Source organism: Micrasema longulum, unplaced genomic scaffold, assembly GCF_059751315.1.
Source record: "Micrasema longulum isolate JH-2025_06_02 unplaced genomic scaffold, ASM5975131v1 h1tg001311l, whole genome shotgun sequence".
Taxonomy (NCBI): Eukaryota; Metazoa; Arthropoda; class Insecta; order Trichoptera; family Brachycentridae; genus Micrasema; species Micrasema longulum.
This window is the reverse complement of record NW_028278498.1, coordinates 1-144179: the sequence shown is the minus strand read 5'-3', so window position 1 is coordinate 144179 and position 144179 is coordinate 1. Positions and strand designations below refer to the sequence as shown.

The following is a 144179-nucleotide window of genomic DNA, read 5'->3' as shown; positions in this document are numbered from 1 at the left end:
ATGTGAACATCATAATATGGAGACCAGATAACAGAGGAATACTCTAGGTGTGGGCGAACTAGGGAACAGAAGAGAGTTTTAAGGGTATTGATATTTTTGAAGTCAGCTGTGCTTCTGTTAATAAACCCAAGAAGTTTTAAGGATTTATTGATAATATGTTCAATATGAATTGTAAAATAAAGTTTAGTGTCAAGTATAATACCCAAATCTCGCATACTAGACACAAATGATAATATTTCATCGTTCAGTGAGTAGTCGTATATGATTGGATTTTCCAGACGAAAAAATCTCATAACCTTGCACTTACTTAAGTTGAGATGTAGATTATTGGATGAGCACCAGGTGCTAAAAGACAAGAAGTCAGATTGTAATAGTGAACAATCGGAAGGGCTGTCAATCTGTTTGAGAATTTGAGTGTCATCAGCAATGTATATATATATATTTATACATGTATATATAAACATACATGTATATATATATATATATATATATATATATATATATATATATATATATATATATATACATACATATACATGTATGTTTAATTCATCATTTTTAAATGTGTTTTTGAAGCCGACGCAGTACTACTCACTTTGACGGGTTTTCTGTACAGCGGAAAATTTTAAAATGAAAAATATATTTTTAATTTTATATTTGTACCTTAATTAATTAAAATAACAAAAAATACAAATCCAGTAACATTTTTACGCAAATAATAAGCTAAAAAATAAATTATTTTAATGCTTACAGCCATAGAACCGAGAATAGTCCACAAGGAGCGTAGAATCATATTTGAATACATCGGACTGTGTCCAATAATCCCCCTACTATGCCCCACTTTCGCCGCGCGCATTTGTGATGTCGCCGCGTATTGTTGCACTATTGGAAAAATTATAACTATAACACAAATGTTAGGAAAAAAAATGCAATCAGTTAATTTCTCTAAAATGTTTTTGTGCACGCGGAAATATTGATTGACACAATAGAGTAGATAAGTAAAAGGTCATTTAATAAGAGTTATTGAATTAATGAACTTTAAACTTTTAATTTACAAATTTTATTTTACATAAAACGGATTTTTTTATATCATGTTAAATAATATTTGATATTTTAAAGATAATGTCGGTCAAATGTCCACCACAGATTTGTTTAATACGAGGTCCAATTTTCATTAGTTCTCTCATTAGATGAGCAAAGTAGGGTAAAAAAAAATACTACCCTGGCAACACTAATGAAATGTCTATTTTGTTTCTTTGACAATCTGACAGATGGAAAAAAATTCAATTTTTAAGTAATGCATTTGCTACTTACACATTCATTTGCCAATTACACATGAAATGTGATTGCATCCTGTTTCTTTAAGATCCTAGCAGTATTTCTACACTTGAAAAGGACATAACGCGGCATAGTTGAATTCAATTTAGGAGTTGCATACTGAGCGACGTCTACAAAGAAACTAATGGGTTAAAGCGTAAAACTACTCATTTATAAGTAGTTTAGTCGCCTTCTGTTTGATGTGCGTATGCGGTTTCTGGACTATACTTAATTCTATGCTTACAGCATCTGATTCTTAGATAGACAAGTTTCAATATTTGGCTTCTATGTAGTCAGGTTTAACCTTAAATCTCGGCGATTGATTTTTAATCTGTTTCACTTTTTGTAAGGAAATTGGCAACCGCATCAAAACCCCTTTCTACAAGGCATCATGATGGAACAGCTATTAAAAACGTTCTTGCTATAGTCCATAATTCAATATATGTTAGTAGGTACTTCATAGTACAAATGTTCTTAATATTAATAAGTCTATTATCATAAGTTATTGTCTTACGTAATTTTATAAATTAACATGTCTCAAAAAAATATGTGTATCATTAATTAAGTCCTGCTCCTTCTTAATAATAAAACAGTGGTTTTATTTTACAATGGAAATATATTTTCATTAAATCTATAATGAATACAAAAACAGTACTTATCGGCGTCTATTCGCTACGAAGTGCCATCATCAACACTTGAGAGATATGTTCGGAAAATACGGGAAAATCCAGAAGTTCTTGTTTATAAAAAGTCAAGACAGTTCCGCACCGATTTTATGGATAAGGATATGCAAAAACAACTCTTCGGAATGACTATGAACGAATTTCGTCAACTGGTATACCAGCTAGCCGATAATAATAATTACAGACATACTTTCAACAGAACTTTGGGAATGGCGGGAGAAGACTGAATTAAAGGCTTTTTGAAGCGTGACCCTGATTTAGGTCTGAGTAAACCAGAAGCAACATCTGAAGCACGCGTTACGGGTTTCAACCAAGTAGCATTGAACTTTTTAAATCTGCTTAGTGAGATTCTGGAAAAATACAGAATAAATGCTACTGGCAATCCTTACCACCTTAACTTATAAGAACAATTTAGAAGAATGTATTAAAAGGGCAAAAATATCCCGAATGCAAAAGAAGAAAGAAGAAGATAAAAACTAATATTAAAAAGTACATATTTTGAGTTTGTCCAAAATTTTGTAGACAAGGACTGGATTCAACTCCCTGGGGAGCTGTGAACATTAACATATTACAACAGAGATGAAGAACATTTGAGAGAAGGTAATATAGAAGTCTAGGCATCTACAGGGCTTATGACCTGTCAATGGCTATATTATCAAAATATTGTTGATAAATTATCTGGTCCATGAAGAAGTATAGAAATTGAAAAAAATAACATTTTCAGGCGTTGCCTAGTATGTAGGTGAAATAATTCAATTAGATGAATCTAACCTGCATAAATAAAGGTTTCAGCTCTTTAACTTCACAAACATCAACAGATGAAAGAATTGAAGGAATATAGATGTTCAAATATAGGCAGAATGGTGAATGTTGCACAGTGTGTAAAGTGGCTACTTAAACCAGCCATTGACAGGTCATAAGCCCTGTAGATGCCTAGACTTCTATATTACCTTCTCTTAAATGTTCTTCATCACTGTTGTAATACGTTAGAATAAAAACTAAGTAAAAAAAATATTAAATAATCGTCTCCGGATCTGACGAAAGTTCAGTTAGTGATGAATTGGGCGCACATGTCGTGTGCGGATTTATTCTCGATTCTCGTTTGTGAACTATGCCAATAATTACTATATTATTAGCCCAGATCACCGATGAAAAATGCACAATGTCGTTATTTTGTTTATTTTTTCATATATGTGGATATTGTGGAATAAAACATGCAAAAAATATTAATATATTGTGTTGTATAATTGTGACGAGTACCCTTTTGTGTCCAGGGTTCGTTTCTCATTGTGCCCCGGGGGATGGGGCAGAATGGGAAATTTTCCCTTTTTTTTAGACACTATTTTTTTTATGGTAATTCTGTATTTAGGTAAGTTAAACATTTATTTTTTCGTAGATAAATAAGTAAATAAATATACAAATTTACGAATAATGATTGTAATTTGTTATTTTTAATGACCACTGAGGGGGTTAAATCCAGTCTTTTGTCTACAAACATTTGGACGAACTCAAATATTGTTCTAAAACCAATTGGTCCAAGAAGAATTTTAAAAATTGGAAAATTGTTTTCAGGCGTTGCCTAGTATGTGAAATAATTCAGTCAGATGAATCTTTTCGCAACAATAAAGGTTTCAGCTCTTCAACTTCACTAAAACCAACATATCGAGGAATTTAAGAAATATGAATGTTCAAAGATAGGCAAAATGGTGAATGTTACTCAGTGTGTAAAGTGGCCACTTAAACCAGCCAATGACAGGTCATAAGCCCTGTAATGCCTAGACTTCCATATTCCCTTATTAAAGGTAAAGGTTAAGAATAATGATGTTATTCATTTCAAACTCTTACAAATTGCAATCGAAGCTTAGCTACCCCGTTCTGCCCCGGGTCCTACCTACATTTATATATTTAATGTTAAATAATTAAAAACTTTTTACCAACCAAACCATTTACCACATAAGCGTACGGAAGTAACAAGCCACCCCGATCTATGCTTCTAATAAGCTTTCTAGTGATCTAACTCTTTATCTAAAACTATATTTTTAGAAACAGTATGGGCTGAATTATGCATTTATTGTACTGCAAAGTAGCCACTTCAAACAACTGGTCATACCTTTGAACTATAAAATATCTTTAGGCTGGCAACATAATGCGCAGGATGGCCGCCAGCCGCCACGCCGCCATTTCGTGTACCGAGTGCTAATAGTGGCAGGTGACAGTTCACAAGGGGTAATCGCCGTATAAAATAAGCTTGAAATCTCCAGTTAAGTTTATATCGCTACGATGCGCGACGGAATGATCCACCATTGGTTTGTCCTTATGTAAACTGTGAACCCTACTCTCTACATTTGGAGTTATTCTGGTTTTGACATTTGAAGCAGACCTTGAAGCACTGTTAGTGTTTTTTCGATTTGAGGCTGTTGAGTTTACATGATTTTCTGGGTGAGTATACTTATATTTTTAATAAAGAAGTGAAAATTACAAAAAGTATAGCAAATGTGCGTAGATATGAATGATACATTCCTCATCTTTAATATGTATAGTATAATTTACTGTTATTTAAGTTAATATTGTACTAGCCTTATCTCCCCACTAAAAAAGCAGCTAATATTTTTAATTATAGATTGTTTTATGTATGTAACTTTTAGTGTAAGTATATTTTGTTTGTTTTATTATACTTTAAAATTAAAAATAAACAAATTTTTGTCAGCCTGTTTTTTGGTTGGCTGGAACATAACGAATAATAAGTCCGTCAAAGTACTTTAAAATTAAAATTCTTTGTACTAGTAAAATAAATATAGACGGGAAAAATAATTCCCATACATTTCTAAATTACTATTTGATTTTTATGCTTACGTGTATAGTCTCCGGGTTAAATTATAAGTTAAGAAATAAAACAAAATAATGAATGTGTAAGTGTGTGATGTTATTTTATAGCAGTATTTTATTCCGCAATAAGAAACAATATAATTATTAAACATTGAACTTCTATTTAATAAAACGCATTATGACGCCGAAATATGCGTTTGAAATTAGCTTTTTTATTATTATTTCGAATCTTCAAGTAGAGCACACATAAATATATTTTTATGTTTGATCGACCAATAATAATGTACGTATATTTCAACAGGATTTTGAGTTTGTCCAAATTTTTGTAGACAAGGACTGGATTCAACTCCCTGGGGAGCTGTTTATATTTTTATTTATTTATTTATTTACACTTTTACATTGTATTCTTTTTTATACAGAATAATGTTCCCTCACTGGGGTGTCCCGTGCCGAGGGAAATATTTTACAAAATGTGAAACATGCCTAAGATTAGCTATTTAACAAGGTTAACATAATAATAACAATAAAAAAAACGTAATCAATCTAATTAACCTAATTATCATTAACACAATACACAGTAAAAAACTAAAATAATCATAAGAAACATAACCAATTTACATAGACCAATAGAACAAATTTCGTAAACAGTACACACATTTTACCTATTTGGCTTGATCCACTCATCGATCCGTGCGCAACCCACCTCCACTATTCATTTCTTAATAGCAATTTTATATTGTGAGAACTTACTAATTGTCCTTATGAATAATGGAAGTAGGCCAATCCAACACAATAATACAACAAATATGGGCAGAATGGTGAATGTTACACGGTGTGTAAGGTGGCCACTTAAACCAGCTATTGACAGGTCATAAGCCCTGTAGATGCCTAATATTCTGTATCACCTTCTATGAAATGTTCTTCATATCTGTTGTTACGTATATTTAATTTAAAAGTTGTTAAACACATTTTTTTTCTTCATCAATGTTTTTTTTACTGCCTTAGGAATAATTGAATTTTGATTCCGCCTTTTCTATATGGGAGTCTATGCAGAAAAACAGAGTCGCAAAACTCATAGAGCAAGGGATATATATTGTACAATGAGTTACCTGAAGAAATCAAAACAAATGGAAAACCTCGAATTATTTCAAATTACGCTGCACAATAAGTTTTTCTGGGTTATTATGCCGTGTGTCGTTCGTACTCTCTACCGACGTTTCGGATCGCGTTACAGCGTCCATCATCAGGGTTGATGTTATTTGTGTATGAATATGTGTTACGTTAGGTACTTAGAATTTTTACCGTGTCGTAGTCGTTTTTGTGTGATGTTATGTATTTAGGACTTGTACCGTGTCGTAGTCGTTTAGATTAATGTGTACCATTATGTATTTAGGATCTATACCGTATCACAAATCTGTGTTTAATTTATGTACATAAACAGAGATGATGGGATGCGATTAAAAACATCCTGGTACCCAGTCATAAAGAAATCGCATAAAGATTGCAATGTAACACAGATTTGTGATACGGTATAGATCCTAAATACATAATGGTACACATTAATCTAAACGACTACGACACGGTACAAGTCCCAAATACATAACATCACACAAAAACGACTACGACACGGTAAAAATTCTAAGTACCTAACGTAACACATATTCATACACAAATAACATCAACCCTGATGATGGACGCTGTAACGCGATCCGAAACGTCGGTAGAGAGTACGAACGACACACGGCATAATAACCCAGAAAAACTTATTGTGCATCTTAACGGCCGTGAAAATCTAAGAAGTTTAATTATTTCAAATTAATTTTAAAAACCATGTTCTAAACGCATGCGCATTTACACTTTGATTCATAGCTGGCAAAAATATTAACACGTGAAATCAGGCATGACGATTAAATATTATCCGTAACAGTTTATTAGGTTGAACCAAATTGTTTTAGTTTTTTCGGTTGTTTAAACCGTTTTATACATCATTTGACGTTCAGTCATCAGTGCGGCCATTTTATGAAGTAAAATGTCATCGTATTTAAAAAATATAAACCCCAAATTATCCACTTCCTAGGTGGTGAATTAGATTCAGAATACGACTCCTGTATATAGAAGGATATGTGCTCTCTGAAATTAGTAGTGCTTTAAAATGAACTCAATTGGTCTGCAACAAAATGTTTAAATAGTGTCGTATTTAATAAGAGCACTACTTTTTATATCTATTACATTTCTTAATCTTCCCATAAATGTTTTTTGTTGTGCATTAAGAATGCGTTTTAAAGTTTAAATATTTGTTTAAGTACACTCTGAGATACTTTATTTTATGCTCAGAATTTATAGCTTGTTTATCATTATTTATATTGGATCCTCTGTGTTTATTCTTCCTACCAATATCCATATATTTGGTTTCTGCGGTATTTAATTTTAATTTAATCACCTTTAATCGTTTGGAAGTATTTCCTTAATCATAATTATTTCCTGACATGTAAATAGTTGGATTTTACAACATTTGAGATATTCACCAATGTCATTTATAGACACGATAAACAATGTAGGCCCTCGCACTGAGCCTTGGGGTACTCCTATTATTTATAAAATAAAATTATGACTTTCGTTATTTAAAATCTGTTGTTTATGTACCTTTAAAACCAATTTAAGGCATTCCCTCTTATCCTAATTTTCATTTGATTAGTTTTTTCCAGAAATTCAGCAAGTTTATTTTTTACAATAAATTCCACCAGTTGTTCATATTTTGGAAGCATATTGATATTTCGGAATTCCTCAGCCTTTTTAGTATTGTTGATTTTTAGTATTGGCAAAACTATGGAGGTCTTTCCATTTCTAAGAAACTGTTTTTATAGATTACACTATCTCTTTTGAATGTAAAGAATTTAACTGCCATTAAAATTTTAATTTAACACCGTAACATACCATATTTTTTTACAGAAGTTTGGCCCTCGGGTTGAAGATTCAACTTGTATCCGTCTTCGAGAACGCGAATATGGAATGCGCTTCAGTAACTATAAAAAGTGAGCCAGAGACTGGTGATAAAGAAGGAGATATTCTCCATACCGGGAACGAGATGCTACGTTCCTGTAAAAGCGAGGATCCAGGTGTTGCTACTATAAAGTCTGAACTGGGAACTAGCGATTGGGGAGGAAATATTCTCCATACTGTGGGAGGGTCGCTGTGTCCTTACAGAAGCGAGAAGCTGGATATTGTTACTGTTAAGGCTGAACCTGGGACTGGCGATGTACAAGGAGATACTCTCCATATTAGGGAAGGGCCGCTTTGTCTCTACAGAAACGAAGGGCCAGATTTCGTTGCCGTGAAGACTGAACCGGGGACCAGTTCTAAACAAGAGTATAAAATAGATAATGATATACTGATCTGTGCAGAAATTGACACTGATTATCCTAATATAAAACAGGAATGTTTAGGACTCTCTACTAAAGGTAATAAATACTACTTTCCACATTAATATACAGGAATTCGTTGCATTGGTTGGTTTATTTAATGTTCATATAAACATCACTGAATCGCCATGCTATTGAATAGAAGATTAAACCTCCTATAACGCTTTGCAATAATTTGTAGTGTAGTGCCTAATTTCATATAAAATAAGTCCTTAGTTGCTGTCTCAAGATCTTCAACAGAAAAAGCTGCTTGAAAAATCGTATTCGCCATAAGTCTGTTAGAATATATTGTTTTTCTTTTTAGGTCTTAGGAAGAATAGAATACAACCTAAATATCCCGAAGACAATGATTCACGCCCGTCGCGTATTTCACACAACTCGCCAAATACTGCAGATAATCCAATTTCTTCGTCACAATGTGTAAAAGTGGGTAAATTGAGACCAATTTCATGTTCAATCTGTAAATATTCATGTTTTCTAGAATGTCAATTGAAAAAACACATGTTTACACATACTGGCGAGAAACCCTTTTCATGTTCAGAGTGTAAATATTCTTCTTTTCGTAAAAGTCATTTGAAAACCCACATTCTCATTCATATTGGTAAGAAACCCTTTTCGTGTGCAGACTGTAAATTTTCGAGTAATAATAAAAATGATTTAAATAGGCACATTCTCATTCACACTGGTGAGAAACCATTTTCATGTTCGGATTGTAAATATTCGTGTTATCGTAAAAATGATTTGAAAAAACACATTCTCACTCATACCGGCGAGAAACCTTTTTCATGTTCAGAGTGTAACTTTTCATGTATTCAAAAAAGTAGTTTAAATCGACACATTTTAACTCATACTGGCGAGAAACCCTATTCATGTTCAGAGTGTAAAAATTCATTTACTCAAAAAATTAATTTAATAAAACATTTTCTCACTCACACCGGTGAGAAACCGTTTTCATGTTCAGAGTGTAAATACACTTGTATTAAAAAAAGTAATTTGAAACGACACATTCTCACTCACACTAGTGAGAACCCGTTTCCATGTTCAGAGTGTAAATATTTGTGTTATCGTCAAAGTGATTTGAAAAGACACATTCTCTCTCATACTGGCGAGAAACCTTTTTCATGTTCAGAGTGTAAATTTTCGTGTATTCAAAAAAGTAATTTAAATCGACACATTTTAACTCATACTGTCGAGAAACCCTTTTCATGTCTAGAGTGTAAATATTCGTGTTATCGTAAAAGTGATTTGAAAAGACACATTCTCACTCATACTGGCGAGAAACCTTTTTCGTGTTCAGAGTGTAAATTTTCATGCATTCAAAAAAGTAGTTTGAATCAACACATTTTAACTCATACTGGTGAGAAACCCTTTTTATGTTCAGAATGTAAATGTTCATTTACTCAAAAAAGTCATTTGGTGAAACATATTCTTACTCACACTGGTGAGAAACCATTTTCATGTTCAGAGTGTAAATATACTTGTAATCTAAAAGATAATTTGAAACGACACATTCTCACTCATAGTGGCAAGAAAACCTGTTAACGTTCAAAGTGTAAATATTCAAGTATAAAAAAGTCATTTGAAACATCACCTTTTTAGTAATTCTGAGCTCAATCACAAATAACTTTCGACGTGCTTAAAAACATGCAAAGCATTTGAGCGACCACAATGAACAATAATGAACATGCTTTAATTATCGCAGTCATAAGTCAACGCTCGTGTCGGTTTGTTTTTTGTTTTCCTCACAAACAAATACAGTTTACTGGCGAAAAATCGGCGTTTAGTATAAAAGAATAAGACAATATATTTCATTTGCAAAATAGTAAAGTAAAGTAGTAAATTAGATTAATTAAAGTAGTAAAGTAGTAAATTTTTTTATCAAAATTTCTCAATAACATATTTTTTCAAATTAATTTTAAATATTTCGATCTTTTCTATCTCCTTTATTTCTTCAGGTAACTCATTGTACAGCTTCAATCCCTTGTACAATGATTATTGAGATTCTGTTTTTCCCCTCATTGGTAATCTTATCTTTATTTACCCCCTGTTTCATATGTATGACATCTTTGGTTAAATTTTATTATTGTTTTTATTTTATTCATCCCCTTAATTATTTTATGCATAAAAATTGCCACATTACAATATAATTTGTTGCTTTACTGTGAGCGAGCCAATTTCTTTGTGCATTCTTTCCACATTGTGCTTTATTTATTTAGTTTTTTATTGCTTAGTTCTTGGCATGAACACTTGACAAACTTACTACTATGCTCTATTTTTTTATAAATTTATTGATATCATTCTAACTTTGCTAGAACTCCACTCGTCCATGCGCTTTGTAGCTGCACGATGATTGGTTATCTAGCTTTCATATACCAACTTAAAAATACCTAAATTTTATAAATGGGGTCTAGAATTCCAATCGTCTATGCGCTTAGTAGCTGCAAGACGTGTTGTAATCTTACTCCTTTTTATTATTCATATTTTTTTTATTTTTTTTTAGTATCATTAATACACTAAATTTATTTGTCAATTTTTAAAATGTGTAAATGGGAGCTAAATTTCTAACTGTCTATGCGCTCTGTAGCTGCAAGACGTCCTGTAATCTAGCTCCTATCTGTTATATTTTTTTATTGATCTTAATTGAAAACGAGGAACTAGAATCCCAACCGTCCATGCGCTCTGTAGCTGCAAGACGTACTGGGATATTTATTAATTGTACAGCGCCCTTGAGGTGATTTTCACAAAAATGGCGCTAAATAAATTATCTAACTATATAACTATATATATTAGAATATATATTTCTTTTGAGTATAATCCTTATCGCCTTATTTTGAAGAATTTGTATATTTTGAATTTCTCCTTCGTTACATAAAAAAAATAATGGAAGAACAGTAATTTATGTGTGGACATATTGTTTTATGTATAAGAATACTAATTTTTATATCTAATTGTAAGGAAATTGGTAACCGCTTTAAAACCTCTTTCTACGGGGCATAAAGATGGAACAGCTATCAAAAATGTTCATGCTAAAGTTCAAAGAATCAAACTCAATGTTGCTAATGAAATAAACAAAATTATTAAAGGAATAGTTCCGAGATATTTTCAAAATAAACTAAAAAATTATTTCATAGAAACTATGCAACAAGAGGATCTGAAAATATAAGACTGGAAAAGACATCAAAAGCTATGTCCCAGAACTGCCTTATGTACAAGGGAATACAACTATTTGGGGAAATGCCAGAAAGCATAAAAAATGAAATAATTGTAAATATATTTAAAATTCAATGTAAAAAGTATATATGTGAAAAATATTAGGTAGTATATAGTGTAAATAGTGAATATAATTAATGAAAATGTACATATGAAACAGTGAATATTATAAATTAGGATATTAAGTGTATAATAGTGATAAATAATGTTAGAATAAGTATAGATGTAAATATTGTGTTGTAAATATATATTAGGCTATGTTAATCATAGAACTAAATAAAATATATAATTTTAAAAAAAGTCCACAATGCAATATATTATGTTGCAGGTTATTGTAAGTAGGTACTTCATAGTACCAACGTTCTTAATATGAATAAGTCCATTTGCATTAGCCATTGTCTTACGTCATTTTATGAATAAAGATGTCTCAAAAAAATATGTGTGTAATTTATTAAGTCCCGCTTCTTCTTATAGTAATAAAACAGTGGTTTTATTTTACAATGTAAGTATTTTTTCAGTAAATCTACAGTAAATACAAAAACAGTATTTTACTCTGCCTATTTTAATCCCTCGAAGATAAAATCCAGTTCATATTTGTTTACTAAAATTGCAACATTTCCAAAATTATAATAATTAAATAAAAACATTTTTATACAAATATACCCCATGGAGGATATGAGAAATAGGTCGATGACTGATAAAACTCTTGGGACCACATACGTTTCTTGGTATTTATGACATATCCTTAAGATAATTATCTTGATTGTCATCGATTAGTAACTAAAATAAAAATAATAAATGCATACTGCAAATAAATCATGTTTTCGTAATGTCAGCATATGTTAATTTGGTTTTTCCTTTCTTTTTATTTTCTATTCTATTCATGGTCATGTCATACCATATTTATATGCTATCAACTTTTTAATAATTAAAAAAGGAATGGCCCACGCTCAGACGCTGAAGTCTTTGTGGGCATTTTTTCCTATTTATGTTATAGCTTAATTTTTAGGTGTATTTTTCTAAAGCGTATTTTTGTAATTATATTTCTAAGTAAATAATATATGTATGGAAAACAAACAACAACAAAAAAAACATCTTTGTTAATCGATTCAAAAACAGAAAAATAATCTAACTTTTAAAACGTAGAAACTTATTTAAAGGAAATTCAATTTAAAATCAAATTAAATTAAATAAATAAATAAAATAGAATATTACTCTTGCCTGGCAAAATAAAATCAATGCCGCATTCGTATTAGTTTTTTTGAAAATTTTATTTTTATTTTTGAAACCATGTCGTCCAATTATGGGTTTCATACAGGAACAAAATTATTTTTAAAAAAAAAACAAAACGCACCTACAGTTCGCTAGGGGTGAAAGGAAGTGGGATGGGAAAATGGGGAAGGAAGAGAAGAATAAGAAACATTAAGTAAATATAAAACAATGAAAAATGAAATGTATATAAATGTCCACATACATACATATACATACACACACACATACATCCATATACATACTATTACTATTACGAGCATTTTGTAGCGCTGTGAACGCTAGGATCACGTGGTACTAGTTATCGTGCCGGCAGTGCCCCCTAGTGGCGACGAAGTCACGAAGAAGGTCACGTGGTAGACGCACTCACCGGGAGCATTGTGAATATAAGATTGTGCAACAAAAGAAATACAGTTGAAACCATTACGGGTTAAATACATTTCACAAATTATTTTTACTTTTAAAATTCATATTCTACTGTTAGGTAATGATAATATTTTTAACATCTTTTGTTTACCTAACCTAAAGGTTGTCTGAGTCTTTTGTTTAGTTTTGTCTGGTAGTTTATTGTTTAATTTCAATCCCTGTTTTATTAGTCTCCACTGTCTTTGTCTCATTTTAGGAGGTTGTATATGATATTTTTCTGATACTCTCGTATTGTGTCCATGTTCACTACAATTTTTTAAGGTTTAGTTCTTCGTGTACAATTACATCAGTGGCTAATTTATGAATAAACTTTAAGGATTCTAGTTTAAAGAGTTTAGTAACATTTAATTGCTTAATTTGTTTGAAAAGATCTTTACTTGATGTTAGAAAGGGGAGGTCATTTAGTAAGTTAAGTTTTTCTACTGACATATCTTGGTGGAACTGCATTTTGATTATATAAATAAAAATGCGTTTATGGTTTTATTCCAGTTTTATTTATAATTTTTACGAGTGACTGGGTTTTGTCGTGACCGACATCGTCAGACAGTTGGAAGACGTTTTATACAAATGCTAACAGGGGATGTAAATCAATTTTTTAAATATAATTCTCCGTTACCGTTGCGTCAGACAATTTTTGAAACATCGTCTGGACCTATAAATAGTATGAAGCATCATCTCTATCTCAGTGGATTTTCTAAACAAATTTGAACTTCATATGCAATTTACACAAAACAGTCTTTTGGTGGTAAAATGATTATTACATAACACCCTCCATGAGTGCGAATGTGTTAACTCAGATCACTTTTACACGTATATGAATATTTACACTATAAACATGAAAAGGGTTTCACGTAAGAAAGCGCCCAGGTTTTATAAATATGTTTTGTTTTTGAAATATTTTTTTAGGGGGGTTCAAATTTTATTTATACAACTATCTAAATAAATACATTATATTACATTATTATGAGAAAGAATGTGTCGTTTCAAACTAGTTTTCTGAATACATGAATATTTACACTCTGAACATGAAAAGGGTTTCTCACCAGTATGAGTTAAGATGTGTCGTTTCAGATGACCTTTTTGAATACATGTATATTTACATTCTGAACATGAAAACAGTTTCTTACCAGTGTGAGTGAGAATGTGGGATTTCAAATCTGTTTTATCAACACATGAATATTTACACTCTGAACATGAAAACGGGTTCTCGACGGAATGAGTGAGACTGTGTTTTTTCAACTCAGTTTTACGAATACATGAATATTTGCACTTTGAACATAAATATGGCTTCTCGCCAGTATGAGTAAGAATGTGTCTTTTCAAATTACTTTTACAAATAAAAGAATATTTACACTCCGATCATGAAAATGGTTTTGCACCAGTGTGAGTAAGAACGTGCCTGTTTAAATCATTTTTATTAATACAAGAAAATTTACATTCTGCACATGAAAAGGGTTTCTCACCAGTATGAATGAGAATGTGGGTTTTCAAATGACATTTACGAAAAGAAGAATATTTACACTCTGAACATGAATACGGTTTCTCACCAGTATGTGTAAAAATATGTTGTTTCAGTTGACTTTTTTGAATACATGAATATTCACATTCTGAACATGAAAAGGGTTTCTCGCCAGTATGTGTAAACATGTGTTGTTTCAATTGACATTTAAGAAAACATGAATATTTACAGACTGAACATGAAATAGGTTTCTCCCCAGTATGTCTCAATTTACCCGCTTTTAAACATTGTGACAAAGAATATGGTTTATCTGCAGTATTTGGCGAGTTGTGCGAAATATCCAACGAACGCGAATCACTATCTTCGGGATATTTAGGTTGTCTTCTATTACTCTTAAGACCTAAAAAGAAAAACAATATATTTTAACAGTCTTTTGGCGAATATTATTTTTTAAGCGGCTTTCCCTATTTAAGATCTTTAGACAAAAACTTATCTCATATGAAAAAGACCTTTAGGCACTAAAGTACAAATTATTGCAAGGCGTTATATGCGGCTTAATCTTCTATTCAATCGCATGGTAATTTAGCGATGTTTATATGAACATTAAATATACCAACCAATGAAACGAATCCCTGTATATTAATGTGGAAAGTAGTATTTATTACCTTCAGTAGAGGGTCCTAAACATTCGTGTTTTATATCCGGATAATCAGTGTCAATTTCCGCACAGATCAGTATGCCATTATCTATTTTATACTCTTGTTTAGTACTGGTCCCCGGTTCAGCCTTCACGGAAACGAAATCTGGCCCTTCGTTTCTGTAGAGAAAAAGCGGCCCTTCCCTAGTATGGGGAGTATCTCCTTGTACATCGCCAGTCCCAGGTTCAGCCTTTAAAGTAGCAACACCTGGCTCCTCGCTTTTGTAGGGACATAGCCCCCCGTTCCCAGTATGGAGAATATCTCCTTTTTCATCGCCAGTCCCCGGCTCACTCTTTATAGTTACTAAAGCGCATTCCATAATCGCGTTCTCGAAGATGGATGCAAGTTGAACCTTCAACCTGAAGATCAAACTTCTGTAAAAATAAAAATGGTATGTTACGGTGTTAAATCAAAATTTTAATGGTAGGTAAATTCTTTATATTCAAAAGAGTTAGTGGAATCTATAAAAACAAAGACAGTTGCGTAGAAATGAAAAACCTCCATAGTTTTCCTAATACCAAAAATCAAGAATACTAAAAAAGCTGAGGAATTCCGAAATATCAATATGCTTCCAAAATATGAACAACTGATAGAATTCATTGTAAAAAATAAACTTGCTGAATTTCTAGACAAAACCAGTTAAATTTAAATTAGAATACGAGGAAATGCCTTAAATTGGTTTAAAAGCTACTTAAACAATAGATTTTAAATAACGAAAGCCATAATATTTTTTTATTTTTTTTAATAAAAAAAAAAAATATTTGCGTTCTTATGATTTACCCAAATATTTAATTTTGAGGGCCATTTTCAACGAGTTGTAAATAACTCACTATTAGACAATGGAATCAAGTTGGGGTAGAGTGGGATTCGAACCACGGACCTTTGGTCTGTGAGTCCGAGACACTAGCCACGGGACCACAACCCGATTTTAAAGTAATTTATGAGTACCCCAAGGCTCAGTGCTAGGGCCTATATTTTATCGTACCTATATATAAATGGCATTGGTGAATATATCAAATATTGTAGAATGTCAGGAAATAATTATGATTAAGGAAATACTTTCAAACGGTTCAAGGTGATTAAATTAAAATTAAAAACAGCAAAAACAAAATATATGAAGATTGAAAGGAAAAATATACCCCGGGGATGCAATATAAATGATAATTACTACTACTACCATCACGCCATTTTCCCGTAGGGGTAGGCAGAGAGAATGGACCGCCGCACACGCCTATCCTGGCATACATTCCTAGCCTCTTCCATATTCATACATCTTGGCATACATGCCCTTCGGTTCTGTCTGCTTTTGACATGACCAGACTTAAGATTTTGGTTTATCTGATTATGCCACGTCTTCCTTGGTCGTCCTCGTCTCACGTTGCCGTTCATTTTCGCCATATATTCTTGTTTTAACATTCTTTCGTCGTCCATTCGTTCTACGTGACCAAACCATCTCAGAGACCCTTTCTTAATCTTATCAATTATACTTGACTCAGATTTACACTCTCGCCTGATTCCAGCATAAAATAAAGTACCCGGAGTGTACTTTAAACAAATACTTCAATTTTAAAACACATTCAAAATATATAACAAATAAAAAACTATGTGAAGAATTAGAAATGTAATAGGTATGGTACAAATAAAGTTGTGCTCTTATAAAATATGACCAAATAAAACATTTTGTTGTTAGACCAATTGAGTTTATTTTAAAGAACTACGAATTTCAGAAAGCACATATTCTTCCATATGCAGGGGTGGTATTTTTAATCTCATTTACCACCTTGAAAGTGGATAATTTGGGGATTTTTTTTTTGAATGCGATGACATTTTACTTTATAAAATGGCCGCACTGATGATTACACGTCAAATGATGGATAAAACTGTTTAAACAACCGAAAAAACTAATACGGTTTGGTTCAACCTGATTAACTGTTACGGATAATGTTTAATCGTCATTTCTGATTTTCCGTGTTAATATTAATGCCAGCTATGAAGCAAAGTGTAAATGCGCATGCGTTTAGAACATGTTTTTTCAAATTAATTTGAAATAATTCGAGGTTTTCCATTTGTTTTGATTTCTTCAGGTAACTCATTGTACAATATATATCCCTTGCTCAATGAGTTTTGCGACTCTGTTTTTCTGCATTGACCCCCATTTAGAAAAGGCGGAATCAAAATTCAATTATTCATAAGGCAGTAAAAAAAACATTGATGTAGAAAAAATAATTCAAAATGAAGGTTAAGAAATGTGTGATTAACAACTTTTAAATTGAATATATGTACATTGTTGTTATTAGATCAAACATAAGAATATATTTATGTGTGGCCCACTTGAAGATTCGAAATAATAATTAAAAAAACAATTGTCAAAAGCTGAATGTATAAAAATTATATTGTTTCTTATTGCGGGATAAAATACTAGTATAAAATAACTTCACACACTTACACATTCATTATTTTATTTTATTTCTTAACTTGTAATTTAACCCGGAGAATATACACGTAAGTATAAAAATCAAATAGTAATTTAGAAATGTATTTTATTTTATTTTTATTTTATTAGGGAAATCAACAGTTCTACATACATATTTTTAGTAAACAAACAGATATAGTGTATAAACTCAGAACCAATAACAGATTTCCACATAGTATACAAAGTTAGTAAAGAATATATATATTACATATCAAATGGTATGGAAATTATTTTTGCCGTCTATATTTATTTTACTAGTGAAAAGACTTTGACGGACTTATTATTTGTTATGTTCCAGCCAACCAAAAAATAGGCTGGACAAAAATTTGTTTCTAAAAATTTCTAATAGTAAATTTCTAAAAAAAACAAAATATATTTACACTAAAAGATACATACGTAAAACAATCTCTATAATTAAAAATATCAGCTGCTTTTTTAATAAGGAGATAAGGCTAGTACAATATCGGCGGCCTCCGTGGTGTAGTGGTCAAGACGCTTGACTAACGCAAGGAAGGTTCCGGGTTCGATTCCCGGTGAGAACACAAAAATTAAAATTGGATTTTTCTCAAGCCTGGGTGTTCTGTGCTGTAATTTACCACTGTAATTGGGCCTCCTAGCCTGTTGTGGTGCAAAAAAAAAGGAAAAAAAGCATTAACTTAAATAAAAGTACATTATACAATACATATTAAATATGAGGAACGTATCATTAATCTCTTCGCACATTTGCTGTACTTTTTGTAATCTTCACTACTTTATTAAAAATATGAATATACCCACCCAGAAAATCATGTAAAGTCAAAAGCCTCAAATCGAAAAATCACCAACGGTACTTCAAGGTCTGCTTCAAATGTCAAGACCAGAATAACTCCAGATGTAGAGTAGGGTCCACAGTTCACACAAGGACAAAACAATGGTGGAGATCATTCCGTCGCGCATCGTAGCGAATATAAACTTAACGGGAAATTTCAAGCTTATTTTAGACGGCGATTACCCCTTGTGAACTATCACCTGCCACTATCAGTACTCGGTACACGGAATGGCGGCGTGGCGGCTGGCGGCCATCCTGCACATAATGTTGCCAGCCTGAAGATATTTTATTGTCTCATGGTATGACCAGTTGTTTTAAGTGCTACTTTACAGTAGGTACCTATAATAAATGCATAATTCAGCCAACACTTACTAAAAATATTGTTTTTGATAAAGAATTAGATCACTAGAAAGCTTATTAGAAACATAAAGCGGGGTAGTTTGTTATTTCCGTACCGTAAATGTGATACCTAGTTTTTAATTATTTAACGGTAAATAAACTCATTTTTAATGTATTCGATAAATCATCCCTTTAAAACAAAATTCAGAAGGCCATCTTGAAAGTGTGCAACGATGCAATTTTTTTCATGAAATACTGTGTTTGTAATATTCATTCATTATTTGAAAGGGTAGGGGTAATTTTGCAAGCCTTTACTAACACTTTTTAAATATTTAGGTATGTGAAAGCGTCATGTGGAGCGAATGAATGATGAAAGAACGGCTAAAAAGATTTATGATGCGAATGTGTCTGGTTGTAGAAGTCGAGGAAGGCCGAGAAAGACATGGCATGATCAAGTACAACAAATTCTTGAAGGTGGTCATGTGAAAAGTCGGAATAATCGACGTGCGTGCATGAGAAGATGTATGAATGCCTACCCCTCCGGGGAAATGGCGTGATGGTTAGTTAGTTAGTTAGTGAAAGATAAAAATAACATTCTAATTGTGCCAAATAAAAAAAGAAACTCCATACCTTTGAGAAGACCACATTTATTTTATTTTTCTCATTAAACATAACACATTATGGAATTTGTACAATGGTTTCAATATATCGGTAGAAATATATATGTGTATATAAAATGTGTCTCAATTACATTATTATAACATAATAATATTTGGGTGGTGTAGTGTCAAAGATGGACATTTGCCATTCTGGTGGAAATTTAGATAACAACTGATTCTGATAGATTTTGACTCATACTTTTTAAAAGTATGTAAAAACGGATAGGAAGTAAAGAAAAGCGCCCTAAAAAATCGGTGTTATTTCAAAATCGGACTCCTACATACTAGTTTAGTTCCAAAATCGGACACCTGTACAACCAACCAATCAGAAGCGGGTATTTGGGTAACGTGATTAATAAACTGTCATGGCGGATAGTGTGTTGAAGCAGTTGTTCGTTGTGATACGCTTCGCTGAAAGTTTTGTTATTTTATTGTAAAAAAAAGCGTTTATTTTACTAGAAATAATATAGACATGGATCAAGTAATTAGACCTGCTAGCGATAATAACGTTAGGAAGAGAAAATCCCGACCAGACAAGTGGAAAAAGAAAAGGAAGAGGGCGGAAGAGATGATGACAATATAGTAACCGTTGTTTTGTAATATTAAAAAGACTTGTAATAATTTAGGTTTTCATTTTTTATTAAAATGAAAGGATTTCTGAGTAAAATTTTGTTATCACCTGACAATGAATTAAAGTGGTTGGATCAAAAACGGACACCTGTGACTGAGTTTGTGTCAAAGGCGGACATCTACAAGTTTTTTAATCAAAAGGGGATAACTGATTTTTTACCGTTAAATTTCAGCAACTAGTCATGAAATAATGATATTTTTATCTCGAAAAATGTGTTGTGATATAAAGAATTCTTCTTCTTCTTCGTTTTTTCATGGCCTTTTCACATCTCAACTTGGGTGTTCTGGCCAGTGTCGAGTAGTTTTGTTTTTTTTTACATATATACACATGTGTTAGTAATATAATATGTACAAGTTAGTATGTTAGTATTTTATATAATATATACATATAATAATAAAACATATTTACAGCTTTACACCATTTATAACTAGATATTTACATAGGATTTTAAATACACGTTTATTGGGTGGGGACAGGAGAGTTAGAATATGAATAGGGAATGGTATATCAATATCAGAGAGGTCGGATAGGAAATCAGGATAACAATCATTTATGGGGCATCCAAAAAAAATATGGTTTAAATCTTCCTCATCTAGCTGACATTCGCAAATGGCAGAGTCCCGGACATGGATTCTGAACAGGTGAGAACCATTGCAGCAGTGCCCAATGCGCATTCTGCATATGGAGGATGTCTCAAACTTGTTCAGAATCACTTTGGAAAACCAAGGCTTTTCTGTAACATTTGGTTTCAGTTGGAAAAGATGTTTACCCTTGGCTTGGGAAGAGGCTACCCAATATTCTTGCCATGTGCGAAGTTGCTTCTCCTTCGTCATAACAAGGAGATCACCTAGTGGTAGTAAATTACTATAGGCAGGATCCCCGGAGTGGACCGCCTCCTTTGCTAACGCGTCCACTTTTTCGTTACCGGGAATACCACAATGGCTAGGGATCCAGGACATAACAATACTCTTATTGGATGCCTCTGATATAGAAAGAAGAAATCGAGTTTCCACGCAGAGCTCATCCTCGGGATAAAAGGATGGAGGGGATTTGATTTTTTGTAAAGCACTCAAGGAATCCGACAGGATTAGGAACTTGCTATATTGTGAGCTTAAGGCGTATTTGACAGCTTCTCGGATTGCGATACATTCTGCGGTAAATACAGATGCATTCTTGTGCAATTTGTACAATCTTTGAAAGTTGTTGTCTTCACAATATATAGCCGCACCCGTATGGGTTGCCGAATCTGACCGAGATCCATCAGTGTAGATAATTTTCCAACCTATCCATCTTGACGACCGAATACGGTTGAATGTACACCGGGGCTGTAGGTGGCTTTCGACTCCGAATGTGAGTTCAATACTTGGGGCATAAATAGAAGTTTTAAATGGGAAACGATAAAGGGGAAGAAGGTCTTTAGGATAAATGTTAGATTCGAAAGATTTGTAAAAATGAAAACTGTTGACTAGTAAAGGGGGTGGTTTATGAAACCAAAAAGATGAGGATGTCACGCAGTCAGAGAGAAATTGTACCTTTTTGAGGAGCAGGTTGTTTTTTTGGATAGAGCATTTTAGAAGAAATCTATCCGCCAAGTATTGTCTTCTCATACCAAGTGGGGGATCACAAGCTTCTACTTGTAAAGCGTTAATTGGAGATGACTTCATGGCTCCAACGACTAGTCTCAGACTTTGGGATTGGATCCGGTCAAGTCTTTGGAGATTCTTTTTTGAACAAGGTTCTAAAAGGAACGAGGCATAATCTAGATGGCTCCGGATATACGCAGTATAAAAAAGTCTCTGTATAAAAGGGTGGCTTCCCCACCATACTCGCGAGACTGCTCTTAACGTATTCAATCCGGCTTGACACTTGTTTACTATATGATTTATGTATGAGTTCCATGTAAGATGAGTGTCCAGAATTACTCCCAGGAACTTAATCTGGGACGTAAAAGGTACTATCTCATCTCCGTGTTGAATTTTTATGGTTGGGATTTTTCGCTGTCTACAAAAGGTTATGGCATTACTTTTACCAGTCGATAGATCCAAGCCATGTTCCACTAACCAATTCCTGATGTTTCTCATACCTAAATTTAGAGTATTTTCTAGATTATTTGGGTCCTTCCCATATGTATACATGAAGAAGTCGTCCGCGTATTGAAGCAAACTTGTCTCTGAGGGAACAATTCCGCTTATGTCATGCGTATAGATATTGAAGAGAATCGGGCTCAGGACAGAACCCTGAGGTAGTCCCTTGCTCAACTCTCTCTCCACCACAGCATGACCGCGAACACTGATTTCTACCTTTCTGGAGATAATCAAATTTGCTATAAAGGAAGTGAGTTTTCGCGGGATTCCAATTCGTAGCATTTTAGCTTCTAGAATATGGATAATAACATTGTCATATGCACCACTTATGTCCAGACAGACACCTATAAGAAATTCTTTCTTAGTAAGAGCGGCTCTGATATCAGATGTCAGAACCGACACGCTTTCAATAGTGCTCTTTCTTTTCCTGAATCCAAATTGAGACTCGGGGAGAGTTTTCGAGCTCTCCACAAACCAGTCCAAGCGTTGTCTCACCATATGTTCCGCCACTTTCAACAGTGTGGAGGAGAGGGCTATGGGGCGGTAGGAAGACCCAAAGTTTGGGTCTTTGTTGGGTTTAAGGATAGGGATAATGGATTGGGTTTTCCATGAAGGGGGGATGTTTCCTGATTCAAAGATCATGTTGATCAATGATAGGATGTAGGAGAGGGTAGGATCACTGTTATGTTGGATAAAACTATACAGTATACCGTCAATCCCTGGAGCTGAGTCTGTGAGCCGGGTCAGAATAGTCTTCAGTTCATCTAAACTGAAGCTATGATCTAACCAGCTTCTATTTGTAAACTGGTACCAATAGGGAGACTCATTCCAGTTATTTGCGGTCTGCGGGGCTAATTTGTTGGCGAACTCCTCAACCCACCCTAGGGTCTCAGGACGTCTCACTGGTGGAGTGAAAGAACCTCTAAATCGACGTATCATGCTCCAAACAGTTGATATAGGCACGTCTCGTGATAAAGAGCAACAGAAGTTTTTCCATCCTTGTCGTTTCTTGTCTCTTAAGAGGCGTTTTGTTTTAGCTTCAACCTGTTTAAAACTCAACAGGTTTTCTAGGCTCATGTTTAAGGAGTAAACTTTAGCTTGCTTTTTCCTTTTCAAAACTGCCTCCGCACATTCGCTATCCCACCATGGGGCAGGGGGGGGTTTACTTCTATTGCCTTTCTCCTTTACAGGGACATGTTTGTCTGCTGCTTCGACGATGCATGATGACAATGCTTCATAGCACTTCACTACATTCTTTTTCGTCGGGGTGGGCAGCTCGTTCACTTTAAGTTCAATGTCGTCAGAGAAGTATCTCCATTTAACTCTTTCTGTAATGTATCTCGGTCTTCGTCTTCCCCCAGGGGATAGGCCACTTTGGCAATATCTATGGCTGGATACGAGGCTGACTACTATAGGGTAATGATCACTACCAATAGTGTCATCCTTAATTGACCATTGCACAGATGGTGCCATTGCAGCGCTGGAGATGGTGAGATCCACTGCACTGGGTCGCTGATTTGGAAGCTGAAGGCGCGTCGCGGAGCCATCATTAAGGACACACATATTCAGATCATCCAAGAGATCAACAATATCTCTTCCCAACCTGTCGCATGTCGGAGCACCCCACAGGGCATGGTGAGCATTAAAGTCACCAAGGATAAGGAACGGAGGGGTCAATTTTTGGAACAAAGATAAAAGTATCGATTTTGAGGGTTTGTTGGTTGGGGAGATATACATGGAAAGGATGGTCAAGTCATTAACCTTTGCAGCTGTCACTTGGAAAGGACAGCCATCAGTCTTGACATTAATAGGGATAAAGGGAAGGGAGTTTTTGATGAGGAGGGCAGAGCCACCCTTCCCATCCTCACGATCATCTCGCAGACAGTGGAATCCCCGGAATCTAATAGTAGATCCCGGGACCATCCACGTCTCCGAAATGGCCGCAATTGAAATAGATTCTTCTTGCAATGTATGCAAGAGATCTTCTTTTTTATTTAAAATGCTATGGCTGTTCCACTGCAGAATCCTCATCTGAGGAGCCATGGTGGTGGTTAAGTAGGGAGGTTATATTTAGAAGTTGATGGGCGACGTTGGACGGTATTTGTGGATTGTTTTGAAGGATCGATACTAGAATACTCAATATGGTAGATATAATTGTATTGTTCGATGTTGGGACTGTGCTAGGAAAAGCATTCCCATTAGAACCAGATGGAAGTTGTCCATTTGGGAAATACAGAAGTGAAGGGTCATGATGAGGAACATTAGGTTTGGAAGGTAGTTTTTTTGACCTCGACTTCCTCTCTACTGATTTTTTGTAGGATATTGGCGCGGCGGGCGCGGGCATAACAACATTGACATTCGGTTTTGTCGTTTTAGAGACGATTTCTGCATAGGAAATCGTCGCTTTTCCGAACATTTTAGAAGCTTCAATATATGAAATGTTTCTGTCAGCCATCGTGTGTTTTATGTTTTGTTGCCTTTTAAGCTCAGGGCACAGCTTGCTGGTGGCAGAATGGTTACCAGAACAATTGAGGCATTTTATATCTTCAGCCGCCACCGTGCAGGATTCCCCATTGTGTGAGGAGCCACACTTGTAACAGCGCACAAGGGATCTACAGACAGTCTTTGTATGTCCGTACTTACAGCATTTAAAACACTGAATTGTCGGAAATACGTAGAGTTCTACGGAGAGGGACACATTGAAGATGGAAATGTGGGAAGGTAGAGATTTTGAGTCGAAGGTCAAAACCACCGTGCGGGAGGGTTTCCATTCGACTACGTCACCATTACTCGATCTGTAATTCAGTCGTCGAGCCTTGATTACTTTTCCGAATCCATGAGGTACCTCGGCATTCTCCACAATGTCCTGTTCAGACCAGTGCGAAGGGATGCCTTTGGTAACACCTTGTTTAGTTACTAGGAAAGTCGGAATGAAAACGTTATAATTATCTTTTTTAGCTATTTCTGATTTTACAAACGTATTGGCTTCGTTTGCCGTCTTAAACTCCACAGAAATACGGTTACGGCCGACGGACTTGATTCCGTTCCAGGCAGTCCGAATATTGTTTCTATGAAGAAATCGACCGAAGTCAATATCGTACAAGTTGGTTTGGGTGACGCCGTCTACTTGTACTTTTGTTACATGTACGATAAATGGAGCACGATCCATTCCATTGTACATGCGGGATTGGACTTTGGTAGGTGTGGTAATAGGCGGTAAAGTGTTTGTGACCTCTGGAGTACCTGGGTTTGTAGAAGCAGAGGGTCGGGGGCTAGGTGTTTTGTGTGGGAGGGGGCGGTCTGACTCAGAACTCGATTTCCTCTCCGAATTTATAAGTTTGAGTTTTTTTGATTTAGGCCTTATTGTAACAAATTCGGCGGGATCTGGAACAGTGTCCATTGTACCGCACGACGAATCTGATTGAGATCCATCCGGTGGATCCGGAGGTTTCTCTTTATCGTTCATTTATAACAAAAAATAAAAAGAAAGAAAAATACAAAATAAGTTGTAAAAACCAAAAAAAAATTTGGCTACACGTGTATGGAAAAAATAATTGTTACCTGGTTATTAGGTTTCGGGACAGGGAACGAAAACAAACACAAACTACTGAAAACACTTAATAATAGATAAAAATTTTATGTACACCACTCTTTTTTTAACCAAATTAGTGAATTATTTCGACTTTTTAAGGAAAAAACACAATAATTATTATCTAAGACAAACAAAAACGACCGCCACCACTGTTAGTCATAGACAATCATATAAAGAATTAAAGTATTGGGATAGAAAAAAAAACAATCAATAGATCTATCAGGGTTAAAAAGTGAGTGTAGCTAAAAATCATCTAGATGACAGATATCCGTCTTCATACTACACTACTCATTTATGCTAAGTAAGTAGGTACTTGTTTTAGTGTATCAGTGTTATAATTGTACATATTAGGGTGGGTGAGGATGTGTGTATATAAGTTGTAAGTTGGGCTAGCTCGATGAGCGAGAAGATAAAATGGGGCGCCTGCAGCGCCCCTTTATATCTGGCGCCCTGAGCGGTCGCCCAATCGCGCCCTACCCTAACGCCGCTACTGCCCATGGCCATACCGACGAGGAAAATAAACAAATAAAGGAAGTTGGGAAATCACAGGATAGGATAAGTGGACCTGCATGAGCTGGCTGTCCATCCAGCCACAAACTACTAAATCCCACGAACCACTTGCGTAACCGCGTGTAATATTGAATTATGGATTAAACGAAGTTATTATTTATTTTGTACTAGCGGACCCGACAGGCGTTGTCCGGCTTGCCTGCTATAAGCTGGTTCCGCAAATATTTTTTTAGATATCCGAATATTCCACCTACCGGGTCCAATTGTGAATCTAAATGAAAGCCTCTGTGGTTTTCAAAATTATAATTCAATAATCGAGTAGGAATTTTTTTAAACCACGCATTATTGAATCTGGTGGTATTCTCTACTCCTAGAGAGTGGGTAATTTTTTTTTATGAGACGACACTTTACTTGATAAAATGACCGCACTCATGATTTCAAATGATGTATAGAACTATTTAAAAACGAATACGGTTTAGTCAATTTAACCTGATTAAGTGTTTTGGGTAATGCTTAAGGTCGCAATAATGGTCTAAATTAAAATCATCATGTTTGATTTTACGTGTTCATATTTTATTTATACATACGTCCAATGGGCATTTTTAAAGACATATTTATACATATAAAATTATTATGAAGGAAAGAAGAAGACACAATGGTGTATAGTAGACTTGGGGGGAGTGGAAGCGGGAGAGAAGTGTTTTTGATTGAATTTGATTCAGTTATCGTTTGAAAGAAGACAACTTGTTACCAAAGAAATCATGACTGGTATGTTTGTTGGCAGACCTGAGAATTCTGGGCATAGGGGAATGAAAACTATATTTAGTTCTAAGGTTATCGGTATGAAAGAGTAAGTTTTATGGCGTTTAATCATCAGAGTGGCCATATATGAAGCAAAAATTAGTCGCATGGAAGAAAAAAAATATTCGCAAATGAATCATTCTCTAGCCCGCACCCCGAAGGGCGCGTTCGCATACAGTAGGTATGCATACATCGCACTGTGCTTAAAATGGTGATATGTTGAGCTCGGCTAATTTATTTATATATTATCATATTATTAACATTAAATTATACACTTATGTAAAGTTGCTTCGATTATCTAACTAGTGTTATGTTATGCACCCCGCTCTAAGCCAGTTAAAAAAAATATTAAAAATCAATTCTTTCTAGGCCTTTAAAGTTTTCATAGCTGTCCGAAACATTTCTTCTTTTGTTCTATTTCTAAATTAAAAAGCCTTCATTATTTTTAGCTTTTATTAATTAATTCTTTATTAAAATTTGATTGGAACCAATTGGTCAAACCCTATTAGTTTGATGTCCGTTTTTTAAGCAGTTTTATACACCATTTGACGTTGAGTCATTTTAGTTATTTCAAGATTTTTCATAGTACTGCCTTTGTTATTTACTTGGTGCAGGAGTTTAAGAGTGTGATTATGGAATGAGTGGTTACTATCTATTATGCGATTTGCGAATTCCGATTTTATAATTTTAACTGTTATAGTTTTCTTTTAAAACAATAAAATTGTGTACCACTTATTACCTAGATTAATATTTACACTCTGAACGTGAAAAGGATATTTTCATTGATATGCGTTAAAAGCTGAGTTGGATCGCTGTGGTTAGAACGAGCAAGCCATATGGCTCGCCTGTCTAATGATGACAAAGCGTGTTCTCCTGGAGACCGAGAAATACTATGTCTCAAGGACGTTCACCAATTAAACGGTCGGATGATATTCGAAGGTTTACAGGGAGCAAAAGGATAAAATAGGGCCAAACCCGAAAGAAGTGCAAGAGATAAATAGCTATCTATAACGTGGGATGATTATGATATCAAAAAGTGTCAAGTTCAAATTACTTTTAAAAATACATGAATATTTACATTCTAAGCATGAAAACGGTTTCTCATCACTGTGGGCAAGAATGTGTTGTTTCAATGGACTTTTTCGCATACAAGAATATTTACACTTTGAACGTGGAAAGAGTTTTTCCCCAGAATGTGTTAGAAGATGAAATTTCCGACTTTTAAGAAAACATTAAAATTAACAGTCTGCTCATGAAAAGGGTTTCTCACCAGCATGAGTGAGAAGATGATATTTCAACTGAATTTTTCGAAGACACGAATATGTACACTCTGAACATGAAAATGGTTTTTCACTAGCATGAACTAGAATATGCATTTTCAAATCACCTTTACGAAAGCATGAATATTTACACTCTGAACATAAAAAAGGTTTCTCGCCAGTATGAGTTAGAATGTGACTTTTCATAATACTTTTACGAACACAAGTATACTTACATTCTGAACATAAAAACGGTTTCACTCTACTGTGAATAAGAACGTGTGTTCTTAAATCACTTTTACGAAAACATGAATACTTACACTCTGAACATAAAAACGGTTTCTCACCGGTATGAGTAAGAATGTGGGTTTTCAAATGACATTTACGAGTAGTAGAATATTTACATTCTGAACATGAAAACGGTTTCTCACCAGTGTGAGTAAGAATGTGAGATTTTAAAACACTTTTTTGAGTACAAGAATACGGACACTCTGAACACGAAAATGGTTTTTTACTAGCATGAACGAGACTGTGCATTTTCAAACTACTTTTAGTCATGCATGAATATTTACATTCCGAACATGAAAAGGGTTTCTGACCAGTATGAGCTAGAATGTGTAGTCGCAATTGATTTTTCTGAAAACACGAATATTTACACTCTGAACATGAATACTGTTTCGTACCATGAGTTAAAATGTGTCGCTGCAATTTACTTTTAAGATTAAATGAATATTTACACACTGTACATGAAAACGGTTTTTCATCACTATGAACGAGAATGTGTCTGTTCATATCACATTTACGATTACATGAATATTTACACTCTGAACATGAAAACGGTTTCCCACCAGTCTGAGTGGGAGGTTGAATTTTTAATTTACGCTCCTTTAAACATTGTGGCGAATAGTATGGTTTCTCTACAGTATTGGATGTGTCGTGTGAAACATGCCATGAACGTGGTTCTCTATCTTCAGGATAATTAGGTTGATTCCCGCTTCTCCCAGGACCTTAAAATAAAAACAACATATTACAACAGACTTAAGTCGAATACGATTTTCCTTTCAGATTTTCTCAGCTGAAGATAATCAGATTAAAACCAGAAACGTATCTGGTGTGAAAAAGGCCTTTGGCCTCTGAAGTACAAGTTATTTTAAAACTTCATAGACAGCTTATTCCCCTATTTAAAAGCAAGATGATCCGTTTATTTTGGTATGAAAATTGCAATGAGTTGCTTAAAATAAATGTGGTAAATATAATCAATCACCTTCAAAATCGTAACAGAATTCCAATTTTTCTTCTTTTACATCAGGATAATGAATGTCAATTTCTGTAAAGGTCGGTTTATCACTATCTATTGTATATGGTTGTTTAATACTGGTCCCCGGTTCGGTTTTCACGGTAGCGAAATCTGGGCTCTCGCTTTTGTAGGGATAAAACAACCCTTCCCCAGTATGGAAATTATCTCCTTGTACATCGTCAGTCCCAGGTTCAGCCTTAACAGTCACTAAAGTGAAATCCATAATCGTTTACTCGACGATAGGTTCAACTTGAATCCTCAATTAGAAGATCAAACTCCTGCAAAAATTAAATGTACAAATGAATGTTAGTAGATTTGTATAATAATGAATTTTTATGTCAACCGGTTTCATTGCAGTTTCATTTCAGTGCATGTTTGGACATGGTGGTCTGTGCATCCCCTTTTACTCTGGATGTCATTTATGTATTTATTCATAATTTTACTGTTAAGTTTTGGTGTAGAGAGTGTCCTGACGAAGAGGCGAGTACGTCTCGAAACCAGTAGACATAAAAAGTAGGTTAGTGGTTAAATACTACTATTAAAGTTAATGCTTTGAACCTAAATAGTATATAAACAAGGTTACAATGTGCCAAATTCACGTAAACGTAAGTGATCACTTAAACCTTTTAATCGCAGGTCAATACATTCTATTCAAATGAGTTCTTGTTATATTCAGTTTGGAATTCACGCAAGAAATAATTTTGAAAGATAATACAGATTTTTAATTAAAAATTGTAATAATTTTATGGATTTATAAAGGATACAGCATAATAAAAAATGTTCTTCATCTCTGTTGTAATATTTTAATATAAACAGCTCCCCAGGGAGTTGAATCCAGTCCTTGTCTACAAAAATTTGGACAAACTCAAAATATTGTTGATACAGCATAAGATTATGTGTGGAATAGCATATCGGATATATGGTCTCCACGGCTTGTTAGCACATGCGCAATCTTTTGTCGAAATTTCCCATGACCGTATTTTAAAAATGTGGCTGAATTTCACTTATTTGGCTCTCAATTTTCTCCTTCAAGGCGTAGATAGTCGTGGGCTTGTTGGCATAAAGCTTAGACTTCAAAAAACCCCAAAGAAAAAGTGAAACGGCGTTAAATCGCATGATCTGGGTGACCAATTCTGATCACTAAAACGCGGAATACCCGACCAGGAAATTAATCATGCAGTAGTTGAATTGTTTCTCCGGTTGTATGGCATGTGGCACCGTCTTGTTGAAATCACATGTCGCCCAAATCCATATCTTGAACTTCAGGCATAAAATCTGGATTGTCATGTCGCGATAGTGAGCACCATTAAGTATTATTGCAATTGTACTATTAAATTCCTAACTCCAGTTACTTTCAACTGGTAGTTGGAACTTAACTGTTAATCTGACCCAGAGATTTTACACGCGTATAGAGATTGGAAAGTCTATTAACTATGTTTCTTTATTCTATCCATTGACATATGAATACATATACGCGCCCTGAAGAGTAAAATACCCCTTTTTACCTACTATCCAAAATTAATCTTAATGCCCCCTTTCGCGTGACAAGAAATAAGTATTTATTCCATCCGCCAGTCTGTAGCACTAACCATGCACAACTCTCTTTCTTCTATCGCTCTTGCTCTAGCTATAATGCTTTTTTTCTTCTATTGATATATTTTACATGCCCCTAAGTTTATTTTAAAATAGATTAAGACTCATTATTTCTGGTTGCGATACGATCTCACTTATTATTTAACGATGCTCACACTTACACGCACCTGAACACTTACTCCCACACAAATACACATTAACACACCCTTTTGATGTAACACAATTTAATAATATGTATAATTCTTATTTGGAAACTTCGCTGGTCTGTCTTTGAATTGTATTTTATTTAAATGTTATTATATCATTGTCGACTGTTTGTTTCATTAAAATAAATAACATCTGAACAGATATTAACCAAGAAAAAATACCCAATCCTTTTTGCAATGTTTATACGAAAGGTTTTTACCCCCTTTACGACACAAGCGGGCATTTTGGTTTCGATCCTAAATGTCAAGCCTGGCGGCGGTCGAAGAACGACTAAATATATAATACATACTCTCTCACACAACACGCTGTTTTGACATGCCTAGTAAACAAATTTAGGCTCTAATTAAAATACGGTCGATTCCCGACATGGTTGACATCAAATATTAATTTAATATGTTGTTTTTACACTAAAATATTTCATAGTCGTTGGACGGGAACCTGAAGCAATACAACCAACTGTACTTCAAGGTCGACCCCGAATGTCGAAACCGGAATAATTCCAAATGTTGAGTAGGGTTCACAGTCCATAAAAGGACAAGACAATGGTGGAGATCATTCCATCGCGCACCGTAGCGAATATAAACTAAACGGGAGATTTCAAGCTTATTTAATGCAGCAATTACCCCTTATGAACTGTCACCTGCCACTATTAGTACTCAGTACACGGAATGGCGGCCAACCCGCGTATAATGTTGCCACCCTTAAGATATTTTATAGTCTAAAGGTATGACCAGTTGTTTTAAGTGGCTACTTTAGAGTACAATAAATGCATAAATCAGCCGATGTTTGAACAATCACATTTTTTATTCTTCCATATGTTGATTATTGTCAGGTAAGAGAGCTGAAACCTTTGTTGATGCGGGTGAGATTCATTTAAATGGATTTGACTTTCATTACGAAACGCTGTTTACGATTTTTAACACACTTAGGGCCGGTTGCATCAAAATTGGTATAAATATAGTTTAAAGTTAAATATTTAAACTTTACTAAGGCTCAAAATCCGGTAACTGAAGAATGAAATTTCTTTTAAAATTTTTGAATTACATTTTTAAGTACTTAGTTACACCTAGCAAAGTTTTGTCGAATTAACTCTTAAAAGACTGTGGTAAATAATTCTTTTGCGCGCGGTGATGTAACATCGTGTTACCACAAGTAAAAGGTAGAATATTCAGACATTTGAAGAAAAAAACATAGAGACATACTGTCTAATAACTCCTTTTCCATAATTCAATAAAAAATAAATGTTGAAAAATGTTATAATTTTTTTCTCTTATATTTGAAATAATTGAGTGTACCTACTGAAAACCGTAAGCAGTTCTTCCTAATAAAAGTCGAATTCATTAAAATGAATTTCACCAGCATCAATAAATTTTTCAGCTCTTTAACCTTACAAAAATCAACAGAAGATTTAAGAAAATAAAACGCGATTTCTCAAACATTGGCTAAATTATGAATTTAGTGTAAGTAGCCACTTAAAATAACTTGTCACACCTTTGACGATAAAATATCTTTAAGCTGGCAACATTATACGCAGGATGGCTGCCATTCCGTGTACAATGTGTACAATGAGTGGCAGGTGACAGTTCGTAAGGGGTAATTTCCGTATAAAAGACGTTTGAAATCTCCAGTTGAGTTTATATTCGCTACGATGCGCGATGGAAATATTTCCACCATTGTTTTTTCCTTGTGTGAACTGTGGACTTTACTCTACATTTGGAATTATTCTGATTTTGACATTTGAAGCAGACCTTGCAGTACGGTGGGTGTTTTTTTGATTTAAGGCTTTTGAGTTTACACGATTTTCTGGGTGGTTATCTTATATTGTTAATAAAGTAGTGAAGATTACAAAACGTATAGCAAATGCGTGAAAATATAAGAGATACATTCCTCATCTTGAATTTGTAAAACATAATACTTTTATTTGAGTTTATAGAGAATGAACGTTTTGTCTTTTTTTGCTCATTCTTTCTCATCAAATTGAATTCAATTTTCCACTCCTACTTTCTTTCATTCACCCTTCATCACTTCCAAACAATTTCCTTCTTTTCCTTCCCAGTTTCTCTTTGTTTTGTCCATATTTTTTTCATTCTTTTATTTTAAAATATACTATATTTATTCTTTACACAGTTTAAACTGTCGTCGTTTTATTTTATTATAATTAATTGAATACATATTGGGGTGGCGGTTATAATTTGCGTGGATATTATTTGACTGAATCGTTGATCTGTGTTAATTTTTGTGGGGAAATAAAAGATGCGTTGCGCGGAGATGGAAAATGCGGAAAAGAACAGTATGCGGTCAAACAAACTACAGCAAACAAATATCCTACCTCTAGGAAGACAAGAAAGTGAACCAGGGACAGGAATCCGGATGATATCTGGCTTCTGGGTAGTTTTTTCCCTTTTCGGTGAATACGGCACTCTCACTAAAGTTATTGGCAAAATATGAAGATGAATGTGGCGGAGCGGCGGTCAGAAAATGTAAAGATGTTCAGATGCGGGCAGATCAAATTATGAACATGCGGTAGTTGGCAGAAATTATGAAGAAGAGAAAAAAATGTGTAATTGTTTATGTGAGTGGCTATGGATATGGAAAATTGTTCCCATAGCAACCGTAGCTACCCATAGCCATAGAGACGAGGAGAATAACAAACATTAAAAGTTGGGAGATCACAGGATGTGTAGGATAGGTGGATCTTCGTCCACTGGCGGTCCATCCAGCCACAAACTACTCAATCCCATCAACCACTTGCGCAACCACATATAATTGGATGACAAGCCCTACTATTTTTACACATATATTTTTTATAGTTTTAAATCATTTAACCTGTACACTGTTTGTATTTTAAATAAATAAAATAAGATATTGTGCAAGCCTTATCTCCCCACTAAAAAAATTTGTTTGTAGATATCAGTGAGATTTCTTGAATATCCTCCTTGTAGGCCTCCGTGATGTAGTGGTGAAGACGCTTGACTCACGCACGGAAGGTTCTAGGTTCGATTCCCGATGAGAACACAAAAATTGCCATTAGACTCTTTTAGTGATAACTTTACAATTAATTTAACACCATTACATTGCATGTATCGATTTTTTACGGATGTTTGATCTTCAGGTTGAAGATTCACCTTATATCCATCTTCTAATGCACGATTATGGAAAGCGCTTCAGTGATTGTCAAGACTGAAATGGGGACTGTCGTTGAAGAAAAACGGTTGATGGACCATTTATGGTCTAGCAATATTTCCGATTGCAGGACTTAGTTTTAAAGCGGGCTGCAGGAAATATCATTTATTTATTTATTTATTTATTCACACTCTTTATCAAAATGCAATTCCATATTCACTTTGCCTAGCTAACAAGGGTACATACCCCGTTCCAAGCTAGGCAATTACATTTTAATATATTATAATACTTAACAAATTAATATAGAGCACAGACAAACAAAATATAAACTTATTCGGATACACATTTTGATTCATATACATACAGACATACACATATATACACACATGTATATATAAATATACACATATATACACATGTACATACACACACACGTACATACACCCATGCGCATACACATACATACATTCATCATTACATTGAATATTTTGTTTTAGGTCCTTGATCTTCAGATTAAAGTTTTGATTTGTATCCATCCTCGAGTACACGATTATGGAATTCGGTTCAGTAACTATTAAGACTGAGCCGGGGATTCGCCAAGTAAAAGGAGATATTTTTCATACTGGGAACGGGATTCTATGTGCCTATAAAGGCGAGGAGCCAGGTGTTGCTACTATAAAGGCTGAACCGGGAACTAGCGATGTAGAAGGAATTATTATCCATACTTTGGGAGGGCCGCAATGTCCTAACAATAGCGAGGAGCTTGATATTTTTACTGTTAAGGCTGAACCTGGGACTGGCGATGTACAAGGAGATATTCTACATACTGGAAAAGGGCCGCTTTGTCTCTACAGAAACGAGGGGCCAGATTTCGTTGCCGTGAAGACTGAACCGGGAACCAGTACTAAACAAGAGTATAAAATAGAAAGTGGTATATTGAACTGTGCGGAAATTGACACTGATCATCCTGATATAAAACACGAATGTTTAGAGCCCTCTACTGAAGGTAATAATTACTACTTTCCACATTAATATACAGGGGTTCGTTGCATTGGTTGGTTAATTTAATGTTCATATCAGCATCACTGAATCACCATATTGAATAGGGGATAAAGCCGCCTATAATGCCTTGCAATCATTTGTACTTCAGTGCCTAAAGGTCTTTTTCATATGAGATAAGTCTTTGGTTTTTGTCTCAAGATCTTCAACAGGGAAAGCTGCTTGAAAATCACATTCGCGATGAGTCTGTCAAAATAAATAGTTTTTCTTTTTAGGTCCTAGGAGGAATAGAAGACCTAAATATCCCGAAGACAGTGATTCGCGTTCGTCGCATATTTCACACAAATCGCCAAATACTACAGAGAAACCACATTCTTCGTCACAAAGTTTAAAAGCGGGTAAATTGAAAACCCACATTTTGGTACATACTGAGGAGAAACCTTTTTCATGTTCAGTCTGTAAATATTCATGTTTTCTAAAATGTCAATTGAAACAACACATGTTTACACATACTGGCGAGAAACCCTTTTCATGTTTAGAGTGTAAATATTCTTGTATTCAAAAAAGTCAGTTAAAGCAACACATTCTTACGCATACTGGCGAGAAACCGTATTCATGTTCAGAGTGTAAATATTCTTCTTTTCGTAAATGTCATTTAAAAACCCACATTCTCATTCATACTGGTGAGAAACCCTTTTCATGTGCAGACTGTAAGTATTCATGTATTGATAAAAAAGATATGAACCGACATATTCTTACTCATACTGGCGAGAAACCGTTTTCATGTTCACAGTGTAAATATTCATGTTCTCGAAAAAGTAATTTGAAACAACACATTCTTACTCATACTACTGAGAAACCGTTGTCATGTCCACAGTGTAAATATTCATGTATTCGTACAACTGAATTAAAAAAACACAGTCTCACTCATTCTGTCGACAAACCCTTTTCATGTTTAGAGTGTAAATATTCATGTATTGATAAACAAGATTTGAAATCCCACAATCTCACTCATACTGGTAAGAAACTGTTTTCATGTTCAGAGTGTAAATATACATGTATTCAAAAAGATAATTTAAGACGACACATTCTAACTCATACTGGTAGGAAACCCTTTTCATGTTCAGAGTGTAAATATTCGTGTATTCAAAAATCTAGTTTGAAACGACACATTCTCTCTCATAATAATGGGAAACCCTTTTCATGTTCATAGTGTTAATATTGATGTATTCGTAAAGTGGCATGAGTAAACACATTCGCACTCATGGAGTGTGTTATGTTTATCAGAAAATGATAAGAAGGTGGATAAGTAATATCCTTTAAATCGCTTCTTTTGTCGGCCTCGTGGTGTAATGTAATGGTCAGCGCGTTTGCCTAGCATGCAAGAGGTCTCAGGTCCGATTCCCGACATGGTGGATATGAAATGTTTATTTAAAAGGGTGTTTTTACACCAAAAATATTTCATAGTCCGTGGACTGGTACCTGAAGCGTGAGACTGATCATCTTACAAAAATGATCAAGATACGTTGCGATTGGTGTGCCAATGCAGTGCCCTATGCACCATTAGATGCGGAAAGGGAATGGTGATAAAATTGCTTCTATGACTTATAATTATGTTGATTTTAACTGTCAAATATATCTTTATGTTTAATAATTTTAATTTGTTTTAATTTCCTTATTGTTATGAATATTTATAATTATTTTTAATTTTTTAATTATAAATTATATTGTTCCTAATCCTTATTTATGTTTAAATTTTTATTAATATTAGTATGTTTTTAATTTATATTTATGTTTCAGTTTTTATATTCAAATAGAAAATAACTCTTAAGACTTAATAAATCTCTTATTTTTTTTAATTATGAACTCGTATTTTTTGTAATCTTCAAATGAACATTTTCACACCGGATTTAGAAAGTAAAATTTGTATAAGTATGCTGGATGTTAAAACAAAAAATATTTATCCTTGCTACGCGAAGAATGAATGTCCGCTAATTCAACAACACATCTGTATAAGAGAGAGCACGAAGATATAACTCATAACAAGGAAGACAGAGACGCTGTTCTGTGGCGGGTGTTGTGTAATGTGTAATCCAGATTCAGTTTTCCGTCGGTTGATGACAGTGATGGGGGACGCACGCGCGTAATATGAGTGGCGTATTTATGATTTTATATTTATTTTGCTATAACAGGGCTACTATATATGTTCATTTGCATAAATTATTAAAAAGGAATTATTAAACAGTATGTGTCCGTGTTTTTTTATTCTTCAAATGTCTGAAGTTTAGAATATTTCGTCATTTACTAGTGGTAACTCGATGTTACATCATCTCGCGCAAAGGGATTATTAACCACAGTTTTTTAAGAGTTAAGTAAATTAATACCGCTAACCGGGTAAAACATTTGACTACCCTGGCTATTCATACAAAATGTCCACATACTTTTATTGAACAATCTGACAGATGGTAAAATAACCGAATTCTTAAAAAATATTACTTGTTAATTCGCTTCTTTCACATGAAATGTGGTCCTACCGTATTCTCTTTTAATCCTAGCAGTATTTTGACACTCGCGAACGACACAAAACAGCATAATTAAATATAAACCGGCAGTTGCGCACTAAGCGACGTCTACGGAGTAACTAATAGCCAAAATGTAAAACTACTCTTTGTGAGTAATTTAGTTGGATTCAGATTGATGCGCGGCGCGTAAGCGGTTTCTGTACTAATGTTATTCTATGGTTTGCAAATTTATCAGAGTACAATGTTTGAGTATGTCCAAATGCTTGCAGATTGGCTGTATTTCCTCCCTATGGAGTTATTCATACTTAAATTTATTGCAACAAAGAGGGAAAACATTATTGATACGGGAATATGGAAGTCTAGGCATTTACAGGGCTTACGATCTGTCATTGGCTGGTTTAAGTTGCCACTTTGCACACTGTGTAACATTCAGCATTCTGCCCGTGTTTCCTAAACTCCACATTTCCTAAACTCTTCCATCTTCCATCTGTTGACTTTTGTGAAGTAAATGAGCTGAAACCTTTATCATGCGGGTGAGATTCATCCGGCTGAACCAAATCACCTACTAGGCAACGTCTGAAAACAATTTTCCAATTTTTATACTTCTTCTTTTACCGGGTAGTGAATTCAACAATCTTTGAGTATGTCCAAATGCTTGCAGATTGGCTGGATTTCCTCCCTAGGAAGTTATTCATATTTAAATTTATTGCAACAGAGAGGGAAAACATTATTGAGAAGGGAATCTTTACTTTACAAAAGTAAACAGATGAAAGAGTTGAGGAAATGTGGATGTTTAAACATGGCAGAATGGTGAATGTTACACAGTTTGTAAAGTGGCCACTTAAACCAGCCAATGGCAGTTCTTAAGTCCTGTAAATGCCTAGACTTCCATATTCCCTTCTCAATAATGTTTTTCCTCTCTGTTGCAATAAATTTAAATTTATCAAAATATTTTCACTCGTTACCTAGCATGAATATAAATCAAATTGGTGAGATAATTATCATCCTTATTAATGAGAGTCTCAGCTCTAAATTCAAATATATAATTTTTAAAATGTGATGTTTGCGCATAGCCGAAATTATGAATTTACAGTGTATAAAGTACCTAACCACTTAAACCAGCCATTGACTGGTCATACCTTTAGACTATGAAATATTTTTAGGCTGGCAACATTATGGACAAGATAGCCGCCATTCCGTGTACTAAGAGTGGCAGGTGACAGTCTAAGGGGTATGCGGTGTATAAGAAGCTTGAAATCTCCAGTCAAGTATATATTCGTTATGAATGGCGATGGAATAATCTCCACCACTGTCTCGTCCTTGTGTTAACCTTACTCTGCATTTGGAATTATTCTGGTTTTGATATTTGGAGCCGACCTTGAAGTACCGTTGGTTATTTTTTCCATTGAAGGCTGTTGATTTCTGTTTTTCTGGGTAGGTTTATTTATATTATTTACTGAAGTAGTGAAGTTTACGAAAAGTATAGCAAATGTGCGTAAATATTGACGTAGAGGAAAGAATTCCTTATCGTTTTTAGAAGACTTTTTGGCCTTTATACATGTATTAAATGTGGGTCAAATTAAAATTATAGTAGGTACTAGTTAATAATGGGAGTTAAGAAATTAATAGATAAGCGTTTGATATTGTCTTATCGTCTTCATGTAAAAGGGTAGCTTCCGCAATAAGAAAAATGTAGAATTATTGTTTATTTAGATGCCATTAAAAATACGTTTGGAGGCCAAAATATGCGTTAAACAGTTTTGAATCAGTGTTCTGTAGGGCAATCACAAATAACTATCGACGTGCTTATAAACATGCTAAGCATTTGAGCGATCACAATGAACAACAATGAACTTGCTTAAGTTATCGCAGTCATGAGTTAACGCGTGTGTAATCTCTAAGTCAACGCTCGTGTCGGTTTGTTTTTTGCGTTCCTCGTAAATAAATACAGTTCATTGGCGAAAAATCGGCGTTTACCATAAAAAATAATATAATATATTGCATTTGCAAAATAGTAAGGAGTATCTTAACACAAAAAAGTGAAAATTCAATTACAATTACTATGGCGACTGCTTTCTTGACATTTGGCTCGCCAACCACCGGCTAAATGCAATAAATAGGATAATAAATAATAAATAAATAAATAAAGAGAGCAGTTTTGGAATATTTTCTATATTTACACTGGTGAAATTCAAATATGTGATTGCGCAGCAGGATTATGCGTCGCGAAACGTAAATATTTTGACATTTAATATTTGGTGATCACGGATGTTCCATTGTGATCGCGAATACGATAAAAAACCATGGTGAGAAATTGTTATCACGTCGCTTATTAGCACGTTGGTAGTTATTTGTGATTAAGCGACTGATTCATATTTGTCGCTATTAAGAAAAGTATTTTTAACACAAAAATATTTTAAACCATTTTATCTGATTTTGTTGAGTTTTTTTCTTTTCTATCTTTTTAATAATATTTTTAATTTTTCAAAGCATAAAAAAAATACGTATTCATTATTTTATACGTATACAATATTATGTATGTACTCTTTTATTTGATTATTAATTAAAACTTATGTCTTAGCATCCGATGAAAAACTATTATCTAATAGTTTATCGGGACGAAATTTGTTTAAATACTTTGTTTTTTTTTCATGATGTATTAATATTTTAATAGTGTGTGTATTTTATTGAATAAAGATTATAAAAAAATATCTGTCATAGATTTATAACAAGAACTCTTTGATTGCAAAGTACTGACCTGCCGTTAGACGATTTTAGTGATCACTTAAACTATTATTTATGGTTAAACTTGCCGACTTTTTTAGTCTACCGGTTTCAAGACGTACCCGTCTGTTCGTCAGGACACTTACTACACCAACATGCAAATACTAAAATACACCTCTACCATCACCATAGTATATATATAGTATTTTCAAAAATACATAAATCATATGCAGATTTGTAGAGATGCGATCGCCACCGTGTCTAGTCATGCACTGAGCTTAATTAAAAAAGTATTTAATCTTGTATTGAAGAATTGGTATGGAGTTGAGAGTGTGGGGGGGTAGAGGTGGTGTTACCCGATTGGTTAATTTTTAATAAAAAAAGAGGGCTGTACTGAAAACTTATTTGATTATTTATTATGGAAATATCATTTTTCAAGGCTTTTTTAATGCGAAAAATCTCCACTTCAACATTTAATTTGCCACCGTAACATTGTATATTTATTTTTTATAGAAGTTTGATCTTCAGCTTGAAGGTTCAATTTGTAGCCACCCCCGAGTAGACAATTATGGAATTCGCTTTAGTGACTGTTAAGGCTGAACCCGGGACTTTCGATGTAAAAGAAGATATTTTCCATACTGGGGCAGGGCTGATTTGTCCGTACAGAAGCGAGGAGCCAGATGTCACTACCGTGAAGGCTGACCCAGGGACCAGTACTGAAATCTACCCTAAATATCCCGATATAAAACAAGAATATATAGAATTATCTGTTGAAGGTGATTATTACAACTTTCCATATTAATTTTCAGGGATTCGTTGCATTAGTTGGTTAAGTCGATGTTAAAAAAAACATGAATGGATCACCACACTATTGAGTAGAGGAATAAGCCGCCTATGACACCTTGCAATTTTTTGTATTATACTTTAAATATTAGTGCCTAAACGCCAATTTAACATTAGATACGTTTCTGGTTTTAAGTTTCAGTGCTGCAGAGCAGTGTTTATTTGATATTCTAACTCTTAACTGGCGTCGTGGTAAGAAATTACGTCACTGGCGTCCGAGCCCCGTTGTACCCACCCTTTTTAAAAAAATGTCTTCTGTTCGATTTTAATTTTTGTTTATAATTACATGGTTTATATTCTGTTATTGGCAAATAAAACATCTTTATCAATATGTTTCTTTTTGGGTGATACCGTATGTGTTGGATATGTTCCGACGTTCCGGCCACCATTGGTGGAGCCATCTTCAGGGTAAACTGAGTGTTTTGTAGAAAAAAATGTGTGTTTAAGTACTAGTAATTTGTACCGCGTCGCAGTCGGCAGTAGGCACATTTCTATTCATTTTTGTAGTATGTAGTGCGGGGAGCCATGTTGAGTTTTATTTAAGCCCGTAGTCTTTGTTTATGTTATTTGGGTGTCTGTGTATTTATCCAATCACCCAAAAAAGAAACATATTGATAACAGTGACGCGAAAACCTTCGCACCTATAAAACATCTTTAAATTATAAAAATATATACTTTAATCAGTCTTAAACAACAATATTGACAAAATGAAAAAATGTAAAAAGAGTGTTTAATAATTTGACCGATGAAACTTACTACAATTGTTTTTTCTCAAATTGATCACATATTCTAACAATAGAAAGGATGTTTTTAAGAAAAAAATAACAATTTAAAACATCAACAACATAGAAGTAAAAATGGGTAAAATACACTTTTTTTTATTAATTGAAGCAGATTTTGCATACTCTGACAGTGGATTTGTTTCAAATGGGATTTTTACACTTTAAACATAAATTAATTGTCTTCGGACGCTTGCCAGAAGGACACACAAAACATCTTTTTCCATTCTTGCGCTCCGGGACTTGTCGCTCATCCACTGCTGATGATGTAGGATATTTTTCATTGAGTTCTTCGAGAAGCCACTGCTCTATTTCGTCTTCTTGATCTGTAGTACTATCCCTGGTACCGCTTGGGCCGGCAACTTGCTTGTCCATGGTGGTTATATTACGAAACAAAAAGTTACGTAAATGGCGTCTTAGCCCCGCTGGACCCACTCACTTGTTTAAAATGCTATTTTCACTTGCCCGATCGACACATCCTATTACTAGCACATTTGCACCTCGACTAAAGGAAGGTACTGAGGAGGGGGGGCCACTTCAGCAAAAAACACCAGATAAGTGGAATAAACAAAAATCAACATGGGTCCAAAGTGGCAAGGACGCCAGTTAAGAGTTAAAATACATATTACAATTTGTTACTTACTAAGTCTAAAGACTTCAGTGGGACCCATTTTTTTATGACAGGTTTACTTTACATTATTTTATTCATATTATACAAATTTATTTATAAAGAGGCGCTATAAACTATTTAGAAGGTATTTCTTCACTTCTTTTTTTTTTCATTTGAAGATCTTTCATGTTAATGATGATTTGTGGGAGATCATTAAACAACCTTCGAATAACGCAATTTAATGTTCTTTTTCCGAAGTAATTTATAATTCGGGAACAATCAGGGAACCCCTTAGTTTTTAATCTAGTGTTGCGAGTATGGGAAACCCCTTTTCATATTCCGGATCAACAAAATGATCTTTAATTAATTTGTAGTCACAAAGTTGTTTTACCTACAGGACATTACAGAATTTAAAATATTCACCTTCCCCCATATGTTTCGCTTCACGGATTATGCTATCTGGTACGATCGTCTTCAATAGTCTCACCTGAATATCATAAACTTTACTCAGATTACTACGTCTGATTTCCAAAGTATGCTTACACTTAAAACACTTTATTGCTCTTTAGTTCGCCCTATTCTTGAATATGCATCTGTAATCTGGTCCCCTCATTATGCTGTTCATATCAAGCGCCTTGAATCAGTTCAACATCGTTTTATAAGAAAAATTGCATGGAAGATGGGATTGGAAAGAGGAGACTATTCATATTCTGATATGGAGAGGTTTTTAAGCATATCAAGTCTTGAAAAACGCAGATGCATTGCAGATATAATCTGCATGTATAAAATTATGAACTGTCTCATTGATGCCCCTGAAATTTTGCAAAAGATTCTTTTTAACGTTCCCACCCGTAGACTAAGAAATAATGAAATGCTTTTCCTCGGTCACTACAGGACCAATTATGGTGCACAGTCGCCTTTGCCCAGAATGATCAGGCGGGTGAACGATCATCAAGATCTTGATTATTATGGTGTAAGGATGTCTTTCTTTACAAATCAGCTAAAGAATCTGTATAGTTAGCCTATGCTTTTTACTTAATCTAAAAAATCTATCATCTGTCTTTGCTGCTTATTTCTGTTCCTTATATTTTTTTATTCCTTTGTAAAAATTTCTTTTAATTGTAATTTTTATAATGGACTTTGTCCGTAAATAAATAAATAAATAAATAAATAAATAAATAAATAAATAGATTGGAATTGATACTCCGTAAGATATAATCGATTAATGAGCGATGTATATAGTATGTATTTTATGATACGTTTTGAAAGATAGTCTGCTTTTGATTTCATAAATGACTTTAAGCGAGTACCTTAATCTGTAGCAGATTCCATCAATATAAACACCCCAGCTAAATTTAGAATCAATAATTAATCCTAAACATTTATGATTATTTACAACATCTATAATAAGACAATTACATTTGACTGGTTCTGTATTTGAATTTGAACAAATTCAAAAATTTATACGAGCTTGTACTGACATATTAGTCTTTTAGTTTTTTAAGAATTTATTACAAAGCTAATGTGTTTAGTCTAAACAAATTCAGTAGGAAAAGCTGTGTGAAAAGTCATATTCGCCGTAAATTTGTTGAAATGCGTTATTTTTTTTAAGGTCCTAGGAGAAGCGGAAGTCAAACTAGATATCCCGAAGATGGAGAAACACGTTCATCGTATGTTTCACACTGCACATCCAATACTGTAGAGAAATCAAACTCTTCATCTCAATGTTTAAAAATAGGCCAATTAAAATCCCACATTCTCACTAATAGCGATGAGAAACCCTTTTCATGTTCAGAGTGTAAATATTCGTGTATTCAAAAAAGCAGATTGAAAGAACACATTCTTACTCATACTGGCGAGAAACCCTTTTCATGTTCAGAGTGTAAATATTCGTGTATTCAAAAAAGTAGATTGAAACAACACATTCTTACTCATACTGGTGAGAAACCCTTTTCATGTTCAGAGTGTAAATATTCATGTATTCGTAATACTGATTTAAAACTACACATGCTAACTCATACTGGTCAGAAACCTCTTTCTTGTTCACAGTGTAAATATTCATGTATTCGAAAAAGTTATTTGAAACTACACATGCTAACTCATACGGGTGAGAAACCTTTTTCATGTTCACAGTGTAAATATTCGTCTTTTACTAAAAGTAACTTGAAGCTACACATGCTAACCCACGCTAGTCAGAAACCGTTTTCGTGTTCAGAGTGTGAATTTTCATGTTTTACTAAAGGTAATTTGAAACAACACATTCTGACTCATTCCGATGAGAAACCCTTTTCATGTTCAGAATGTAAAATTTCATGTATTTCTAAAAGTCATTTGAAAAGACACATTCTCACTCATACCGGGGAGAAATCCTTTTCATGTTCAGAGTGTGAGTATTCATGTTTTCGTAAAAGTCATTTGAAAACGCACATTCTTAAGCATGCTGGTGTGAAACCCTTTTCATGTTTAGAGTGTAAATATTTATGTATATATGAGGGTGATTTGAAAAGACATATTCTCACTCATGCTGGTGTGAAACCCTTTATATGTCCAGTGTGTAAATTTTCATGTATTCAAAAAAGTCAATTGAAACAACACATTCTTACTCATACTGGTGAGAAACCGTTTTCATGTTCAGAGTGTAAATACTCATGTAGACGTAAAAGTAATTTGAAAAGACACTTTTTGACTCTTCATAATAATCACCCTTCCTTGATGCACTGCAACAAATAGCTCTCTCTGTCTCTTCCACCGCGGGTTCTTATCGTTCTTATCTTCTGTCTCCCTGCAAACCTTCGAATATTATCCGATTATCTCATTAGTGGGGGTCTTTGGGACCTCGTATACCTTGGTCTCCAGTCGAAAACACGCTTCGCCATCATTAGACATTCGTTCGATGTATATGGCTTGCTCACTCCAGTTTCATCCGTCCATAATTTTTCCCTCATACCGATGAAAATACCATTTTCATGATCACATTGCAATTATTTATTTATTTATACGCCTTATGGGACTTTACATTTATTGGCAATACATTTAAGTGTAACGTAAATATACGAAAGAAATTAAAAGTAAGGTTAACATATGAAAGACTAAAAGAAACAATAATAAGTTAAAATAAGGAAATGTATGCGGCATAAATATTAGGGTATACAGAAAGATATTTAATATATTTACATATATCAATTAACACGCATATATACACATGCCTACATGCATATGTGTGTATGTATGAACACATGTACGTGTATGTATGAATACATGTATTCATACATACACGTACATGTATTCATACATACACACATACACATATATTAATGTAAGTTAACAAATTACAACAGAAAGGGAGAAAAGTTTAGAGAAGCTTATACAGAAGTCTATGCATTTACTGGGCTTACGACCTGTCATTGGCTGTTTTAAGTGGCCACATTATAAACTGTGTAACATTCACCATTTTGTCTATGTTGATCCATCCAAATGTTCTCAATTCTTCCATTTGTTGATTTTAGTAAAGTGGAAGAGCTGAAACCTTTATTGTTGTGAAGATATTCACCTGATTGAATTATTTCACATACTAGTTAATGCCTGAAAACCATTTTCCAATTTTTTACTTTTTCTTGGAACAGTTGGGTTTCAAACAGGCAAAATGGTAAATGTTACACAGTCTGTAAAGTGGCCACTCAAACAAACTAATAATAGGCCATGAGCCCTGTAAATGTCTGGACTTCCATATTCGCTTCACTTGAATAATGTTCTCCATTCCTGTTGCAATTTGTTAATCTTACTGACTCCAGTCGGAAATCCAGTCTTTTGTCTGAAATCCAGTCTTTTGTCTGCAAACATTTGGACAAACCCAGAATATTGTTATTAATATTAAAGTTTATGTTTTTTTAGATTTATTGTTTTTGATTAAGAAAAAATATTTTACAATGTTTATTTTGTAAATTTATTAAGAATTTTAAGTTGCTAGAATTTCACTAGTCCATGCAATTTGTAGCTGCATAGTAATCTAGCTTAAATAGGTAAATGTTATCAAATATCTAAATTTAGTAAATGGGGTGTAGAATTTCAACCGTCCATGCGCTCAGTAGCTGCAAGATTTGTTGTAATCTAACTTCTATTTTTATAAATTAGTTTTTTATTTCAATTTTTTAAATATCACTAAAACTCTAAACTTCATTGTCAAATAAAATGTAAATAGGGGCTAGATTTTTTATTGTCCATGCGCTCTGTAGCTGCAAGACGTGCTGTTATCTAGCTCCTATATATCATAATTGTAATATATCTAAATCAGAGACGAGGAATTTGAATCCCAACCGTTCATGCGCTCTGTAGCTGCAACACGTTCTGGGATATTTATTTATTGTACAGCGCCCTTGAGGTGATTTTCACAAAAATGGCGCTGTATAAATTATCCCAATATATACCTATATAGTGAAATTCGATTTTATTAAAAATTAAATTAAACATATTTTTACTTTTCCGAATACGTAACATATTCATGTTTGTGTGTAAGTCATCTGAAAACGCACAATTTCATTGATTCTGATGGAGAAACCGTTTTAATGTTTCAAGTTCAATTATGCATGTTAACAGATTTACTATTTGAAACCCCACATTCGTGAGTATTTTTAAGCGGTGTTAGTGATAATACTGCCTAAAAATACTTGATGCTATTGTATGGATGGGTGCCCGTGAATTGATTTGAGGTTCAATGAGAAAGATCGATTACAATTGAAGTTATTTATTGAGTAGATACACACGAGTTACATCCTCTCATTTTTGTACAGAAGGAATTTACAATAGTGAACACTGGACGGGGAGCTGCGAGGAGCGGCACGAAATGTACTACGTTCTTCCGGTGCACGACGTTTAATATCTTGTCCGAGCTGACGTTGCGGCGGATTACGCGTTACGCGTCGCGGATCAAAGCGGGGTACACTATAAGTGATACCCCATCTCTGTTGCAATCAATTTCTTTTCATATTCCCAACCGTGTCACCAGAAGTTGAAACTGCTATTTATCAAATCTTCTAATTTATGACGGCTCTTAAATAATAACACGGTTTTTATTAGTAATTAAATAGTTTATTAATCAATTATTGCTCAATTCACACTTATCGGACTTTGCACAATTCTCTCTCGATACCAAGCTTTCTATCCTCCCCTAGCAATTCGTAGTGGCGTCACCAAGCTGGCGTCACCCCAGCCCTTAGTAACACCTGACATCTAGTGTTCGATTATGTAAGCTTAGACCCCGGCGCCAAATTCGAATTCTTTGGCGTCATGGGTCGTAACAAATAGCATTTTTTTTATGCTCCAACGTCCAGAATGTGTAGACTAATCAATACGTCACACAACTTGGAATTATTTGAGATAGATCTCTTCGCCATTAACACAGTGTGGGACGAAGATGTATTTGCATGTGTTAGCTCGAAGTCTGTTATGTTGATCGGGTTTAGGAATATATTTTACACCATAATTTTATTGCCTTTGTCTTTGCTACATAGTTTTGTGTTATTTTTGTTGATTTTTTGTACATATGTTTCTACATATAACTCTTGTAATTGGCTTACGCCGTATATATTTTTAATAAAATAAAATAAACATTAAGGGGCCATTTCGCTTTACTTTATGGAATAAGTAAAATATGGTGTAGGTTTGCATAGTAAAATTTATTATTATTAAATTACAATTTTAATTTTAAGTTTTTTTTTTTAATATTAAAAAAATTATAATTGACGAGCCCGTTTCAAAATTTATATTTGCGATAAGTCCAATCTGCTGGGCGCTATTTTAGCTAGTCTATAGTTGATAAATATGTGCGAACGTATGCGGATAATATCGAGCCGCGGAGCTGTTTCTATGAACGAGCCGTGCGCAGAGTATCAAGTATCAAGTTAGCGGCCCTTTCACGTCCACTCTGGTCGGCGTGTGGTTGTGCAATGGAGGAACGGCGGAGGGGTCGTGGCTTTTACGTTGGCTAGCGCCCACCTATTGACGTTGGCCGCTCGGAAGAATATTGGACACATAGAATTATAATAGCCCAGAAACCGCGTACTCGCATCAAACTGATTCCGACTAAACTTCTCATAAGTTACCTTGTAGTTTTACGTTTTGATCCATTCGTCTATTTGTAGACGTCGCTCAGTACGCACCTCCCGATTTGAATTCAACTATGCCGTGTTGTGTCGTTTTAAAGTGTAGAAATACTGCTGGGATCATCAAGAAACGGGATATGATCACATTTCATGTGCAAATAGCAAATGCATTACTTAAAAATTTATTTAATTTTCCATCTGTACTTTTTGTTTGTGTTGCCAGGGTTGTCAATTTTTTTTCGCTACTTTGCTCATCTAATCAGAAAATCAGCGAAAATTGGACCTATTTTTTTTTTTTCATTTCATTTTTTTGCCCCACAACAGGCCAGGAGGCCCAATTACAGTGGTGAATTACATTACAGAACAACCAGGCTTGAGAAAAATCACATTTTTTAATTTTTGTGTTCTCACCGGGAATCGAACCCGGAACCTTCCGTGCGTGAGTCAAGCGTCTTGACCACTACACCACGGAGACCTCTCGGATTAAACGACGCCGTGGTGGACATTTGACCTACATTATCTTTAAAACATCAAATATTGTTTTTTTTTGTTTTTATATGGGAGTTGCTTTATCATTTACCTTGCTTATAATATACAAGGTTTATATTTCAAAAAGTGGATTTTTCTGCAATTAAATATCTTAAAATTTATCTAAACTATTGGGATCAGGAGGGATATATTAATGTGGGCTAATCAGGAACTTCTCAGCATTTGCTCACGTGGAGAGGAAACCACTTGAAACTCTTCAGGAGAAGCCGGCCTGTTGGCAGCAGTCAGCAGTCAACAGGCCTTCCGTTCCACTAGAGGAGTGTTCGGCATTTTGTTCCCTACTTTGGTTTATTTTACCAATTTCCTGCGCTATATTTATCATGTATGATACTACCTCTCGTGTGAGTTCTTTATTACCTATCACCGATAATAATCAAATATTGTTTAACGTGTACCATATAGACGTCGCTAAGTACGCAACTGCCAATTTAAATTCAATTATACCGTGTTGTGTCGTAAGTGTAAGTGTCAAAATACTGCTGGGATTAAGGGGAATACATTGGGATCTTATTTCATGTGTAAGAAGCGAATTCACAAATAATATTATTTAAGAATCCGATTATTTTACCATCTGTCAGATTGTTAAATACAATAATGTGAACTATTTGTTAGTATTGCCAACGGGTTGTACATTTCTGATACCTGGTCTTCTATTAATAAGACTTTGTTTAATAAAACGGTATTTATTTACTTTCCACCCTCGATATATTATAAACAAATATAGTGTAATGTAATACATACCAATATAAATAATATGTGAAAACCCTCGCTTCACTATTTATGTGTGCAGTTATTTTTAATTTAAATTTTATTTTACATTTCTTTATTTCAGACCCATTACAAAATATTGTTTATTTACCGGAACGTGATGTATAATGTGAAATCTGTAATATTTTACTTAAAAAAATAAAATATTTAAGAGCGTAAGATATTTAGTTATTCCGGTAAAATAGAGGGTTTGGAAAATATTGAACTGGCACCTAAATCGTAAAACTGATCACCTTCCCTTTCACATGACAAAAATATACATACACGCTGCAATTCGTGCCAAAACAATGCCCTATGCACAACTGGGTGCGGATTGAGAAAACATAAATCATAACGTTAGATATTTAAAAAAAAACATTAATAATTCATTTTGTGCTAACATTAAAACATAAAAGTAAAACAAAAAAATAATTTCAAATATTTTTTGCACCCATATTTGAAAAACCTTACTGCCACGTACTGTTGCGTGACTATTTCTTAGAAGGTTCATTCGGTGAGATACGCTGCCCCGTGCGGACCAGATGGGACCATGCGTTTACAGGGCTTATGACCTGTCATTGGCTGGGTTAAGTGGCCACTTTTACGTATTACAACATTCCCCATTCCGCTTATTAGCGAATATCGACACAGGTAACATTTTTTTGATTTTTGTATATATGTTATTAAATGAAAAACCATTCACAAGCGTGTTGGAGCGCCATCTATGTATTGATATTGAAGTTAAGTATTTTTTAATTAGCATATTACTTTATTTTATGTATTTAAGACTCTTCCGAGTTAAATTAAGTACTAGTAATCGCCTGCAGATGACTCTGCAATTTATTTATACTTATATTTTGACCAGATCTTATTACATTGGGGTAATTTCAGACCCCTTCGGAACCGGCGTAATTTTTGGAGTTTGCCCTTAACTATTGGTTTTTCTCACAATTATGATTAATGTACATACTATAGTTCATAAGATTATTATTATTTTTTCCTTAATCACCTTGAATTATATAACTTTAAAAGGACATCCGATCCATCTAATCTTCACATTCGTTTGAAAATGCCCTGACAAGGCGAAACAATATTCACGAAATTTTTTGTTTTTATATTTGTAAAAATTAAATAAAGTGTTTAGTAGACTCAAATCTGCGTTTGATTTCCTTATATTATAAGGTATTCATTTACTTAATTACTTTTTAATGTTTTTTTTTACGTTTGCCTGATAAAAGTACCTGTTTTTTTAAGCCCAGTCAGTAAAATATTTTTAGTGGTAAAACACAACATAACATTACACAAAACTACCTTATATTTGTGTTTTGATAGTAGGTATATTGTTCACGGTCTGGCAACGTTACGCGGCCACTTCACGCATGCGCGCAGGCAGAATATCGGGTAGAGGGGGGACTTTTGGATACAATACAATATATAATTTAACATTTTAATTTTCATATTTTTACTACAAGTAAAATCCCACTTTCTGTAGTTTCTTGGTGGAGATTATATTTAAACTAAATTATAGGTATGCTTAAAATTATCTACATTCATAAAAAAAAATTCAAATTTAATTACCAGCCAGAAAAATCAGAATATACATACTTATATATACAAATAATAATAATAATATTTTTTCTTATTTTTTTTTTAAATACAAGAAAATATATGAAAAATTTCAATACTTACACATGAGTTACTATTCATATATAAACTTTTGATCGAGAAGCCACTCTCTTATTTTTTCGGCAATAAATTGAAAATACTAGGTACTCAATATTAGAAAGTTCTATTACCATACTTATTACATACTTTCGGCACTACTAAAACATCATTTATTTATTTATTCATATTTTTATCTTACAAACTATAATTAATAATAAAAATAATGTGACCTTACTGGGGTTACCCGTGCCGAAGACACTTCACAATACACTTTTTTCAATTGTTTTTACATTTGAGAATAAACAAAGAAGACCAACTGAAAAAACAGAGATAATTAACAAAATATTCAGACAGTTTAAAAAAATATGTATTTATGTAATCTATATTATTTATATTACAAAACACACGTGAATCGTGTATTATAGTTATGTTTGAGAGGAATTTTGAATGTATTACTATAAAATTTTTCTAAAATGATGCAAATCCATAGTAATCCTCGAACAGGCAGAGTTTTAAGCATTTTGTAAGAGAGAACACTATCACTTCTTTGTTGGTAAATCTCTGTTATTACAATTTTCTTAACTTATAGAGTACTGTAGACCCTGGATCATTTTAATATTAGTTTTAGCCAAATGTCCCCACGACTTTATAATATTATTATTCAACTTAAGAAAAAAAAAGTGATTTTAAGCAAAAGTGAGTGAAGGGATGACACGATTCTTATACCTAGTGAAATTGTAGGTAAAGATTTTGTAACGCTTTGTAAATGTGGACGAGTGATGAATAAAACATTCTAAGTTTGCTTACTAGAAGGTTATTAGACCCCCACATGTGGAAATATGGGTCTTAACAAACATCAATTTACAGTTTATATTCACGCGAACAGTACCTAATATTATTTCGTTTCCTTTCTCGGCAGATAATAAATATTTAAAACGTTAAAAATAAATGTGCATATAGTAACACTGAATAGTGCATAAATGTGCAATAAATTTCACGAAACGTATTCGTGACTGCTATGAACATATTTAACATGGCGGAATCAAATGTCAAATTAATGGCTGTAATGTCGTTAAAGCTAATAATATTATGAATACCGGAAGTACTTACATCTAACAAATTAAAACAGATATATATTTTTATTAATATTCCGTAAATAGTAGATAAAGGTGTACACGTGAGAACCAACTTCAATATAATTCGTTGTGTTCCAAACACAGAATTTGAAATCAATAACCTGGATGCTTTAAAAAAAGTGTTTATTATGTCCATATAAAAACGATGAAACGCAAAAGGGTGTTATAAAAGTTACAGTAGACTTGCAGTTCTATATTTGAAATGAAAGAGCCATAATATAATTTAAAAATGAGACTAGGTAAGTTTTTCAAGGTCCAGAATATTTAAAAATATAATTTTAAAATATATATTTGGACCCCTGTATTTCGTAGCCTTCCGTGTCATGTACAAGGCTAAGGTATTCGGAAAAAAATCGTTTTTGTTTGTCTTGGAAATGGGATGTTTGACAACTGATTTGGGTTTATTACCTTAATGAGTCCAATCACCATTGTTGCAAAGTCCAAGAACAATGGCGCGCAATAACTACTTTTAACGGCAGTGTTGATATCTGTTAAGGATATTCCATCTTTCCTGCATTCTGCTTCGAGATTATGGCGTTGTAAACTGAAAAATGGGCACTGAAATAACATATCTTCGATACTCTGTGAAGAAATATCATCGCATGGACAAAAGTCATCATTCCTTAATTTAAATCTAAATAGGTCCAGAATATTATCTTCTTTTTCTTTTGCCGCTCCCACCGGAGATTGGCGATTATCATTCTGAATTCATCACGATTCTAGGCCAGTCTTATCAGCGTCTGCATCCGGCACACCGCGCCACTGTCTGAGATTTCTGAGCCATGATGCTCTTTCCCGTCCCAGTAATAAGTTAGAGAAGAGCATACTTCTCATTGCGGAATATGTGACCAAAGTATGAGGCTTTTCTTCTTTTGCTGGTGGTCAGTAACTCCCTCTCTTTGTTCTTAATGCTTAAAACCGTTTCATTGAAGACACGATCAGTCCATGAGATTCGAAGCATTCTTCTGCACAACCAAAGTTCAAAGGCCTCAATTTTGTTCATTGTTGAAACTTTTAAGAGTCCAACCCTCCACTCCATACAGCGACACTGGCAATACATAAGCTTTTGTTGTTCTCAGATCTCGGTTGTTCTCCATCTTTTGTTTAGTCTCAGATCTCGGTTGCGCGGGAGTTTCTTTATTGTATAAAACGTTGATCACGGAATTTCAATTCTGGTTTTTATTTCAGAATTGAAATTGTACATGTAATCAGCAGCTCAATCACAAATAACTATCGACGTGCTTAAAAACATGCTTAACATTTGAGCGATCACAATGAACAACAATGAACTTGCTTATGTTATCACAGTCATAAGTCAACGCGTGTGTAATCTCTAATTCAACGCTCGAGTTGGTTTGTTTTCCTCGTAAATAAATACAGTTCCCTGGCAAAAAATCGGCGTTTACTATAAAAAATAATACAATATATTGCATTTGCAAAATAGTAAGGAGTATCTAATACAAAAAAGTGAAAATTAAATTACAATTACTATGGAGACTGCTCTTTTTGACATTTGGCTTGCCAACTGCCGGCTAAATGCAATAAATAGAGTGATAAATATTAAATAAATAAATGAAAATAGCAGTTTAGGAATATTTTCCATATTTACTCTGGTGAAATTCAAAAATGTGATTGCGCTGCAGGATTATACGTTGCGAAACGTAAACGTTTTGACATTTAATATTAGGTGTTAACGGATGTTGCATTGTGATCGTGAAAACGATATACAACCATGTTGGGAAATTGTTATCACGTCACGGATATTAGCACTTATATAGTTATTTGCGATTGAGCTTCAGAATTCAAGAATTGTCATCCCGTCGCGTAAACGTTTTCCATTTATGGTTGCAAGCGTTTGTTGCCCTTTTAGAGCGGGCTGCAAAAAAGATCACTGCATTGATTATGATTTTTAGGTATTTGATCTTCAGATTATAGTTTCAATTTTATCCATCCTCGAGTACGCAATTATGGAATTCGCTTCAGTAACTATTAAGACTGAACCGGGGACTGGCGAAATAGAAAGAGAAATTCTTCATAGTGGGGTAGGGATGCTATGCCCCTACAGAAGCGAGGAACCAGGTGTTGCTTCTATAAAGGCTGAACCGGATACTAGCGATGTAGAAGAAAATGTTCTCCGTACTATGGAGTGGCCCCTATGTTCGACAGATCTCGCTACTGTAAAGGTTGAACCAGGAACTGGCGATGTAAAAGGAGATATTCTTCTTACTGGGGATGGGTCCCCATGTCCCTGCGAAAATGAGGAGCCAGGTGTTGCTACGGCGAAGGCTGAACCGGGGACCAGTACTAAACAGCAGTGTATAATAGACGGTGTTATACTGACCTTTACGAAAATTGACATTGAATTCTCTGATATAAAACAAGAAAATTTGGAATCCTCTCACAAAACTTCAGGTGAGTCGTACTTCTTTTTCTGTATGGATGGGTGCGTGTGAATTGATTTGAGGTTAAATGAAAAATATGGATTACAATTGAAATTATTTATTGAGTAGATACACACGCGTTACATCCTCACAATTTTGTACAGAAGGAATTTACAATAGCGAACACTGGCGAGGAGCTGGTGGATGGGCGACATGAAATGCTAAGATGAGATGTGCATATTCTCTCGATACGACGTTTAATTACTTGTCCGAGCTGACGTTGCATTGGATTACGCGTTGCGGGCCAAAACAGTGTTCGGCCCTATCAACTTCACGCCTTGATGGTGATGTCCTCCACATTACTTTAACATTAGAGGATTGGTTGGTTTAGGTAATTTTTATAACAACAATAACGAATCATCTTGCTAGTAATTCATCATCATCATTTCCTTTCCACACACTAATTGCAGCGTATCTTGATCATTTTTGTGACACAAAGGAAAGATGATTTTTTTTAAAATAAAAACCTTTATTAGCATAAATAAACAATACATTCAGGAAAAAAAATGGAACACTTAAGGTTGAACTTGCCAAAAAAGGGTCTGGCTCTTGTGTTTGGCAAGTTTACAAAATAACATAAAAAAGAAACCAAAAATGCTACAATAAGTCTCACGCTTCAGGTATCAGTCGAGGGACCATGAAATATTATATTGTAAAAGCACCCTTTTAAATATATATTTCATATCAACCATGTCGGGAATCGAACCCGAGACCTCTTGCATGGTAGGCAAACGACCTGACAAACGCACCACGAGGCCGACAATGTATCATCAAGAATCAATTATCGAGAAACCGAAAAGTGCCGATCTGACCACAGGATCTATCAGAGCCTGCCATGTTTGATCATTAAAGTTGTAAGAATCTCATAATAAATTAGGTAATTGCGTTCATTTGTATTTGGGTTCAGTGCAAAGAAAATAAAGATAACGCAATAGCAACGCAAAAATCCGCGAACCAGCAAGACGTGAAATTCGAGCGTCTATCTACTATCTGGCGAGTGGCGCGAGCATACACTTTGCTGCATATCTGGCCACACTAATGATTGAACGTCAAATAAATAGGCACACGTGAAACCAAACATGATTAATTTAATGATGTTATAACATATATTTACATGTAAGTTACTAATTAAAAATACTTGGTACAGTTCCACTTATTTTTTCGTTTTGCATATCAGTTGTTATTATATTTATTTATTTCGACGGCTTACGCCCTTGACAAAGTATAACATAATATCAAAAAACAATTATAATATAACAAAACACCTGAACATAGTATTAAAAATATATATACATTAAATAAAATCAGCAGAAAATAAGGATATAATAAAGAAAAATTAAATAAGAAATTATAACATAGGTATGCAGAAAATTAACAATAAATAAAGGGGTTTAAATAAAAAAGTATTGAAGTAACAGAGGCAATGTATCATAGTATAAACAATTAAACAAGCATAACACTTAGTACATTTTTATAATTGAGAAAAGAAGTGATTAAAAAGTATTGATTTTAATTGGTATATTGAATAATAATATATTGAAAATTGAATAAATCCAAATTTCCATGTTTGTTTGCTAACATGTGGAACCGTGGAATAGGTAAGTATTTGGCATAGTTTGAACTATGCAAATCAACAGCAAAAGAAGTATTTTGTCTCGTCCCACGCTGTCTCATGAAAAAATTCACACAATTCGAAAGTTCGGGACTGTAAAGAACATTATTTAATAGCTTGAAAAGCAGCACTAAATCTAAAATTTCCCTTCTACCACTAATACATATTAATTTTATTATGTTGTCTGTCCCTTAATAAAATACTTGTGTGATCATTTTATATCCAAACCTTGTAACAAATATTATAAAAGTTCAAAATATCATAAACAATTTACCAGTGTAGATTCTATTTATTTACCTGATCTTAGGCGAAAGTACTCGTTGGTCAAAATTAAATAAAAGTAAAACTAAACCGATAAGTCATTTGATAATTTCAATATGGACAAGGATATTGAAAGGAGGGTTAGTGCCGGTAACAGAGTTAATGGTGCCTTAAAGTCTGTCGTAGCAAATAAGTGTCTATCGCAAGAGGCTAAATTAGCAGTTCATAATGGAGTTCTGGTACCAACCCTAATGTATGGAAGCGAAGCATGGAGTTGGAAAAAAAGGGACGAAAGTAGACTGAATGCTGTTGAAATGCGATCCCTCAGGCGAATGTGCGGAAAAACAATGTATGATAGGTGCCCTAATGTCGAAATTAGAGCAGAATGCAAGGCTGAGTTAAGCATTATCGACAAAATTAAGAAAGGTCTTTTGCGATGGTTCGGTCATGTGGAGCGAATGAATGATGAAAGAACGGTTAAAAAGATTTATGATGCGAATGTGTCTGGTTGTAGAAGTCGAGGAAGGCCGAGAAAGACATGGCATGATCAAGTACAACACATTCTTGAAAGTGGTCATGTGAAAAGTCGGAATAATCGACGTGCGTGCATGAGAAGATGTATGAATGTGAAGGAAGCAAAGGAAGTGTGCCAGGACAGAGTGGTGTGGCGTTCTATCCTCTCTGCCTACCCCTCCGGGGAAATGGCGTGATGGTTAGTTAGTTAGTTAGTTATAATTTCAATTTTAATTGCATCTAAATCATTAAATGTTTTCTTTTTCTTTTTAGATCCTAGCAGCGAAAGTCAATCTAAATATACCGAAGATAGTAATACATGTGCATCGCGTGTTTCTCACAACGCAACCAAAAGTATAAAGAAGCCACACTCTTCCTCACAATCTACAGGCAATCGTTCGCAGAAGTGCAAACTACAAACCCGTATTCCCACTCATTCTGGGAAGAAACTCCTTTCATGTTCTGAGTGTAAATTTTCTTGTTTTCATAAAAGTCAATTCAAATATCACATTCTCACACATTCTGGTAAGAAACCCTTTTCGTGTTCACAGTGTAAATACAAGTGTTTACAGAGCAGTGATTTAAAAAGACATAATATTACCCATCTTGCTATAAAACCGTTTTCCTGTTCACAGTGCAAATATACGTGTATTCGTAAGAGTCAATTGAAATTTCACCTTCTCACTCATACTGGTGAAAAACCCATTTCATGTTCAGAGTGTACATATACGTGTTTGCAGAATAGCGATTTGAAAAGACACATTCTCACTCATGCTGAAGAGAAGCCGTTTTCATGTTCAGAATGTAAATATTCATGCATTCGAAAAAGTCAATTAAAATTCCACATTCTCACTCACGCTGGTGTGAAACCGTTTTCATGTTCAGAGTGTAAATATTCGTGTTTTTTAAAAAGTCAATTGAAATTTCACCGTCTCACTCATACTGGTGAGAAACCCTTTTCATGTTCGGAATGTAAATATTCATGCGTTCGTAAAAGTCATTTGAAAACCCACATGCTCACTCACACCGGGGAGAAACTCTTTTCATGTTCAGAGTGTGAATATTCATGTATTCGTAGAAGTGATTTGAAAAGACACGTTCTTACTCATACTGGTGAGAAACCGTTTTCATGTTCAGAATGTGAATATTCTAGTATTTTTAAGAGTAATTTAAAAAGACACGTACTCGGTCATACCGATAAAAAACCCTTTTCATGTTCAGAGTGTCAATATTCATGTATTCGTAAAGGTGATTTGAAAAAACATGTTCTCACTCAACATCATTCCATGTTGGTTCACTGTGGCAAATAGGCCTTACCATGTCTCCGTCATGTCTTGGTTTTGCGCCGTTCTTATCCTTTCTTCTGGCAAACCTTCGAATATCGACCTACCATCTAAATCTTATGTTGTTGAAATTCCATTTGTCGATGCGTTTTGAAGCTGCAAGACTTATTGTGACGTTAGCTATCATATTATTTTTATCATATTATGGAAATGTTATCAACTATCAAATATCTAAATTTAGTAAATGGGGTCTAGAATTTCAACCGTCCATGCGCTCAGTAGCTGCAAGACTTGTTGTTATCTAAATTCTAATTTTATAAATTTGCTTTTGATTTCGTTTTTAAAATATCACTTCATTGTCAAACAAAAAAATTTGAAAGTAAAAATGTAAATAGGGGCTAGATTTCTTATTGTCCATGCGCTCTGTAGCTGCAAGACGTTCTGTTATCTAGCTCATATATATCATAATTGTCATATATCATAATTGGAGACGAGGAACTAGAATCCCAACCGTCCATGCGCTCTGTAGCAGCAAGACGTGTTGGGATATTTATTTATTGTACAGCGCCCTTGAGGTGATTTTCACAAAAATGGCGCTGTACAAATTATCCAACATTATTATTATTATTAGGTATTTGTGCATTATAGCCTGTCTTATTCATCATTAACCGCTCAAATCTTACTCATACTGATGGAAAAACCCTTTTCATGTCCAGAGTGTAAATATTCAAGTATTTGTGTTGGTCAAACCGCACTTGAGCATCGCTGCACGTCAGTGAAAGTACATTCCTCCACGTATGTGTACGTTCGGGTATCCGAAGCCGTTTTAAAGACTGTAAGTCTTCTCATCGATTCACTCATACAAAAAATCAATGTTTTTTGTCAGTAAACGAGTCACTCTTTTAAAACGTTCATTTTCATATATCGTGATTTTTATTGAATTTAACCCTACCACTTTAACTGCCCCTTTCACTGTGTGTTTCGCAAATTTTACGGAGAACTATTGTCGGGTATTGTCATTCTTCCTTATAATCATATTGCTAAACCGAATGGTAGCAAATCCTGTATGTATGAGTTGAGGAAATGTGGATGTTTAAACATGGGCAGAATAGTGAATGTTACAGTGTGTTAAGTGGCCACTTAAACCAGTCAATGACAGGTCATAAGCCCTGTAAATGTCTAGACTTCCATATTACCTTCTTTAAGGTTTTCTCCATCGCTGTTGTAATTTGTTAATCTTAATGACTCCCGAGGGGGTGAAATCCAGTATTTTGTCCACCAACATTTGGACAAACTCAAACCTTTTATGTGTTCAGAATGTAAGTGTTCATGTAGAACTAAAAGTAATATTCTCAATCATGCTGGTGTAAAGCCCTTCTCATGTGCAGAGTGCACTTATTCATGTATAAGTGTAAAGCTAGGGTTTCCTAGGACAGCGGTGCCCGTATTTTAATGGCCGTAGTGAATAGTGATGCGGTGGACAACCGTCGTAACGGTGACTAGAGTGTGATTTCCTAGGAAAACGGTGTTATCAACACCATTTAACACCGTTTCCCTAGGAAACCACTCTCTAGTCGACGTTACGACGGCTGTCCACCGCATCATCGTTCACTACGGCCGTTAAGATGCGGGCACCGCTGTCCTAGGAAACCCTAACTTAAGTCAATTGAAAATGCGCTGTCTCAGTCATAATGACGAGAAACCTTTTTCATGTTCAGAGTGTAAATATTCAAGTAAAAGTAAATTTAATTTAAATAGGCAATATAAGCACTCATATTTGTGAGAAACCTCTTAAAATGGTTTCCCTCTCTGTTGCAACAAATTAAGAATAAACTACTTGTTATCATGTACATTATGTTTCATTATACCAGTGGTGGTATTCTGAATCTTCTCTATCCTAGAGAGAGTACACTATGCTTGATATCTGGTCTCACTGATGATTAAACGTCAAATAAATATGAACACGTAAAATTAAACGTGACAATTTTCTTTAGGAACATTTTGCGACCTTAAGCATTACCCAAAACACTTAATTAGGTTGACTTGACCGAACCGTATTTGTTTTTTTACGTCTTTTGAACAGTTTTATACATCATTTGACGTTTAATCATCAGTGTGGCCATTTTATAAAGTAAAGTGTCGACGTCATTATCAATACACATAGACATGCCCTGCAGCTCCATCAAAAATAACTATCGACGTGCTTAAAACATGCTAAGCATTTGAGCAATCACAATGAACAATAATGAACACTAGCAGGCTACAGTCGGCTGTCGGCGACTCTTACTATACAAGTGTTTTTATGAATCTATTTATACTATTTAATAAAGATGGTTAATTATGTCACTTGCGGGGGCAGACGTTAGAGCATCCAGACTCTAGCTATAAAATACAAGCCTTAAAGAACTTGTAAAAAATATATTCCGCAATAAGTCAATCAGTGTTGGAATAATAGGATGGGGATGTGCAAATGACACGTTGATCAAACAAATAATAATTGCACAAAAAGCTTTAATAAAAATTATCTTAAGAGTCCCAATCAGAACAAGCTCCCTCGGTATATTCGTAAATCTTAATGTAACATCTTTAAGACAAATTTATGTAAAAGCTCCATTACTATACGCACACAAACATTATTCTCTACCTTCCATAACTTCTTTCACAAATACAAGAGTTACTAGATCTCCACCTTCATGATAACAAGTAAAAACAATCAAAAGTTAAAACAACCTTCAGTCAAAGAGGATTGGCCTGCTACTCGGTTAAAGTGTACAATCTACTTCCGTTATCCATAAGGACAATTAGTAAGTTCTCACAATATAAAACTGCTATTAAGAAATGGATAGTGGAGATGGGTTGCGTACGGATCGATGAGTGGATCAAGCCAAATAGGTAAATTTTGTGTACTGTTTATGAAATTTGGTCTACAGGTCTATATTTATTGGTTATGCTTTTTTAGTTTATATTGCTCATTATGTTAATGATAATTAGGTTTAATAGATTAATTACGTTTTTTTTATTTTTTTATTATTATGTTGACTTCGTTAAATAAATTATTTAAGGCATGTTTCACTTTTTGTTAAATATTTCGCTCGGCACGGGACACCCCATTTAGGGAACATTATTCTGTATAAAAAAGAATACAAACATTGCAATAGAATTAATAAATATGTATTGGATTGTGAGGTACTAGGCCTCACCGAATCCCACTAAAACTTGTGTCACCATTTTTATAAGTATGTAGGATCTTTCCCGGTATTATCTTTTTCTTTCTGTGCCATATCAGGTCTCCTCGACGTTGGCGATCACTCCAGAGTAGGCATTCCGGTCCTATGCCCATTGGAACAGCGCCTCAACCCCGCGCACTCCCGCCCATTCGCGGATGTTTCTCAGCCAGGACATCTGTCGCCTTCGAACTCCCCGCTTGCCCTCGATCTTTCCCATCATGATCAGCTGTAGAAGCGCATATTTGCTTCCGCGCATGACATGGCCCAGATATGCGAGTTTTCTCTGTTTTATAGAGGACAGTAGTTCTTTTTCGGCACTGGCTCGTCTCAGCACCTCCACGTTGGTTACTAAATCTGTCCACGGAATTCTCAGCATTCTCCGGTGAAGCCACATTTCAAAAGCCCCTAATCGGTTCATGGAGTTCAGAGTCCATGTTTCAACCCCGTAGAGCAGTATTGACCACACATAGCACTTGACCATCCTCTGTCTCAGTTTCAAATTAAGACTATCACTGCAGAAGAATGATTTCAATTATTTATGCGTCAACAGAATGATTCCGTATTAAATATGCGTCAATTTAGACTCAGGGAAGATGCCTACATACTCAATTCATATTTAAACTAAATTTCTAGAGAGTTATTTAGTCTTAAAATTAAAATAAAGAAACATAATGTCAAAGCGTTCCGCCAATGGGAGAGCGCGCTACGAGTTAATCCAGGACAGCCCAATTCCTTCTCGCTCTCTCCTGCGGCTTATACCTGCTGTCTCGTACCCTGTCCGACCGCGACACGGTGCAAATGAATAGATAAAACCCGTTTGTTTTTTGTAAATAAATTGTGTATAAATCGAGACTGAGCGTGTTTTATTGGAATTACGCCCTCTCCGCCTTCGACTCCGCCGCCAGCCCTTTCTGGAGAATATCACCGCCGATCCAGCCAAGAGAAGTCTATCTCATCCGAGACAGCCGGTCAATAACAGCTGCAGAGCCACCCTGATCTACAGTTCAACTACACACACGGCGAGGTGTCGTGTATAGAATTAAATTAAGCTAGCCAATTAAAAAAAAATATCCATTATAAACTTTTCTTTATTCGTGCATGCTGTGTTCACAAATAATTTTATTTTATTTTTTACATATTAAATGCCCATAGGGCTTTTATAATACAAATTTGCTTACATATAATACAAAATTAAGTTTATAAACAATAATAGGTGGCAGTTATACAAAGGTTATAAAAGTAAGGTAATAAAAACATTTTTAAAAAGATACAACAGAAGTTATTTAAAAGTACGCAATTTTCTTTTTACAAAGTGTAACTTAATATCTAAAAGAATAAAACCGAAAATAAAGAAATAAAAAATGCACGCACATATGTATATTTACAAATATAGAAAGGTCTAATAATTAAGTACCAAAAGAGTGACTAAGTTAAACATTGTTTTTAATTACTTATTATATTGTACTTGACATAATTTTGATTTGATTAACATTGGCATTTAGATGAAATCGCACTGACGGAGAGAACTGAGCATAATTTGTTTGAAATGATTTTGTGTGGAAAGTACATCTAAGTCTGGTGGTCTTAAATGGAATCCCAAAGTTCATCTCATTTAGCAAGCATGGACATTCTTTAACATTATTCGCAATATTGTGTAGAGTGAAAACATCAGCTACTATGCGTCTAGTTGAAAGGGAGGGTATATGCAAATTTTCTAGTGACAAATCATACGATAACTCAGAAAGGGGAAGACCCATCTTATTTATTTATTTATTTTTTGCACCACAACTGTGGTGAATTACATCACAGAATACCACAATATTTCAATATCATTAATGTATAAATCTGTAAATAAATTATCTGTTAGGGCTCTACTTTGGTACAAATTAATTTGTCAGCATGCGTCGCACTCCGAGTATAAACTCAAGTTGGTACATGATTACAACACCAGGTTTACTAGTATGGAAGGGCTAGCTGTTCCTAGATACTGCAATAAATATGGCAAAAGGACACTGCAATACAGTATACCTAAAATATTTAATATGTTACCAAACAATATTAAAAATACTGAGTTAAATACAGGAGTTCGACGTTTGCTCAAATTATGGTTATTAGAAAAAAGTTTTTTGTATTAGTGATAGTTTTTAATTTTTCAAAATGTAATCTGTAATTGTTTTTCAAGTAAAATTATTGTTAATGTAGGCTAAGTGTAAGTGTAAATAATTAATGTAATTTATAAGAACCTGCTGACGAGTTGTATGTATGCAACTCAGCAGGACTTTAATTTAAGAATTTTTTTGTAAATATTTTTGAAAAAAAAAAAAAAAATTCCCAAATAAAATAATTTAACACCAACTTTCAAAATGATGAATAATTCAATACGATTTCGAATTTACAATGAAACGGTGATTGATGAATTTACAAAAATAAGCGAAACCCAGGCTTGAGAAAAATCACATATAATTTTTGTGCTCTCACCGGGAATCGAACCCGGAACCTTCCGTGTGCGAGTCAAGCGTCTTGACCACTACGCCACGGAGGCCGCCAATATAGTTAACATATCGTAGGAACTTTCTCTCTAAGTTATCAATATTTACATTGTACATAGGTGACCAGATTTGAGATGCATATTCTAATTGAGACCTCACCGGTAAGCAGTACAATAATTAATGAACAATTCTAAAATAACAATTTGTGATTATCATACCAATGTCATATGCATTGTTTGTGAACCAAAATAAATTAAAATAAAATTATACATCACCTATCGATTCTAGGTTTAGTATAATAGTCCTTATTTAGTAATATCACAGTAGGAACTTTTTCTTTCATGTGGTTTAATGAATGACAAATTCAATTCCCCTTTTCTGTAAAACGCGTTTTAACGATCTGAGCGTGAAAATAGTTTTCCGCCAGAAAGAGTAAACACGTGGAATTTCAAGGAACGTCTTAATGAACAATTAAATAGGCGCTCTCAGCATTATAATGGATTCTCACCGATATGCTTTAACATGTGTGATTTTAAGGTATCTCTCCGTGAACATTTAAATTGGCACTCTGAACATGAGAATGGTTTGTCACCGGTATGAGTTAACATGTGAGATTTTAAATGAACTTTTTGCGAGCATTTAAATTTGCACTCCGAGCATGAGAATGGTTTCTCACCGGTATGAGTTAACATGTGTTTCGTTAAAGTACATTTGTGAGCACATTTAAATTGGCACCTAGAGCATGAGAATGGCTTCTCACCAGTATGAGTAAACATGTGTGATTTTAAAGTAGCTCTATGTGAACATAAAAATTGGCAATCTGGACATGAGAATGGTTTCTCACCAGTATGAGTTGACATGTGCGCTTTTAAAGTACTTTTCTGTGAACATTTAAATTGGCACTCTGAGCATGAGAAAGGTTTTTCACCAGTGTGAATTAACATGTGCGATTTTAATGTACCGTTCTGAGAACATCTAAATTGGCACTCTGAGCATGAGAATGGTTTTTCTCCAGTATGAGTCAACATGTGGCGTTTTAAAGTACTATTAACAGAACATTTAAATTGGCACTCAGAGCATGAGAATGGATTCTCACCGGTATGAGAAAACATGTGTGATTTCAAATGACTTTTTCGTGAACATTTATATTGGCACTCTGAGCATGAGAATGGTTTCTCACCGGTATGCGTTGACATGTGTGATTTCAAATGAGTTTTTAATGAAAATTTTAAATGGCACTCTGAACATGAGAATGGCTTCTCACCGGTGTGACTTACCATGTGTGATTTCAAATGACTTTTTTGAGAACATTTAAATTGGCACACTGAGCACGAGAACGGTTTCTCATTGGTATGAGTTAACAAGTGCAAATTCATGTAACGTTTTTGTGAACATACGAATTGGCACTCTGAGCATGAGAACGGTTTCTCACTAGCATGAGTCAACATGTGTGAATTCAAATAACGTCTCTGTGAACATTTATATTTGCACTTTGGGCATGAGAATGGTTTCTCGCTCGTATGAGTTAACACGTGGGACATCAAACTGCTCTTCTTTGGACATTTATATTGACACTCTGAACAGGCAAAATATTTCTGGGTAGCTTGTAAATCTGAAACAAAAACGAGAATAAATTTAATAAATAACCTCTAAAAAATTTATAATTAAGTAAGGGAAAATGGCAATGTATGACAAGTTGCAGTATTTCTAGAACTACCAAAGCTTTGTTGAAAAGCAGATGGAGAAAATTATTATAAAACGGACGGTGTTCATGAAATGTTATTTCTGATCACTGACCATGTACCGATCAAATCAATTTTATCAGTTTTATTCATACAAAAGTGAAACTCCGTTTCCGAAAATTGATATAAAAACGCAAAAACAAGACTATTATAGTGTGTTTAGGACAATTTTATTCACCAAAAATACGACATTTATTACTTATTTCATGAACAACATCAAATGAATTATTTTTTTATTCGATCGATGTACATTAATTAATTTGTCCCATCTCTAAAAATTTCGCAAAATGATGTAAGCTTGTAAAAACGTCGTTAATAATAAGATTTTTTTTTTTTGTTTTAAAGCTGATTTTATATAATTATATGTCAATCATCGTTTTAAAAATAAAAACAAAACATGCCAGATACGAATGATTTTTCGTATCAGTATAAATCACTCCTTAGATGTTACTACAAAGTTATGTCGTCACTTTTGCTGACAACTGTCTCTAATCAAGCTATATTTAAAGGACTATAGTTGTAAATGACCCATTATTCAAAAATTTAAACCAATTTGTGGTAGAGTCAGTGCAACGGACGGTTAAAAATATGTAATATGCAATAATATAGTTAGGCCCCCCGGTATCTGTCGGCTGAATGTTAGGCCTACAATAAAGGATAAATATTCCACTTTCGGGTCTGACTTTAGCGATACCGGGGTACTATAGAGTAGAAATTTATGTTACAGGCCCTAAAAAGGGCATTTGAATTTTGTAAACGAGACTAATGTCTGCCTTAAAAAAGGCATTTTTGTAAACGAGACTAATTTTTGCCTTCAAAAAGGCATTTTGTTATTGATGTGGCTCGTGCGGCGGCTCCCAGCGAAGTGACCGAGCCGAGCGCCGGCACCTCCCCATAGGCACTTTGGGAGAGGCGCGCCGGCCGGGAATAGTGGGGGCGGTATTTCCCCCCCACTCCCGTATTAGCCTAACGCCGGTTCGGACGCAGGGAGCGGGAGCCCACAACACCCCCTATATAATGTGTACATTTAAAAATAATAAATCAGAGTTCGCCTCGAGATTTCACCTTAGTCAAATCGTTTAATTTCGTCACTCCGCCCGACCTCGCGATCTGCTACTGGATCTACCCCTTGGACTTGACCATTGCTTCACCCCAGGACTACGAACCAGTGTCTTCTACCGACCTACGCAGTGACACCGGTCTTGAGAGGGATTTCAAGACATCATAACTTTCGGGATTTACGACCCCGAGAGCGACGACGGCAGCGAGACACGGCCAACACCTACCCCCTTGCTTCAGGATTGTGGAATACAGTCCAAAACTGTGACTTGTACAGTACAGTGAGGTTCAAACCTCCCCAACACTAGCCACTGGACCATGCTTCGATTCAATGGTATAGATCGATATAAGTTTAAGTCCTTCATAGTTGAAAGACAGAATCTCAGAGCTGGTATTCCGAACGCATTTACAGCGCGCTATAACGCGTATTTATTACGTAAAAACGCACTACACCACGCTATAATTGCGTTCGGAATACCAGCCCAGAGTAAATAATGTGAAAGTTAAAAAAAAACTCTGTTGGCTTATGTATAAATCACTGCACAACTCTGCTCCGGAATATCTAAGGGAACTTTGCATTGCAGATGAACTAGCTGACAGGCGTCTCACGCTTCGATCAGCTGTCTACGGCGAGAGGAAAAGTTACTATACCTCTACGCAAACAGCGCACTAAATTCAGTAAACGCGCATCTACGGTCGCAGGCCCTATGGCATGGAAGGCTCTCCCAGCAGAGGTGCGAGGCTGTGAGAGTGAAGTGATGTTTCGGAAAAAGCATAAAACCCACTTGTTCTCTAAATCATTTAAACAAATCCGTAGCATGTGTTAGCAAAATAAATTGTTTTAATTAAATAAAACATTTAAAAGTAAATGTTATTAACTATTTGTATATAACCACTTACAGACTTTTCTATGTATACCGGTTTTGAGACGTACCCGTCTCTTCGTCAGGAAACTTATTTAACCAACATGCAAAACCCACTGTACACCTTCACCATAGTTGTTACACAAAAATATAAAACCAACACATTAGGAAAACTTTAAAAAATAATGTTCCTTTGATCAATAATCAAACAAACTTCCAACATACTCCTTTATACGATGCTCCACTGTAATGGTCATCCTATTAAACCATTAAGCTTATCCCCTCCCTCCAACCCCCTCTACTTTTTTCATTAATTTTCAAACAATATAATATTTTCATCAGTGCATGTCGTGTTGGTTTTATATTTTTGTGCAACAACTATGGTGAAGGTGTATAGTGGGTTTTGCATGTTGGTTTGATTGGTGTCCTGACGAAGAGACGGGTACGTCTCGAAACCGGTAGACATAGAAAAGTCGGTAAGTGGTTATTTACAAATATTTAATAACATTTAGTAAAATGTTTGACCACAAAATTAATGCTTTAAATATTAAAAATAAATGTAAAAGTGTCAATTAAATTTATTTATCTATAGAATCACTGCGTAAAGCGCATATTACAAAAATAGCGCTGTATAAGATGTCCAAAATAATAATAATAATAATAATAAGTATTGCTTACTTGGGGCTTCTTCACTGTTACGAGAGTAATCCAAGCATTCTTGTTTGATGTCAGGATAGTCGATATTTATCTCTTTGAAAATAATTACATTACTGGTTGTCCTAGGCTGGTCACTGCTGGTTCCCGGTTCAGCCTTCACTGTAGCAACACCTGACTTGAGCCACAACGCCCCTTCCCCAGCATGGAGAATATCTCCTTTTACATTGGAAGTCCCCGGTTCAGCCTTCACAATAGCGACACCTGGTTCCTCGCTACTTTGAGGATATGGTGACCTTTTTACAGTATGGAGAATATCTCCTTTAACATCGCCAGTCCCCAGTTCAGCCTTCACTGTAGCAACACTTGGCCTTTTGCTTCTGTAGGGCCATGGCGCACCTCGCCTAGTATGGCGAATGTGTCCTTCTATATCGCCAGTCCCTGGTTCAGCCTTTACAATAGCAACGCCTGGCTCCTCGCTATTTTTAAAATATGCCTTCCTTTCCCCAGAATGGAAAATATCTCTTTTAACATCGTCAGTCCCCGGTTCAGCCTTCACAATAACACCAGGCTCCTCACTACTGTAAGGACATAAGGGCCCTTCCTCAGTATGGAAAATATCTTCTATAACATCGCCAGTCTCCGGTTCAGCCTTCACGGAAGCAACACCTGGCTCCTTAATATTTACTGAAGCGATTTCCATATTTTCTATTATTAAATCAAAAGAACCTGGAAATAATTCAAATAATTCATATTAAAAACCATTTCATTAATTACAAAATCGAGAATCAAAGATAAATAATACAAGGTGATGCCACTGCATGACATAACCAATACTCTTTTGAATATCATAAACTTTTCTGCTCACACAAATTTAAAATACACATTTGATCATGATATTCACAATTACAATACGCGTTACTCGGGAAATCTTCATGTGTCTAAGTTTCGCTCAACAAAGTTCGGCAGTGTATCATGATTACGTCTTTAATTATGATTTGGAAATTAAATGTCAAAATTTTCCCTATTTTTTGCGTATCAAACAATAAGGAAGTTCAGGGTCTTTTTAAAAAAATATTTTATTAAGGTTAACAGACTATTAAACCCTCCCCTCCCCTCCTTAAATAAATGTCAACTTTTTTTATTTATGCCGTATTCTGACATTAAACTGAAAAAAAATCGATTAATTCGATGTTTCCGTTCGATTATTTGCATGTCTCGAATGCTTTTATTTCGATTATTCCATAAAGGTTCAATGGCTGTGTTTCTATGGTTATGTCTCCTGTCACCTGTCATGTACCGGCGTTTTCGAGTATACCAATTAAGCCATATCTATCATATCCAGGGCTGAACACAAGCTGAAGCATAGCCCCATGCAAGGCGCAAAGAGTAGAAGAATTCACATCTAGCTAAGGCGCTTCCGGGCTCGATTTCCGGTGAGATCGCAATAACTAAATAATACTGTTCTCAAGCCTGACGGTAATTAAGTACTGTAATTTGCTCTCCTGCCTGTTATGGGGCTACAAATCAAAGGCATATTTGTTACTTACATTTTGCGGCGATTAGTATGTAAAATCTTCGTTTACTTTTGCAAGAATATTGTAATTTACGTATTTATTATCCGCGGAATAGGGACGCGCACCACCCATTGCTTGACAGCAGCACCATAGATAAAATCACAGATTTCTCTGCATATTGATTGACATCGTTTGAAATTTTCTATGTAAAATCATGCAAAGTAGTAGGTACTACGCTAAATTAGGGATTGCCGAAAATTGATTGAGGGGACCAACCAGTTTGTTTCAGCATTTAACCGCCAAATATTTATAATATTTAGAGTTTATCAACATTGTTATTCAAAATGGTGAATGTTACAAAACAGGCACCGTGGCGCAGTAGCAAGAAAAAAATCTAAGGAAGATTTTTATATTTATTGGACTAGGTGTTGCGATGTATTTTTTATAACTTTATTTCACATGCTATCTTTGCAACTTGCTGACAAGCTTCTAAAATAAAGGCTTAGCGGGTTGTTCTTTTAAAAATGGGTAAAATGTGGCCACTTAAACCAACATTCGAAGAGCCTTAAAAATCCCTAAAAATCCATATTTCCTTACCTTAAATATTCGCAATGTATGTGGTAATCTACTACGCAACATAATATGTGTTTTTTTTAAACAAATATTATTTGTTTACAAAAAATACACACCTGCAAAAATACAGATAGTCGTCAATTTACTACCAACGCGAATAACCTTATTTAATTAAAAAATATAAATATTTAATTAAAAATATCACATGGATAAAAATATAAATTCATAAACAAGGAATACATTGAATAAATACAAAAACCTCACCTAGCCACTTTTTGTGGCTTGTTGCTGAAGTTTACCTACATTACTTCACGAACACAATCCACAATCCACGCTAAGTTAACCGTCTGCGCTAAACATTTTTCGAAACCTTTCGAGATGCCATAAAAAGGAAAAAAACTCAAACTGGCAGAAAGAATATTGAAAAAATATAAAGCCAAACCCACATAGCTAAATAAACGAAAATGGTAATATACAAAAAGGGTAGGTACGCGGTGAAAACGGGTTTTTTTTAGATTTCTGAGATATAAATGCCATATTTTCTCATAAACGTGTTCAGAAAATTGATTTATTTTTATTAATATATAACAACGGACAAGAAGAACATTTTGTAGAAGAGAATATAGAAGTCTGCGCATTTACACGGCTTTTGACCTGTCATTGGCTGGTGTAAGTGGTCGCCTTACACACTGCAACATTCACCATTCTAATTATAGTAATAAAAATACTTTATAGTTTTATTCCACTTTTATTTACAATTATTTTATAATTTTTTACCAGTGACCGGGTTTCGTCGTGACTGACATCGTCAGACTGGTGTTTATTATTATAATTAAAATGCAGTTCCACCAAGAAATGTCAGTAGAAAAACTTAATATATTCATCATTCTGCCTATGTTTGAACATCCATATTCTTTCATCTGTCGATCTATTTGAAGTCAAATAGTTTATTTAATAAATAAAAGATGCTTTTATTACAGGCATCAAATAATAGAGCTTGATAAAGGAAATGTTTATAAATAATTATAAAATCCAATGGCGATACACAACACACATTGTATTATTAAACTCAATCAACGAAATGGCGGAGGTTGATATATTATATAAAAATATAATGTATTTTGTGTATAAAACGTATTTATTTGGTCTACAAACAATGAAAAATAATATTACAAATTCATAAATATTCCAAATTAAAAAGGCACTACGCATTTTTAATAAATAACATGTATACACTAATAAAATACACATTTTAATAAAATCAAGAATGTAAATTATTCTAATTAAAATTCAGTTAAGTATTGTAAAAATTAATTCATTAATACAAAGAACATATTTTATATGAAACTAGCATGTTTATTAAAATACATAATTAAAATAACTAAAAGTTTCTGCAATTTCGATGAAATCTATTTGATGATTGATCTGTACCTTAAAAAATATTGGTCTGATGAAAAAAGTTGAGTTTGGATTTCATTCTGAATTTTATTTTCGCAGATTTTCCTTTTGATACTTTTTTCTAAAAAATCTGCAGGGTCATATATATATGCAAAAACTGATTTTAAGCGCCATTTTTTCAAAGTAGCTGCATGAGCGGCGGTCCCTCGAGGTCACATACTTTAGGTCTTACTAAGAGCTCTATGTCCACCGATCCTGCCGACGAATGACCTTGAACGTTCCATTCATATAATATATCTCGGCAACCATTTAACTGATCTAAACCTGGGTTTTACCAAAACCCTCAGGGGGGTTTGGTTTCACTGTCTATATATGTTGATATTAGTTACATATTTAAAAAGTAAAAATTAATACCTGCATCATATTCGTTTTTTTACTATAAATTACCGAGGTCATTTTATAACCTTACATTTTTAGTTGAGACTAAAGCCTTACTCAGAACATTTCAAAATAATATATTTGCATCAACCGCATTAATAATATTAGCAGTAATCATATTAAAATTGTCAAATAATACTAAAAAGAAGCATTTCCAGTTTTGTATTGAAATAAATAAATGACCTCATAATAAAGCAGTGAAATTTTCCACTAAATTAATTTTGTTTTATTGAAAATTTAAAGAAGAGAGGTGATGCACAACCCTTTTTGTTGTTGCGTAAAAAAAATGCCTTCTGAAGTTCAATATTATTTAGTTTTTTTTCCCGGCGGATATTATTTGAGACATAAATAAAAGCGTAAGACAAAACAGTGCATAAATGTGTAATAAAGTTTTGAGGAGTGCATAGATGTGCAATATGTTGCACGGACGCATTCGTAACTGCTATGAACATATTAAACATGGCGGATACAAATGTCAAAATAATTGTTTAAGGCATATAATAATGATGAATCCGATTGTGCTTTCATTTCTAAATTGTAAGAGATATATTTAAATTGATAGTCTGTAAATGATAGATAGCGGTGTCCACGTGAAATCTACTTCAATATAATTCATTATGTTCCAAACACAGAATGCGAAATCGATACACTTAAATACTTCAAGGATAGTTGATTATGTCCATGAAAAACAATGGAATACAATGGGATGTAATGATATAGTAAAATTACAGTAACAGTAAAGTTTTAGTTCCATATTTGAAGTGAATGAGCTATATTATCATTAAATAAGTTATAAATGAGGCTATGTAAGTTTTTCTAGGTCCAGAATATTATTATATATATATTATCCGAATGTTTGGAGTGTGTGTGTGTAAATGTGAGGAATGTAGTCGCAATATTTTGAGTTTGTCCAAATGATTGTAGACAAAAAACTGGATTTCAAACATAAACAGCTATAAAAAATAAGCAGTGGAGCTAGGTAGAAGTAAAATAGATTGTCTCATTCGCCCAAACCAATATTGAATCAACTACTCCACAAGTGTATAGCTTATGTATTTGTTCTTTCATTGTCCGTTTTGTAATATAAATAATATAGATGTACTTAAATGAATTATAAACATAAATACGTACCTAGTTTTTAAAATTGTCTGAACATTTTGTTAATTATCTCTGTTTATTAAGTTTTTTTTTTTTTTTTTATAGAAAAAAAAATATTTGCGTTCTTATGATTTACCCAAATATTTAATTTTGAGGGCCATTTTCAACGAGTTGTAAATAACTCACTATCAGATAATGGAATCGAGTTGAGGTAAAGTGGGATTCGAACCACGGACATTTGTTCCGTGAGTCCGAGACACTAGCCACAGGACCACAACCCGAAGTTAGTCTTCTTTGTTTATTCTCAAATGAAAAATAATTTTAAAAAGTATATTGTTAAATGTTCTCGGCACGGGTAACCCCAGTGAGATCACATTATTTTTATTATTAATTATAGTTTGTAAGAGAAAAATATGAATAAATAAAATAAATAGGCGAAATGGTGGATGTTACACAGTGTGTAAAGTGGCCGCTTAAACCAGCCAATCACAGGTCATAAGCCCTGTGGATGCCTAGACTTCTATATTACCTTCTGTAAAATGTTCTCCTTGTCTGTTGTAATAGGTATGTTAATATTTCCAATAGTTTGACTTAGCTGCGTGTGGGCTTAAGTGCGGGCTGCAGAAAAGATCATTACATTGTATGCATTTTTTTAGGACTTTAATCTTCAGATAACAGTTTCAATTTGTATCCATCCTCGAGTACATTATGGAATTCGCTTCAGTAACTATTAAGACTGAACCGGGGACTGGCGATATAGAAGGAGATATTCTTCATACCGGGGTAGGGATGCTATGCCCCTACAGAAGCGAGGAACCAGGTGTTGCTTGTATAAAGGCTGAACCGAGGACCAGTGAGGTTAAAGAAAATGTTCTCCGTACCGAGGAAGGGTCCTTATGCCCCTACGAAAGCCAGAATATTGATTTCGCTACTGTAAAGGCTGAACCGGGGGCTGGGAATATAGAAATAAATATTCCACACACTGAGGTAGAGATGCTATGTTCCTTCACAATCGAGGAACCATGTGTTGCTACTGTAAAGGCTGAACCGGAAACTAGCGATGTAAAAGAAGATAGTCTCCATACTGGAAAAGGGCCGCTATGTCCTGACGGAAGCCAGACGGCAGATTTCGCTTCCGTGAAGGCTGAACCAAGGATTGATGATGTAAAAGGATGTATTCTCCTTACTGGGGAAGGGTTTCCCTGTCCCTACAAAAATGAACAGTCAGATGTCGCTACCGCGAAGTCTAAACCGGAGACTAGTACTAAACAACAGTATTTAATAGAAGATGATAAACTGACCTATACGAAAATTGACGTAGAATTTTCTGATATAAAACAAGAAAGTTTAGAATCCTCTCACAACACTGAAGGTGAGTTAATAATTTTTTCCACTTTAACACTCAAGATTCGTTACATCGGTTCGTTTGATTAATTATTATAACAACAATCATCTTGCTTTTAAATAAGAGAATAAGCCGCCTATAGTGCCTCGCTATCATATTAACTTCATTAATCAACATATCACAACAGAGATGAAGAACATTTTAGAGAGCGCAGGCTTAAGGCTTTTGACCTGCCATTGGCTGATTTAAGTGGCTACTTAACATACTGTGCAACATTCGCCATTCTGTCTATATTCGAATATTTTTTTAATTTAATTTTATTTTATTCAGAAAACATACAGTCATATATGATAAGTATTAAAAACAACAATTTTTTAACATAAAAAGACCAATTAAGTTTTCATAAATTATGCAAAAAATATAAACATTAAATGTGACAAAAAAATAAATAAATAAGAATTTCAAGTGAGAAAAGAATAATTGTTGACATTTGCGTTTTCCATGGAGGTAATAAATTAAAATAAATAAAAATACCGAATGTACACTCCGAGCCATCCACGCACACACATGAACGCACATATAAAACATACACAAACATATACATTACATGCGGCACATATACATAGCATAAACCACTCAAGATGTACATTCAGCAACTAAAATTTTCTGTACAAATGCAACGTGCAGTTAAAAATGTCTATATTCCTTCAACTCTTCCATCTGTTGACGTTTAAAAAGTTAAAAAGTTGAAACAAGAGATGGAAGAATTAAAAAAATGTGGATGTTCTCCAATGGACCCGCCTTTGTCGTATTGTTAACTCAAGACAAGATCTGGACTTTTTTGGTTTAAGTTTACAACGATTTAAACGAGCACTAAATAAATAGTCCAGATCTTGTCTCGATCTCCCTTATGTTTGTCAATGCTTCTTTTCTTTTTTTTTAAATGTTTTAAATTATTATTTTATTGTAATATTTAAACCTTATAAATTGTATACATGGACAATGTCCGTTAATAAATAAATAAATAATAAATGTTCAAACATAGTGAATGTTACACAGTATGTAAAGTGGCCACTTAAACCAGCCAATGACGGGTCATAAGCCCTGTGAATCTTTAGACTTCAATATTCCCTTCTCTAAAATGCATCCATTCCTTGTCTACAAAAATTTGGGCAAACTCAAAACATTGTTATATTTACTTCAGTTTATTAAGGCCTAGGTGTTACATGTCAGAGAAGTTTCTAGTTTTAGTTAAAACTTCTGTTGGGTAAACTTCGAAAAGAGTCACGTTCTTTTTTATCTGTTCTACGGTTGTGAATTGCTAAAATATATTGTTTTTCTTTTTAGGTCCTAGGAGGAGCGGAAATCAACCTAAATATCCCGAAGATGGAGAGACGCGTTCATCGTTTGTGTCACCCAACACACCCTATACTGAAGAGAACCCACACTCCTCACAGCCTACAGTAAAATGTTCCAAGGGGAAACCAAAAACCAATGTATTTACACATACTGGAGAGAAACCATTTTCATGTTCAAAGTGTAAATATACGTGTTTAAAGAAATGTAATATGAAATCACACATTCTCAAACATTCCGGTGAGAAACCCTTTTCATGTTTAGAGTGTAAATACACGTGTTTACAGAGTAGTGATTTAAAAAGACATTTTCTCACTCATCTTGCTGCGAAACCGTTTTCATGTTCAGAGTGTGAATATTCATGTACTCGAGAAAATCAATTGAAAATCCACCTTCTCACTCATACTGGTGAAAAACCTCTTTCATGTTCAGAGTGTGAATATGTGTGTTTACAGAATAGAGATTTAAAAAGACACATCCTTATTCATACAATTGATAAACCCTTTTCATGTTCAGGGTGTAAATATTCATGTTTGACAAAAAGCGAGTTGAAAACGCATATTTTCACTCATACTGGTGAGAAACCCTTTTCATGCGAAGAGTGTAAATATTCATGCATAAGAAAAAGTCAATTGAAAAGGCATATTCTGACTCATACGACGATGAAACCCTTTTCATGTTTGGAGTGTAAATTTACTTGTTCAACAAATAGTAGTATGAAATACCACATTCTTACACACACTGGTAAAAATCCTTTTTCATGTTCAATTTGTGAATATGTGTGTTTAAAGATTCGTGATCTGAAAAGACACTTTCTAACTCATACTGATGTAAAACCATTTTCATGTTCAAAATGTAAATATACGTGTAACAATAAAAGTAATATGAAGTCGCACAGTCTCACTCATTCGAATGAGAAACCATTTTCATGTTCAGAGTGTGAATATTCATGCGCAAGAAAATGTATTTTAAAAAGTCACATTCTCACTCATTCAAATGTAAAACCTTTTTCGTGTTCAGAGTGTAAATATTCATGCATAAAGAAAAACCAATTAAATAGACACATTCTCACTCATACTGGTAAGAAACCTTTTTCATGTTCAATGTGTGAATATGCATGCATAAGAAAATGTGACTTAAAAACACATACCTTTACTCATAGTGGTGTAAAACCTTTTAAATGTTCAGAGTGTAAATTTTCATCCACAAGTAAAAGTTGATTAAATAGCCACATTCTCACACACGTAGGTGAAAAATCCTAAAATATACCCAGTGTTGTTACGTATTCTTATAGATTCGACCCCTTTATATATATGAGTATAACAAAATATATTTTTTAAAACATTTAATTATAATCATCTTTAAAATATATATGTAAAAAAAAAAAAACAGAATTAGTGGTCAAAAACAAAGTTGTTTTATTTATTTTATTTTAATATAATTATTCGTTTGAACAGGCTGAGTCATGTTAGATGAAGACTACCCTAGCCAGAGGACACTCCATATTCATGTTCAAATGCTTTAGTGTTATAAAGATACCCTGGTACCTAATAAAAACTAAGAATATTCTTTTGAATATTTTTATCTTTAAATATATTTTTAAAGTTATTTATTTGACGAGTACCTATTTAATTTGACAAATGAATATTTTACAACCTTTGATTGCAATATTTGAGTTTGTCCAAATGTTTGTAGAAGAAAGACCGGATTTCGCCCCCTTGGGAGTCATTAAGATTAACAAATTACAACGGGGATGGAGAATACCTTAAAAAGGTAATAAAACCATCTGGTCTAAGAAGAAGTTTAAAAATTGGAAAATTGTTTACAGGCTTTGCCTAGTATGTGAAATTCAGTCAGATGAATCTCTTCACAACAATAAAGGTTTCATCTCTTTAACTTCACTAAAATCAACAAATGGAAGAATTGAAGAAATATGGATGTTCAAACATTGGCAGAATGGTGAATGTTACACAGTGTGTAAAATGGCCACTTAAACCAGTCAATGACAGGTCAGCCCTGTAAATGCCTAGACTTTCATTCCCTTTTTAAGGTATTCTCCATCCCTGTTGAAATTTGTTAACCTTTGAATGCATATTTTTGTCCTGTTCTAAATAACTTATTTTACATAGAATTATTATTACCTATATATATTTCTTTAAATTATATTTTAATATGAATAAGTTGCATAGAAGAGAAATTACTAGTTTTATTTTTTCTACAAATAAAAGAATGTCATAATCATTTTACATGATACGGAAATTTATTTTAAATATATATATATTTTTTTTAATATTCCGGTTTTGACATCATTTTACCAAGTTTTATGGCTGCTAAATTCATAGACATTCAGATAGGTCCTGATTTTTTTTTTTTACGTATGGTATTTCATTCAGGAAGTTTTATGTTTGTATAATATGTAAATATTGTGGAAAATAATAATTTTACATAGAAAATTCCGAAAGATGTCAATCTATAGGAACAGTTTAGACCTACAGAAGGTACTTTTGACAAATTACAATAGTGTTGTGTCAATCTTTTTAATTCCGATTTTTGATATCGATTTTTAACCATTTTAATGTAAGTACAGACAGGTTTTCGTGATTAAATAGCTTAATACGTAATACATCAACGTCAATATTATCGATGATTTATTTTAATTATCGTACCGTGAACTCCTAAAAATGAACACGTACACAATAATAAAATATTCAAAATCAAACGACATTGTTTAGAAAAGATTTAGTTTTCCAAAGTGATTCTAAACAAGTTTGAGACATCCTCCGTATGCAAAATGCGCATTGGGCACTGTTGCAATGGTTCCCATCTGTTCAGAATCTATGTCCGGGACTCTGCTATTTGCGAATGTCAGTTTGATGAGGAAGATAAAAACCAAGTTTTTTTTTATGCCCCATAAATTATTGTTATCCTGATTTTCTATCCGACTTCTCTGATATTAATATCCCATTCCCTATTCATATTCTAACTCTTCTGTCCCCACCCAATAAACATGTATTTAAAATTCTATGTAAATATCTAGTTAGAAATAGTGTTTAGATGTAATTATGTTATATTATAATTTGAGATGTAAAGTTCTCAAAATATTAAATACTAACTATCTAACCAGAATCAAATAACTATAGTCTATAAAATATAGCTTGATTAAAGTAACAGCTGCCAAACTAATGGCACAAGTGATGGAAAATTATTGATCACTAATCATGTACCAATCAAATCGATTTTATCAGTTTTTTCATGCAAATATGAGACTCTGTTTCCAAAAATTGATATAAAAACGCAAAAAACAAGCCTATTGTTGTGTGTTTAAGACAATTATTTACTAACAAACAAGGCATTAGATACTTTTTTTTTTATGAACAACAACAAATGAATTATTTTTTATTAAATCAATTTACGTTGATCAATTTGTTTCATCTCTAACCTTTTTGCGATATGACGTAACCTTGTAAGAACGTCGTTAATAATTGAGTTTATTTTAGTTTTGAAGCTGATTTTATACAATTATGTTAATTTATATGTCAAGCATTGTATTAAAAAATTAAATTAACATGTCAAATACGAATAATTTTTCGTGTATCAATATAAATCACTCCTTGGACGTTACTACAAAGTTATGTGGTCACTTTTGCTGACAACTATCATTCTAATCAAGCTATATTTTAAGAACTATAGCACATGTGTAAATATGTAAATAAACGATAAAACAAAAAAACTCGACACTGGCCAGAACACCCGAGTTGAGAGGTGAAAAGGCCATAAAAAAACGAAGAAGAAGAAAATATTGTCGATCGATAGTGAAATTTTCTGGTGGCACGTCACTATTGCGGCGACCGAACAAGAAAGTATGGTATTTGCTTCCTACACTTTACTGTTCATATTTACAGAACTTCATGAGCGTGCAAACGTCAAAAGTGTCTTAAATTGACTGTAGAATAGTATAAATTGTGCAGCTGATTCTCTCCAACATGGCGGGTCTGCTCGGTACAATTTTGCGAAAGAGTGTTATTGTTCCCCAAGGAACAATCTTGTCTAAACATTTACCGGCTGTCCACAATGTCAAGTAAGCCCCGCACGTTTATTCAAACATCGAACGATGCTATTGCTAGTTTCGCCGCTTTGTTGGAATTATGTAATGTTTTTGTATTGTAGGTTAGGATCTGACACTTTTCGTTTTATGGTTTCAGCTCGAAGAGACAGGCCAGTTGGTCTCCGGATACCGAGTTTTTCAAGCAGTTCTCCGGCCCCGTCATGTACCCGACCGAGGACACTAAAAACATGAAGCCATTCCCATACAACGGTAAATCCAAATAAATAATGTTTAGAGCCTCTGCATACATTTGGACGCTGTTTACTGTTTTTACATTTTCTTTATTTATAAATTTATTGCGTAAATAAGTATGTAGTATATTTTTACATAGGATTCATTGAATCTCTCATAAACGTCAATAAAATTATAACTATGTAATATATAACTCTACAATTCGCAGGAGGCAAAACTATAGTCCTTAAAATATATCTTGATTAGAATGACATTTGTCAGCAAAGGTGACGACATAACTTTGTAGTAACGTCTAAGGAGTGATTTATATTGACACACGAAAAATCATTCGTATCTGGCATGTTAATTAATTTTTTTAATACAATGCTTGACACATAAATCAACATAAATATATAAAATCAGCGTTAAAACTAAAATAAACCTAATTATTAACGACGTTCTTACAAGGTTACATCATTTTGCAAAAACGTTAGAGATGGGACAAATTGATAGAATAAAAAATAATTCATTTGATGTTGTTCATGAAAAAAGTATAAATGTCCTATTTTTTGGTAAATAATTGTCTTGAACTCACTATAATAGGCTTGTTTTTGCGTTTTTATATCAATTTTCGGAAACAGAGTTTCATGTTTGCATGAATAAACTGATAAAATTTATTTGATCGGTACATGATCAGTGATCATTAATTTCCCATCACTTGTGACATTAGTTTGGCAGCTGTTACTTTAATCAAGCTATATTTTATAGACTATAGTAATTTATTCAGATGAGATAGTTAGTATTTAATATTTTGAGAACTTTATATCTCAAATTATAATATAACATAATTACATCTAAACACTATTTCTAACTAGATATTTACATAGAATTTTAAATACATGTTTATTGGGTGGGGACAGAAGAGTGAGAATATGAATAGGGAATGGGATATTAATATCAGAGAAATCGGATAGAAAATCAGGATAACAATAATTTATGGGGCATAAAAAAAAACTTGGTTTTTATCTTCCTCATCAAGATGAGATTCGCAAATAGCAGAGTCCCGGACATATATTCTGAACAGATGAGAACCATTGCAGCAGTGCCCAATGCGCATTTTGCATACGGAGGATGTCTCAAACTTGTTTAGAATCACTTTGGAAAACTAAGTCTTTTCTAAACAATGTCGTTTGATATTGATTATTTTATTATTGTGTACGTGTTCATTTTTAGGAGTTCACGGTTCGATAATTAAAATAAATCATTGATAATATTGACGTTGAAGTATTACGTATTAAGCTATTTAATCACGAAAACCCGTCTGTAACCCGTCTGAAAAGCTCTAGTGTCAACTCTAATGTATGGAATTAGAAAAATAATGATGAAATTAGGTTAAATGCTGTCGAAATGCGATCCTTCGGGCGAATGTGTGGTAAAACGATGTATGATAGGTGCACAAATGTCGAGATCCGTGAAGTGTGTAAGGCTGAGACACGCATTATCGACAGAATCAAGAAAGGGGTCCTGCGTTGGTTTGGGTATGTAGAGCGTATGGACAGCGAAAGAACGGCTAAAGTTTGTTCGCTAACATGTGAAAAACAATTATAATAAAACAAAAAAACCCGAACATAGTATAAAAAATATAGATACATGAAATAAAATCAGCAGAAAATAAGGAAATAATAAAGGAAAATTAAATAAGAAATTTTAACATAGGTATGCAGCAAATAAACAATAAATAAAGAGTTTAAATATAAAAGTATTGAAGTAACAGAGGCGATGTATCATAGCATAAACAGTAAAACAAGTATAACACTTAGTACATTTTTATAATTTAGAAAAGAAGTGATTAAAAAGTCGTGATTTTAATTGGTATAAAGATAAATTAAATAAATCTAAGTTTCCATGTTTGTTTGCTAACATGTGGAACCGTGGAATAGGTAAGTATTTGGCATAGTTTGAACTATGCAAATCAACAGCAAAAGAAGTATTTTGTCTCGTCCCACGCTGTCTCACATAAAAATTCACACAATTTAAAAGTTCGGGACTGTCGAGAACATTATTTAATAACTTGAAAAGCAGCACTAAATCTGAAATTCCCCTTCTATCACTAATACATATGAATTTTAACTGCTTCATTAAACATTTATAGTTAAGCTCTTCAATTGGAATGATTAATTTGAAATTCATAAATCTTAAAAACTTCTGTTGGACCTTCTCCACACTGTTTGTATGGGTAACAAAATGAGGACCCATATTCTAACTGGCTTCTTACTAGGGGCATGTATAATATTTTTAATTGCAATAAGTTGACTGTTTGCCTACCATGCAAGAGGTCTCGGGTTCGATTCTCGACATGGTCGACATGAGATTTTTATTTAAAAAGGTGTTTTTTAAAACTAATATTGACCCCATATAGATGTTCGGCATACTAAATGGTATAATCGATGTTCCATCATTACTGGGACAAGTAAAATTCAATATTCCGACTCTTAGATTGAGAAACAATGAAGTACTGTTCATCGATCAGCATCAGCAATGACCCGTCTTTGTCGCATTGTTAACTCAAGACACCTGGACTTTTTTGGTTCAAGTTTACAACGATTTAAACAAGCACTAAATAAATAGTCCAGATCTTGTCTCGATGTCCCTTATGTTTGTCAATGCTTCTTTTCTTTTTTAAAAATGTTTTTAACTATTCTTTTATTGCAATATTTAAACCCTATAAATTGTATACATGGACAATGTCCGTTAATAAATAAATAAACAATTCACCAGTCTTGAAGATGCCTACTTAGGCGAAAGCGCTCGTTGGTCGAAATAATAAAAAGTAAAACGAAACCAAGAAGTTTCATTGTTAAGTTTATTTCTAATTTTATCATAATCATTAATTTATAGAGTTTTATCAAGAAATATCAACAAAAAACATCAATATCACCTTATTGTAACAAAATGATCCAGATACCCTGTAATTGGTGTACCAATGCGGTGCCCTATGCACCATTAGATGCGGAAAGAGAATGATGATGATGATCGTGTTCAAGTTTACAGAATTTTTTATTTAGAATTATTAATCACCAGCTTTGTTCGTTTGTCGACAGGCAAAGTACTCCCCATTGAAAAGAAGATACAAAATATGTTCCTGAATTTCGGTCCGCAACATCCCGCCGCCCACGGAGTACTTCGTCTGGTTCTGGAATTGGATGGGGAGGTACCCAGTGTTTGAATATTTATTTTTTTACAATGTATGTTGTTTAGACCTTTTCTGAGTAGATTTATTGATTAATTTCTGTATATATAGTTGGATAATTTATATAGCGCCATTTTTGTGAAAATCACCTCAAGGGCGCTGTACAATTAATAAATATCCCAGTACGTCTTGCAGCTACAGAGCGCATGGACGGTTGGGATTCTAGTTCCTCGTTTTCAATTAAGATCAATAAAAAATTATAACAGATAGGAGCTAGATTACAGGACGTCTTGTAGCTACAGAGAGCATAGACAGTTAGAAATTTAGCCTCCATTTACACATTTTAAAAATTGACAAATAAATTTAGTGTATTAATGATACTAAAAAAAAATAAAAATAATATGAATAATAAAAAGGAGTAAGATTACAACACGTCTTGCAGGTACTAAGCGCATAGACGATTGGAATTCTAGACCCCATTTATAAAATTTAGGTATTTTTAAGTTGGTATATGAAAGCTAGATAACCAATCATCGTGCAGCTACAAAGCGCATGGACGAGTGGAATTCTAGCAAAGTTAGAATGATATCAATAAATTTATAAAAAATAGAGCATAGTAGTAAGTTTGTCAAGTGTTCGTGCCAAGAACTAAGCAATAAAAAACGAAATAAATAAAGCACTGTATCAACTCCATGGTTAACAAAGGGAGATAGATGTCCGAAGAGAATCTTTTGTAGACAGTAGGTAGATATCGTCACCATGTGGTCCACTAGGCTGCTGGAGAATTTCTGGAAACGCACGTGTGTAGACTGGGGGATTATGCCTATTGTTCCAACGACTTGGTGCCTGTAACAAGCTCGTAAAAAAAAATGCTTAGATATCTGAATCAGCACAAAAAATCAGCGAAAAATGGGAGATTGATACTACTTCTGAAAACCTACATAAGTTATATTAAAGCTGTTTTTAGTTAGATATTAGCATTTTCATTTGGGTTCATAATACTTGGGACTCTTGCAAAACTATTTACAAAGCAATTATTGAACCACACGTTAACTACTGTAGTAGCATTTTATTTTTATCAAACAAAGAAAACGTAGATAAACTAACTGTATTACAAAATAAAGCCTTTAGAATCATTTTGAAAAAAAAACAGATACACGAGGGTAAAGTCGATGGTAAATGAAATGAAATTATTAACATATAAACAAAGAATATTTTACAATACAATGATATTTGTTCATAAAATTATTAACTCTAATAAAAAAACAGAATTTTGGAAAAAAATTGATCGGAACCAGCATGAACACGATCACAATACTAGAGAAAAGAACAAAATTAGACTTCCATTTAGGAAAAAGGCAAAGTCACAAAATTCCATTTTATTTAAAGCAATTAAAAAGTATTACGAAATGGAAAAAAATATTTATGAAGAAAAAAACATATCAAAATTTAAAATAATGGTCAAGACATATGTGATAAACAATTTATAAATTAAATATATTTGCAATGTTATTATTAGAACACACATAACAATATGTATGATATGTGTGCCCTACTTTAAGATTTAAATAAAATAAAAAAAATAACAATAATTTGGAAAGGACAAGAATTATTTTATACAAAAACTTGTAGAGATTCAAAACCTGCTTTAGTGTCAATTCAAATATTTTCAAGATGCCAAAATGTACTACTACTACCATCACGCTATTTCTCCGTAGGGGTAGGCAGAGAGAATGGACCGCCACACATGTCTATCCTGGAATACAATCCTACCCTCTTCCACATTCATACATCTTGTCATACATGCCCTTCGGTTCTGTCTGCTTTTGACATGACCAGACTTAAGATTTTGGCTTATCTGATCGTGCCACGTCTTCCTCGGTCGTCCTCGTCTCACGTTGCCGTTTATTTTCGCCATATATACTTGTTTTACCATTCTTTCGTCGTCCATTCGTTTTACGTGACCAAACCATCTCAGGAGACCCTTTCTTAATCTTATCAATTATACTTGACTCGGATTTACACTCTCGCTTGATTTCATCATTCGTAACCCTGTCATACATTGATTTCCCGCACATTCGTCTAAGAGATCGCATTTCAACCGCGTTCACTGGGCTTTCATCCTTCCTCTGCCAGTTCCATGTTTAACTTCCATACATAAGTGTTGGGACTAAAACTCCGCTGTGCACCGCCAGTTTAGCTTCGATTGACATATTTTTATTAGAAATTACTGTGCTTAGTGCTCCGTTTATTTTGTTGTCAAAATGTTATTTTCTTAAATCAATAAAATTATGCCAAAATATGTACAGAAACTTAAAAATCCATAAAATCGCCAAAAGCATTTTTGTACACAACTACATAGTAAATAATATTTTTTCTTCATAATTTTACCAACTTCCAACATCAATTCTAAGAAAATAAATAAAAGCGGATTTGATTCTCTGTAATTCACACGTCCCATTAAATCGGCTCCATGATTTTTGAGCACATATATATTTCATTTAACATCGATACACTCAATAAATTTAAACATCCGTTGTAAATATGTAAACAGGTTTTTCCAATGTTACAGTAGATGTGTGAGTCCGTTTTTCCTATTTATAAATACATATATTTTATATAGTTCATATTTTGAACATATATTTTATAAAGTTCATATTTTGAACATATATTTTATAAAGTTCATATTTTGAACATATATTTTATAAAGTTCATATTTTGAACATATATTTTATAAAGTTCATATTTTGAACATATATTTTATAAAGTTCATATTTTGAACATATATTTTATAAAGTTCATATTTTGAACATATATTTTATAAAGTTCATATTTTGAACATATATTTTATAAAGTTCATATTTTGAACATATATTTTATAAAGTTCATATTTTGAACATATATTTTATAAAGTTCATATTTTGAACATATATTTTATAAAGTTCATATTTTGAACATATATTTTATAAAGTTCATATTTTGAACATATATTTTATAAAGTTCATATTTTGAACATATATTTTATAAAGTTCATATTTTGAACATATATTTTATAAAGTTCATATTTTGAACATATATTTTATAAAGTTCATATTTTGAACTTATATTTTATAAAGTTCATATTTTGAACATATATTTTATAAAGTTCATATTTTGAACATATATTTTATAAAGTTCATATTTTGAACATATATTTTATTTTGTTGTATTTGGCCTACTAGAATATTCTAATAATGTCTTATCGTGTATGCACGTGGATAATTTTATATTATATAATTTATACTAACATATTCTTCATATTAACATATTACAACAGACATGAAGAACATTTGGGAGAAGGTAATATAGAAGTCTAGGCATCTACAGGGCTTATGACCTGTCAATGGCTGGTTTGAGTGGCCACTTTACACACTGTGTAACATTCACCATTCTGCCTATATTTGAACATCTCTTATCTTCTTCTATCTTCTATCTTCATCTTAATATTTTTTGCTACATGAAGGTAAGATGATCAGTCTTACGCTTCAAGTACCAGTCCAGGGACTATGACACATTCTAGTGTAAAAACACCTTTTTAAATAAATATTTCAAATCAACCATGTCGGGAATCGAACCCGAGACCTTTTGCATGGTAGGCAAATGCGCTGACCACTATACTATGAGGCCGTCAGGGAATTACACCACATGTGGGTTTAAAAATATATATATGGGCTTGCCTTACTCGTAAACCCTAGGCACGCTACTGTATACAATTATTGTTTTGCCCTTGTTTGTCTTTGCTAAATAGTTTTATGTTCTTTTTGTTTAGTTTCTTGTATTTATGTTTCTTCATGTAACTGTTGTCATTGGCTTAGGCCGTATATATAATAAATAAATATAGTGTGAATTAAAAATTTATTAATTAATAAATTAATAGATATGATTAAATGCACCTAGGAACCCCCGTATTTTTAAGCTGAGTGTTTTAATCTATGTTATTCCAGATTGTACGCAGATCAGATCCCCATATTGGGCTACTGCACCGCGGTACGGAGAAGCTGATAGAGTACAAGACGTACACCCAGGCCCTGCCCTATTTCGACCGGTTGGATTACGTCTCCATGATGTGCAACGAGCAGTGCTATAGTCTCGCTGTGGAGAAGTTGCTCAACATAGACGTGCCGCTGCGGGCCAAGTACATAAGGAGTGAGTCTTCTCCATTTATATATTAACAAATTAAATGAGGACTTAGACGGCATATACGAGGTGTGTTTGGAAAATAACGGGAATTTTTAAATTTCGCTGGTTTCGAGATTCTGACTGTCAATTTTTTAATTTTTATTATGTTGGTGTACATGCCCCTGAAGTATGCAAAAATTTTCGTCTGTTATTGTTTATTTTGTCTGTGGCAGCAACTAAGGTTAGACATGTTTTATGAGTTTTTTTGTTGTTACAAAAATGGATCAAAGAATTTGTATAAAATTTTGTGTAAAAAGTTAAATAAAGTGTGTGAAATGTTAACAAAGGTTTATGGTGAATCTTCTATAAGTATCTTCTATAAGTAATCTTCTGTACGCCGATGACGCAGTCCTCCTAGCTGACAGCGAAGAGGAACTGCAATCCTCGGTTACAAAGGTTTACGAAGTGTGCAAGGAGAGTGATTTGCTAATGAATGTGCAAAAGTCGAACGTCATGGTCTTTGAAAGAAATGTAACTATGACTGAATGTAAGATTGTAGTAAATGGAGATAGTTTGAAACAGGTCGAAGAATTTGTACATCTGGGTAGTATGTTTACTAGAGATGGAAATATGGACAAGGATATTGAAAGGAGGGTTAGTGCCGGTAACAGAGTTAATGGTGCCTTAAAGTCTGTCGTAGCAAATAAGTGTCTATCGCAAGAGGCTAAATTAGCAGTTCATAATGGAGTTCTGGTACCAACCCTAATGTATGGAAGCGAAGCATGGAGTTGGAAAAAAAGGGACGAAAGTAGACTGAATGCTGTTGAAATGCGATCCCTCAGGCGAATGTGCGGAAAAACAATGTATGATAGGTGCCCTAATGTCGAAATTAGAGCAGAATGCAAGGCTGAGTTAAGCATTATCGACAAAATTAAGAAAAGTCTTTTGCGATGGTTCGGTCATGTGGAGCGAATGAATGATGAAAGAACGGCTAAAAAGATTTATGATGCGAATGTGTCTGGTTGTAGAAGTCGAGGAAGGCCGAGAAAGACATGGCATGATCAAGTACAACAAATTCTTGAAAGTGGTCATGTGAAAAGTCGACGTGCGTGCATGCATGAGAAGATGTATGAATGTGAAGGAAGCAAAGGAAGTGTGCCAGGACAGAGTGGTGTGGCGTTCTATCCTCTCTGCCTACCCCTCTGGGGAAATGGCGTGATGATTAGTTAGTTAGTTAGTTAGTTCTATAAGTAAAACAAGAGTGTACGAGTGGTATAAGCGTTTCCAAGATGGCCGTGAAGGTGTTGAAGATGACGAACGGCCCGGACGCCCCAGCACATCAACAACCGATGGAAACATGGAGAAAGCTAATGAAATGGTTATGAACGATCGCCGAATCACAATAAAAGAAGTGGCTAATGATGTTGGCTTATCGATTGGCTCATGTCATGAAATTTTTTCAAATGATATATATTATAATTTAATATTCTGTTTATATTGTATTGTAATATTATGTACTTAGATGCTTCAAACATTTAAACTGTATTACTTTCGTATGTCTGTATTTTATTTATTTATCTAATTTTAATAATAAATTTTTAGCCCTGTTTGCGGAGATAACGCGCCTGCTGAACCACATAATGGCCGTGGGCACTCACGCTCTGGACGTGGGCGCCATGACTCCCTTCTTCTGGCTGTTCGAGGAGCGCGAGAAGATGATGGAGTTCTACGAGCGCGCCAGCGGCGCTCGCATGCACGCGGCCTACATACGCCCGGGAGGGGTCGCCATCGTGAGATTTTTCATTTTGTTCGCTATTCGACAATGTTTCGAGTTTGTCCAAATTTTTGTAGAGGAGGCCTGGAGAATTTTAATCAGTTTGTGGTCCCGTGGCTAGGGTTGCGGACTCACGGATCAGAGGTCCGAGGTTCGAACCCCCTCTACCCCAACTTTATTTCCATTTTATAAAATCGTGAGAAAAAAAACTTAAATACATTAAAAAAAAATAGTCAAAAACTTATTTACAGCAAGTGAAACTTAAGTGTGCACATAAATATATTATATTCTTAATCTATTATTAAACTATGTATTTACCTTTTATAAATTTTAAAAAAATATATAATGTAACCCGCAGACAAGCCTCGGCTTTGCGGTAACAAAAATACAATTATGTATGTTTTTTTATTTGTTAAAATAAACTAAATTTTAAAAAATTATAACTCGTTGAAAATTGTCATCAAAATGAAAATATTTGAGTAAATTAAAAGAACACTAATATTTTTTTTTCTAGAATATTTTTTGAGAAGGGAATATGGAAGTCTAGGCATTTACAGGGCTTATGACCTGCCATTGGCTGGTTTGAGTGGCCACTTTGAACACTGTGTAACATTCACCATTCTGCTTATGTTTAAACATCTGTTATAATTTTTAATTGATCTTAATTGAAAACAAGGAACCAGAATACCAACCATCCATGCGCTCTGTAGCTGCAAGACGTACTGGGATATTTATTAATTGTACAGCGCCCTTGAGGTGATTTTCACAAAAATGGCGCTATATAAATTATCCAACTATATATATATATCCACATTTCCTCAACTCTTCCATCTGTTGACTCTTGTGAAGTAAAAGAGCTGAAACCTTTATCATGCGGGTGAGATTCATCCGGCTGAACCTATTCACCTACTAGGCAACGCCTGAAAACAATTTTCCAATTTTTATACTTATTCTTTTACCAGTTATTTTCCCTCTTTGTTTCAACAAATTTAGATCTAGGGAAGAAATCCAGCCAGTCTGCAAACATTTAGACATACTCAAAACATTGTTAACAGAATTTCCATAAAGCGTCGTAGTGTCTTTCAGGATATTCCCTTGGGACTCATGGATGAGTATTTTGAAATGAGTGTCTGTATTTCTTTTAGTATATTCCCTTGGGACTCATGGATGAGTATTTTAAAATGAGTGTCTGTATTTCTTTTAGTAATTCCCTTGCGACTCGTGGATGAGTGTTTTGAATAGAATGTCTGTATTTCTTTTAGTATATTCCCGTGGGATTCACTGATGAGTATTTCGAATAAAGTGTCTGTATTTCTTTTAGGATACTCCCTTGCGACTCGTGGATGAGTGTTTTGAATAGAGCGTCTGTATTTCTTTTAGGATATTCCCTTGGGACTCATGGATGACATATACGAGTTTGCATCCAAGATGGCCGAGCGATTAGATGAAGTTGAAGATCTCTTAACTACAAACCGCTTGTGGGTTCAGAGGACCAAGGATATTGGTGTCGTGTCAGCCGAGGATGCCATCAACTACGGCTTCAGGTAATGTTAACACATTTTTTTTTGTACATTGGCGGGTTCATTACCAAATGGCATTTTTTCTAACCAACCAATAAAATAAATCGACAAATTACAACAGGTACGAAGAAAAACATTTTAAAGTAGGGAATATGGAAGTCTAGGCATCCACAGGGCTTATGACCTGTCTTTGGCTGGTTTAAGTGGCCACTTTACACAGCGTCCATATTTCTTCAATTCTTCCATCTGTTGATTTTAGTGAAGTTAAAGAGCTGAAACCTTTATTGTTGCGAAGAGATTCATCAGATTTAATTATTTCACATACCAGGCAACGCCTGAAAACAATTTTCCAAATTTAAAACTTTGTCTCGGACCAGCTGGTTTTATTACAACAATTCGAGTTTGTCCAAATGTTTGTAGACAAAAAACTGGACTTCGACCCCTAGGGAGTCATTAACATTAACAAATTACAACAGGGATACAGAACATTTTAGAGAAGGTAATACGGAAATCTAGGCATTTACATGGCTTATGACTTGTCAGTGGCTGGTTTAAGTGGCCACTTTACACACTGTAACATTCACCATTTTGCCTATATTTGAACATCTATATTCCTTCAATTCTTTCATCTGTTGATGTTTGTAAAGTTAAAGAGCTGAAACCTTTATTTATGCGGGCGAGATTCATCCAATTGAATTATTTCACCTACATACTAGGCAACGCCTGAAAATATTATTTTTTCAATTTCTATACTTCTTCATGGACCAGGTAATTTATCAACAATATTTTAAGTTTGTCCAAATTTTTGTAGACAAGAACTGGATTCAACTCCCTAGGGAGCTGTTTATAATAACATATTACAACAGACACGAAGAACATTTAAGATAAGGTAATATAGAAGTCTAGGCATCTACAGGGCTTATGACCTGTCAGTGGCTGGTTTAAGTGGCCACTTTACACACTGTAACATTCACCATTTTGCCTATGTTTTATTTATCTCGTTACAGTGGCGTAATGCTGAGAGGCTCGGGCATCAAATGGGACCTTCGCAAGACACAACCTTACGATGCGTACCATCTCGTGGAGTTTGATGTTCCCATCGGAACCCACGGAGATTGCTACGACAGGTCAATATTATACTTATTTTTACCATATTACCTTACTGGGCTTATTCAGAAACCAATATACGTATAATGAGTTAGAAACTCGCTTAAATATACAATTAAATCTCGTTTTTACGTTTTCTTGCTTTTTACACCCAAATATCTAGGTCTTATTTTTTTCCATACATTCTCATTCAAATATTCCCCTCAATCAACGTTTTCTATATCCCTTAAGTGGCCACTTTACACACTGTGTGACATTCACCATTCTGCTCATATTTGAACAGGTGTCCATAAAGAGCCTCCGGGCATTTCTGTTAGTGGTTAAAAACAAAGTTGTTTTATTTATTTTATTTTATATATAATTATATATTATTTTTTTTGTGCGTTATTTACAAAGATATGATTTTTTAAAGTTACATTTATCAAATACCGCACCAAATGACTGTAATCAGTGTGTCACTTTTCAGTAGTGACGTCATGAAACGGTTGGCGTTCTTACTTTCACTGACCTGACAAGAATCTATGGAATATTGCTTTGATTACTTCATTTAGTTGATCGTAATTTGCTCATTTCCATGTTATGGTTGTTTTTACGAACGTTTCGATTTAGAAAAACCTAGAAAGTTGACATAATCTCTGGTTGAAATGTCAAATTATGCAAATTATACTCTTTTTTTTTCTATGGTCAAAACGTTCCTTATAAGGTGCGGGGGCTTTAAAGCGGAAACCGGAAATACTACACGTAGATATAAGGAGTGACGTCATTATTTACGTTTTTAAAATGAATACTTTTTTCAACATTTTTTATTTATTTTTGCGTGCGTTTTTGAGATATTCATCCTACTCCAAATTTTTTAAATATTCACGTGTACACGAAAACATTTTTAAAATTTAATTCCGGGTTGGGCTGGAATTCCTCATTCTCAGGTCTGCCAACAAACATACCTGTCTTGATTTTTTTGATAACAAGTTGTCTCCTTTTAAACGATCACTGAATCAAATTCAATTATAAACTCCTCTCTCCCGCTTCCACTCCCACCGAGTCTACTATATACCATTGTGTCTTTCTACTTTCCTTTAAAATAATTTTCCATGCATAAATATGTCCTTAAAAATGCCCATTGGGCGTATACATAATCAATGATTTAGGCTTTGTTGAGTGAACCAACGTACTCGATGAGAAGCACCCAACTAGAGCCCTTACAGGGCACTTGCAGATTGAATAATCCCCCTCCTAGAATTTAATTCTCGTCTCCTCGTCGGCCTCGTGGTGTAGCGGTCAGCGCATTTGCCTCCAATGCAAGAGGTCTCGGGTTCGATTCCCGACATGGTTGATAAGAAATATTAATTTAAAACGGGTGATTTCACACTAGCATATTTCATAGTCCCTGGACTGATACCTGAAGCGTATGACTGATCACCTTACCTTCGTGTAACAAAATCGATCCAGATATGCTGCAATTGGCATACCAATCCAGTGCCCTATGCACCATTAGGTGCGGAAAGAGAATGATTATCATAATTCAATTCAATTCAATGCTTTTTTTAATACATTTTTTTATAATTTTTTTTACGCATTTCTTTATTTTGTTATTTTTTTTCTTTTCCTAGGTATTTTTCTATGTTTTTTAAAAAATGTATTTTACCTGACACATTTATTTTTTCATTTTTTACCATGACTATAAATATGTTTCTCACTATGTATTTTGTTTTTACTACGTATTTTAATGAGTTTTCAAATATTTTTTTTACTATTTTTTTTGCTATATTTTTACTATGTTTTTCACTATGTCCGCTACCTTTCGTCACCACTACTAGAATGTGAAAAAGAAAGCACTTTTTCAGTTATGACTTTAACGCTTAGCAGGGTGGTATAGTGAGGTTAAGAAAACAAATCACAATTTCTTGAGAGTGTGCCAACGACACATGGCATAAAAACCCAGAAAAACTCACTGTGCATTTGAACAGCCGTGAAAATCTAAGAAATTTAAATGATAATGTGTACTCAAAATTAACTGTACCGTAAATGAAAATCGAATTTCATTCAGTTTTGTTTTTGGGAAATATTTGAGAACGGATAGGAACATGGAATGAATACCTACCTTTAATATAATCTGAATGTTCTTCAATTTCTGGCACTTGATCACAAAATGAACTATAAAATAAAACAATGTTTTCCACGATGCGCGACGATTCCAACCACATTTTATCCGATTTTATGTGAAGTCAAAAATGTTGTTTGGTTTTGGTTCTAAATCCGAATCTTCTAACTTTGAATATCTTCTATCTTGATGTTAGGTAGGTACCATAAGGATGGGTCAAGGGAAGGATGGGAACGAAAGGTAATCGGCCAGGAATAGTATCGATAAATGCTGTCATTTACTTAACATGCGTAGTAACACGCTTTTTACTTTATATAGGTATCTCTGTCGCGTGGAAGAAATGAGACAATCATTAAGGATTATAGAACAATGTCTCAACCAGATGCCCTCCGGAGACGTTCGGACTGATGATGCTAAACTGTGTCCCCCCTCTAGACAAGAGATGAAGGTACCGTATACTAAACTGTCACTCACCTTCTAGACAAGAGATGTATGTACCATATGCTAAACTGTGTTATTATTAAGGTTCGTAGGTTTTCACGGCCTTCAGAATACAGATAGTGTTTTTCTGGGTTATTATGCCGTGTTTGTGGGCTTTGTATTGCCGACGTTTCGGAGCACATTGCAGTGTCCATCTTCAGGGCTGAATGTATGAGTGTAGTTTTTAGTGTGTTTAATTGTGAGGAATTTGTACCGTGTCGCAGTCGGGCAATGTATGTGGTTAAGTGTGTGGAGTTTGTACCGTGGGCTTTGGAAGCACCGGGTAAGAAACTTAAAACGTAAGAAACTTACTAAAATCAGTAAAAGATCGGGACCCACTTGAAACAGATGGAGTATATAAATTAAATTGCAAAAGCTGTGAAACAGTCTACATAGGGCAGACTGCCAGAAACATAATGACAAGAATAAAAGAGCGCAAGAGTGCATGCAAGTTGGGCTACCCGGATAAATCAGCTCTTGCAGAGCACTACATAGAAACAGGGCATAATTTCTCATTTGAGCCAGTCCTTGGAAAGCCCAAAAATCATCAAGCCCGTTTAATAAATGAAGCCATAGAACTATACAAGCATCCTAATAACGTAAACAGGGATGATGGGTTACGACTACGAACCTCATGGTACCCGGTACTTCCAAAGCCCACGGTACAAACTCCACACACTTAACCACATACATTGCCCGACTGCGACACGGTACAAATTCCTCACAATTAAACACACTAAAAACTACACTCATACATTCAGCCCTGAAGATGGACACTGCAATGTGCTCCGAAACGTCGGCAATACAAAGCCCACAAACACGGCATAATAACCCAGAAAAACACTATCTGTGTTATTATTATTATGGATAACTTATTTAGCGCCATTTTCGTAATATAATACCTCAAGGGCGCTTTACAAAGTGATAATAGAAAGATATAAATTTAATTTTAGCTTTTTTAATTTAAGAAAAACAATGTACTTTGTCACCACATGCTAAGGATTTATTCAAATGATTTAGAGAACGAGAGGGTTGTAAGTTTTTTCAGAAACATCACTTCACTCACAGCCTCGCACCTCTGCTGGGAGAGCACTCCATGCCATAGGGCCTAATTTAGTGCGCTGTTTGCGTAGAGGTATAATAACTTTTCCTTTCGACGTTGATATAGCTGATCTAAGCGTGAGACGCCTGTCAGCTAGTTCATCTGGAATGCAGAGTTCCCTTAGATATTCCGGAGCAGAGTTGTGCAGTGACTTATACATAAGCCAACAGAGTTTGTATTCCACCCTCTGTGGAAAACGTAGTCAGTGTAATTCCCGAAATAGTGTTCCCACTCTAGACAAGAGATCAATGTACTGTATGCTAAACTGCCCCCCCCCTCCTCTGGACCTATTACTTTGGAAATTCACAGATTTTTTCACACTTCAGCTTGGAAAAGCTTAATGTCCCTTTAGGAATATTTTGTGTACTATTTTCTTTAAACAGACATGAATATATGTATCTTTGCAGACGTCCATGGAAGCGCTTATTCACCACTTCAAGCTGTTCACTCAAGGATACCAAGTGCCCCCTGGAGTCACCTACACGGCCATCGAAGCCCCCAAGGGAGAGTTCGGAGTATACCTGGTGGCCGATGGCTCTTCCAAGCCCTACCGGTGAGTCCTAAACACCCGAATACGGGTCGTGTAGCTCCTACTGACCGGAACACTCATCATTCCCTTTCCATACGTTATGGTGCATAGGGCACTGCATTGGTAGACCAATCGCAGCGTATCTCGATCATTTTCGTTTCATGAAGGTAAGATGATCAGTCTTACGCTTCAGGTACCAGTCAGAATGTTACACAGTGTGTAAAGTGGCCACTCAAACCAGCCAATGACAGGTAATAAGCTCTGTCGATGCCTAGACTTTTATATTACCTTCTCTTAAATGTTCTTCATCTCTGTTGTAATATGTTAATTCAAAGTAATTTTGTTGTGTGTTTTTAGATGCAAAATAAAGGCTCCGGGATTCGCGCACCTCGCCGCCCTGGACAAGATCGGACGCAACTCCATGCTGGCGGACATAGTCGCCATCATCGGCACCCTGGACGTCGTGTTCGGAGAGATCGACAGATAAATCCGGTTCACCTCCTGAGCTGGTATCGAATGGTCCGTAAAATGGTGCCGTATGTTGGAACATGAATTTACGTTAGGGTGGGTCCGACGAGGAACAGTGTAACAAAAAAAATTATTTAGTTTTAGAAAAATCTGTATTTATTTAATAAACTCTTTTCCTACAGTAAATTGACCTTCCTCAATTTTATGTTTTTCCGTTTTTTACGCCAAAATGTTCGGTCCCATTTTTTTCTAAATTCTACTACTACTACCATCACGCCGTTTCTCCGTAGGGCTAGGCAGAGAGAATGGACCGCCACACACGTCTGTCCTGGCATACACTTCTAGCTCCTTCCACATTCACACACGCCCTTCAGTTCTGCCTGCTGTTGACATGACCCGACTTTAAATTTTTGTTTAGCTGATCATGCCTCGTCTTCCTTGGTCGCCCTCGTCATAAGATAAAATAAATCCGATCTTCTAGACCTATTTAAAATTCTCAACTCACTCCACTACTCTACAAATTAAATATCCCAACTAGAAACCTCAGACAAAACTTATTATTTCATACCGATAACCATAGAACTAACTATGGTTTTCATTCCCCTATGCCCAGAATTCTCAGGTCTGCCAACAAACATACCAGTCTTGATTTCTTTGATAGCAAGTTGTCTTCTTTCAAACGATCACTGAATCAAATACAATTAAAAACAGCTCTCTCCCGCTCCCACTCCCACCAAGTCTACTACATAAATATGTCCTTAAAAATGCCCATTGAGCATCTATATAAATAAATTAATATGTACCTGTTTTACCGTTCTTTTGTCATCCATTCGTTCAACATGGCCAAACCATCTCAGAGACCCTTTCTCAATCATATCAATTATACCCGACTCAGATTTACACTCTCGTCTGATTTCGTCATTCGTAACCCTGTCATACGTTGATTTCCCACACATTCGTCTAAGAGATTGCATTTCGACCGCGTTCACTCGGCTTTCATCCTTCCTCTGCCACTTCCATATATAAGTGTTGGGACTATAACTCCGCTGTGCATTGCCAGTTTAGCTTCAATTGACATATTTTTATTAGCAATTACTGTGTTTATTCAATCCGCATTCACTCTCCTCTTAACATCTTTTTTACTCTTCCATCTCTTGAAAACATGCTTCAAGAGTCATATTATATTATGTAGTATTATTTATCTTCGATTCTTGATTTTCTAATTAATGATTTTGTTTTTAATATAAATTATTTGAATTATTTCCAGATTCTTCTAAGAAAAAAAAATGGCTCAGTTTAATAGTCTATTGACAAATAAAAAAATATTAAAAAACCCCTGAACTCTCTCACAGATTTTTTGCATGAGTCGCTGCACATCACCGTAACGCGCGGACGTTTTTGTCGCAGCAAGGGAAGCAACTTATTGTACCATTTGAAGGACCATGTTTTACCAACTCTACTGCCGGCACGCGTCTAAAAAACTGGCCAGATCTTGTATTCATTTGTTAGTGATAATACTCGGTAGAAGATTCTCGTCATTTATTATTGCAATAAAATACGACTGATACTAAAATCCACATATTTAGAATAACCGGTGGCCGGTTTCATCGCTTTCCGGACATCTTCAAGGCGTGTCTTTATTAACCTAGCCGGACCGAAGGGGGGATTCGAATCCCCCAGAGACCTTTTTTAATTCGATAACTCAAGTATTATTAAAGCTATTTGCCCTATATTTTTTGTAATCGTGAAATTATTAGAAAGACGCATTTTCCTATTTTTGTTTTTAAATTTTGAAATAGTTGTTTTTCTTTTTTTTTAAATATTAAAACAAAAAAAGACCTAAATAATACAAGGGTCAATTTCAATTTATGTACATAAGCATTCGGCAAATTAACAAAATTGAATAAAATACACGAATGAGTAAAATATGTGTACGCGAAAACATTAATAAATTATTGCACGGTCATAAACACTTCCAACGTTTTATTCTCCCGACTCTACATACAAGTAGGCGCTGGGGTCGTTTGGTCCCCCCGTTCGGATCATGTGTAATTTTTGGATGCTGAGTGAGGGAAAGGTTAAATAAATCTGTTTATCAAATTAAAATGTAATGTATTAGGTAAATTATGAGTAATGCCCGGCGCTCGTAGACTCTGTTTTTGTAAATAATTATGTAATAAAATAGGAATTTAAAATATGTTTATTATTTATACCCCTGTTTTCATCGCAAGAGGCAAAATTAGCAGTTCACCGTGGAGTCCCGATCCCGACCCTGATGTATGGGAGCGAAGGATGGACTCCGAAAAATACTGTCGAAATGCAATCTCTGTGTGGTCAAACTATATACGATAGATGCACAAATGTCGAGATCCGTACATTATAAAAGGCTGAGATAGGCATCATCGACAAAATCAAGAAAGGCGTTCTGCGTCGGTTTGGACATGTAGAGCAAATGGACAGCGAAAGAACTGCTAAAAATATTTACAAAGCGAATGTTGACGGATGCCGAGAAAGACATGGCAAGACCAAGTCCAACAGACGCTTGAAGATGGACATGTTAAAAGTCGGAATAATCAGCTGCCTACCCTCACGAAGAATCTGGTTAGTTTGTATTTCTGTACGAAGATCATCAGTCGAAATTGGTCATAACGATCACGGAAATAGCGAGATCTCAGATATAATCAGGAAACATTAGTTGACATTTTAGTTCGTGGTTTTCTCCATACATTTATTCACTTTTATGACGAGCTTCTTCTCGGACGTACCGAACAAAAATATTGCCGACAGTTGAGCAAAAACTCTTCAATCGATAAATATAAATAAAACACCCTAAAGCATCTTAAATTTTGAATCATCGGAATGTACAACTCTTCCCCAATCATTCTCTGTCCAATTTTTTTTCATTTTCTGATTCAATAGAGGTTTTTTTGCAGGTCTTCTGGCCAGTAATCCAAATTCTAGTAGTCTATTTGTGACTGTGCGCACACTAACACTGACACCAGGGGTTTCTTGTAGTCGTTCTCTTAGTTCTGGAGCTGATGCGAACTGATTTCTTTTTGATTTAGTGTCCCACTTTCTTTGAATTTTTTCAGAAATCTCCTCACAGTTGATTCATTGAGCGGTGTTTGCCTTGCTAAATCACAATTAGAAAAGTATTTTTTAGATACCGCAACAATAACTGTTTTTTTTTCTGACTAAAGTTTAAGTCTCGTAGACATTTTGCTTTAATAAAATAGAGACACTCCAAGAAAACGACTAATCACTGCCAAATCAGATGTATAAATGAAGAAATTTAGGGTTCTCCAGGTTCGTAAGTGGCTATTGATCGTTTCCTAGAAGTGACAACCCATGACTCAAACCTAGGTTCAATTACTTTGAACATCTAACGGGATTTTTTGTATTTAATTAGTCAATTATGTTGCCGGGGGTGCATATATGGGTACGAATTTAAGGACATTTTTTGTAGCTTGCCTTTAAAAAAATCACCGCTCGCCACTGATATGTAAATTTTTTCCATTTTAATGGTAGCTGATTTAATGCCTTTGCTGTGAAAGTTCTGTGAACGGGAAAGTATTTGAGTTCTTATTATTAGGTACAGTAAAACTCTAACTATCCGGATTAACGAGTTCCAGAGTACGGATAGTTGAATTAACCATTAAATTAAGGCAACGTTTTGAAAGAAAATGAAAAGGTCACTTTTTTATTGCTTTTATTGTTTGTTTATTTCGTCTAAAAACACTGGAAAATAATATTTTAAATACAATAACGTTCTATTGAAAAATACGTCACGTATTTTTCGACAATTAAATGTAAATACTAATAAAATACACATTTATTTTCTCAGGGAAAAGTAAATATTTGCGTTCTTATGATTTACTCTAATATTTAATTTTGACGGCCATTTTCAACGAGTTGTAAATAACTCAATATTAGAAAATGGGAATAAAGTTGGGTAGAGTGGGATTCGAACCACAGACCTTTGAGCCGCGAGTCCGAGACACTAGCCACGGGACCACAATCCAAATACATTCTGAATACGCAAATAACTTATTGTTACCGGTATGAGTGAGAATATGTATTTTTAAGTAATGAGTCTGTGAACACGTATAGTTACACTCTGAACACGAAAAGGGTTTCTCGCCAATATATTGCATATTCAAATTAAATTGACTTATACTTGAATATTTACACTCTGAACATGAAAAAGGTTTTTCATCATTATGACAGACAGCGCATTTTCAATTGACTTACACTTATACATGAATAAGTGCACTCTGCACATGAGAAGGGCTTTACACCAGCATGATAGAGAATATTATTTTTAGTTCTACATGAACACTTACATTCTGAACATATGAAAGTTTTGAGTTTGTCCAAATGTTTGTACACAAAAGACTGGATTTCACCCCTCGGGAGTCATTAAGATTAACAAATTACAACAGAGATGGAGAATACCTTAAAGAAGGAAATATGGAAGTCTATGCATTTACAAGGCTTATGATCTGTCATTGGCTGATTTAAGTAGCCACTTTACACACTGTGTAACATTCACCATTTTGCCTATGTTTGAACATCCATATTTCTTCAATTCTTCCATTTGTTGATTTTAGTGATGTTAGAGATCGGAAACCTTTATTGTTTGAAGAGATTCATATGACTGAATTATTTCACATACAAGGCAACGCCTGGAAACGATTTTTCAATTTTTAACTTCTTGGACCAGTTGGTTTTATCATCAAATGTTTATAGACAAAAGATTGAAACCAGCCAATGACAGGTCTTAAGCCCTGTAAATGCATTAACTTCCATATTTTCTTCTTCAAGGTATTCTCCATCCCTATTGTAATTTATTAAATATAAAAGGTTCTTTACCGGAATGAGTACACGCGTTTTCAAATTACTTTCCATTAAACAAGTGTATTTACATTCAGAACATGAAAAGGGTTTTTTGTCAGTACGAGTGAGTTAATGCATTAAAGAATATTTACACTCTGCACATTAAAATGTTTTCACACCAGCATGATTGAGAATGTGCGATTTCAAATGAATTTTACGAGTACATGAATAATTACACTCTGAACATGAAAAGGGTTTCACACCGCCGTGATTGAGAATGTGTCTGTTCAAATCACTTTTACGAATACATGAATATTTACACTCTGAACATGAAAACGGTTTTACCTCACTATGAGTGAGAATGTGCATTTTCAAATCACTTTTACGAATACACGAATATTTACACTCTGCACATGAAAAGGGTTTCTCACCCGTATGAGTGAGCATGTGAAATTTCAATTGACTTTCTTGAAAACATGAATATTTACACTTAGAACATAAAAAGGGTTTCACACCAGTATGACTACGAATGTGTCTTTCCAAGTGACTTTTACGAATAAATGAATATTTGCACTCCGAACACGAAAAGGGTTTCTCACCAGTATGAGTCAAAACGTGTTGTTGCAATTGACTCTTACGAAAACACGAATATTTACACTTTGAACACGAATAACGTTTCTCACCATGAGTTAGAATGTGTTGTTGCAATTGACTCTTACGATTACATGAATATTTACACTTTGAACATGAAAACGGTTTCTCATCACTATGAGTGAGAATGTGTATTTTCAAATCACCTTTGCGATTACATGAATATTTACACTCTAAACATGAAAATGGTTTCTCCCCAGTATGAGTAAGAACGCGGGATTTTAAGTTATCCTTCAATTGTGGCGAAGAGTGTGCTCTGTTGACAATATTGGGTGTATTGCCTGAAACATGCGATGAACGTGTATCACTGTCTTCGGGATATATAAGACTTTCGCTCCTCCTGGAACCTGAAAAGAAAAAATATATATTTCAACAGACTTAAGACGAATATTGTAGTATATAACTAGAGTAAGCATGAGCATTCGGAATATGGTCTCTCAATTTGCGGCCAATTGGCATATGTTTGACAGAACGGGTTTTAGTCTGTCTCTAGCATTCCTCGGCTACTTTTGAACTTTTGTCTCCTCGCAATTACTAAAATGCCTACATGATTGCTAAGATACTGCACATATCAATCTAGAAAAGATAGAAAAATCAAGGGTATAACCTTTCAACGGTAAGTAATGTTTTTATCTTAATCAATACTCGTTTAAAATGCCTAGCTATTTTAATGTTAAAAAATGATTTATTAATATGTTACCAGTCGTGAGCTATCTCTTGTCTCTGTCCTGCTCAGTTAGTCGGGCGTATAGTGAAACGATAAACAAACGCGATGAGTATGCGGAAGAGAGCGACATACTGAATATAACTCACAATAGATTGATGTAAATAGTCCTCGCTTTTAGCTGTCCTTTTGTAAATATTTTTTGTATGGGAGTTGCTTTATTATTTACCTTGCTTATGATATGCAAGGTTTATATTTAAATAAGTGGATTTATCTGCAATTCTTTTACTTAAAATTTAGCTAACTGTTGGGGATCAGGAAGGATACACAAAAGTGGGCCAATCAGGAACTTCTCAGCATTTGCTCATGTGGAGGGGAAACCACTTAAAACTCTTCAGGAGAAGCCGGCCTGTTGGCAGCAGTCAACAGGCCTTCCGTTCCACTAGACGAGTGTTCGGCATTTCTTTCCCTACTTCGGTTTATTTTACCAAGTGTACTACGTGTTTCGCTTGCCAAAGTCAACGTGATATGACGTGACGACACTTGCTCCCTCCGCTGGCCATTCCCTTTCCTCCGGAGATGATTTTTTAGCTCGGATTCGTATGGAGTGTCATCTCTTTATTGCTAGCCCAAAGCAATAGTAAGATAAACCCGAAATTCACGATTTTGAGATACACATGCAGATATGTTGATAAATTAAATAAACGAATGTTTCAAATAATAAAATACTTACGTTAGATAGTTAACCTACGTGAAAATATAGTATTTATAATCCACTTCAAATAATCTAATTCATTCAGACTCTTTGCACATCTCAAAGTCCGATTATCTCAGAATATGTTTTTAAAGATATCTCACTGTTGCTTTGAGCTAGCGATATATTGTATCTCAATGAAGCCGAATACATTTTTTCTCACAGCTTTCTCTGTTGAAGATGTTTAGACTAAAACCAGAAACCCTTAACTTATATGAAATAAGCCTTTAGGCAATGAAGAACAAATGATTGCAAGGCGTTATGGGCAATTTATTCCCCTGGTGATCTATGTACGTTAATATGAAAATTATCTAAGCCAACTAATGCAACGAATCTCTTAAAATTAATATGGAAAGCAGTGTTAATTACCTTTAATGTTGCGAGAGGATTCCAAATAATCTTCTTTTATATCAGGATAATTAATGTCGATTTCAGTAAAGGTCAATTTATCACTATCTATTAAATACTGTTGTTCAGTACTGGTCGCCGGCTCAGCCTTCACAGTAGCATCTAGTCCCTCGCTCCTGTAGGTACAAAACGGTTCTTCCCCAGTATGCAGAATATCTATTTGTACATCGCTAGTCCCCGGTTCAGCCTTAACAGAAGTAAAGTCTTCCTTCTCATTTCTGTGGGGATATACAAGAACTTCTACAGTACGTAGAATATCTCCTTGTCTACCGTCAGATCCTGGTTCAGCCTTAACAGTAGCAAAATCTAGCTGCCCGCTTCTGTAAGGATATAGCTGTACTTCTTTAGTATGGAGAATATCCCTTTTTACATCGCTAGTCCCCGGTTCAGCCTTCACAGTAGCGAAATCTGGCTTCTCGCTTCTGTAGGGACAAAGTGGCCCTTCCCGAGTATGGAGAATATCTTCTTGTACGTCTCCAGTTCCGGGTTCAGCCTTAACAGTCACTGAAGCGAATTCCATAATCGCCTACTCAAAGATGGATACAAATTGAATCTTCAACTTAACGATTAAACTCCTGCAAAAAATAAATATACAATGTTATGACAGGTATAAAGATTACAAACATATGTAGGAATAAAGTAGTTGAGGGCTTGGCTGGAGTTCCTACCCCAGTTAGAGATTGACAGAGAAGACACGAGGTTGCTGTTTGATGGTTATTTATTACATGGCGAATAAATGATGAATTATGTCGGGCGAGTGTTACATCGATCGTGGGTTAAAGTAACTGCACTTGAACTGCATGCTGGAGCTGAGTGAACTGCACTGATCTTGTTGGGCTGATTAACTGAACGGGCTGACTGATGTTGGCTGCGTCCTGTTGTCTCTTTATAGACCATATTCCTTTGTAGTTCATTTCTTCGTGGTAGGGACGATGTGAATGTACTGCGGGGCGATGCCCTCCGATTTCACGTGAAATACTCATAGAGATGCATTTTACAAATGTATTGGATTGGACATTGCATCGTCGGTCATAAGTCTACTTCAGGTGAACTAATTTAACACGTGTGTGTCATCGACTATGGACTATGGACCCTACACATATATATATAATTTATTTAATTATTATTATTATCAAATTATGTTCATAAAATTATACATTTATACAAAGCTGCTTTGACTATCTAACTAGGGTTTTTTTACCTCGTTCTAAGCCAGTAAAAAATGTTTTAAAAACAGTAATCAATGCAGAGAAAAATAAATAAACGTAGTAGACATAGTGAAAAACATGGTAAAAAATGTAGTAAAATACATAGTAAAAAACATACTAAAAAACCCAGTAAAAAAGAAGTAAAAACAAAAAAGATAGTAAGAAATATAGTAAAAGACATTAAAAAAAATAATATGTATACATAGCAAAAAACATAGTAAAATACGTAATTAAAAGAAAAAAACATAGTAAAAAATAAATTTAAAGATGTAATAGTAAAAAAATCCATACATATATTTTTTTTGTACGAAACAAAAAATAATCCCATTTTTTGTTCTGAACACCATTTTGTGAAGTAGATCTTAATTACACTGGCGGCCTCCGTGGTGTAGTGGTCAAGACGCTTGACTCACGCATGGAAGGTTCCGGGTTCGATTCCCGGTGAGAACACAAAGATTACATCAAAAATTGTGATTTTTCTCAAGCCTGGGTATTCTATGATGTAATTCAGCACTGTAATTGGGCCTCTTGACCTGTTGCGGTGCAAAAATAAAATAAAATAAAAATTAAATATTGTTATGGTATCTGTTACAATCAATATAGTGTAAAGTTTTCGCAAACCAAGTTTTTACAGTTTCCAATGAAAATAAACGTAAAAATGGCATTTTTCAATTACAAATTATAAAAGCGCCATCTATGAATGATTCGTTTGATATTTTCGTTTAGAATCACCTTAAATCGCAACTTATGGAAAGAAATGACAAGTAATTAAATTGATTGTTCGACATTGTTGTCCTATACTTGTGTTCTATTCACGACACTCGGAGGAAGACCGCTCCGCTTCACGGCTAGTGATTGGCAACTTTACGATGGTATACATAATCTCAATTATTTCCTCATATACTATTTTTGATAAGTACGATATTATCAGTTTAGGTCGCAGCTCTCGTTGTTCAATATGTTTACTATATCGTCTATTGTTCATGATGGAGGCGGGGGCCCTTTTGTATCCATGGGGCCCAATCAGAAAAAAACTATTGACGTGCTTAAAAACATGCTAAGAATTTGAGCGATCACAATGAACAACAATGAACTTGCATAAGTTATCGCAGTCATAAGTCAACGCGTGTGTAATCTCTAAGTCAACGCTCGTGTCGGTTTGTTTTTTGTTTTCCTCGTAAATAAATACAGTTCGCTGACGAAAAATTGGCGTTTACTTAAAAAAATTATACAATATAGTAAGGAGTATCTAATTCAAAAAATGGAAAATTAAAACTATGGCGGCTGCTTTTCTTGACATTTGGCTTGTCAACCGCCGGCTAAATGCAATAAATAGCATGATAAATAATAAATAAGTAAATCAAAATAGCAGTTTTGGAATATTTTCCATACTTACACCGGTGAAATTCAAATATGTGATTGCGCAGCAGGATTATACGTCGCGAAACGTAAATATTTTGACATTTAATATTAGGTGTTCGTGGATGTTGCATTATGATCGCGAATACGATAAACAACCATGGTAAGAAATTCTTAAGTTATTTCTGATTAAGCTACAGGGCTGCAGCCCAAAAAGCCCTTAAGAAGATCCGCCCTCGTATGGCCCTGTTACGTTAAACTACCGCCGTAGTATAACAGGAAAACAAAAAGTGTAGTAAGCCACGTATTTCTATAATTATAATTAGGGAAATTACCTTCAGGTGTCTCTTTTTTGATCAGAGATTATTTCATCGCGCATCGTAGCGAATATAAACAAAGCTTCTTTTATACTGACCCCCAGCCATTAGGAACATAGAACTGTCACTGCCCAGAGCCCAGAGTGCCCAGTAGTCAGTAGTGCACTCAGGATGGATGAGACGTAATGTTGCCAGCCAGGTATTTCATAGTCACTAAATAGTTTATACCTATTTATAACTGTTAAGTTAGACCGATTATAACCCAATTCTTTAGTTCAGTTTTAGGGCAAAATACGGCATTTAATGGCAATAATTGACCTGCAATACAAATAAACACAATAAAAATAAGTGCCAATGATTATGATATAAAGTAGGTACTTTCGTAGTTAATAAAAACAATAATAAAATAGAATGATCGCGCCACTTCCCCGTTAGCAGATGCACGCTCGAAATTGCTGGTTTGCGGGATGCGTTATCCTTTATTTACTTTTACCACAGAACCCTAAATACAATGGTTGCAATGCCTACCTTATTCTGGGTTCTGGCACCTTTATTGCTGGTACTTCTGTCGCGTGGCAGCCAGGATCAGATCCGATCTTGTTGCTAGGAAGGAGTGGTTGTTCGGACCTTAAATATGTTTTTGACACCGATTATTAAGTAATGAACTGGTTTGTGAAAGATTGATCACAACTTTGTTCATCGTCGTGTTATGTTAATGTGCCGTGAGGTATTGATTAGCACTGTAATAAATCGTTGAATCGCCCTCCAGTCATCAATAATGTAATTTTCCAGGTGATCGGTGATCGCATACATAACTCAGAAATTCTGATGGACGTAGGTCTGTTCGTACCTGATAACTATCTTCGACAAAGACAGCATCGATTGTTTTACCTACCGCGATGCAGAACCAACCTGCCAGTGGTTATGCCGGTTGGTAGAGCAATCTTGTTACTTAATCGCATCGCCTCAGATGTCGACATATTTCACGACAGTGGGCCTTCCCTTAGGAAAGCACTTTCTAACTTTTAATTTTTCTTTTTACATTTTGTTATATTATTTTAATAACATAACTATCTAGGTACTGTAATTTGTGATCTATTATTGTATTTAGAATGAATTGGGTCTTTTTTCTGTAATGTTCTAAATATCTGAATAAATAAATGAATTAAATTAAACGAATTAAATAAAACGCCAAAGATTGTATTGGTTTATTTTATTCACCGTTTTATTATATTAATTTATCACCAGTTTATTATATTTATTTACCGAAATGTCTCCGACTTCACTCGTTAGGTTTACTTTACTTATAATAAATAACATTTTAGTTTATATTTAGGAATATTAGTGAGATTTTCAGTATTATTCAATTAAAATCTATAACCTACTTCAACTATTTATTAAAACAATTAGTAACGAGGAAATGTTCAAAAAGGCTATAAAAAAATGGATAGTGAAGCTAGGTAGAAGTAAAATGGATTGTCTCATTCGCCCAAACCAATATTGAATCAACTGCTCCACAAGTGTATGTAGTATAGCTTATGTTAGGTTTTTGTTCTTTTATTGTGCGTTTTGTAATATAAATAATATAGACGTACGTAAATTAATAAGTATTGTTAAATATGTAATGTTTAAAACTGCCTGAACATTTTGTTATTTTTTTCTGTTTATTAAGTTAGTCTTCTTTGTTTATTCTTAAATGTAAATTATTATTTTTTAAATGTATTGTAAAGTGTCTTCGGCAAGGGTAACCCCAGTGAGGTCACATTATTTTTATTATTAGTTATAGTTTGTAAGACAAAAAATATTAATAAATAAAGTAAAATAAATAAATTGTTGTAGTCGCGACGTACTAAGTCAAGAATTTAATTTAAATGTGTCCTCCTGGAATCAAAGTATGTCATCATAAAGCATACATTTTCAGAAAATGGAGGGGATCATAGTATGTAGGTTAATTTAAGAAACCATGTCCAAGGTTTTGTAGACAAGTACTGGATTCAACTCCCTAGGGAATTGTTTATATTAACATATTACAACAGAAGTGGCCACTTAAACCAGCTAATGACAGGTCATAAAACCTGTAGATGCCTTGATTTCAGTCTTACCTTTCCTAAAATGTTCTTCATTTCTGTTGTAAATGTTAATTTAAGAAAGGTGCAATTTGAAGAAATCGCAAGCTGCATCTGAACAGTCATCTTTTGAACAGCCAATTTTTAAACAAACCACATTGTCTCTTGGGCCACCTGCCACTTGCAGATGAGCGTATTGAGATAATGGGTCATCTAAAATCTAAAGTGTATAGAAGACGACTAATAAATAACTCTTGGCTAAATAAAATACAGGTACAACATCAAGCCAAATATCAAAATGGTCAAGGTTTGGCAGATAACACTCGTCGGGTTTGCGCTAGTTTTTAATATAACAAAGGGCAAAAAGGTCCGAAAAAATGGTGGGCTGTGGGACACAAGAGCCGTACACATTATCATGAACGTCCTTGAATTGTTTTACGCATCTCCTTACTATTGAATCACTTATCGCATGTTTTCTTTACACCTCACAGATCTATTGTTTACCGGTTTAATGTTCTTTATACTGCCCATCCCTGTGATGCAACTGTTGTGTCCCACAGCTAGGGTAACCAGCTACGGTTGTGTGATTTAGAGGACTTGATATGATAAAATAAAGGACCAAGGATGAAAAAAAGACATTGTGGCTTTTTCAATTTAAATTATTTTATGGTTTCAGTAGCAACATTTATTAATAAAACTATCAATTTTAATACGCAACAAATAGTCATCGTTAATTAGGTCACCAAAAAGTTTTTCAATATTTCGAATCAAATCGCAATTCAATGTCTGCTAGCACATTTCGATACCGCTCTAAAAATATAGTAGGTATTATTCAGCTTGAGTAGTAGACATTTTTCGAAAAGTTTTCTGGACTGCCATTCCAAAAAAGGCATCTTCAATTTGTTGGTTTATCTTTCGTTTCAAATTACCCTTAATTATGTGTTACTTATTTTTTACATTTATGATAACGTAAAACACTGTTCCTTATGGTTGCGCATTGTTTACTGTAAGGAATGTAGATATGTTGTTGGTAACAACAATATATCTACAGTCGTCTGCATACCCACACAACTCGGCAAGCCTTTCTACATTTGTCTCTCCTAGTAAACAGTCTCTCTCTAAACATAGAAATATAAAGTATTTAGAATAAACACCGGTCAACCGTACAAAGTCTTATTACTGTAGCTCAATCACAAATAACTATCGACGTGCTTAAAAACATGCTAAGCATTTGAGCGATCACAATGAACAATAATGAACATCCTTAAGTTATCGCAGTCATGAGTAAACGCTCATGTCAGTTTGTTTTTTGTTTTCCTCGTAAATAAATAGTTAATTGGCGAAAAATCGGCGTTTACTAGAAAAAATAAAACAATATATTGCATTTGCAAATAGTAAGGAGTATCTAATACAAAAAAGTGAAAATTAAATTACAATTACTATGGCGACTGCTTTTATTGACATTTGGCTTGCCAACCGCCGGCAAAATGCAATGAATAGCATGATAAATAATACACCGGTGAAATTCAAATATGTGATTGCGCAGCAGGATTATACGTCACGAAACAAACATATTTTGACATTTAATATTAAGTATTCACAGATGTTGCATTGTGATCGGGATACGATAAACAATCATGGTGAGAAATTGGCATCACGTCGCTTATTAGCTGGTCGATTGTTATTTGTGATTGAGCTACTGATATTATTTACCACCATAGGGTATGACATTTACTGTATGTTTGTGTGTTGTTTTATTTTGTCTTTTCCTTAATACTATTTTATATTATTTGTGTTTCTGTTGACATCAGTAAAAAAATTAAAACGCTAAATAAACTTTTCCAATTACTTTTACAAATACAAGTACATCAATATTTTCTCTAAAAATGAATACTTTTTCTCATAGCTATGAGTGAGAATGTCTTATTACAAATCACCTACATGAATACATGAATAATTAGACTCTGAACATAAAAATGGTTTCACACCAACATGATTAATAATGTCTTTTTTAATTACTTTTACGAATATACGACTATTTACACTCTGAACATGAAAGGGGGTTCTTAACAGCATGGGAGAGAATGTGCTTATTTAAATCACTTTTACGAATACATGAATATTTACACTCTAAACATGAAAAGGGTTTCTCACCTGTGTGAATACGAATGTGTATGTTCAAATCCCTTTTACGAATACACGAATATTTACACTCTGGACAAGAAAATGGTTTCTCACCAACGTGAGTGAGAAAGTGTGTTGTCAATTGACTTTTACAAATGAACGAATATTTACACTGTGAACATGAAAACGGTTTCTCAGCAGATCTATGAGTGAGAATGTGTTTTCTCAAATCCCCTTTACGAATACATGAATATTTACACTCTGGACAAGAAAAGGGTTTCTCACCAGTATGAGTGAGAATGTGTATTTTTAATTCACTTTTACGAATACATGAATATTCACACTCTGAACACGAAAAGGGTTTTTCACCAGTATGAGTGAGAATGTGTGATGTTAATTGACTTTTACAAATAAATGAATATTTACACTCTGAACATGAAAACGGTTTCTGAGAACTATGAGAGAGAATATGTTTTTTCAAATCACCTTTACGAATACATGAATATTTACACTTTGAACATGAAAACGGTTTTTTACCAGTATGAATAAGAATGTGTCGATTCAAATAACTTTTTCTAATACATGAATATTTACACTCTGAACACGAAAACGGTTTCTCAAAACTATGAATGAGAGTATGTTTTTTCAAATCACTTTTACGAGGACACGAATATTTACACACTGAACATGAAAATGGTTTCTTTTCAGTTTGTCTGAAACCACCGGCTTTCAGTTTACCCTTCTTTACTTTAGATATTGAGAAAGAGTGTGGTTTCTCTACAGTATTAAATGCGCCGTCTGAAACTCGCGATGAACATGTATCATTATCTTCTGCATTTTTAAGTCGACTTCCGCTTCTAGGACCTTAAAATAAAAACAATATAGTTACGAATTATCGCAGCGTTCCCAGCTGAAAAAGTTCAAAACAGAAAAATAACATATCTGATGTGATAAACGACTTTAGACACTAAAGTAATCCAAAATCTGTAGATTTATTTTGCGAATATCTAAGCCATTCAAAAGCCCGAAAATTGCATTCACATTGTATAAATTATTTGTTCGTAGCTTACTGGAATTTAATTATTTAATATGGTCTCCTAATTATAATATTCATATAACGCGGATTGAATCGGTGCAACGTAAATTTTCACAATCGTCAATATTTAGAATTGGATCAAATACTTTCATGATTATGATCGACTAGAGTACTTCCATATCTTCAGTTAAGAATTCAGAAAGATTTTGGCTGGTTTGATATTCCTGCACAAATTAATATCTAACCGTATAGATGCCCATGATATTCTTGCTCAGATTAACCTTAATGTACCTCACCGTAACTTGCGTGCCAATGCTGTCTTTGCTGTGGGAAATTATAAAACCAACATCGGATTCTTTTCTCCTCTGCCGAGGATCCTCAGAACAGTGAACAAAATCTCATGAAACGGTACTGTCGATGTGTTTCTACAGCGAAGGCAAGCATTCAAAAAGTAAGCGGTGTTGTCACTCCTGACTCATGATGACACACTTGACATCTCCGCCTGGATTATGCCATAATTATACCTTTTGTAAATTCACATAGATTTTAAGACTGTGTTATTAATTATTAAATATATACTTATTAGTACCAATCTGTTAGGGCTTCCATAAGCTTGTTGGTTGGCTTAAAAAAAAACAATTGGCTAGTTTATCTGGCCACTTTACACACTGTGAACATTCACCATTCTGCCCATATTGTTGATGAATCCACCTGGTCCATAAAGATGTAGACAAATTGAAAAAATCATTCAGGCCTTGCCTAGTATGTAGGTGAAATAATTTAATCAGATGAATCTCATCCGCATAAATAAAGGTTTCAGCTCTTTAACTTCACAAACATTAACAGATGAAAGAATTAAAGGAATATGGATGTTCAAGTATGGAATTGTAAAAATAATGATGAAAGTAGGTTAAATGCTGTCGAAATGCGATCCCTCGGGCGAATGTGTGGAACACGATGTATGTGGAAATCCGTGAACTGTGTAAGGCTGAGACATGCATTATCGACAGAATCAAGAAATGGGCGCTGCGTCGGTTTGGACGTGTAGAGCGAATGTACACCAAAAGTACGGCCAAAAGTATCTACGATGTGAATGTTGATGGATGCAGAAAACGAGAAAGGCATGGCACGATCAAGTCCATCAAATACTTGAAAATGGGCATGCCAAGAGTAGGAATAATCGGCGTGCGCGCATGAGAAGATGTATGAATGTAGAGGAAGCGAGGTCTGTCTGCAAAGACAGAGTGATGTGGCGTTCTATTCTCTCTGCCTACCCCTATGATGAAACGGCGCGATGGTTTGTTTGTTTCTTTAGATGTTTAAATATGGGCAAAATGGTGAATGTTACACATTGTGTAAAGTGGGCCACTTCCACAAGCCAAGGACAGGTCATAAGCCCTAAATACCTAGACTTCTATATTATCTTCTCTTAAATGTTATTTAACTCTGTTGTGATATTTTCTTTTTGTTATTTAAATTTGCAAAACCAACCGATTCTAATGCAGCGAATCATGATAGAAAGTAGCATAACTCACCTTCAGTTTTGTGCGAGTATTTCAAATATTCTTGTTTTACATCAGGGTAATCAATGTTTATTTCCGTAAAGACCATTGTATTATCTTTTATATGTTGTTGTTTAGTGCTGGTCCCCGGTTCGGCCTTCGCTATAGCAACACCTGGCTCCTTGTTTTCGGAGGGACATGGCATCCCTTCCTCAGTAAGAAGAATATCTCCTTCAGCAACGCCAGCCAATGGTTCAGCCTTTATAGTAGCAACACCTATCCCCTCGCTTTTGTAGGGACATAGCATCCCTTTCCAAGGATGAAGACTATCACTTTTTACATCGCCAGCCCCCAGCGTAACCTTCTCAGTAGCGAAATCTAGCTCCTCATCTATGTAGGGATATAGCGGTACTTCTCCAGTATGAAGAATATCTCTTTGTTTATTGCTAGTCCCCGGTTCAGCCTTCACAAAAGCGAAATTTGACCACTGGCTTCGGTAGGGACATAGCGACTCTTCCTCAGTATGAAAAATATCTCCATCTTCGTAGCCAGTCCCCGGTTCAACCTTTATAGTAGCAACACCTGATTCCTCGCTTTTGAAGGGACATGGCATCCCTTTCCCAGTATGAACAATATCTTTTTGTGCATCACCAATCTCGGGTTCATCCTTAACAGCTACTGAAGTGAATTCCATAATCGTACCGAGGATGAATACAAATCGAACCTTCAATTTGAAGATCAAACTCCTGCAAAAAAATAATTATGCTTCACTATGAAGTATAGATTCTTGATAATTGCAATGTATTTATTTGCATAGTTGTGTGGGGTTCATAGTCCATTGATCGATGACACACGTGTTAAATAATTCACCTGAAATTATAGGGCGATGACCGATGAAGCAAGTCATTATTTTCCATAGAATCAGATACAACAAATTATGCAACTTTAACAGTATTACACAGAAACTCGAGAGCGTCGTTCTGCAGCACATTACCACCGTCCCTACCATGGAGAAATAAACAACAAAGGAACGTGGCCTATAAAGAGACCACAAGGCGCAGTCGAAGCCCAGTTCAGTTCTGCATCAGTTAGCCAGCTCAACGCAGTCACTCACTTCCAGCATGTAGTTCAGTGCAGTCTCTTCAACCCTTTCACGCCGCTTTATCTTAGTCGTCGTGTAATAAATACGCATTAAACAGCAACATCGTGTCTTCTGTCAATCTCTAACTGGGGTAGGAGTTCCAACCCCCAACAACCTCATCCTGCACTTGTCCAAAAAAACGTCAACTAGTACTTATATAATATATTTCATACAATATATATAAATATTTTTGTTAATTAATTGAGACTCTTTCTTACGACACTTTAGCTACCTATATGGTTGTTTGTTTTTAACGAAAACAATCACTATTATACGCGAAACGGCGCAATAGACCCAGCATCATTAGGTTAAGATGCGCCAGACGTGTACAGCGAATGCCTGATTCTAGCGTCCCTAAAAGGCTAATGAGCGGACACCCGGGTGGAAGGAGATTCCTGGGGAAACCCCGGCTGAGGTGGGAGGATGTAGTGGCAAAGGATGCAGCGCAGCTTCTCCAGGTGGCGAATTGGAAGACAGCGGCTGAGGATAGAGATAAAGGAGAAGTCTGCAGGAGGCCAAAGCTCGACATGGGCTGTAGCGCATACTTTACGGGCTGTTTAACCCATTACGTAATGCAGACGGTAAATATAAGTTAGAAGTTAATGAATAGAAAGCAGATAGCTGCTAAACTGCCGATATGTACAGAAAAATAAACCCATGTTGTTTATTTATATATACGCCCAATCGACATTTTTAAGGACAAATTTATGCATAGAAAACTATTATAAAGGAAATTAAAAAGACACAATGGTATATAGTAGACTTGGTGGGAGTGGAAGCGGGAGAGAGTTAGATTCAGTGATCGTTTGAAAGAAAACAACTTGTTATCAAATAAATCAAGACTGGTATGTTTGTTGGCAGACCTGAGAATTCTGGGCATAGGGGAATGAAAACCATAGTAAGTTCTATGGTTATCGGTATGAAAGAGTATGTTTTGTTTGAAGTTTCTAATTGTGATATTTAATTTTATTGAACTCAGTAGTTCAGGCGCATCAAAGAGTGAGTTGAGAATTTTAAATAGGACGAGAAGGTCGGATTTATTTCGACGGTCTTGAAGAGAAGATATATTTAAGCTAGTTTCTAACTCATTATACGTATGTTGGTCTCTGGATAAGCCCAACCTCCAGCCAATCATTCTTAAAAATCGATGTTGAAGTAATTCATTTTTTTTATATGTGAACATCATAATATGGAGACCAGATAACAGAGGAGAATACTCTGGGTGCGAGATCAGAACCGTTCATTATCCGTAGAAGCCGTATTCAGCAAGAGAATTGCCATATTAATGGGTGAATTCTGAGTTGATATCGCTCTAGTATAATTATTGGGACAATACAAACTGAACTCTTTCAGTATATTTGGATTATATATACTTCCAGATATCAGCTTGTAGAAATGTTTCCCAAGATAAAGTTGACAACGAGATTCGAGGGTGTTGTAATCCAGCATTTTTGCTAGAAATCATGATGGATACAAGAATGGATAATTATTATTTTCTTTAAGATATAAGCATCGCAAAAATCGATTTTGAGCCTTCTCTATTTCAAGGCTGTGGCTTGATTCAGAAGGGCTCCAAATTATGGAACAGTATTCTAGTATGCTGCGGACTAGTGTATCGTACAATGTGCGAATTGCAGTAGTATTATTAAAATATTAAGAGTTTCGAAGTACGAATCCAAGCATTATACTAGATTTATCTACAATACCAGTAATATGGGACTTAAATGTGAAATTCGCTTAAAAATCATGTAAAAAAATCAGTGGCCTTTGAAAATGTGTATTACGCTTAGACAAAAAGACTTGATTTATTAGTCCCATACGCAGCATAATACTGATAAAATAAAATAGGATAGAATTCATTGGTTGAGTATACTTTGATAAAGAAGCTCGCGTAGCTTTGAAACAGGTCGGTAGAAAAAAAAATGAGGAAAAACAAAGTTGCTTTTATTATTATAAAACAATAGTTTCCAAAAACATTTTTCACTTTGTGGTATGACATTTTACACTTATATGTTTATAAATTGGTATAAGTCTAACATCGAAAATAATGATATCAAATTACCACCCGTGTAAGGAAAAAACTACTTGATTTATTGGGTCCATGTGTAGTATTGAGTGAACATGATAAAAATAAAAAAAAGGAATCAAATCACTAGTTACGTAAACCTTGACGAAGAAGCTTGTTTGCTTTGAAACCGGTCGGTGGAAAATAAAAATTAGTGGTTAAAATCAAAGTTGTTTTATTTATTTTGTTATAATGAATAACCACAAAGTTAGTGCTTCAAATATAAATTTTATTGTATAAACCACTTTAATTTTAAGTTACACTAAATTTGAGTTAAACAAATAATAAATAATCAATTAAATTTAATTTCAAGTCATCTTTTAAAAATATTCCCGTTATGATTCATTTTATCTTCTTTTTCTCTCTTCCTTTCATTTTTCTGTCTCTTTCATACAATATTTTATAATAAAATAGCAACGCGTGTAATTATAAGTTAGTTTAATTCCTGACGATGAGGTACCTCGAAACCGGTCGAAGTGTAACTCACAATTAAAGTGGTTTATACAAATTTATAAACATATAAGTGTAAAGTTGTTTTTATTGACTTTATATTCATTGAAAAAGTGACGATCATTTAACCAGGGAAGACTAATTCGCCGTTAAATCATTTTAAAATCATCTAGAAAAAATACGCAGGAGTATTCTTGATATTTGATTGCTTATTGAAGTCATCACACTACAAGAGTCTGCGTCAAAACCTATATCGGAGCAAGTCTTTCTCTTTCCAATACAGGTTTGTTTTTTCTGAGATATAAATTAATCTTACTACAAATAAGCCGTGCACCCTCTCGGTAGAGGGTAAGCTGTCGAAAAAAAAGCTGTCGGTACAGCCATCTTGCTGCGATTAATATTTTCAAATTTAATATAGTGACATGGCATGACACTTAATAATTAAGCAAAATATGTATTTCATGTTAGTAGTATTTTAGTTAAGAATGTGGAAAGTGGTTTTAGCTAAAATCGTTTTAAAACTGTGTACAATACTTCTTTTATACTGAATACAGACGCTTACCCTAGGAATTGTCACCTGTCCTGTCACTTTAAGTACGCGGAATGGCGGCCGGCGGCCATATCGTTGATAATGTTGCCAGCCTAAAGGTACTTCATATTCACGTGGCTATACTTCGGCGTATGTAACTTCAGACCTACGGGAAATTGGATACAAATAATGTTTTCTTCCTTCCTTTTACTCACTAAGCATCCAAAAATTACACATGATCCGAACGGGGGAACCAAACGACCCCAGCGCCTTCTTGTATATGGCATCAGGAGAATAAAACGCTGGAACTGTTTATGACCGTGACATAATTTACTCATGTTTTCGCATACACATATTTTACTCATTCGTGTATTTTATTCATTTTTGTTAGTTTGCCGAATGCTTATGCACAAAAAGAGAAATCGACCAAATTTGTCTATGGGGGATTCGAATCCCCCTTTTCGATCCGGCTGGTTAAATACAGTTTCTTGAAAATGCATGAATTTTTTTATTTATTTTAATAAAAAATAACTACTTTTAACGACGTCACTAGTTCATGCGAATCAACAAAAGATAAGAGAGTTGTGAAGTATTTCCGGTTTACGGAAAGTCAACGGACCAATCGGTAGAATTGACCGAGAAGAAATAAAAGAGAATCTGAGACGTCGCACGCATCAAGACATAAGTGTCTTCCAATCGCATTGATAAAAATGTGCCAGAAACAAAATTTAGTGATTGTGCGTTATCCAAAACATGATAACGTTTGAATTTTGATAACACACGTACCTATTATCAAACAAAACCAAAATAAATAAAAAATGTTTATGTATGTAAATACGTATTATCAGCGCAAAGATTCGTATTTTTAGAATTACTCCGCCCGTAACGCCACAAGGCCCAGTCGGTGAATTCAGCTGATTGGTAAATTGGCTTCCCAAAAGCCGGAATTCTATTAAAATACTCCATCATTTGTTAATTCGAAAAAACTTGTGACAATGTTCATTTTGAAAAATTGATTCGTGTGTTTTCGAACTTCTTCATTAAATATAATTTTAATCAAAAAGAAAAAATATTTTTTACACTAAGGACCTATTTCACCACTTCTGAGTAACGTCTTCATTAAAACTACTTGTCGAATAAAATAAAAAATCTGTTTCACCATCGCCAAGTAGCGAAGTGCCTGAGTAAACTAGGTAGGTACCTACTTTTTTTTCCTTTATTAGGGCCTCCTACCAAAACAAGTTACATTAATTTACAATAAATATAAAAACAACACGAATAACAATATAGACACAAAACAATAGACAGCAAAAATATAAGTACAAGTAAAGCTCTTTCCAATGATCAACTGCTAATGTGCTTATCATAACCTGAGAAATAACAAAATGGTGGCAAATAAATCTGACAGCCAGCGAAGAGGGTTTGTGTTTCGATTTGTTAGTTTGGAAAGTGGGTGGTTTTATAAATTATGGAACTGATGGAGCTTGTGGATGATTTTTATGAAGAGGAAATGATTGAAATTAGGAGAAAAAATGTTTACAGGCCTAGAGAAAATAACTTCGAGACGTTAGATGAAGACGATTTCATGTCAAAATGTATCTTGACAAAACAGGCTGCCAATGAAATCTATGGTTTTATTGAACATCAAATTCGTTCTAGAAGCAATTGGTTCGTAGAAGTTCTTTACATAATTAGGAATATTAACTTTTTATAGGTACTCTAGGAACCATAGAAATTAAAGTTAACATGTTTTTCATTTTAGGAATAAAGCTGTGCCAACAGTGATCAAGTTACTGTTGACATTGAGGTAGTTTGCAACAGGCTCATATTTATTGTCTGCTGAAGATTTCAGTGGTATGAGTAGATCATCTTCATGCCGATTTATAAAATAAGTTTCTGAGGCCATGGCAGTTTTACGAACAACCTCCATTCGCTTTCCTCAAGATTTGGGTCCTTTAAAACATGGGTTTTATAATTTGGCACGTTTCCCAGGGCCATTGGAGCTATAGACTGCACGCGTGTTGCAATTTCTCGAAATTTTCTAATATACGGGTAGTAGGTATTACAAATACTTCAAACAGCGTCCTAATGAACGTATATATTTATAGTATAAAAATATTTTTCTATTACATAGTGCTACTTTAGGTTTGCCTGCTTTACAATGCATCAGGTTTTAGACGTCCTGGACGTCCGCTGCTAATTTAGTTAGCAGTTCATGTCACGTCACAACTACGAGACGCGAACCTGATTTGTGAGGATGCACAGGAGCTGGCAGCCGACCGAGATGCCTGGAGGATCTTTGTGAACACCATATGCTCCAACTGGTAGTGGACGTGGAAGTGTGCTATTTCAATATTAGGTATCTCATAATAGTCAAAGATAGCACACATATTTACATAATTTGATATCATCATATTATACTGCCCCTAAAAAAGTATGACAATCCATTTTAATAAAAATGACCTTTCCTTTAACTAGGTACTATTGAATGTTAAATAATATATCATTCACGTCACCATGTACTCACCTGCACATTAATTATGTTATTTACCCCATTACCTAAATTGATTTGATTTCATGGGTTTCAGGAGGGAAGAACGCCGAGGTGTGTCGAAACCGAAAAGGAGTGTTTTCGATCAACGTTAAAGCCATTTGTGATGCAGATTTGATCATTAGAGATGTTGTTGCCCGGTAGCCTGGGTCCAACTACGACCAGACTATATTTAACTCTCCCTTCTTGGTGATGTGTAGCCAGTACACATTGCATCTAATAACTTTAATATCTCCATTAATATAATAAATGATGGGTTGGGATTTTCTATATTCCTTCCTTATACATTTACGTTCGGTAAAAACGTTTTTTTTTTTTAATAATTAATGCTGATTAGGAACATAAAAAGCGTTTTATCAAATATTAGAGATATCACCGATACAACAGAAAGTTTACCAATGTGTCGCATGTTGCGTTCGTAGTAAAAGAGTAATCCTAATATATAATTGTCTCGCACACTCTTAACGTCTCACTCACGATAGTACGGGTATATTTGGGAGCAAGGGAGACCATTTTTATGCGTCACACGCGCGGATAGCAAAGTTTCTTGTACTTCTCCCAGACGCCCGTTAGCTGCGTTAGTATTAGTAGCGGCTCGACTTTCGTTGGGGGCGGTTCTTTTGCGCGCACTGATAGCATGATTAATGTTTTTAGCAATCAGATTAATAATAGCATCACTTTTGACTTCCAACTATAAATGATTGAAGCAATAGTCGATGAGTATTACACTTTTGCGATTTAAAATCTCCCATTTTTTGCGTGTGTAGTAACTACGCAGCACCGTAACGCGCGGAAGTTTTTAGGACAGTCCTTACTGTCCCTTGAAAGGTTAATAATTCCTTGATAAAATGCAAGTTTGAGGCTGGACAATTTAACAACAGCATTATGTTGGGTGACAGTGGCTATCGAAGCCAGCCCTACCTTTTTACACCTACCTTTTGCACATACAAAACCCCAGCAGAGAACCTCTACAATGAGTCACAAATTCGCAGCCGGAATGTTGTTGAAAGGTGTTTTGGTGTCCTCAAGAGCAGGTTCCCTGTATTGCGACGGCGTGCACTACAGCAAACAACACAGCATGTGTAGTGCTGCATAATATGGCTGTAAGGATGAACGATGACCAATTCGATTATGAGAGAAACTAAGAAACCAGGATTTCATAGATAAAGAAATTGCCAGCAATGAAATCGTCCATAACGATTCAAGAAGAAGACTGATTTTAGAATCCCACTCTAGAACAACCCCCTGTTAAATAATGTGTGTAAAAGGAAAATGAATAAAAAGAATCTAAAATTGGTTGTAACAATATTTAATTAAAACATTTAAGTTTGTAAGTGAAAATTCTTGATGGAAGTTCATTGTAATTTATTATATAAATAAAACACGAGTGATACTTTAATCCACAAATTTGTTATTATTATTTAATTAATATATATTGTATTATTTCATTGCAAAATAACTATTGGTAAAAAGCTACAAAAGTTAAAAAGCACACCTGTCAGTGATGGTAGACCGCTGCGAAAAATTCAAAATCAGGTCGCTCAAGTGGTTTAAACTTTCGCCACATATGTTACAGACCTAAAGTAGGTGTGTTTCTTTAATTTTTACTACCCTAAAAGCACTGAGCTCTGTCGAGATCAACTCTAAGTTAACATTGGAATGCCTACGGACGAATTGTGATTGTGAGTGTAAGTGTGACATTGATTTGGGTACCTTAACACTCAAATGTCGACGGTAATGAGGCAGCTGATGAATTAATTAGCAAGGCTGAGGCTGCCCCGATAGCCTCTGAGCCCTACTGTGGGTTGCCCAAATGTGCTCTTCTTAACGAGCTCAGGTCTTGGGCCAGGAAGCGGAGCACAATGCTCTGGCAAAAAGTACCTTGTTAACTCCACGCGAAGGAACTGATAAAGGGGTACTCTCATAGGCTTGCTTTAGACCTAATAAAGCCAGCCAAAATCAAGTGAGGGTTATCACTAGATCCCGCCCAGGGCATTGCACATTAAACAAAAACCTGGCTTTCTAGCCTTACCTTTCCGAAACTTCTAGATGTAGGTTCTGCAGTCCAGATAAGGAAACACCTATACATATTATATGTTAATTTGATGCTTTCTATCATAAAAGAAGCCTCATCCTCGGGGGACTACTGATTAAACCTGAGGATGTTAAGGATTTCGCCCCCTACCTAACAGTTCGATACTTTACGTATTTGGGTTTGGAAGGGGATCTGTTACAATAGATTTTTACAGGTCGCAGTGACGTCAGGAGCTTGCGTTGCATTGACCCTAACCTCTAAAAATAATGTTTCTGAAAAGTGGGTAATAACAATTTAGATTCTCTGGTAGTAAGTACTTTTTATTTGATTTGATTTATTATGATTCACAGACAATAAACAATACTAAAAAGATTGGTATAATAATCACAATTTGTCATGTTTAGATATTGTTCATCAATTATGTGTGAACACAACATGCACAAAGTAAAAGAAAAATATATTTTTTCAAATGGACAAGCTTAATTAAATTCCATCGAAACAATGAAAGTTATTACAATAATTATACTAACAGGTTATTACAAATAATTTGATCAAACTAACATAGGGGACTATTTTATTGCGTTACAGTTCTCCTATAATTACTGGGTGTATATGTAAGATATCGATATTAGCATTACTTTCTACATAATTATACAATCTTAACATAGGTTAAAATACATTAAAGTGCGCCATATTAGTATCGAAGGTTGGAAGATAAAATCTAGTGTACGATCTAAATCTCGGTCTGGGGAAATTCAGAGGTAAATTCTCTAAACAAAATGAAGAGTCGATGTTACAATTAATTTAATTATAAAGTTGGCAGCCTCCGTGGTGTAGTGGTCAAGACGCTTGACTCACACATGAAAGGTTCCGGGTTCGATTCCCGGTGAGAACACAAAAATTAAAATGTGATTTTTCTCAAGCCTGGGTGTTCTGTGATGTAATTCACCACTGTAATTGGGCCTCCTGGCCTGTCGTGGTGCAAAAATAAATAAATAAATAAATATACATCAGGTCTAAAATCTGTCTTCTAAATTTCAGCTTATCTAGTCCAGAATGTTCTAGACGCTGATCATAAGACTGAAGGGTACTGGGACTTTTATCTACTTTCCAAAAAATAGATATTATATGGGAAAAGTTTTTGTTGTCATTTCACTGTTTCTGAGAAAAGAAATTATCCTCCATTGGATTAGTTTTAATAAAAAGTTTTTGTTTAGCTATTTATACTTTGGAAATATTGAAATTTAAGTCAACAAAAAGTAACTGAATTTCATATTACTGCTTTTTTTAATAACACTACATACATTTATCGGGGATAGAGAAAGTTTATAGTGAATCTTCTCTACCCCTTAGAGAGTGGTTAGTTCGGGGATTTTTATTTTTTTAATGCGACGACATTTTACTTTATAAAGTGGCCACACTGATGATTAAACGTCAAATTTGTAAAAAAAACTGATTGAAAAACGGAAAAAAATTAATACGGTTTGGTCAATTCAACCTAATTAAGTGTTACGGGTAATGTTTAAAGTCCTAAATAGTTATCCTTTTTTTTTCAGAAATCGATACATATTTTATCACTCTTAAGGTAAATATGAAAATAATTATTCATATATGGCACTTTAATCATTTTTTATTGAAAAATACCATGATTACGTTTGTTTTCAATGGAAATTTTACAAAACTTGGTTTGCGGAAACTTTACACTTTATTGATTGTGTAGTAATAATTTATTAATAATTTATTAATAATAATTATTAATTTATACATAAAAATTTATTAATAATAATTATTAATTTTAATACAAAAATTTATTTATAAGATACCTATAATAATTTATTTATAATACATAATAATTTATTAATAATTTATTATTTACAACCCCTGCTTGCACTTGTATATAACATATAAATTTGTTTAGTCTCCCACCAGTCTGACGATGTCGGTCACGACGAAACCCGGTCACTGGTAAAAATTTATAAAATTATTATAAATAAAAGTGGAATAAAACTTTAGTAAGTATTTTTATTATTATAATTAAAATGCAGTTCCACCAAGAAATGTCAGTAGAAAAACTCAATATATTAATAATTTATAATTTAGACAGGTGCAAAGGTTTTCACGGTCAGTGTTATCAATATGTTTCTTTTTCGGTTGATACCGTGTGTGTTGGATTTGTTCCAACGTGTCGGCTACCTTTGCAAGAGCCATATTCAGACTCAGTTTACCCTGAAGATGGCTCCTGCAAGAGCCATATTCAGACTCAGTTTACCCTGAAGATGGCTCCTGCAATGGAAGCCGAAACTTCGGAACAAATCCAACACACACGGTATCACCCAAAAAAGAAACATATAAATATAATTTAGGTTATTTTTACAAAATGGTGTACAAAACAAAATATATAAAAAATATTTTTAGTACAACTCCACTCACAGTAATTTTACATTTAGTCATACTTTTATTTCTTTTTAAAAACCATCACATTCGATTTATCCACATTCATCAGTAAATCGCCTTTTTTCGCATACATCGCAGACCTTTGTTACCTAAATTAGTAAAATAATAGTTTAAATATAAGGTAATAATATGAGTGAAAAAGATCGGATGGTAAGTGGAAATATGTAAGCTATATTCTCTAATGTATAATGATGGCAAAGCGTGTTCTCGACTAGAGACCGAGGAATACCAGGTCCCAAGGACGCACACTGATGAAACAATCGGGTGATATTCGAAGGTTTGGATAAGAGCGGGCAGGTTCGAGAGATTCTTCTCGGGGGGGACAGAGAGCTATCTCCTATAGTGCACCAATGTAGTATAATTATGATAAAGAAGTGCCTTTGCGAAACCATGAATATGTACACACTGAACATGATGATGATTTCTAAACAGTATGAATCAGGAAATATCGTTTCAATTGATTTTTACAAATACATGAATATTTACGCTGTAAACACGAAAAGGGTTTCTTACCAGCGCAGCGTGACTGAGAATGTGTATTTTTAAATCTCGTTTACAAAAAGTAGGAAATTTACACTCTCAACAAAAAACCGGTTTCTCACCGGTATGAGTTAAACTGTGTTGTTTCAATTGCCTTTTTTGAATACATGAATATTTACACTCTGAACATGAAAAGGGTTTCTGATCACTATGAGTAAAACTGTGTTGTTTCAATTGTTTCTCCTGAACACATGAATAATTGCACTCTGAACATGAAAAAGATTTCACTCCAGTATGAGTAAGAATGTGTTGTTTCAATTGACGTTTTTGAATACATGAATATTTACACACTGAACATGAAAATGGTTTCTCAACAGCATGGGTTAAAATGTGTTGATTCAATTGACTTTTACGAATGCATGAATATTTACACTCTAAACATGAAAACCGTTTCTCACCAGTATGAGTTAGAATGTGTTGGTTTAAATGACTTTTTTGAGTACATAAATAATTACATTCTGAGCATGAAAAGGGTTTTATACCAGTATGAGATAGAATATGTTGTTTCAATTGATCTTTACGAATACATGAATATTTACACTCTGAACATGAAAACAGTTTCTCACCAGTATGAGTAAGAATGTGTTGTTTTAATTGCCTTTGTTGAAAACAGGAATATTTACACTCTGAACATGAAAACAGTTTCTCGCTAGTGTGAGTTAGAATGTGTTGGTTTAAATGATTTTTTTTAAAACATGAATAATTACATTCTGAACATGAAAAGGGTTTCTTACCAGTATGAGATAAAATATGTGTTTTTAATTGATCTTTACGAATACATGAATATTTACACTCTGAACATGAAAACCGTTTCTCACCAGTATGAGTTAGAATGTGTTGGTTTAAATGACTTTTTTGAATACATAAATAATTACATTCTGAACATGAAAAGGGTTTTTTACCAGTATGAGATAGAATATGTTGTTTTAATTGATCTTTACGAATACACGAATATTTACACTCTGTACATGAAAACGGTTTCTCACCAGTATGAGTTAAAATGTGTAGTTTTAATTGCCTTTTTTGAATACACGAATATGTACACTCTGAACATGAAAACGGTTTTTCGCCAGTATGAGTTAGAATATGTTGTTTTAACTGCCTTTTTTGAATACACGAATATTTACACTCTGGACATGAAAACAGTTTCTCTCCAGTATGAGTAAGAGTGTGTTGTTTCATTCGAATTTTTTGAATACAAGAATATTTACACTCTGAACATGAAAAGGGTTTCTTGCCAGTATGAGATAAAATGTGTTGTTTCAATTGATCTTTACGAATACTTGAATATTTACACTCTGAACATGCAAAGGGTTTATTTTCACTACCAGTGAAAACGTGATTTTTCAAATCACTTTTACGAATACTTGAGTTTTTACACTCTGAATATAAAAATGGTTTCTCTCCAGTATTGGGAATGTGAGTTTTGAATTTACCCTTCTTTGAACATTGTGACGAAAGGCGCCGTTTCACAATAGTATTAGGTGTGTTGCGCGAAACATGCAATGAACGTGTATCGCTGCCTTCAGGATATTGAGGTTGACTTCCATTTCTGCTTGAACCTGAAATGAAAACAACGTATTTATTCTTGTAGAAGCTTATCAAATGTGGAATGTTTAGGCACTGAATTACAAATGTTTGGAAGACGCTATGGCGGCTTATTCCTTTATTTAATGGAATGACGATTCATTCGTTCGATATGAAACTTAAATCAACCAATGAATGCAAGGAATCTATGTACATTAATGTGAAAAGTAGCAATACTCACCTTCCGTAGACGATATCAAACATTCCTGTTTAATAGAAGGATAAACAATGTCGATTTCAGTAAAACTCAGTATCTCACGTTCTATTTTACACTCTTGTTTAGTACTGGTCCCCGGTTCAATCTTCACGGTAGCGAACTCTGGCTCCTCGCTTTTGCACGGCCAAAGCGACCCTGCTCCACTATGGAGAATATCTCCTTGTACATTGTTAGTCCCGGGTTCTTCCTTAACGGTTACTGAAGCGAACTCCATTTGAACTCCTGCAAAATGTTAAGGTGTGTCAAATTAAATGCTTAAGTGATGATTTTAGTCGTAGATAGGCGCCGTCGCGCAGTCCGTTAAACGGCCAACTGTGAATCTGGCGTAGCGGGTTTGATTCCCGCCAGTTGCAAGAAAGACAATCCAAAAAATATTTTTTATCGCAATTGGTCTGGGTGTTGTGGTGTATTTTTGATAACTTCCTCCCATATCATTTTTTTACCTACCCGCTGACAACCTCCTTAAATAGAGGATTAGCGGGTTATTCCCATAGAACCATATTAGTCCAGAAACCGCGTACGCGCATCAAACTGAAGCCGACTAAACTACTCATTGACTCTTTACTGGCGTCGTGGCAACACATTACGTTACTGGCGTCCGAGCCCCGTTAGACCCAGCCCTTTTAAAAATATATATTTTTTAAATGTCTCATGTTTGATTTTAATTTTGATTTTTGATTACAATTACATGGTTCACATTCTGTTTATTGGTAAATAAAAAATCTTAAAAATACAAAGATATATACTTTTATCAGTCTGAAACAACAATATTGACAAAATGTAAAAACAGTGTTTAGTACTTTGACCGATGAAACTTCCTAATTTTTTTAATTATCAAATTGATCACATATTCTTATAAAATAAAGGATGTTTTTAAGAAAAAGAAAAAAAGAAACAACATGGATAAATGGATAAAACACATCTCTTTTTTACTTATTGAAGCAGATTTTGCATACTCTGATAGTGCATGTGTTTCAAATGGGATTTTTGCACTTAAAACATAAATTTAGTATCTTTGCACGCTTGCCAGGAGGACACACGAAACATATTTTCCTATATTTGCGCTCCAGGACTTGTTGTCGCTCAGCCACTGCTGATGATGTAGCATAATTATAATTGAGTTCTTCGAAAAGCCACAGTTGTATTTCGTCTTCTTAGTCTGTAGTACGAGCCCTGGTACCGCTGGGGCCAACTACTTGCTTGTCCATGGTGGATATATTACAAAACAAAAAGTTACGTAAATGGCGTCTTGGCCCCGCTGGACCCACTTACTTGTTTAAAATGCTATTTCCACTGGCTCGATCGACACTAGCACATTTGCACCTCGACTAAAGGAAGGTACTGAGGAGGGGGGGTCACTTCCGCAAAAAACGCGAGATAAGTGGAATAAACAAAAATCAACGTGGGTCCAAAGGATCAAGGACGCCATTTAAGAGTTAATGAGTAGTTTTATATTTTGGCCATTAGTTACTCTATAGTCGTCGCTTAGTACAAAACTCTTGATTTAAATTCAATTATGTCGTGTTGTGTCGTTTGTAAGTGTCAAAATACCGCTGGGATTAAAGCGGAATAAGGTGGGATCACATTTCATGTGTAAGTAGCAAATTCATAGATAGAATTCGATTATTGTAGACAGTAGTGTCTGTCAGATTGATTAATAAAACAAGGTAGACATTTTGTTAGTATTGCTAGGATAGTCGTTTTTTTACCCAGCTTTCTATTAATAAATTTCTATTATAGTATAATATTGGACGGTATTAACAGTCCGGTCAGTAAAATTTATTTGTCGTAAAACATAACATAACATTACACAAAATGATCAAATTCGTGCGTTATTATTATTATTGTTCGCGTTCTGGTAGCATTACGCGGCCACTTCAAGCACGCGCGCAGGCGGGATGTCAGACTTTTGGAAACAGTGCAATGCATGCAAACATGAATCTCCGCGCCTCTGGTATATCGAATGCTCTTTGGAAATCTAAGAAAACGCCTACTATACAATTTTTCTTATCAATACAATGTTTCCATTGATTTACAATACAATTTACTGAAGTTTCACACGAAAATCTGTTTCTAAATCCCAATTGTTCACTCTTCACCTTACTATCACCTTATGTTTTTCAAGGTATTCAATAAGCCGTTTTTTACACTATATTCGTATATGCAAGGATTTGTTCATATTAAGGCAACCCATTTACGGTTCAGAAATCTTCAACTGGCTTTTCATAGTCCCTGGACTGGTACCTGAAACATAACACTAAGGCTTATTCATAGAAAGACGGACAAAACAATTCGACTACCCTGGAAATGCTAAGAAAATGTCGACCTTGTTTTATTTAAAAATCTGACAGACGGTAAAATAATCGAATTATCAAATAATATGAATTGTGACTACAATACTTACACATGAAATGTAATCCCACTCTATTCACTTTTAATCTCAGCCGTATGTTAACACTAAAAACGACACAACTATAAATTAAGCAATTAAATTTAAATTGCAAGTTGAGTACTAAGCGACTTTAATAGAAAACTAATGGCCAAAACGTTTCTGGACTATTATAATAATCTGGGTACATTTGTTGGTAGTTGTGAGTACGTTGGATGTATTTACAGAAAAACTCTGCATTTAAAGGTATTCTGACTGCTATAGAGCGCGTAGATAACGCTTTGCTAACGCGTATTTAGTACGTAGATTGCTACACATGCTACAGGCTAAAAAGCGTTGTCTACGCGCGTTATACCGTTCAGAATACCATTCCTGAATTAAAATGAAATTAAGACTATCACATTTCATTTTCAACAGGAAAATATAAATCCAAATATGAATCTAAAACATTCGTCAAACAGATATTTCGGCGTCATGCTTTATTGTAAAATAGCCGTTTAAAATTTATTAATTCCATTTTTTTTATTGCGCAATAAAATACTACCCTATTCCACGAAGACAATAGGATTATATCATACACTCATTACATTAACTTCTAAACTCCTGTTATTTATAATCGGCAGATGGTTCTTGACTTTCAATTTGACCCAGAGATTATACACGTGTAAAATTCTAACAGAAATCTATAGGAATCATTTTCCATGTCTCCTATCTCTTCGCACATAGATTATACTTTTCGTAAACGTCACCATTATTAATAATTTAAATAATAAACGAACCCAGAAAATCGTGTTAACTAGACAGCGAAAAAATAAAACAGGGGTACCTCAAGGTCGGCTCCAAAAAATGTCAAAACCAATATGACTTAAAACGAAGAGAGAAGTTCACATAAGGACAAGACAATGGTGGAGATCATTCCATCGCGCATCGTAGTGAATATAAACTTAACTGGGGATTTTAATATCTTTAACACAGCGCTTACATTCGCGAACTGTCACCTATCATTGTAAGCACAAGCTCACGGAATGGCGGCCACCCCGTGGATAATGTTGCCAGCCTAAAGGTATTTTATAGTCTAAAGGTATGACCAGTAATTAGCTGGTTTATGTAGCTACTTTTAATAGGGAAATATCACATAATACTACGGATAAATCATATTAAATCGGTGCAACATCGTTTGCTAAGAAAAGTAGCACGGATGATTGGCCTCGAGAGCGGAGACTACACTTACGGAGAAATGGAGTCAATGTTCAAAATCTCAAGTCTCCAAAAACTTAGAAATAACAATGACTCGATATTTATGTTTAACTTACTGAATGGCTTAATTGATGTACAATCGTTACTGGAACAAGTGGCATTCGATGTTCCAATCCACCGGTTGCTGCGCAAACTATGGCTTACATGCACCAATGTCCCGATTGTGTTGTATTGTAAACTGGAGACAAAATGTGGACTTTTTTGGTGTGAGTCTTTATAGATTTACAAAATCACTAAGATAGACCAGATCTTGTCTTGAGGAAGTAATTTTTACTTTTTTTGTCCTAGGTTTAATTTTGTTTGGTTGTATTTTATTTTAACAGTGCCTGTATTTCTTAAAAGAAATTGTTTTTACCATCGTTAGAATGGACTGCATAAGTCTGTCAAATAAATAACTACAAATAAAAATATATGAAACGAATACAGAAACATTGATTGCTTTTTAAAAATCAATATGGATATTCTAAAGAAAATATTTCATAGGTACGAAGGTTTTCACGGTCACTGTTATCAATTTGTTTATTTTTTGGGTGATACCGTGTGTGTTGGATTTGTTCCAACGTTTCGGCCATTGCAGACTGAGTTTATCCTGAACGTGGCTCATACATTATTTCATACTTAACTTTAAAAATGAAGTGATAAAAAAAACATGTTCCTAGAAAAGCGTAACATGTTTGGCGTTGATAATTATGCCGTCAAAATTCTTGACGATGTTCTTTAAAAATTTAAACTGTTACAAAGTTCAAAATTAACACGAATCGTGACGTATTAGGGTCGTGGCCAATGCAATGACCATTTTTGCGGGAATTCAACATTATAAATTGAAAAATATTTTTAAGCTGTGTTTTGTATAAAACATATTCAGTCGGTTATTGATAGTGATATGGAACGTACGCGTGTAATATTTTTATAAGTTCTTTTAGGCTAATTATATTTCTTATAGTTTTAAAAAAGTAAATTTGCTTTTATAATTTATTTTTAATAGTATCATTTTGATTAGTCCATCTTAAATTCTCATCTATATACATTCCAGAATATTTAATTGAATCTACTCTGTCCAACAATTTACAAATACATTCAATGTTCGAAATTTGGTTATTATAATTACAGATGTGAATAGTTAATGAGAAATTTGGATTACATATAAATTTATTAGTTATTAGTTATGTATTTTGTTTTCGAGTGATTTAGTGTTAGATAATTTGAGTCTAACTACTTTTATACTAAGTTTATACATTTTCAGCCTTTCCAAATACAATATCCCATGAGCTTCCTTGAGATAGTAGCACAGTATCATCAGCAAAGCTAATTATAGAGCCTTTTGTAGATAAATTACAAAGATCATTCATATGGTTAAGAAACAAAATTGGTCCAAGTATGCTTCCTTGAGGGATGCCATATGAAATTTCGGTTTCGTCGCTAGATTTATTATTAATCTTTACTATTTGCTTTCTGTTTTTCATGTAACTTTGGAACAGTTCCGATTCCTTAGTAAGGATTCGTCTATTCCTAAGTTTTTCAAAAAGTATGTCGTGTTTAATAGTATCGAAGGCCTTGCATAAATCGAGGAAAATACCTATACATTTTTCTCCTTTGTCAAGATTATCATTTATGTAGCTCGTTATTTTCGCTATTGCATCTATCTCTTAGCATTGTCAATTTTAGAATGTTTACTAATAAATAAAAAAAGTTTTTTCAGGCTTGGCGAGACTTAAACGAAGGGCTCGAAGCGAAAACGCAGAAGCCCGAAGAAAGCTCAAACAGGAAACTTTAACCATACTTTCGTTGAACAAAACAACAAAAAAGTACTACAAATAACAAGTACAGATAGTTCTGAAGGCACATGGTCAATTTATGTCATTAATAGTGGTGTTTAAATATACCTGGTTACGCGAGTGGTTGGTGGGATAGAATGGTTTGTGGCTGGATGGACCGCCAGTGGATAAAGGCCCGCCTATCCTACCCATCTTGTGATCTCCCAATATTCAATGTTTGGTTATTCTCCTCGTCTCTATGACCATGAGAAGCTACGGTTGGTATGATAACATTTTCCATATCCATAGCAACCAACATCAACAATATTTTTTTATTCTTGATAATTTCTGTCAACTACCGCATGTTCATAATTTTATCTGCCCGCATTTGCTTGTCCGATAATCATCTGCTCGCATCTAAAACACCTTTACATCATTTGACCACCACGCCGCCATATTCAACTTTATATTTCCCAAATAACTATAGTGGTTCACCAAAAAGGGAAAAACTACCCGGAAGCCAGGACTTGGAGATAGCATCCGGATTCCTGTCCCAGATTCCCTTTCCTGTCTTCCTAAAGGTAGGATTTTTGTCTGCTGTGCTTTGTTTGGCCGCATACTGTTCTTTTCCGTATCTGCCATCATTTTGCCTTTTATTTTCCCGCAAAATTTAACACAGATCAACGATTCAGTCAAATAATACCCATGCAAAATTAAAATCGCCACCCCAATACATTTATACTAAAACAAATATTATGTCCCTATTAACAATAATAATAGTAAACCCTTTAAATGTCTTCACTTTTAATAATATTCTCTTCTAAAAAAATCTCATTTCTTTTTTAGAACATCTATAAATAATTTTACCTTTACAAGTGTAATTTTTTCAAATTATACTAAACCAGTAAAGCAGATCTTCTGAAGGGATGACATCGATTGGCTCTTTACATTTATCGTCGTTGCACATCAAATATGAGCCATGTGACTCGGAGCACATTCTGAGAAAATCATAAAAATGCGACTTTTTGGCGTAAAGTAATTAATATTTTAAATAAATATATTACTATATTGAAAAACACTGTGTTTTTCCTACTTCGTCCATACACAGAAGTGTTATTTTCGGTATAGTTTTTTTTATATTTTTTATCGTTTTTATCAATTTTCTCTGAATGTGCTCCGAGTCACATGGCTCATATATGATGTGCAACGACGTTATGCAGTAATGGAATATAATATGGAGATCAAACTATGGAATATATTTATATGTAGGCTCATGTCTGTCAACGGACGCTGTTCGATTTAGATGTTATTGCTTATTGTATTCGTTCATTACTTTGAGAGCCGCACGTGTTTTTTTTTGTAATATAATGGAGCAATTCTTTGCGATCGTAAAATGGACTTTTCGTTTTACTCGACGAGTAGTTCTCATCAAGAGCTTACTCAGAGGTGGTGAAATGGGTGCTAATAGTTGATATTTACAAATAGTAAAGCATATATATTGCGATAATAAAGATAAACGAACATTCTGTTTTCTTTACTTATGTTTGTGTGAAGTCATGATTAATTGTTGTTATCAAAATACCTTGGTATTAAATTTATATTGGTTTTATCTAAGGGTTTTATTTCAATTTAAACTTATTTTTGGCTTTAAATGTCTGCCCTCAGTGTTAATAGACAACCACGAAAAATTCAAAAGTAGCTCGCCCGTAGTGATTTAAACTTTGGCCACATATGTTATAGATCTAGAGTATGTTTCTTCATTGTTTATTCTCTCGGACTTACAGACGCTTAATTGTTTCGGCGAGTATTACAGTGTGACATTGATTTGGGTACCTACACTCAAACGTCGACGATAACGAGGCAGCTGATGAATTTGCCAGGCTGGGGCAGCCCAGATAGGCCCTGAGCTCTACTGTGGGTTGCCTAAATGTGCTCTTCCCAGCGAGCTCACGTAATGGGCCAGGAAGCGGAGCACAATGCTCTCTGGCAAACAGTACCTTATTCGCTGCACGCGAAGGAATTGATAAAAAGGGTACTCTCATAGGCGTGCCTTAGATCTAATAAAGCCAGCTAAAATCAAGTGAGCGTTATCACTAGATCCCGCCCAGGGCATTGCAGATTAAACAAAAACCTGGCTTTCTAGCCTTACCTTTCCGAAACATCTAGATGTAGGTTTTGCAGTCCAGACGAGGAAACACCTAAATGTGAATGTGGTGCTTTGCATCATAAAAGAAGCCTCCTCCTCGGCGGACCACAGGTTAAGCTTGATGATTTTTAAAGAGTTTGCCCCCTAGCTAACAGTCCGATACTTTACGGATTTGGGTTTGAAAGGGGATCCGTTACAATAGGTCTTTACACGTCGCAGTGACGTCAGGAGCTTGCATTGCATTGACCCCGACCTCTAAAAATAATGTTTCTGAAAAGTAATAACAATCTAGATTCTCTAGTAGTAAATACTTTTTAATTTATTACATTTATTATGATTCACAGACAATAATCAATACTAACAAGATTGGTATAGTAATCACAATTCGTCATGTTTAGATATTGTTCAATTATTATATGTGAACACAACATGCACAAAGTAAAATAAAGTTTTAACTTTTTTTACTGAACAAGACTATGAAAGTTAATACAATAATTATACTAACATATTATTACAAATTATTTTACCTAATTTACATTAGGGACTATTTGATTTTATACATTGCGTTACAGTTCTCCTATAATTATTAAATGTATCGTTAAAGATATCAATATCAGCATGACTTTCTACATAATTATATAATCTTCATACGCGATAGTGCATCAAAGTGCGCTATATTAGTATCGAAGGTTGGAAAAAAAAAAGCATACGACTCAATCGCCGTCTGGGAACATTCAGAGGTACATTCTTTAAACAAAACGTAACGTCAATATTACAATTAATTATATTATAAATGTTTTTTTGTAAACATTGTATTTTTTACTATATGTTATTTATTAAATATTTGTATACAGCCACTTACCGACTTTTCTATGTCTAGGTAAGTGGTTACATACAAATATTTAATAACATTTAGTAAAACGTTTGACCACAAAGTTAATGCTTAAAATATTAATACATAAAATATTGATACAGTTTAAAGACAGACCAGGGAAGTTTCTAAATAAAAATCATACATATTAAATTGTGGTACAACAAAAGGATGTGGTTGTGCGTATTTGTATGAGAGTAAGTGTAGAGGTGTGTTTGTGTATATTTGTGTGGGAGTGAGTGTTAAGATTTGTGCAAGTGTGAGCATCATTAAAAAGCAAGTGGGAGCGTATCGCAGCCAGAAATAATGAGTCTTAATCTATTTAAAAATAAATGAAAGGCCATGTCAAATTTATCAATAGATGAAAAAAAAACATTATTTTTATATATTTTTTTTTTTGCACCACAACAGGCCAGGAGGCCTAATTACAGTGGTGAATTACATCACAGAGCACCCAGGCATGAGAAAAATCACATTTTAATTTTTGTGTTCTCACCGGGAATCGAACCCGGAACCTTCCTTGCGTGAGTCAAGCGTCTTGACCACTACACCACGGAGGCCGATTACAGTTTGAGCAAGAACGATAGAGGAAATATTGTTATGCATAGTTAGTGCTACAGATGGAAGAAATACTTATTTATTGTCACGTGAAAGGGGACATTAAGATTAATTTTGGAGAGTAGGTTAAAAGAGTCTAATTCGTTGCTTGCTATTCACACAGCGACGACGGCACCCGTCACGAATCCGTCAAACTAAACAATAATAGCGTCCAGCAGAGTGGAGTTATGGAAAATCAATATATCGACACGCTCTCATCAAATTATTTTTATAAATTATTCACAAAAAAAACATCTTTCGAAATTTAAAATCCTGCTGAATTGCGAGCATGCAATTCGTCGGCAGGTTCTTATACCAATGTTTTTAAATATCATATAATTAATCTACGTAAACAATTTAAGTTAAATATAACATAACATACATACACGATATTTTATTTATTCTACATGATAAAGCAAAATGCCTCCATAGAATTATAATAGCCCAAAAACCGCGTACGCACATAAAACTGACGCCAACATAACTATTCATAAAACTCAATTACGCCGTGTTGTGTCGTTTTTAAGTGTCAAAATACTGCCGAGATTAAAAGGGAATAGGGTGGGATCACATTTTATGTGGAAGAAGCAAATTCTCAAGTAATATTATTTAAGGATTCGATTATTTTACCGTCGGTCAGATTTTAAAATAAAAAAGGCGGATATTTTGTAAGTATTGTCAACGTAGTCAGTTTTTTACCCGGCTTTCTATTAATACGTCATTGGACCTTACTCATAAACTTAGCATAAAGTGACGCCATAGTATAGGGGTATAATTTAGATGGGAATACCATCCTTATTCTAGCACAGTAATAGGGATGGTATTCTTATCCGAATTATCTGGGGCAGGTGGGGGCTTTTGGCAAACTTTTGGACAAAGTGCCATGTTAACAAAATTGATTTTACGCGCTTTCTGGTAAAGTATAATTCTATGAATGCCCTTTGTAAGGGATATAAGTATAAATGGGAGTTTTTAATTAAAGAATCTGAAACCACGTATAATTACAGACGAAACAAGAAAAGGGTTTCTCACTAGTATTACACAGAATACACAAGTTTAACCTACTTTTATTTAAAGATATTTACATTCTGAACATGAAAAGGGTTTCTCTTTTCTTAATTAAAATCCGTGATATTATACGTTTACATATAACTTCTACGTGAACATGAACATGATACAGATAATTTTCTTTTTCTTTTCCGTAGTTAAAAATGTAAAAATACGTATATATTTAATTCGAATGTGTGGGAAATTAATGTATGACAGGGTTACGAATGATGAACTCAGGCGAGAATGTAAATCTGAGTCAAGTATAATTGATAAGATTAAGAAAGGGTCCCTGAGATGGTTTAGTCACGTAGACGATTGGACGACGAAAGAATGGTAAAACAAGTGTACATGGCGAAAATAAACGCCAACGTGAGACGAGGACGACCGAGGAAGACGTGGCATGATCAGATAAACCTTAATCTTAAGTCTGTTCATGTCAAAAGCAGACAGAACAGAAGGGTATGTATGACAAGATGTATGAATGTGGAAGAAAGTAGAAATGTATGCCAGGATAGACGTGTGTGGCGGTCCATTTTATCTGCCTACCCCCACGGAGAAATGGCGAGATGGTAGTAGTAGTAGTGGTGTATATAGTTGAATTTCATTGTATTTTTTTTAAACAAATCAAATGCAGAGAGGCATAATGAAGTTTGAAATACTCGAAAATTTTGAATTGATTTATTTTACAAACGTTTATGTACATAACAAAAATATTCCAAGGCGTACATAACACGAAAAAATTAACACTAAAATTTAAATATCTGTTGATTTTAGTGAAGTTAGAGAGCTGAAAATATTTTGTTTTGCAAAGATTTATCTGATAAAATAATTTCACATACTAGGCAACACCTGGAATCAATTTTCCAATTTTTAAACTTCTTGGACCAGTTGGTTTAAAATAATTAAATTTACTACACTACTGTGAAAGTTACATAGAGTGTAAAGTGGTCACTTAGACCAATCAAAGACAGGGCATAAGCTCTTTAAATGTCTAGACTTCCATATTAGACTTTCCAGTAGTTTGTTAATATTTCATGTCAACCATGTCGCAAATCGAATCCGAGACCTCTTGCATGGTAGGCAAACTCGCTGACCACTACACAACGACGCCGACTTAAACATTAGTATAAACTAGTTAAATAATTGTAAATATTAATAAAAATACACAGTAATATTAACTAACTAAGGGATTTATTTTTTATTTTATATTTGGATTCTGAACAATCAACGATGTTGTCACAGATCGGTTTGAGGTCACTACCGGAATTCGTCAAGGTTGCGTCCTTGCACCGTTCCTTTTTATAATTCTCATGGACTTCATCCTAAGGAAGTCAATTCCACTTGGTCGAGAAATATCCATCTCCTGCTCCAAAAAACTCTGCGACCTAGAGTATGCCGATCATGCGGTTATAATTGACGATTCAGTCACGGGTCTTCAGGCCACCGTAGATAGCCTGAATAGGTACTCCGCAGGTACTCCGCATGTAAATCCCCTGAATCTGTGAAACCAAATAATCGAAAGGGTCGAGAGTTTTAAATACCTGGGAGTATATGTTACCGAAAATGGCAGCTGTCAAAAAGAACTGGGAGTGCGGCTAGAAGTAGCAGGCGCGACATTCAACAGCATGAAGGCTGTCTGGAGATCGGATATTTACTTAGTGAAAAACAAATGCCGCCTATATAACGCCTGCATAACACCTATTCTCCTCTATGGATGCGAACCGTGGCACCTCACTAGGACCCAAAACAACAAAATATTGAGTTTTGAGAATAGGTGTCTCAGAAGAATCTTGGGTGTGCGGTGGTTTGAATTTGTGTGGAATGAAATAAAAAGAGAACGGATGCAGCAAACTTCGGTGAAAACTGTCATCAAGCGGAGGCGATCCGGTTGGCTTGGCCATGTATTGCGGATGCCTCCTGAGAGCCATGCTTGCCTACTTTACAAGGCATCAGATTCTCGACGTCCTTGACGTCCACTGCTGACTGTTCGTCGGCAGTTCATGTCAGAACTACGGGACGCGAATCTGACTTGGGAGGACGCTCAGAAGCAGGCAGCCGACAGAGATGTCTGGAGGATCTTCGTGGACACCATATGCTCCATCTAGGGAGCGGACATGGAATGATGATGATGATGATGATTTTGAAAATTAAAAGGGCATTTTCATTAGTACAAGAGCAAAGAATCGGATGGGCAAGCTATATTCTCTAATGTCTAATGATGGCAAAGCGTGTTATCGACTGGTGACCGAGGAATACCAGGTCCCAAGGACGCCCACTGATGAGACAGTCGGGTAATATTCGAAGGTTTTACGGGAGATAGAGGATAAGAGCGGCACAGGCCCGAGAGGAAAGGGGGGACAGAGAGCTATCTCCTGTAGTAGACCAATGTAGTATATTTTTGATGAAGAATCAAAAATGCATTGGCAGAAGCATGAATATTTACCCAATAAACATGAAAAATTCTAAATAGTATGAGTCCGAAAGTGTCGTTTCAATTGATTTTTACGAATACATGAATATTTGCACTCTGAACATGAAAAGGGTTTCTCACCAGTATGAGTTAGAATGTGTCGTTTCAATTGACCTTTACTGACACATGAATAATTGCATTCTGGACACGAAAAGGGTTTGTTACCAGTATGCGTTAGAATGTGCTGTTTCAATTGATTTTTTTGAAAACATGAATATTCACACTCTGGACATGAAAAGGGTCTCTCACCAGTATGAGTTAGAATGTGCTGGTTCAATGAACCTTTACGAATACACGAATAATTACACTCTGTACATGAATACGGTTTCTCACCAGTGTGAGTGAGAATGTGTATTTTCAAATCTCTTTTACGAAAAGATGAATATTTACACTCTGAACACAAAAAGGGTTTCTCGCCAGCGTGAGTAAGAGCGTGTACTTTTAAATCTCTTTGACGAAAAGTAGAATATTTACACTCTGAGCAAGAAAACGGTTTCTCACCAGTATGAGTTAAAATGTGTTGTTTCAACTGACTTTTTTGAATACATGTATATTTACACTCTGAACAAGAAAAAGGTTTCTGATCACTATGAGTAAAAATGTGTTGTTTCAATTGTTTTTCCTGAACACACGAATAATTGCACTCTGAACATGAAAAGAATTTCTCACCAGTATGAGTTAGAATGTGTTGTTTCAATTGACGTTTTTGTATACATGAATATTCACACACTGAACATGAAAATGGTTTCTCGACAGTATGAGTTAAAATGTGTTGATTTAGTTGACTTTTACGAATGCATGAATATTTACACTGCAAACATGAAAATCGTTTCTCACCAGTATGAGTAAGAATGTGTTGGTTTAAATGACTTTTTTGAATACATAAATAATTACATTCTGGACAAGAAAAGGGTTTCTTACCGGTGTGAGATAGAATATGTTGTTTCAATTGATCTTTTCGAATACATGAATATTTACACTCTGCACATGAAAACAGTTTCTCTCCAGTATGAGTTAGAATGTGCTGTTTTAATTGCCTTTGTTGAATACATGAATATTTACACTCTGAACATGAAAACAGTTTCTCGCCTGTATGAATTAGAATGTGTTGATTCATTCGACTTTTTTGAATACACGTATATTTACACTCTGAACATGAAAAGGGTTTCTTCTCAGTATGAGTTAGAATGTGATGTTGTAACTGCCTTTTTTGAATACAAGAATATTTACACTCTGGACATGAAAACAGTTTCTCCCCAGTATGAGTAAGAATGTGTTGTTTCATTCGACTTCTTTGAATACATGAATATTTACACTCTGAACATGAAAAGGGTTTCTTACCGGTATGAGTTAGGATGTGGAATTTGAGTCGGCTTTTACGAATACATGAATATTTACACTCTGGACATGAAAAGGGTTTCTTATCACTACTAGTGAAAACATGTTTTTTCGAATCACTTTTACGAACACTTGAATTTTTACACTTTGGATATGAAACGGATTTCTTTTCAGTATTGAGAATATGAGTTTTTAATTTATTCTTCTTTAAACATTGTGACGAAAGGCGTCGTTTCTCTATAGTATTAGGTGTGTTGTGTGAAACATGCAATGAACGCGTTTCACTGCCTTCGGGGTATTTAGGTTGAATACCACTTCTCCTTGAAACTGAAAAAAAAACAACGTATTTCAACAGATTTCAGGTGAATATGATTTTTCTTGTAGAAGCTTATCAAATGTGAAATGTTTAGGCACTGAGTACAAATGTTAGGGAAGTCCCTATAGGCGGCTACTACTACTACTACTACTACTACCATCACGCCATTTCCCCGTAGGGGTAGGCAGAGAGAATGGACCGCCACACACGTCTATCCTGGCATACACTCCTAGCCTCTTCCACATTCATACATCTTGTCATACATGCCCTTCGGTTCTGTCTGCTTTTGACATGACCAGACTTAAGATTTTGGTTTATCTGATCATGCCACGTCTTCCTTGGTCGTCCTCGTCTAACGTTGCCGTTCATTTTTGCCATATATACTTGTTTTACCATTCTCTCGTCGTCCATTCGTTCTACGTGACCAAACCATCTCAGAGACCCTTTCTTAATCTTATCAATTATACTTGTCTCAGATTTACACTCTCGCCTGATTTCATCATTCGTAACCCTGTCATACATTGATTTCCCACACATTCGTCTAAGAGATCGCATTTCAACCGCGTTCACTCGGCTTTCATCCTTCCTCTGCCAGTTCCATGTTTCACTTCCATACATAAGTGTTGGGACTAAAACTCCGTTGTGCACTGCCAGTTTAGCTTCGATTGACATATTTTTATTAGAAATTACTGTGCTTAGTGCTCCGTTCATTTTGTTGCCCGCATTCACTCTTCTTTCAACATCTTTTTCTACTCTTCCATCTCTTGAAAACATGCTTCCCAGGTACACAAATATAGGCGGCTTATTTCTTTATTTAATAATATGACGATTCATTCCTTCGATATGAAAATTAAATAAACCAATTAATGCAAGGAATCTTTATATATATTAATGTGAAAAGTAGCAATAATCACCTTCAGCAGACGATATTAAACATTCCTGTTTAATAGTAGGACAAACAATGTCGATTTCAGTAAACCTAAGAATATCACTTTCTATTTTATACTCTTGTTTAGTACTAGTCCCCGGTTCAATCTTCACGGTAGCGAACTCTGGCTCCTCGCTTTTGTAGGAACAAAGAGGCCCTTCTCCAGTATGGAAAATATCTCCTTGTGCATCGCCAGTCCCGGGTTCTGCCTTAACAGTTACTGAGGCGAATTCCATTTGAACTCCTGCAAAACGTTAAGGTGGGTCAAATTAAATGTGTAAGTGATGACTTTAACCGTAGATGGGCGCCGTGGCGCAGTTGGGTAAACGGCCAACTTTGTATCTGGCGTCGCGGGTTTGATTCCCGCCAGTTGCAAGAAAGAAAATACAAAAAATATTTTTTATCTTAATTGGTCTGGGTGTTGTGGTGTATTTTTGATAACTTCCTTCCATATCCTTTTTTTATCACCCGCTGACAAGCCCCTAAAATATAGGATAAGCGAGTTATTCTCATAGAACCATATTAGTCCAGAAACGGCGTACGCGCATCAAACTGAAGCCGACTAAACTACTCATTAACTCTTAACTGGCGTCATGGTAAAAAAAATGCGTTACTGGCGTCCGAGCCCCGCTACACCCAC

The 144179-nt window shown here is 34.6% G+C and overlaps 8 protein-coding genes and 4 long non-coding RNA genes across 18 annotated transcripts; 7 read left to right on the top strand and 5 right to left on the bottom strand.

Moving 5' to 3' along the window:
• The first annotated feature begins 4143 nt into the window (after window positions 1-4143).
• Window positions 4144-10036, top strand: LOC148275963 (uncharacterized). Its single transcript, XM_088234976.1, has 3 exons — window positions 4144-4439; window positions 7776-8284; window positions 8550-10036. Exons 2-3 carry the CDS (start codon window positions 7831-7833, stop codon window positions 9785-9787), a joined length of 1692 nt encoding a protein of 563 aa, XP_088091102.1. The 5' UTR covers window positions 4144-4439; window positions 7776-7830; the 3' UTR covers window positions 9788-10036.
• A 23088-nt stretch (window positions 10037-33124) lies between these two features.
• On the top strand, window positions 33125-37333 carry LOC148275962 (uncharacterized). The gene is made up of 3 exons (XR_015823913.1): window positions 33125-33319; window positions 35181-35689; window positions 35958-37333. It is a non-coding gene; the product is annotated as an uncharacterized LOC148275962 (long non-coding RNA).
• A 2061-nt stretch (window positions 37334-39394) lies between these two features.
• LOC148275961 (uncharacterized) lies at window positions 39395-51649 on the top strand. Its single transcript, XM_088234977.1, has 3 exons — window positions 39395-39638; window positions 41442-41704; window positions 44773-51649. The coding sequence occupies exons 2-3, from the start codon at window positions 41497-41499 to the stop codon at window positions 45888-45890; spliced, it is 1326 nt and encodes a 441-aa protein (XP_088091103.1). The 5' UTR covers window positions 39395-39638; window positions 41442-41496; the 3' UTR covers window positions 45891-51649.
• A 1585-nt stretch (window positions 51650-53234) lies between these two features.
• On the top strand, window positions 53235-60387 carry LOC148275960 (uncharacterized). Its single transcript, XR_015823906.1, has 3 exons — window positions 53235-53594; window positions 55269-55767; window positions 58456-60387. It is a non-coding gene; the product is annotated as an uncharacterized LOC148275960 (long non-coding RNA).
• Window positions 60388-65512: 5125 nt separating this feature from the next.
• Window positions 65513-71158, bottom strand: LOC148275959 (uncharacterized). The gene is made up of 3 exons (XM_088234974.1): window positions 71050-71158; window positions 69524-70228; window positions 65513-66793 (listed from the first exon to the last, which is right to left on the bottom strand). The coding sequence occupies exons 2-3, from the start codon at window positions 70200-70202 to the stop codon at window positions 65673-65675; spliced, it is 1800 nt and encodes a 599-aa protein (XP_088091100.1). The 5' UTR covers window positions 70203-70228; window positions 71050-71158; the 3' UTR covers window positions 65513-65672.
• Window positions 70799-78272, top strand: LOC148275958 (uncharacterized). 4 transcript variants are annotated; one of them, XR_015823912.1, is made up of 3 exons: window positions 70799-70935; window positions 75180-75895; window positions 77216-78272. It is a non-coding gene; the product is annotated as an uncharacterized LOC148275958 (long non-coding RNA). The 4 variants fall into 4 exon arrangements; XR_015823910.1 differs by lacking the exon at window positions 70799-70935 and adding an exon at window positions 73881-73962; XR_015823909.1 differs by lacking the exon at window positions 70799-70935 and adding an exon at window positions 73883-74231.
• Window positions 78273-81186: 2914 nt separating this feature from the next.
• ND-49 (NADH dehydrogenase (ubiquinone) 49 kDa subunit) lies at window positions 81187-100124 on the top strand. 2 transcript variants are annotated; one of them, XR_015823908.1, is made up of 11 exons: window positions 81187-81302; window positions 81427-81539; window positions 84602-84711; window positions 88674-88875; window positions 90451-90638; window positions 92003-92166; window positions 93150-93269; window positions 95669-95798; window positions 97340-97485; window positions 97819-98025; window positions 99197-100124. XR_015823908.1 is itself a non-coding variant. In XM_088234973.1 (10 exons), exons 1-10 carry the CDS (start codon window positions 81208-81210, stop codon window positions 97946-97948), a joined length of 1398 nt encoding a protein of 465 aa, XP_088091099.1. In that variant the 5' UTR covers window positions 81187-81207; the 3' UTR covers window positions 97949-100124. The 2 variants fall into 2 exon arrangements, 1 of the variants encoding a protein (XP_088091099.1); XM_088234973.1 differs by having other exon boundaries at window positions 97819-100124.
• Window positions 100125-102818: 2694 nt separating this feature from the next.
• On the bottom strand, window positions 102819-108275 carry LOC148275956 (uncharacterized). Its single transcript, XM_088234971.1, has 3 exons — window positions 108145-108275; window positions 105204-105817; window positions 102819-103763 (listed from the first exon to the last, which is right to left on the bottom strand). The coding sequence occupies exons 2-3, from the start codon at window positions 105760-105762 to the stop codon at window positions 102928-102930; spliced, it is 1395 nt and encodes a 464-aa protein (XP_088091097.1). The 5' UTR covers window positions 105763-105817; window positions 108145-108275; the 3' UTR covers window positions 102819-102927.
• Window positions 108276-110835: 2560 nt separating this feature from the next.
• Window positions 110836-119198, bottom strand: LOC148275955 (uncharacterized). Its single transcript, XM_088234970.1, has 3 exons — window positions 119073-119198; window positions 114888-115600; window positions 110836-113180 (listed from the first exon to the last, which is right to left on the bottom strand). The coding sequence occupies exons 2-3, from the start codon at window positions 115546-115548 to the stop codon at window positions 112228-112230; spliced, it is 1614 nt and encodes a 537-aa protein (XP_088091096.1). The 5' UTR covers window positions 115549-115600; window positions 119073-119198; the 3' UTR covers window positions 110836-112227.
• A 1255-nt stretch (window positions 119199-120453) lies between these two features.
• Window positions 120454-122873, top strand: LOC148275954 (uncharacterized). The gene is made up of 2 exons (XR_015823907.1): window positions 120454-120707; window positions 120802-122873. It is a non-coding gene; the product is annotated as an uncharacterized LOC148275954 (long non-coding RNA).
• A 108-nt stretch (window positions 122874-122981) lies between these two features.
• Window positions 122982-143779, bottom strand: LOC148275952 (uncharacterized). 3 transcript variants are annotated; one of them, XM_088234969.1, is made up of 5 exons: window positions 143526-143779; window positions 142299-142622; window positions 128388-128645; window positions 128056-128181; window positions 122982-125587 (listed from the first exon to the last, which is right to left on the bottom strand). In XM_088234969.1, exons 1-5 carry the CDS (start codon window positions 143773-143775, stop codon window positions 125463-125465), a joined length of 1083 nt encoding a protein of 360 aa, XP_088091095.1. In that variant the 5' UTR covers window positions 143776-143779; the 3' UTR covers window positions 122982-125462. The 3 variants fall into 3 exon arrangements, with proteins under 3 accessions (XP_088091095.1, XP_088091093.1, XP_088091094.1); XM_088234967.1 differs by having other exon boundaries at window positions 122982-128181; XM_088234968.1 differs by lacking the exons at window positions 142299-142622; window positions 143526-143779 and adding an exon at window positions 131639-131837 and having other exon boundaries at window positions 122982-128181.
• Window positions 136273-142440, bottom strand: LOC148275953 (uncharacterized). Its single transcript, XM_088234972.1, has one exon. It carries the CDS (start codon window positions 142240-142242, stop codon window positions 140950-140952), a length of 1293 nt encoding a protein of 430 aa, XP_088091098.1. The 5' UTR covers window positions 142243-142440; the 3' UTR covers window positions 136273-140949.
• Window positions 143780-144179: the final 400 nt, after the last annotated feature.

What these genes read in the sequence shown, in the direction of transcription:
- LOC148275963 (XM_088234976.1), top strand. Translation starts at nt 7,831, where the DNA reads ATGGAATGCGCTTCAGTAACTATAAAAAGTGAGCCAGAGACTGGTGAT. An exon ending in TTTAGGACTCTCTACTAAAG is followed by an intron (nt 8,285 to 8,549) that starts GTAATAAATACT and finishes TTTTCTTTTTAG; the next exon opens with GTCTTAGGAAGAATAGAATA.
- LOC148275961 (XM_088234977.1), top strand. Translation starts at nt 41,497, where the DNA reads ATGGAATTCGCTTTAGTGACTGTTAAGGCTGAACCCGGGACTTTCGAT. An exon ending in TATAGAATTATCTGTTGAAG is followed by an intron (nt 41,705 to 44,772) that starts GTGATTATTACA and finishes ATTTTTTTTAAG; the next exon opens with GTCCTAGGAGAAGCGGAAGT.
- LOC148275959 (XM_088234974.1), bottom strand. Translation starts at nt 70,202, where the DNA reads ATGGAAATCGCTTCAGTAAATATTAAGGAGCCAGGTGTTGCTTCCGTG. An exon ending in TAACAGTGAAGAAGCCCCAA is followed by an intron (nt 66,794 to 69,523) that starts GTAAGCAATACT and finishes TTTTTGTTTCAG; the next exon opens with ATTTACAAGCTACCCAGAAA.
- ND-49 (XM_088234973.1), top strand. Translation starts at nt 81,208, where the DNA reads ATGGCGGGTCTGCTCGGTACAATTTTGCGAAAGAGTGTTATTGTTCCC. An exon ending in GCCATCAACTACGGCTTCAG is followed by an intron (nt 92,167 to 93,149) that starts GTAATGTTAACA and finishes ATCTCGTTACAG; the next exon opens with TGGCGTAATGCTGAGAGGCT. An exon ending in CCTCTAGACAAGAGATGAAG is followed by an intron (nt 95,799 to 97,339) that starts GTACCGTATACT and finishes GTATCTTTGCAG; the next exon opens with ACGTCCATGGAAGCGCTTAT.
- LOC148275956 (XM_088234971.1), bottom strand. Translation starts at nt 105,762, where the DNA reads ATGGAATTCGCTTCAGTGACTGTTAAGGCTGAACCCGGAACTGGAGAC. An exon ending in ATCCTCTCGCAACATTAAAG is followed by an intron (nt 103,764 to 105,203) that starts GTAATTAACACT and finishes TTTTCTTTTCAG; the next exon opens with GTTCCAGGAGGAGCGAAAGT.
- LOC148275955 (XM_088234970.1), bottom strand. Translation starts at nt 115,548, where the DNA reads ATGGAATTCACTTCAGTAGCTGTTAAGGATGAACCCGAGATTGGTGAT. An exon ending in ATACTCGCACAAAACTGAAG is followed by an intron (nt 113,181 to 114,887) that starts GTGAGTTATGCT and finishes TTTTATTTTAAG; the next exon opens with GTCCTAGAAGCGGAAGTCGA.
- LOC148275953 (XM_088234972.1), bottom strand. Translation starts at nt 142,242, where the DNA reads ATGAAACAACACATTCTTACTCATACTGGGGAGAAACTGTTTTCATGT.
- LOC148275952 (XM_088234967.1), bottom strand. Translation starts at nt 143,775, where the DNA reads ATGGAATTCGCCTCAGTAACTGTTAAGGCAGAACCCGGGACTGGCGAT. An exon ending in CCACATCCTAACTCATACCG is followed by an intron (nt 128,646 to 142,298) that starts GTAAGAAACCCT and finishes AACATTTTGCAG; the next exon opens with GAGTTCAAATGGAGTTCGCT. An exon ending in TTTGATATCGTCTACGGAAG is followed by an intron (nt 128,182 to 128,387) that starts GTGAGTATTGCT and finishes TTTTCATTTCAG; the next exon opens with GTTCAAGCAGAAATGGAAGT.